The following is a 144,179-nucleotide window of genomic DNA, read 5'->3' as shown; positions in this document are numbered from 1 at the left end:
CATCTCTCTAAGTAGGCTGGATGGGTTTCGATCCCCAAGCTGTAAGGAAGAAAACAGTTTTTCTCTCCTTCTGTCCTGTGGACAGCCCATGCGTTGGATTATAGCTTCCTTCAGCCTCGTATATTTTGCTCGGTTCGGTTCCATGAGTAAAATATCTGAAACTTGTTCTATGTGCGCTTGTTCAAGTTTTGACACTAAGTGACTATAACGTGCGTCTTCTGAAACTATGTTTGCCAACTCGAATTGTGCTTCTATCTGTTTAAACCAAAGTTCGATGTTGTTCACCCATAGCTGTGGTAGTTTAACGCTAATCCTATCCGTGTGGAACATGTTGTTTGCTGTGTTGATATTTGTCAAGTCAGTGTTGTCCTTGTTAGCCATTGTTTACAGTTTAAAAATATTCGTTTTTTAAAAAAAAATTCAGGCACCTAGTTGGTGGCCTAATTTTGTGATGTACAAAGTTATGTGGGTGCACAGAATGAGAGCAAGTAAAACAGGGTACTTACGTTTTACACAAAGATTTATTCACGAAACTAAACTACTGAAGCTAACACATTGAAAGAAGGATTCTAATTACTATATTAGGCAAAATAAAATGAAGTTGGTAAATCTAAATTGGCGGTAATTTTGTGCCTCGAAGACGCGTGCGGTGAGGTCGGAATCCGGTAGTTTTCTCGAAGCCGGTTTGGCCCGTTCGTACGCTCTACGTCGGCGTTCGGCAATGTTCGGCTCGTGCCGTCGTTGTCGACCCGCCACAGATACAACAAAATAGAAAGTGGAAGCTTGCATATTATTGAAGAATACTACAAATAAAAAATATTACTTTTACAACATCTAGACAACACGCTTAATAGTACTGTATATAAATCTATGCAATATTTCGCAGTAGTCTCCTGCAATAGTCTCTTTCCTTAAGCTAGGGTTTCCTAGGACAGCGGTGCCCGTATTTTAACGGCCGTAGTGAACGATGATGCAGTGGACAGCCGTCGTAGAGGTGACTAGAGTGTGGTTTTCTAGGAAAACGGTGTTATCAACACCATTTAACACCGTTTTCCTAGGAAACCACTCTCTAATCACTTTTACGATGGCTGTCCACTGCATCACCGTTCACTACGGCCGTTAAAATACGGGCACCGCTGTCCTAGGAAACCCTAGCTTTAGAAAATTCCAAATGTGTACATTTCTCCTGAAAATGGCTTTTGTTTCGGAGAATTCAATATGTTAATTCAGGACATTAAACACTCTTGGGGCCACAAAAGAGAAATTTCTCTGAGTGAAAGACGTACGTGTTTTTGGTATTAGATCATTTAAATTAAAAGAAAACCTCATCCCAGCATTCTGCTGGGATCTCCTCTTGTAACCACATGACCAGAAATGTGACTATGACTCTTTAAAATAAAGTGTAATATCCAGTACCTTCATAAATTGAAACAATGTCTCAAATGGGAAAGTTATAGGACATTGAAGCATATGTAGTGGTTATTTCAAAGAAAATATTGAGTAATATTATTTAACAAGTTAGTGGTACAAATATCCTTCTTTTTCCTCCTGGCTGTGTGTCCCATTTACTCGGGGCCAGCCCTCCTAGTTCTCAGTCTACAAGTCGGACTAGGAGATTTGTTGTTTCATGTCTGTTTTACAGCCGGTTAATTTGTTGTTTACTGGTACAAATATTAAGTTTAAAAATATTTGTGTTTAAAAAAGTGGTGAAGCCAAATGCACATATTTTAAAAACATTTCACACCTGAGCGATAATAATGGCACAAAAATTCAAAATAGAAGGTTTTGAGAAAAGGATGCAAAAATTTCCTAAATATACGAGTACATCTTATCCGCCCATTTCAAGGCAAGATTTTTAAAAATATTTATGTGACTATGAAAGCAAAAATGCCAATGTAATAATAACATTTTTTTATTAAACTTTCAGAAAATGTATTGGCGCAATGATCAATAGGCATACCATTGTTATTTTTTAAAACATTTCAAACCAGGTGGAGCAGGTTTGTTAACTTTATCTAGATTTATTGCAACAGAGAGGGATAACATTTTTGTGAATGTAATAGTAGAAGTCTAGGTTTTACAGAGCTTATGACCTGTTATTGGCTGATTTGGGCTAAAAGAAGTAAACAATTTGAAAAGTGTTTTCAGGCGTTGCCTAGTCGGTGAAATAATTTAGCCATTTGGCTCTATTCATTTGAACCTCACCCGCGTTAATAAAGGTTTCAGCTCTTTTACTTTACAAAAGTCAACAGATAGAAGAGTTAAGGAAATGTTGATGTTTAAACATAGGCAGAATTATGAATGTTACACAGCGTGTAAAGTGGCCACACAAACTAGCCAGCGATAGGTCATAAACCCTGTAAATGCCTAGACCTTCATATTCCTTTCTCAAAAATGTATTCCCTCTCTGTAGCAATATACTTGGATCCTTATAACTTTTTAGGGAGTGAAATCCAGCCTTTCTGTCATTTTTCAAACATTTTTTGAGTAAACTTTGTGACTCTTACTGATAGCGCAAGTGTGTGAAAAACTGCACTTTTGTAAAAATAAGTTTTTTTTTAGTTGTGTCACTATTATTGTCGGTTTGCGAATTATTTGTAGCATATTTCAAGTACAAAAAATTACCCCCAATTTCTATTGTTATCAATTGTTTCACACATCTCTGTTTGAATTTTTATTAAAAAATATAAATGTATACGTTTTATTTATAAAATCGATGTAACATGATAACATTTTTTGGCTATTGATCAATTCATCCTTTATGCAGTTAGCTATAATACTTGATAAAAACTATTGTTCACGATGAAAGTTTGCCTGAGTTAACGAATGATTTGTGAAATAAAAATATACTGATTATCATTCGGATCTCAATTTTGCCATTTCACAACCAATGAGGAGCGCTTTCTTACAACGAATCACAGAAAAGTTAAAAATAATGTTATTTAACAGTGTCAGATCCCGTCACAGTAAATCTTCACAGGTCGCAGGGACGTCAGGAGCTTAAATACCACTGACGCCCATTTTAAAGAATACGAATTTAAAGAATAGTGTCTTTGTTGCTAATTTATACCGGCGATTTAATTATTCATTAAAAATAACCAAACAAAATGACTTAAAATCATTTCAGTTTAAAATACCAGCTGATAATAATATATTAAAAACTATTACACATATTTTGTGCCCGGGTAGATAAAGTAAAGGCAGTTCTGGAATTCTGGACGAGCGTTTTTGTCTTCATTGCTACTCTCAGGTAAAAATCCTGATAAAGGAAATCGTGTAGAAATAAGTCTATTTCGTTTTAAATCGTCTTTACCTTCTTGAGGTCCTGGTATCGATTCTTGGCAGGCCGGACGTAAAACCTTGGTTTTGAAGTTGGTTTTAGAATAAAACTCATGTGTATGTGTCAACTAATTGTTCATCTCAACTCAACACAGGACTTTTAGTAACATGGAGTTGGGACTTATGTCTCAAATATTGTGTAATAATCTGTCTTTAAGTAAATAAATAAGTAAAAAATGAAATATTAAAATTTTACGGGACAGGCACCTAAAGCGTAAGACGATAACCTTACTTTTCAAGTGACAAAAAATACCTAGATATATTGCAATTGAAGTGCCAATTCGTGCCCTATGCATATACTAGGTACAGATAGGAAAATGGTGATAAATATTTTGAACCATCCCATTCTTTCTGATTCAATAGTCAATGAATAAAAAAAATGGTAAAAAAATGTTTTTAGTTGTAGAAAAACTAATCTTAAGGGAGGCACACCATAATAATAATAATTTATTATTTAAGTAGGTAACACGTTAGTGTTAAGAGGAAGAACACTTATACAGGGGTAACACATTTATCTTAAAATCTACAATCCGATAAGTTTAGCCCCGAAGTTATTCAGTTTGTTAGAAGCTGATCTGGTCACAGATTTGACGACGTCAAATGGTATCTGTAAAAAAATGAGAGTTTAGTAAGTTGGTAATAAAATTTAAATAGGTGATAGAGGAGATTATTTTAAGGGACCCTTCGACAAGCGTCTCCGTTGTACGATGTCGGTACCGATATTTGTAGAAAAGTATCGGCTTTATCGATATTACTACAGAAATGAATGATATATATGATTAAAAACGATAATAACTGTAATAAGGCACAAGTTGTTTCCATACCTTTAAATGACTAAAGAGGCAAACGAAAAGAAAATGAAAATGGATTTTTTTAAAGTTTGTCAGAATCTAACTTTAAAAGTTAATAATTGAAATTAGAATTAACTAGGTAAATATTTTTATTTGGGACGTGGAATTCAAAACGTATTAGTTTATTGGCTAGTTAAATATCATAAACTAGAGGTAACAACTCTTACAATAAAAATTATCCAAAAATTTAAATGCATACAACGGTTCGTGGAACGGCAGATGATTGGTGTGACCTTCGACATATAATAAGAAACGAAAAGATTAGACAGAGAATCTATGTTGCTGATGCCACGGACCATGTGGCAAAACTAAAGTGTCATTAGGCAGGAAATATGGCTAGACTCCTGTGTACGACCCCTCTGGACACCAGATGGGCGCCACAAACATTGAAGTGGAGGGCCCGGGCAAATATAAGGAGTGTCGAAAGGCCATCAAAGAGATGAACCAACGATGCAGAGGAATCAAGACAGTGAGGAGTGGAAGGATTTGAAAGAGGTCTATATCCAGCAGTGGATAGAGGAAGGCTAGATATGAAGTTGTTGTGAACATTAGTTGAAATATTTTACCACAAAGCTTTAAATGTATAACTAGGTATTTCTCTACAATACTCATGCTGCAATATTCATATTGTTGTGCAGAAACAATATTTATTTTTTCACTTTTAAATGGCAAACATGCAGAACTGTTAGTTTTCTAAAAGTATTTTAAACTTTTTCGATTAGAGAATTCTAAAAGACACATTATATATTTTTTTAAAGTAATAAATTCATTGATTGACTGTCCAGCTCTACTGGAATTAATGTGTTTCCATGTACCTGGTCGATTTCGATATCCGACACGTTTCTTCTTACTTTGACAAGAATTATTAACTAACTCTCATAATCAATTCAGTTCAGTGCAGTGCCGCAAATCGGCATTTATTAAAGCAAATAATGCAAAATATTAATAATAGTAAACGATAATTCACTCTCTCGGGAACAAACACACTGATAACCAAAAAATAAATGTATTTTTTATAACTTTATCAAGCATCAAGAACCAATGATTCTTAATTTTTTTGAAAAATAATTTTGTCAGCCTCGTGGTGTAATGGTCAGCGCGTTTTCTTGGCACGCAATAGGTCTCGGGTTTGATTCCTGACATGGTTGGCATGAAATATTTATTTAAAAAAATGTCTTTACACTAGAATATTTCATAGTCCCTGGACTGGTACCTGAAGCGTAAGACTGATCATCTTACCTTCATGGAACAAAAATGATCAAGATACACTGCGAAAGGGAATGATGATGATGAGTTTCTAGTATTTTCATTTGTTTTTTAATTTATTTTTTTTTCAAATAGCATTTTTATATTTGTAAATTGTTTATAACCAATGTGTATGAAAAAGCCCATTGGGCGCTAATAAATTAATAAATATGTTCTGTTTGCAAAATAATGAAAAATATGCAATTAAGTAAAATTGAGTGCAATACTATATATGTAAAATTAAACTGCAAGCCAACATGTTAGACACTGTCTATCCTCACTAGGCATAGTAAATGAATTTTACGATGAGAATGATGGTAAGCTGGTATATTTGGTTCTGGAGTTGCTAGTCTTAAATCGAGTTTGATTGCAATTTCTACTTGCCATAAAATTCCTTTACTTAGTTCTTTTTTTTATTATTTAACTTTTGTGCCAAATGGCAATTTCTTCCAACTAACTAATGAAATGAAAGTTTTTTTTTTAAATTCGAGTTAGAGAACATTACATAATTCAATAGAAAAAAAAAGATTAAAAAGCTAAAAGTATATAAAAATAGAAATAAACGTATTTGTTTATAACTTAACTCAAATCAAAACTATTACTCAATGGGAAAAGGGAAAAAAGAGGAAAAAAGAAAGGAGGAGAGATTAAGGAAGAGAAAGGAGAGGTTTTTTCAGACGTGATTTAAACAGAGATAATGTAGTAACATCTTTGATGGTGGATGGGAGATGATTCCACAGTCGAGCCGCATGGACACTTTATGAGTTAAAGAAGAAAGAGGAATTGTGGATGGGTTAAAAGAGTGCCTTGAGAATTAGAACGAAGAGGTAAACCATGAACTGATAAGCGTTGAATTTTTTTACGCAGGTATATGGGACCGTTAAGACTATGAAGTACATTGAACAGAAGTGATAGAGAGTGAAAGTCTCTCCGCTGTCTAATTTTGAGCCATTTCAGTTGCCTACGATAATCAGAAATGTGGCCATATTTCCTAAGACCGAAAATGTACCTTATGCATGTATTCTGAAGTCGTTTAAGTGTATCGAGTTGCTCACAGCTTAAATCATTCATGGAAACATCAGCGTAATCTAGAATGGGTAGTAGTAATGCTTGTACAAAGGTGCATTTAGTATTAATGGGTAAGAATTTTTGCAACCTTCTAATGAGTGTAGACTGAAAAATATTTTGCGGCTTAATTCATTAGTATAAGATCGCCAGCAGAGATGTTTATTCATTTATACTTATAGATTTTTTACGGATTTCCTGTATTGAATATTGGTACCATTGACATTAAGAGGATTAAGTGAAGATACGTCTAGCTTACTGAGCAATCTTTGACTACCTGCAAACATAATTTGTGTTTTAGACGGGTTTATTAGTAAACCATACTCTTTTGTCCATGTTGACACGCAATTTAGTGTATAAGACATCGATTCTATTGCTTCCCTTTCTCTCAATATTTTAATAGTTTAATAGTTCTCAGTTTAATATTTTAATTATTAATGTCTATTTAATTTTGTAGTTTCGTAATTTCTTATAATATTTTTTCCACCTTTCAAGTGTGTTATATTAGGTAAAAGACAATTATTGAAATATAAAAATAAAATAAATAATCCGTCTTGGTTACTCACATTGATTGCATTGCTAAAGAATTTGGAAAGGCTTTCTGTAGTCCCAACAAGAGCTTTACCCACAGAAGCGAACTTGTCACCTGTATTTCCATATTTTTCTTCTTCCGTAATTGTGTCCACTAGTGGCTGAGGCTGAAAAAAGAGATTTTATATTAAAAGTAGCTGGTGTTTTTTTTATCGTGACTAAACTCTCGATTGTTAATACTGTCTCTTGTCAAACTAATGAGGATACTTTTTTTTACATTTGAACTCTGTGACAATACTAAAATCAATAATGGAACATCTTACACTCAAACTATTGATAAATTAAAACGACTGCAGAATATTTGTATACGTTATATCTTTGATCTTCGCAAATTTGACCACATAACCGAGTATCGCACGCAACTACACTGGCCCAGTATCAGACTAGAAGAAACATTCACATTCTATCACTTCTTCACAATATCCCACCTGGCCTGTTTATCTGAGAGAGCTCTTCCAACCTCTTTCACAACACGGACTATCTCTTCGTTCTAGTAACGAGAGAATCCTTTTAATACCCTGTCATCGCTCTAATTGTCTAGCCTCCTCTTTCACAGTAGTAGCCGCTCGACTGTGGAATAATCTACCCACTAATGTTAGAGACGCCCCTTCTTTATTTACATTCAAGTCAAGATTGAAATGCCACTATCTAAATATTTGAATTGTTCCTTTATCCTTCTTATTTCCTTCACATCTCCTCTCCTCTCTTCATAGTATAGTGCGAATTTTTTATTTCGTTAATATTTGTTTGTAATTTTTGTATAAAATTGTAAGATTCAATATGTCAATTCATTTGTAATTTTATCAAACTGAACGGTTTGGGTAGGTAGGAAAAAATTGCCTTAAGGCAATATGCCCGCCCTTATATGTATATATATTGTCTATGTATAAAAAGTGTTAAATAAATAAATAAACTACGCTTGCAAAATAGGACCAAGCGTATTGGGATCCTCCGAATGCGATACCATGAATTTACTGCCCGACAAGTTTGGTGCCAACATGATTAATTCCAGAAATGGTTCAGTCAATTGGCCCCCACGATACTGTGATTTAAATTATTTTCTTTAGGGTTTCTTTAAGTCCATGGTCTATGAAAACAAACCAATAACCCTTAAAATAGATAAATTGGAATTCAATCAATATAACACGCATCATTTCGGAAATACGCCGGATTAAAAAAGTTGCAAAAATTAGACTGACAGAATGTGCTCCGTAACTGCTAGTCACGGAGAATATTACAAAACAATTGTGTATTTTTATTTTTTCTAACACAATAAAACCAAATTCTTACCAACAAATATTTTGGGGTTGTAATATTTTATTTATTTAGACAACAATCAGATGTATAAGTTGATTGTTTATATCTAAATCACGAAAGACTTTAAAAAACCCTTTTAAATAATAGGGCCTGCAATTCAATAACATGGATTTACTTAATTTTAATAAAATAAAGTGACAGTTTAAACTATAAAAAAAAGAAATAATTTGTAAAATATTTATTAAAATAAAAGAATTTTGGACAAAAAAGGAGACAGTTGGAAGAATAAAGAAGGAAAGTAATAAGTAGTGGTGGAGGATGAAAATAGGAAAGTAGGAGTGTAAAGTTACATTTGATTTGATGACGAGAAATTATGAACCAAATAAGACAAAACGTCTATTCTCTGTTATTTCAAATCAAGGTTGTTAGTTCTTTTCTGTACCTATTTATGCGGTGTATTAAATATATCTAATCTTGTTAAATATTTAACAAATACGAGGAATGGTATAATGTTTCCGGTGGTCAGTTTAATGTTAGAGACATTCTTGTTGGTCTGGAGGTGACATGGTAGGCAAATAGATTAATTAGCTCTGGAGAATCAAACTTATACCTTTCCGATACTATGAAACCATTCACGTTTACTAAAGCTATTTTACTCATTGAAATGAAACGAAATTTAAAGAACTGTTTTAAATAACTAAACATTAGCTTTAAACATTTATCTAAACTTTCTATGTAATATTTAAATTTAAAAACATAACGATTGCATTTACAACGTAACATTTTTCATAGGCGTATATTAAAATAATTGTTTTTTTACAGATATTATTAATTTAATTTTCGTAAAAAGAAATATACGAACGAAAATGGAAAAAAGGATTGAATTATGAAAATATTACTTTAGAATTAAACACAATGGATATTTCACTAAGTTTTTAATTCCTGAAAATGAACTGATCATATATTTTTTAAACTATTATGTCCACCCACGTTTCTGTAGTATGTCAGTTTTTCAGGTGTTAAAATCGTTAAATAAAAATAACATAACCAAATACTATTATTTTGTTTGTCAATATAACCAAGTCAAAAGTATTCATTACTGTAATCCATTGACTTGAAGGTGACTTGATAGATATATAATTTACCATATAAAAATGTGTATATTTTAAAATAAGGCCATGAAAAATCGGACACGAAAATGTATTGAAACGATGTCAAGAGGTACTAGAAAATATATCTTAAAATAATTTTATTACGACAGTATCTTAGTATGAAAAATTTTGAAGCAAGATGCAACTTCAATTTTTAAAATAATGTTCACTATTTTATGCAACTTGGATTGCCGAATAATTAATTGTAGGTAAATATTTAAAGAAATATGAAGCACCTCTTTTAAAAAGGAATGTGAAAGTTGTGGAAATTTTTATCTGTTTCAGTGGCGTCATAGAACGGAGCTTATAAACGTTTGTTGGTTATTACAAAAAAAACATCAATACTGCTAACAATACAATAATGCAATACAAATATGTTATAAAAAATCCGAGTTTATTGTACAAGTACAAGTAAGTACCTACTAGTATTAAATTGTCAGTTTAAAGAAATGTAAAAATATTCGAATTACGACAAAAGCTGGATTCTAATCCAAGAAATGCAGATAGTAAAAATATTTGAAATGTAATACCTAATATACAAAAATGCTTAAAATATCAAGAGTAGATAGAGTTCGCAACGGAAAAGTATTTTTTTAATATACATATTGTTTTATTACACATGGCTTATCGCCTTTTATAAAATACAAGGAATAACACGGTTAAATGTAGCTACATACGTTTATACAGTATAATTTGTTTTCTTTAAATGACGAAATTCAGCAGTAGAATCATGTGATGTGATGATTTACATCATAAAAGAAGCCTCATCCTCGGGGGACCACTTGTTAAACCCGAGGACGGTAAGGAGCTGCCACCTACCTAATGGCCCGATACTTGGCGAATTTGTGTTTGGAAGAGGTGATTTATCAAAATGAGAACTCTCGCATTTATACAGTAGCCGGACTCTGGAATGCAACTGGAGGTGCGATGCAGAAGCCTAAATGAAGATTTACAGGATGTTTATGAAGTAATTAGTCATAAGGACTTGTCAAGAGAGGTTACATTATACATGATAGATATAGTAAAGCCAATAAAAGGTGTCAATGATATCAATGACACCAAATGCCAAACACTCAAGTGAATCGAAAGGTCTGTTGACGAATGACAACAGTCCGCCTTCTCCTGACGAGTTTTCTGTGGTTTCCTCATCACTAGAGCAAATGCGGAGAAGCTCCTAAAACAGGCCACAACCGAAACATCTCACCCAATCCTTGCATATTATATGAACTAAACAAAGTTTTACATTGAAGTAAATTTAATAGAATAATATTTTTCTGAAGTAAAAAAATTAATAACTATCCCTTTGAAGTAAATATAAACCTTGTACATTACAAGCAAGATAAAAAAATGCAACTCACATATTTAAAAAATAGTACCCGGACTCTTTATAGACCTGGGCTGGGAGGGCGTAAACTATTCACGGGGATCCGTCACAATATATCTTTGATCGCAGTGACGTCAGAAGCACTGACCCACCTCTAAGAGGAATAAGAATAAGCAGAATCATGACTTTCGTCGGCAATTAAGTTTAGGTAAATAAATACCAAATGGGGGATGATATTTATTGGCAGTCAAAAATTATCTAATTATTCAATAACTTGCAAGCATTTGTCAAGTCCAAAACAAGATCAAGCGTTTTCTGATTACAGTTTTTCCTTGAATCCGTCACCAAGTAGATGCATGAAAAAAGAAAGATCAATAAAGAATACAAAAGCTACTTTGAAGAAAAGTACGAATAGTTGAAATAAAATGCAGTGTAAGAAGACCACGCATCTCCTGGCTTGAAGAGAGTGGTTTCACTGTGGCTACAAATCCTTATTTAGATCGGCTTCGGACAAAATAAAAATTCGCGTGAAAATATCTGATCGCAGTGAAAATTTCATACCTGAAAAATATTTGATAGGAATCCAGAAAAATTGTCTTTGATAGTTTGTTTTTGACTCAAAACATCTTCCTGCTCCAAAATTGCTTGTTCAATTTTTCGAGGTCTGTCATCAAACAATCCTGCACTTGGCTGAAAATAAAATGTGAGGATTAATACACTTTAATTTTCTCTTAATTATAGTTAAGATTACAATTCTGTTAGTGATATGCAAATATTATCACAAACGAGTGTTTTTGACTCGATGGCTACACTCAGGCAAAGATCCAGAAAATTACAATCTTGTGGAGATAAGTCCACCTCGTTGTGTAGTAGTTAGTGCATTCGCTATCAATGTTTGAGCTCCTGGAATAAATTTTTAGCGTAGTGGATATGAAATATTGGTCTTAAAGGTGGTTCTCCACTGTTTTATTTTATTATTCCTAGACTAGCACCGGAATCGTAAGGCTGAATGATGATTAAGTTACGCTGCAATTAGAGTTCCAATGTAGCTGCCCATGCACTATTGGATGCGAATAAGGAAATGATAGAGTTTACTTTTATCCAAATAATCTTATTTAAAATTTATGGAAACTTTTAGAGTTTCATCTTCTTAACTGGTCAAGCAGTGGCTACAAAATGCTGAGACCGCTATAAGGATATTATAAAAGATTTTATAAAAAAAAAATCCAGTAAAAAATTATTATTTTTTTAATAATTTTTAAATAAAAATAATTTTCAGGCGTTGCCTTGTTAGTGAAATAATTCAATCAGATACACATTTTTACAACAATAAGGTTTCAGCTCTTTAACTTCACAAAAATCAACATATGGAAGAATTGAAGAAATATGGATGTACAAACATTGGCAGAATTGAGAATGTTACACAGTGTGTAAAGTGGCCCCTTAAACCCGACACTGATAAATCATTCACTCTGTAAATGCCAATACTTCCTAATTTCGTTCTCGAAAACGTTTTCCCTCTGTGTTGTAATAAATTTTAATTATTTCATTAATTTCATAATAACAATAAATATTAAATTTGTGTTTACCAAGGCAGTCTGTACAGAAGTGATTTTCGCGTTAGCGGCAGATGATATTGAGTCCGCTATTTCTTTTGCTTGTGCTGTTCCTTGCTCGGCTAAACTCTTTACTTGCGAGCTAACTGCACTTTCTGCTGCTTGATATTTGTCAGCTATTTTTTGCGCTTGTGCTGTTCCTTGCTCGGCTAAACTCTTTACTTGCGAGCTAACTGCACTTTCCGCAGCTTGATATTGGTCGGCTAATATTTGTGCTTGAGCTGTCCCTTGTTCAGCTAAACCTTTTACTTGTGAGCCAACGACACTTTCTGCAGCTTGATATTGGTCTGCTAACTGTTTTTTAGCTGACTCCCATTGGTTTTTTGCTGTTTTGATTCCATCACTGACTGTTTTATTAATAGTATCCAATCCATCGCTAGAAGATTTTGTTATCTTGGTTAAACCTTCGTTGAAAGTATCATAAGCTGGCTTGATAGATTCACCGGCAACATTTACAAGTCCATTAATCGCAAAAACCATTTGAGAGGCTGCTCCAGAAAGTGCTTCAATCTTTTGACTAGCTTCTCGTCCGAATCCACGATTGACAGCTTGTAAAGATAATTGTAGCTTTCCCGGTTCTTCAACTGGAGCTGATAAACATCCAATGACTAGGATTGAGATACAAAATAATGATTGAATCATGTCTGCTGAGTCAAATGTGTCTCTGAAATATAAAATGACATTGATTTATTTTTGTATTTTATTAATTTAACTTCTTGAACATACCTATTTCTACATTGCTGGACTTATCTTTAAACCAACGCAATGTTCAAAATATTTTATTTTTGTAATTAAAATTTTGAAACATATTATACAATAAAAAAAAATTTTTTTTTTCAAAAATAGAACTAAAAAAACGTGTGTAAGTTAAGGTTGGTGTTAGCTTCTTATATGTAGCATGTGTCATATCAGCACCTTGATTTAATATTTTTATGTAACTACTATGTAAATGTGTATAGTGGGATTTGCATGTTAGTGTAATTAGTATCCTGATGAAGACACGGGCACTTTACAAAACCGGTAAACATAGAAAAGTCGCAAAGTGGCAAATGATCACTAACATTTGTTGATAAATATTTAATATGCAATGCTCACGTTTTTTGAATGAGGACTGTATTTAAATATTTTTAAGTAAGAGACCGGCAAAAAACTTTTATTTTGGCTTCTAATATAAAGTAGATTAGTTAAATTCATAAAAGTTGAAAAATATTAATAAATTATACGTTTATATGTAACGTATACACTGCGCAATTATTGTGGATTTTTAAAATAGCGTATTAATTTTAATGGCAATTTTAGTTTTTTTTTAAATAACGATTATAAAATATCCTGTGATTCGTCACTATAATTCGGCATCCCGGCCAGTTGTGAAGAAAACATACATAACATAGAAAACATTGTAAAAGATATAATAAAAAAAATGTATACATATGGTAAAAATATATATTTAATAAAAAACATAGTAAAAACTGAGTAAAAAGTATTGACTATCTTCAAAAATAGCTCAGAGTGAGGGTAGAAGCACGATGATGATGAGATGTTTATAAATCATAATACTCACTCGATGTGATAAACCATGAAAATAGATCACCTGTCCCATCACCCGATAACCTCACAACAGAAAACTGTACTGAGTAACCAAACGATCCAATGTTTTTACTTTCTCTTGCCTATCCCCACCTTTACGTACCATGTAACGCTATAAGGTGGTCATAAGTAATATATAAAACCGAAATAAATACCAATTTATGAGAATATTGGTTTAATTTATTAAATTGTATCTAACTGGTAGGACACAAAATGTTCGGATAAATAACTATTTATCAACCAGTATTGATGTAACATCGGATGTACCTCAGGGTGCTCATTTAGCACCCCTGCTTTTCAATTTGTTTATTAATGATGTTGCTAAATCATTCTCTTACTCTCGTTTTTGGCTCTTCGCGGACGACAACAAAATTCTCAAAATTATTCAAACTTTACAAGACTGCTTTCTTCTTCAATCAGACATTAACTTTTTTAACCGATGGTGTAAAGTCAATAAATTAGAACTAAATATTAAAACATGCAAAATAATGTCATTTCATAGAACAAAACAACCAATTTCCTTCGAGTACCTATTAGAAAACTCCAAAATTGATGTAGTGAAGTCCATCAGAGATTTAGGAGTTGTTTTGGACTATAAACTTACATACAACGAGCATATAGATAAAACAGTAAATAAATCACTGAAATTACTTGGCTTCATTAACAGAATATCCTCTGATTTTACTAATGTCCGTACAATCAAAACCCTTTATTGCTCAACTGTTCGCCCTCTTCTAGAATATGCCTCAGTGGTCTGGTCTCCATTCTATGTCAATCGCATAAATCACATTGAATCAGTCCAACATCGCTTGCTTCGAAAAATAGCGTGGATGCTTGGACTAGAGAGAGATAATTATTCTTATGCTGAAATAGAGTCAATGTTAAATATTTCTAGTCTACAAAAACGTAGAACTAATATTGACTCCATATATATGTTCGGCATACTAAATGGTATAATCGATGTTCCATCATTACTGGGACAAGGAAAATTCAATATTCCGACTCATAGATTGAGAAACAATGAAGTACTGTTCATCGATCAGCATAGAACAAACTATGGCCTAAATTCTCCAATGACCCGCCTTTGTCGTATTGTTAACTCAAGACAAGATCTGGACTTTTTTGGTTTAAGTTTACAACGATTTAAACGAGCACTAAATAAATAGTCCAGATCTTGTCTCGATGTCCCTTATGTTTGTCAATGCTTCTTCCTTTTTTTAAAAAATGTTTTAAACTATTCTTTTATTGTAATATTTAAACCTTATAAATTGTATACATGGACAATGTCCGTTAATAAATAAATAATAATAATAATAATAATGTTTATTTCTTTTTATGTCGTTTTATAAAATTTGACAAAAAACTTAAAATGTTTTGCGGTTTTTGTAAAAATGCAGATTCGACATTGTACTTCGGAAAAGACAAAAAGTAAAATACTGAATGAATGACATACTTACAATATACTATAAAAAAAATTGATACTCGAAAACGATGTAAATAATCGTAAGTAGCAGTAACGATAGTATCTGTTGTTATTCATTCGCTCTCAAAATTCTACAGGGTTCTCTCATTACTAGAACGAAGAGATAAACCATGTTTTGATAGAGGTTGGAAGAGCTCTCTCAGATAAACAGGCGTTGTGGGATTATTCAAAATATTATAAAAAACGTTACGATGAAGTTAAAAAGGAGATAAAAACAAGGGCCACCACCCTAAAAGCCAGGATAGTTTAACACTTGAATCAAAATACAGACGAATCCGAAACATGCCTACTCGTTGGTCAAATTAATCAAAGTATTTATTTATTTAACACTTTATATACATATACAATATATACACATATAAGGGAGGGCATATTGCCTTAAGGCAATTTCTTCCTACCTACCCAAACCTTTCAGTTAGAGAAGATTACAAATTCATGGACATATTGAATCTTACAATATTATACACAAATTAAAAACAAAGATTAACAAAATAACAATATAAAAATAAAATAACACTATACAATGAAAAGAGGAGAGGAGATGGGAAGGAAAGAAGAAGGATAAAAGAACAGTTAAAATATTTACTTAAATGTAAATAACGAAGAGGCGTCTCTAACATTAGTGGGTAGATTATTCCCCAATCAAGCGGCTACAAAATTAGAGCGATGACAGGGTATTAAAAGAGGTTTCTCGTTACTAGAACGAAGAGATAGTACGTGTTGCGAAAGAGGTTGGTAGAGCTCGTTTAGATAAACAGGCGAAGTGGGATTATTTAAGATATTGTGAAGAAGTGATAGAATGTGAATATTTCTTCTATGCCTGAAACTGAGCCAGTGTAGTTGCGTGCGATACTCGGTTATGTGGTCAAATTTGCGAAAATCAAAGATATAACGTATACTGCAATCGTTCTAACTTATCAAGTAATTCAGAGTTAGCATCAGGATAACATACATCCTCACAGTCAAGGAATGGAAGAAGTAAGCTCTGGACTAATGTTTTCTTAACATTAATTGGCAAGAATTCTGTAACGTTTAAGTGAGTGCAAACTGCTACAAAGTAAAATGTATCAAAGAAATATTACTGATGTTGTTTTTTTTTTACCAATATCATACATTTTATTTTAGTTTATGTTGGGATCATTTTATTCTGAATCACCGTATTTACACTGTCCATACCTACCTCACGTATGAAGGATCTTTACTAAAATAAAAATTTATTGACGGCTCTATTACGTAAGTATAAATAAACACGCACCTTGCACAGCATTGTTAGTATATTTGGAATAATGCTAAAGATGTGAAGAGAAACCGGTTAATCCACCAATGGCTTTCAAGAAACGCATAATTGTTGCATTTAAAATTTATCAAGGAGTTCACTTGAATTCTGATCTTCCTCTTGACAGTTATGTATTTACAACAACAACAACAAACCATCACGCCGTTTCTCCGTAGGGGTAGGCAGAGAGGATAGAACGCCATAAAACTCTATCTTGGCATACAGACCTCGCTTCCTCTACATTCATACATCTTCTCATGCACGCACGCCGATTATTCCTACTTTTGACATGTCCATCTTCAAGTATTTGATGGACTTGATCGTGCCATGTCTTTCTCGGTCTTCCTCGTTTTCTGCATCCATCAACATTTGCATCGTAGATCCTTTTAGCCTTTTATTCGCTGTCCATTCGCTCTACATGTCCAAACCAACGCAGCACCCCTTTCTTGATTCTGTCAATAATGCATGTCTTAGCCTTACACACTTCACGGATCTCAACATTTGTGCACCTACATCGTTTTACCACACATTCGCCCGAGGGATCGCATTTCGACAGCATTCAACCCACTTTCATAATTATTTTTCCAATTCCATACTTCGCTCCCATACATTAGAGTTGGAACTAGAACTCCGTTTTGAACTGCTAGTTTAGCCTCCTGCGATAAACATTTGTTTGCCAAAGTAGATTTTAGTGCACCGTTCACCCTGTTCCCGGCACTCACCCTCCTTTCAATATCTTTCTCGGCCTTTCCGTCCCTAGTAAACATACTTCCCAGGTACACAAATTCTTCTACCTCATTCAGAATATCTCCGATCACGCTGATCTCACATTTAGTTATATTTTCATCCCTTTCAAAAACCATCACTTTCGATTTATCAACATTCATAAGCAAATCGCTTTTCTTGCATACATCGTAGACTTTTGTTACCAAGAATTGAAGGTCTTCTTTGCTGCTAGCAAGAAGCACGGCATCATCCGCATACAGAAGACAGTTAACAGTTATACCACTCATTTTTGCTCCCATTCTTAAATCTTTCAGTTCTTTCATACAGTTATCGATGTATATGTTGAACAACCATGGTGACATTACACATCCCTGTTTGACTCCTTTCGGAATATTAAACCACGATGTGAATGACCCATTCACCTTCACACATGTATTTAACATATTGCAACAGAGATGAAGAACATTTAAGAGAAGGTAATATAGAAGTCCAGGCATCTACAGGGCTTATGACCTGTCAATGGGTGGTTTAAGTGGCCACTTTACACACTGTGTAACATTCACCATTCTGCCTATATTTGAACATCTATATTCCTTCAATTCCTTCATTTGTTGATGTTTGTGAAGTTGGATAAGCCCTGTAGATGCCTGGACTTCTATATTACCTTCTCTTAAATGTTCTTCATCTCTGTTGTAATATGTTAATATAAACAGCTCCCCAGGGAGTTGAATCCAGTCCTTGTCTACAAAAATTTGGACAAACTCAAAATATTGTTGAGTTATGTATTTCTTTAAATTAATTTGCAATGTACAGAGGTTCATTGTTTCAAATCCAGACTAGTTGGGAATTTCCTGTATTTTGACAGGACATTTTTGTTAACATGTGTTTTTTTATTGAATGATGCTAAAACAATTCAAATTAATACGTAAAACAATAAAAAATAAAACGTCAATATTAATTTTGTAAAAATACCCGTAATAATGAAACTTGGTTTAATTTTTTTGAGTGAGGCCTTTTGTATTTATCTAATATTTATTTAGTGGCTGCAAAATGAAATCGAGTGGAGATTTATTGGCCAGTGTTTACTGGTAATAATTGCGTCTGTCTGACATTAAATTAATAAAAATAATTAAATTATTTTAATGAATAAATTACATCCCAGCCAACGTTACTTTATCGTGCCGTATGGATTTTTACCATGATGTGAAATGGGCCCTTTCTCTTGATGTCCAATCTTAGGTTTTACCTTTTTTTATCTTGTCGTGCATGTCGATAAAGGACACATTAAACGTATATTCATTCTATTCATCTTATTTATTACACATGTAAATAAATACATACGAGTATATGCTGCCATTCTAAGCAAACACGGCAGTTTTTTGACAAAATCACATTTTAAGATTTTTTACTTTGAGACAGATTAGTTTGAGAAATAATTAGTTATTTTTAAGTATCCATCAAACTTATGCAAATTTAAAAGAACTGTTGTTAATCATAAGTAAAAACACTGAACGCGAATTGTTTCTTAAAGCATAAATCATGTGTATGTCATATCTTTGAGTTTTTCATTATGAATCTGTAGATATTGTGCTATTGATTAAAACAATTGAAAACATTAAATATTTTTTCGCACAGAAAAAAAATAAACCGCTCATTGCTGTACTATATATCTAATGGTTCGAAATTTCTTGTTAAACATTACATCGTATCGTGATTTTTGACAAAAAGCTGCCCATTTGCTTATGCTGGCAGTTTAGTGGTCAGATCATTTACCTTCCATGTAAACTTCATTTACCTTCCATATAAACTTCAATCTGTTATTACGGCATATCTGTTATTACAAGGCTTATTACGGGAGTTAAAAAAATATTCTCACATCTCACAACATCTTCGAGATTTGCACTGGTTAAAAAGCCCAGAGAGAATAAAATACAAACTGTGCTGGACAGTATTCAAATCCCTTCATGAAATGGCTTCAAAATACCTATCGGACCTTTGTATTAGGGAAAATACATGTCAAAGAAAATCTACTCTTAGGTCAGCATTTGATACAGGAAGAGGAAAACTTGACGAAATCCGGCGCTCCCCAAACACTAGATTTGGAGATCGTGCTTTTGCCGCCGCCGGCCCCTCTGCCTGGAACCAATTGCCTTTAAACTTACGAATCATCGATAGACCCAGTCAGTTCAGATCCCAACTAAAATCCCACCTCTTTTAACTATCATACCCTCAATTTTAAATCTGGAAATAAAATATATCACTTAAGTTTACTTAGAATGTAAGTTTAGATATACAATTGTAAAGCGCTCTTGAGGTGATTTTTTACAAAAATGGCGCTTTATAAATCAGCCAAATATTATTATTATTATTATTATTAAGAGGTCTCGGGTTCTATTCCAATTAAGATTGACCTAAAATATTTATTTGAAGAGGTGAATTTACACTAAAATATTCTATATGCAGCGACTTACCAAGTCCTGTGTTTTAAAAATCAACTAATAATTGAAAATTCGAGAAATTATTATTTCTTTACTTTTATTTTAACTCTTTGCTCTTGTGTTTTTATTTATTTTTAAAATTTGTTATTGTTTAGCATTGATATTTCTAAGTACTATGATGTAAACTTTTGAACTTTCCTTTTCAAGCCCTTTAAAAAATTCTCTTCCTCTTTTTTAAAACTGCTATATTTTTTAATATTATTTTTTTATGTTGTATTTTTTTTCATTGAGTTTATTGTAATACTGTAAAAGGTACATGGAACCGTAAATAAATAAATTAATAAGTGTTCCCTGAATTAGCACCTGAAACGCATGGCTGAACATTTTGACTTTATCTAACCAAATATCGGTGTACAAAGCCTTTGCGCCATGAATTCGAATTGTTTTATTTTGGATACATTATCAACATAATAAACTTTATTTCACATAAAACTTTATATTTTTTATTTTCTATACTACATGTAAATATTTTAGATTTTTACTGACAAATATTTATGTTTTAATATTTCCACTTTTAAAAAATGTTAATCATTTGTTGTATTCTTCCAGTACTTTTAAATGTTTTTTTAATGCATACCCATACAAAGGTCCATGCCAGGTATTTTTTTGTTTTTATAATTGTGTATTTTGTATTTTAAAAAGCAATAAATAATAATGAGCCGACGAGAATATGTTTAAAATGTCTAGATATTTTCTCCCAATAAATTTCATATAAGTCCGGGTCACAATAGTTTTGTTTTCAAAGGAACAAAAAATTACAACAATCTCCCGAACGAACTAAAAATTATATCAGAAAATAAATTAGAAGTAAAATTATTTATTTAAAATTTCTCAACTCGAGTAAAAACAGCATTCTATTTTAATAAGAATTACTGAATTATTATTTTTTGTTTATCTTTTTATTTCGAATATATTTTTTTCTTTTGTTTATTCAAAATTATATTCTTAACTTTAAATAACTAAAAAAATATAATAGTCCAAGCAGCCTGTTTTTTGAAAATTTACAACTTTAACAATAAAAAAAATATTAAAGTTGTTTGTAATATATAAAAAACGTGTATCATTAATGCAACTACGAGTATATTAAATAATATTTTTATTTTTTGTTAATTTGATAATACAAAATTTTCTCGGACGTCCTTTTCCAATGTTTTCATTCATAATTTTGTACAAGAAAAACGAATCTTCAATATTAATACATGCAAACCAATTGCTCATGTAAAAAAATACTGAACAACATAAGAAATGCTGAATTTCTTGAGTGTGCCGTATTTAAAAACAATTCTATTAAACATTTTTATTAAATATCAGAACGGACTAAAATGGCACAGAGTAAGCTGTAAAATAAATCATTTTATTAGAAACGAAGAAATTTTAAGTTCAGCTATAAATTTGACATCGCTGAAGGATCCCTCGAACGTCTGACGATAGGTGGACGTGGCGTGTTCGCGGGGAGACCAAATACGAGATGCCAAGAACGCCCACCGAAGAGATGGTGGGATAATATTCGGAGGTTTGCCGGGAGAAAGTAGCATGAGGACGGCGTAAAACCGGGAGGAGTAGAGGACCAACTTAATTTTGTATCATCTGTAAATTTTATTTATCTAATATAGATATTTTTATCATAAATTTACCGTAAAGATAAAAAAGACCAGGGCCTCGATTACAGTGGGAAGTATACATTCAACTTCAATTTTTTCTACCAACTGAATTTAAATTTTCGTTTTTTTCTTCCAAACATGTTCAATTATAGGTTACCGACGAAGACATTTAAAATTTTCATGTAAATAAACTCATTTTCGTACACACATATCGAGTTTTCTTTATATACTGTCAAAGATAACTCTGTTAACTCCTAAAAGACTGTGGTAAACAATGCCTTTGCGCGCGGAGATGTAACATTGTGTTACCACTAGCAAAAGACAAAATATTTTTAAGGTTCAGACATTGAGTCACACAAAAAAAAACATGGAGTCATACTGTTTAATAATTAATTTTCCATAATGTATGCGAATAAACAAAGAATGTTGCCCGGTTATAGCAAAATAAATTAAAAATCACAAATACGCCGCCCATGTTACGCGCGCGCATCCCTCATCACTGTCATCAACCGACTGAAGACTGAATCTGTTTTAGACAACACCCGCTGCAGAACCGTGACTCTGTCTTCCTTGTTATGACTTCTATCTTCGTGCTCTCTCTTGTATAAGGTATCTGTATATATGTGTTGCTGAATCAGCGGACATTCATTCTTCCCGCAGCAAGGATAAATATTTTTTGTATTAGCATTTGGCATAGTTATAGAAATTTTGCTTTCTAAATCAGGTGTGAAAATGTCCATTTGAAGATCACAAAAAATACGAATTCATCATTTTAAAAAATAAGAGAGATATATCAAGTCTTGTGTCCTTTGTCGACTAGTGTGACATCACAGCCACACAAGAGTTATCTTCCCATTGTAATCGGGGCCCAGGGGATTACAATAGGGAGGTAAAGGGGTTATTTTCGATTGTCTATAAAGCAAAATCAAAATTTATGCATGAAAATGTGTATATTTGTATGAAAATTTTAAGTATTTTCGTCGGTAACCTTGTAACAGTAACTTGAACATGTTCAGAAACAAAAAAATCGAATTCTGTTTTTCTAACAGAAACATAATATTACTTTATAGAGAAAATTTACGATAACTGTTAACTTTTCGTTGTAATATGGGCCCAGGGAATAATGGAAAAATACTTATAAATATTTATTCTTGAAACATTAGTGACGAACTATTTCAATGATAATATAACCAATTTTCCATGGGCTCGCTAATAAAATTTTAATAAATAAAAAATACCACAACATTTTACACTTTATTTTAAAAAGGTTAAAAATAGGTACAAATATTTACAAAATATAATTTATTATTGTTTTGTTTACAAAGTATTTTAAACAATACCTTAAATCGTTATAATTCTCATTTTGCCTTGTATATTTAAGATCAAAGAAAAAAAAAACCCATTAATAAGTTGTTATTGATTATATTAAAAAATATAACATTGTCACCTATTTTATTCTTTAAATACAAGTAATATTTTTTCTGAATCACTAGGTTTTGTATAATTGAACAGCAAGATTGGATTATTTTATGCTGCCCTTAAGTTTTTACAATCAATTGATTTTACTAAAGTCGTCTTTAATATTGTGTTTTAAAAAAAGTAATAAAAATCAGTTTTAATAATACTTTTGGCGGTACGAAATATATCTTTTGTTTCATTTTTGTTAAATTAGGTACTATTAAATCATTCTATTGACCTACGTGAGAAAAATTACAGACTGTGAACGAAAATCACATTTAAATCAATATTGGCTTATTTGAAAATGACGTAATTTTCTGTAATGTTTACTAATTATTTTTTAATCTATACCAACAATATTACATTATATATAGATTCTGCTGTTGGCAGAATCAAATATCTTTTCTAATGGAATGTTTGCGTATGGATGTTTCATATGTTTTTATTATAAAAAATAAATAAAAGTGTTGTTGTTTTTATTTTTTTATTGTGGAACAACGGCAGGTATCTTAGGAGCTGCAGTGGCAGTAGTTTGCAGAAGATTTCTTACAGCTGTTAAAACCGCAATTGGAATCTGCAAAGGAAAATGACATATACTCGTATTATTATTTAAAGCATTAACTTTGTGGTGAAACATTTTATTAAATGCCATTAAATATTTGTACACAACCACTTACAAACTTTTTTGTCTAACTGTTGCGAGACGTACCCGCCTCTTCGCCAGGACACCAATAAAACCAACATGCAAAACCTACTGTACACCATCACCATAGTTGCACAAAAATATTAAACCAACACGACATGCATTTTAATGAGCAACTCTTACATGCACTGATTAGGTTATGAAAATATTTTATGCTGTGGGAGAAATAGTTAAAAAAAGGTTTGAGGGATAAAGGGAGGCGTGGGAATTTAATGGGTATAGGTTGACTATTACAATGGAACGTCGTGTAATGGGCTATATTGAAAGGTTGTTTGATTATTGATCAAAGGAACGTTATTTTTTAAAGCTTTCCTAATGTGAAATATTTTCGTATTATTTTCATTTAACCCTTTATTATTTGCATGTAAGACCTTAACTCTTGTATGAGACATTGTTATTGTATTATTGCGAAGTCAATACATATTAAACTAACGCCCCTTTCTTTATCTTCTCCCTATTTTTTGCACTTTTCTCCCACAACATAAAATATTTTTATAACCCCATCAGTGCATGTTAAGGTTGCATGTTAAAATGCATGTCGTGTGGTTTTATCTTTTTGTGCAACAACAATAGTGAATGTGTATAGTGGGTTTTGCATGTTGGTTTAATTAGTGTCCTGACGAAGAGCCGGCTACGTCTCGAAACCGGTAGACATAGAAAAGTCGGTAAGTGGTTAAATACAAATATTTAATAACATTTTATATAAAAAAAATATTTTTGATTTCGTATGGAAATACATTGTGCTATCTTTTTTTGAATTTGAAAAAAAACATGGAAACATACAGTATAATAATTATTTTCCATAATTTATGCTTAATGTGAGATCAGTGTGAACGGAGATATTCTGAATCAGATAGAATAATTTGTGTACTGGGAAGTATGTTTACTAGGGATGGAAAGACCGAGAAAGATATTGAAAGGAGGGTGAGTGCCAGGAACAGGGTGAATGGTGCACTTAAATCTACTTTGGCAAACCAATGTTTATCGCAGGAGGCTAAACTAGCAGTTCACAATGCAGTTTTAGTGCCAACTCTAATGTATGGGATCAACCGACTGAATACTAAATCTGTTTTAGACAACACCCGTCACAGAATAGTGTTTCTGTCTTCCTTGTTATAAGTTCTATCTTAGTGCTCTCTCTTAAACAGATGTGTTGCTGAATTAGCGGAAATTCATTCTTCGCGTAGCAAGGATAAATATTTTTTTGTATTAACATCCTAAATAGTTAAACAAATCTCACTTTACAAATCGGGTGTGAAAATGTCCATTTGAAGATTACAAAAAATACGGGTTCATCATTTGAAAAAATAAGAGAGGTATATCAAGTGTTGTATCTTATGTCGACTAGTGTGACATCACAGCCACACAAGATTTAATGCTCAGACAAAAGGACTTTTGCAGCTTATCGGTTGCCTTAAAAATCAATTGTTATTCTTACAAAAAGAAATAAATAGATCAATTACCTCAAATATGCTGGTTATAACTCTGGAGAAGTAAGTTGGGTTTGTGGTTGTGGGGAAAGTCTCCACGGGACCCTTGGTGGTGGCTTCCACTTCTGGCAGCAGCTCTAGTCTCTCCAGCTCCACTTGGGGCTGTTCTGCAGCGGCAGCTTCAGGGTCTGCGGTCTTCAGGGGCAAGGAAGGCTGCTCTTTCTCAGGCAGAACGGAATTCAAGTGGACGTCATTTTCGGAATCCTGAAATATTAGAGACATTGAAAATATAATGTTAAAAAAAAACGCATTTAGGAAACGCGCAGTTTTTTATGTCGATATTATTTATTTATTTATACATCAACGATTCAAAAAACCTATTAAAAAAAATGTTTTCCAGAAATAATCACAGTAGTGAACAATAATAATGTATTACATAATATGAAATATAAAATAATGATTAAAACTAAACAGTTAAGTGAACATAGAATATTAAAAAAAAAACATAATATCCCTGAATAAAAGATAACAATTAACATGAGAAAATGTTATGTTCTCAATTTAAATATAACAAAATAAAGTTGTTAATAATTTATGATAAAAATAAAGTGGTTAACATAAAAAAGAAAAATTTTGCAAATGTAAATAATAAGTTATTTAGAGCAATAAGAAAACTTAAATTAAAATAAATCACATCTTTATTTTATTAGTTGACAGAAAAAAGTTGCCATTTGGCAATAAATCCGCCAATGTACAGTTTATATTATGTCCAACACGTTAAAATAAAGAAATAAAACAACACGTATTCAAGGAAACAAAGTTAAAAGTAATAATATATTTTAAATTAAATTCATTACTTTTCTAAAAAAATTACAAGTGAGATTACATTTTAATTCAAACATTATGTTATGCACATGTAGGTGGCTTCTGTGGTGTATCGGTTAAGACGCTTGACTCATGCACCAAAAGTTTCGGGTTGGATTCCCGGTGAGGATACAAAAAATAAATTAAATTATTCCAAAACCTGGGTGTTCTGTGCTGTAATTCATCACTGTAATCAGGCCATCTGACTTGTTGTAATACGACTAAAATTAAAATTAAAACATGGTTATTAATGCATCACAAGTAACCCGATTCATGGTGGATTTTTTAGCGAGTCGGGGCAAGTTTACAGGCGGGTCATTTCTGGTTGTGGGACTATAATCTGTATCTCTGTACTTTATATTATGTTTATGTGTGCACAATTTCTTAAAATCGTAATTCAAAAATAAAATAAATAAATGAATGCTAATGTAAATTGAAATGTATTTTAAATCGGGTTGCTGTCCCGTGCCTAATGTTGCGGACAGGACGGTTCGAACCCCACTATACCCCAACTTAATTGCCATTTTCTTGTAGTGAGTTATTTACAACTCGTTCAAAATGGCCACCAAAATTGAAATATTTGGATCAATTATAAGAACGCTAATAATTCTTTAAAAAATACATAACACAATAGAAATATGGGATTTTCTGTTGAGTTTATTTAATTAAATAATATTTCCATTTATCATTGTATTTGGTGATTGCAATTTACTATAACGTTGAGAGGAAGGATTGAATGAAGACAATAATTACTTTAAACATTTGCATGTATAATATAATTTAAAAAAACATACGAATTGAACACAAAAGTAATTAACCTACTTATTAGCTTTAAACTTAATATAACAACTTAATAATTAACTTAAATTTACCCGGAGATGAAGACGTAGTGAATGACCCTTCGGGTTCTCGAGCAGCTAGGGCACCAGCGGAGAGTGGGTGTTGAACAATTTGGAGGCTGCTGAGATCCAGGCGGAGATCTGAGGTTGGATGGCTTCTCGAGGAAACGTGGCGTCTTCTGACTTGAGGGTTAGCACGGCGGGGGTGCTAGGCTGCGAAGGTGGCAGTGGTGAGGCCGACGCTGGTGGTAGGCGAGCGCTGCTGGCTTGATTGGCACGTCCTCTGACTTGAGGATGCTGAACTGCGTCGGTGGCAGTGTTGAGTCCTACGCTGCTGGTAGGCGGAAGCTCATGGCTTAAGATTGGCACGTCCTCTGACTTGAGGGTGCTGAACTGCGTCGGCGGCAGTGTTGAGTCCTACGCGGCTGGTAGGCGAGATGACTTAGACGTGGCGGCGGACGGCCACGTATTTCGTCCTGGCAGACTGGCCAGGGAAGTCCGGAGACTGAGAGCAAGCCGAACGGCTGAGTGCCTGATGCCAAGTGTCTCCTTCGGCGGCGTGTACAGATTATATATGTTTTTATGGCCACGCCTTTCAGCGTGGCGCTCGTCTGGATCTGCCAATAAGGGATGTAAGATCCAGGGTAGGTACCACCCTATTGGTAAAGGTGACGCCCATATTTCAGCAGTGTTGTCGGTTCCAGAACGAGATTTCATAATTCTACTAAGTTTAATTTCAATTATATAATATTAAAACTCTATATCATCTTCTTAATCTATAATCTTAACTTTATAATTTTACTACTAACAACATTAAATAATCAAGACATGGTATTATAACTTACAATATCCTAAGTACTTAATTACAATTTTATTTTAATATTTTTATGATTTGAAGAAATTAATTATATAACAAACAAGCTTGAAAAATATTTATAAAAATAACATCGATGTTAACTAAATAATAATTGTAAGTTCTAACAATTATATTGACAATAATATTAACAATATTATTATATTTGTGTATACACATTTTAAACAGTAAAATACAGAATCTCGATAAAATATGATTAATTGACGTCAGCATAAATGGAATCATAATATCAGATAAAACAAAGCAATGTCACTGAACTGAATGTTATGTAAGGCAGAAAAATTATTTTACATTGGATGAATTGAGAAGCATTTTTGTTAACAATGAACTAGGAACTAATTAATAATTATATATGAATTTATAAATTATATATTTACGATATTATATAAAATAATAATTACTAGTGGTCGGCCCGCTGTGTCATTTACGAGATGAGATACGGGTTCGATTCCCGATACCGGAAGAGCAGTAATTAATTTATGTAAGTGGTAAGAGTACATGCATTTTATTTACGCTAGTCCCTAGACCGAACCGAAGCGTTGGAAGGATCATCTTGCCATCATATAGAAACGACCGGAATATATGTCGACCGCATTAGTACCCTATGCATTTTTCTGTACGCAGATAATCCGGGCTTAGTTTCTCACGTTCCGGAGACGGGAGTTTTACCTTTTATGATGGGGTAGGATTAAGTCCGGTCCCTTGAAAGAATTTCGGGATTTACTTCGTCGTACGGAGTCGTGTTTTATTGACCTCTGTTAATAAGTGCGAAAACCCAAGTATTTACCCGTGGCAGGTTGCAAGGAATTTGCTTAAGCTTTCAAAATTTACCATAACGCACGTGTATAATTCTTATCATTGTCGGTACCCTTAGTTTAACCCCAATTTTATTAGTTACTTATTATTTTTGCCAAAGGGTTTATTTGTAAACACCGCTTTGGGGTTTTTTCATACATCATACATATGAAACAAACTTCAGATTTTTTAATTTTTATTTTTAATTATGAACACCAACACAGTTATGCATTATTTTATTTGTTTGTTAATTTTTAATTCGACAATTGATGTATGTTATTTTATGTATATTTTATAGTTTTTACATACTTATTGGCTTTCATTGAGGGAACATGCTTGAATAAAATGGAACTTACTAAATTATCTAACTTAATATAAATTAGGTCGACTTAGCTGTAGTCTGGTAAAACGAACGCAAAATTAGGAAATCATGCGATTTTGCCATTTTAAAACGAATGTTTTTTTTTAATCGCGCAATAATAAAAAATTAAAAAAACATAAATTAGATAAGAACAATATTTTTTAAAGGTATTTCTGTAAATAAATACACTATCGTTTTCGGTAAGGGCAGGTATGAAGGACAATAACGTAAATAAGATGGTGTTTTAAATAAAATATTACAACCAGAATCATCTTCTTTTTTTAAAAAAAGACAATGTAATTCTATAAAAAAAGGTTTCAACTAAAATATTTCAATATTTTTTTATATTTTTTATTAGTATTACCGAATGCATAATTTTACGTAGAAATAAAGGAAAATTTCACAAAAATGTATGTGATTTAAAATGTTTGTATTTCTTTTCAAAATAAATAAATAAAAATTTGGCTTCGGCCACATTCATGTTCAATTTATTATCTTCAAATTATTGTCAAAATTTTTATTTCAAAACTTAGTCTTTATTGAGATCTCAGATACCTAAGTTCAGTCTAAATTTGAAATGGAGTTATCTGCCGGTCTAAAAGTATTTATATTTTAGTTACATAAAACTTTTTGGTATATTTTTTAAACAGAAATACCTTTAGAAAATACTGTTCCTATCTAATTCACATTTAAATTTATTTCAACAGAAAGGGAATTTTTTTTAGAAATGAGACTGGCCAAACTGCAAGCATTTGAACATTATTAAACATTGTTGAATTACTACTTGGTAAAAGAAGAAGTATAAGAATTGGAAAATTGTTTTCAGGCGTTGCCTAGTAGGTGATTTGGTTCAGCCGGATGAATCTCACCCGTGATAAAGGTTTCAGCTCTTTTACTTCACAAAAGTCAACAGATGGAAGATTTGAGGAAATGTGGATGTTCAAACATGGGCAGAATTGTGAATGTTACACAGTGTGTAAAGTGGCCACTTAAACCAGCCAATGACAGGTTATAAGCCCTGACTTCTATATCCCCTTCTCAAAAAATTTCCCTCTCTGTTGAAATAAATTTAAATATGAACAACTCCCTAGGTAGGAAATCCAGCCAGTCTGCAAGCATTTGGACATAATCAAACATTGTTTAATTCATATTTTTTTATTATTACGCGATTAAAAAAAAACATTCGTTTTAAAATGGAAAAATTGTATGATTTCCTAATATTGCGTTCGTTTTACCAGACTAAAGCCTGAATCTAAATGTACAAAAAAGAAAAATAATTTTAATTTTATGGTTCCGGTTGTTAAATCGGCTAATATGTACATTTGTATATACAATGTGAGTTCCTTAATAGGCTTTAAAATACTCCAAATGAAATATTTACCAGCTATGCAAAATATTCCACAATAGATGCATCGCTTTGTTTATGAATTAATCAGCCACATGAGGAAATGTGGGACCACTTTCTTGTTACCTGATTACGGAACATTTTATAACACAACCAAAACCAGATTTGGTGCAATGTTTACTGTTCACTCTCTCTTCTAACCCTTTCTCATCAGAATTTATACTTGAATTAATGTGCTTCAAAACAGTTCATTATTATTATTATTATCATGGATAACTTATATAGCATTTTCGTAATAAAATACCTCAAGGGCGCTTTACATAGTGATTCTATTGTAAAATAAATTTAATTGAAGCTTTTAAATTTGTAATTTAATGTCATATGTACAGTACTTAAAAGATATTTATTCCATGATATGATACAAGAAAATTTATATTTTTGTTAATAACATCATCATCATCATTCCCTTTCCGCACCGAATGGTGCGCAGGGAACTGCGTTGGTACACCAATCGCAGCTAATCTTGATCGTTTTTTTGTTGCATGAATATAAGATGATCAGTTAGTAAAATGGCGCGTTTCAGGTACCAGTCGAGGAATTATGAAATATTCAAGTGTAAAAACACTATTTTAAATAAATATTTCACGTCAACCATGTCGAGAAACGAATCCAAGACCTCTTGCGTAGTATGTAAACGTGCTGACCATTACACCACGAGGCGGACCTGTTAATAACAGCTCCTTACATTTTTTTTAAATTTTGAAACAAACGCATCAAGTTGTATTTTATTGGCTAATTTATTATTTTTATTTTTTATCATTACTTTATTTTTTGTTATTATAATAAAATTAAAGAAACAATGCAGACATAAAAATGTCACCGCTAAATCAGCCACTCAACAGAGCGGTAAGGCTGTTCATTAAATACTGACATTCACCTGAATTCGTTATGTAGAAAAAATAATGTGTTTTAAATACTAGTAATTTGTCCAATATCGCAGTCTAAAAAACACAGTTTACCCTGAAGATGGCTCCTGCAATGGTAGCCAAAACGTCGAAACAAATCCAACACACACGGTATCATCCAAAAGAGAAACATATTAATAACAGCGACCGTGAAAATATTTGCACCAATTAAACTGATTTATTTACCATTTTAGAGTTATTTTGATATTAATTCCTTGGACTTTTTTGTAGTAAATATTTCATCATCATTCCCTTTTTTGTATCCAGTTGTGCATTGAAGAATGCACTGGTAAACCAAATGCAGCTTATTTCCATCATATGTTACGTAAAAGCAAGGCGATTAGTCTTACGAATCATATGCCATTGGAAAATTGCAGTTTGAGCAATTTTTAAAATCAAAATTTTAGGTCCATCGTGCCAAGAATCGAACCAAGAACCTCAAGAATCGTACGCAAACGCGACAACCACTTCACAACGAGGTAAGCTTATTTTTACTCGATTTCCTCATTTAGGATTTTTACCTGACAGCATCCATCGCGCAGACAGGCATCCCGTGTTTTTAATCTATTTTACAGGTATTTTTATCCGCCTGGACACAGCATAGTAAACATTTAAGTATGAAAAAATAATGTACTTCATAAATATATTCTTTAATAAACTTTAAACAGTATCCACCCTTTAATTTGCATTTAAATAACATTGAAATTGGACTTTTTTTATTTTTGTAGGTATAAAAAAAGAAAAAAAGAAGCAGTACAGGTGACATGAGGGTTAATACTATTGCCATTTTATCTACACGCTAAGGAATGTCGAATTATGTAATTCCAATATTGCCGAAGGCATTAATAATTCTTTGAAGAGTTATTAAAAGCCATTTTTGAAAATATTTTGAGTATATCCAAATGATTGAAGACAAAGCTGGATTTCACTCCCTAGTGAAGAAATTTGTTGCAACGGAGACGGAAAACATTCTTGAGAATGGAATATGGAAGTCTAGGCATTACATAATATTATTGTTCAAATACGTATTTCACGATGAGGAAGTTCAGAGCTACGGCGAATTGGATGATTTTTTTTAACAAACAAGTTTTCCGATATCAATATTACAAATGATCATTTATTTTATTTTATTTGGGAAATCAACAGTTCTACATACATATTTATAGTAAACAAACAGATATAGTGTATAAACTCAGAACTAATAACAGATTTCCACAAAGTAAACAATGTTAGTAAAGAAAATATATTACATATGAAATGAATACATATAAGTTTATACATATAAAAATGTTATTTTGATGTACTCGTAAATATTTTTCAATAATCAAAGAATTTTTTATGTTTATTTTAAGAACATTAAGTTACTGTAAATTGGGCGGGATTAGGACAAGGATGCTCGAAGAGAGGATAAGGAGGGGAGGGGAGATGTACATATTTATTATTATAATGTCTACTAAGTTACATAATGCATTTTTTGAACGTCACAGGTACAAAATGTGTTACAATAACTAATAAATCAAAGGGTTGTTATGTGTTGTGATGGATTTTCGTTTTACGGGTAGCGGGTAGTCATTTTTTTCGATGTTAAGCGTGTTTTGATGGGTACGGGGTTTCACTTTTAAATGTAAGAAAAACTTACCGACTTGAACTCGTGACGTCGCGGGCGGTGTAATTTCAAAATGTCAAAACTTTAAAATATAGCCATAATAATACGAATCATAAAAATATTATTTTTTTGACCTACATAAATTTCTAGATGTTTTATTTTGTACGCATACAAGATTGCTGATAATTTAAATATAATACGTATGCATGTGTCAGAAGAAACCTAGTCACATAACCACAAATCAGTCTATAAAAAGTTGGTAACCTCAAAATTTATATATTATCCTTGATTATTTTACCATTTAAGCTCGAGTGCTCAATCAAATAATAACAGGATTTTTTTACTCTCGTATCAACCAAAATTCAAAAGCGGCGAGTCAATTTTTAAACTATTGGAAGTACGTCTCTAGCCGACATTAAGTGAGGGTTATCACTAGTGCCCTTGCACGGTACTGCAGATTGAACAAACACTTTGCTTTAATGAACCTTTCCGAAACTTCTAGATTTAGGTTCTGCAGTGCAGATGAGGAAACACCTGTACGCATACAATCTGAATGCGATACTTTACATCATAAAAGGAGGCTCATCTTCGGGGACCACTGGTTAAACCTGAGGATGTTAAAGAGCTCGCCCCTTACCAAATGGCCCGATACTTTACGGATCTGGGCTTATAAGGGGAGATTTAGCAAAATAAAAGCTCTCACAGTAGCCCGGCTCTTTATAAACCTCGGCTTGGGGGTCGAGAACTAATCACGTGGACCCGTCATAATAAATCTTCACAGGTCGCAGTACTGTCAGAAGCTTACACAGCACTGACCCCCACCTTAAATAATAAGAATAAAAGTACGTCTCTATTTTTTTTGTGCACGTCATTAATCAGCATTACACAATCAAATTCGTTTTTAACTTTGGCTTCTGGTGGTTTGTTTGTTTGGGAACAAATTCCTGTTATCCTTATAAACAATATGTGATGTAAGTTTTAAACGTATTATCGTAAATTAAATCAATTCAATTGTATGAACAAACTCGTATATTGTACGATAATTAAATGTTTTAAATGAATTTTGTCAGTTATTTATCATTTTAAAACCCATTGTTAATAAAAAAAATAACGTTTAATAGTTTCTAAAGTTTAAATGATAAAATTAACATTTAAAATACCATCAATTTTTGAATAATTTTATAAGTACACACCGATAAAAATAATAAAAGTTTGATATAGACCGAAAGTACCGCTGTGCCAAATCCATCAATTCTATAATTTCTTGTCTAAAAATAATTATTGTGAACGCGTCTCTCTTTTAAAAAATACCGTTCGACTTATTAGTCACCAACAAGGACCCGAATTGCGCCTTTCGCAAGGGTCGTTGTATGTAATAAAAGTCTGTCCGCTCGGGCAATCGGGAGCCTATTGTTCTTGCCGAGAAGGTACCCCCAAGAACCGGCCACATGTCAATACTTGTGAAGCTCAGGACACTTTTAAAAACGCGAATAATAATAGTTTAAAATAATATTTATATTTCGAAATCCAAATCACTTTATTTCCATGAATAACATATTTATATTTTACATGAAAATTATAACAGCAACCATCACGCCGTTTCCCCGTGAAAGTAGGTAGAGAGGATGGAACGCCACGTCACTCTATCTCATCATATAGACTTCGCTTTTTCTACCTTCATACCTATTCTCGTGCACGCTCGCCGATTATTCCGATTCTTATCATAAGTTAATTATAAGACTAGGTTAATTTAATATTTAAGTAGTAGAATAAGTTTTAAGAACACCATTTGGCGGGAAAGACGGGATTCGGCGGGAAAAGAAGACCGCCCCAACCGAAGCGTGCGCCCGCCAATGAGAGCGACGAGACCAACCGGGAAGGGGGGACGTCTAAAAGATGATAAAAACCGTGACGCCCGCTTCCCGGACTCTCTTCCTTGTTAGACTCTCTTCCACTTAAACTCTCTTCCACTTAAACTCTCTGTCTACGGAAACACTCTCTTCGCCGAACTCTCTCTCCGAGTTGACCTCAAGGGTCACGGGCGGGTGCCTTGCCATCCCCGTGGCCCAGTCAGCAGCCCAGAAGAGAAGCCACCGCGCTGGCTAACCAGCCCTGAAGCCGCAGTCCCGACGATGCCACCTACGACGTACCCCACGCGCTCACGTCGCCGCACCACGGTGACGCAGCCCACGCGCCCACGCGCCCACGCGCCCACGCCGCTGCGCTCATGACGAGCCGCCCACGTCGTGCGTCCCTCCACGCACCCGACGTCACTTCTCATGCCCCGCCATGGGACAGGAAGCCACGCCGCCGCTCATGACGAGCCGTCCTCGCGGCACATCTCAACGCAGCTGGACGCCGCCGTCCCAGCTACCCCTGTCGCCGCCGCCAGATGCCGCCTCCCCCTACGATGCACCACGCCGCCGCCCCCATCGCGTCCTGTGCCCACGCCGCACGCCAAGGACCCACGCCGCCTTCGCGTCACCACGCCGCGCGCCGCATCAGGGCGTACGGTTAATTTTAAGTTTATTGTTTAAGTAGGTTAAGGCTAATTCTAAGTTAGGTTAGACTTTGTTCATAATTTAATTTAAATACATTTAATTTCCATCGTTTATCTTATTTCCTTTCTTACCCCTCCACATTGACATAATTAAACTGAATGCAACTTTAATCTAATTGTTATTCTTTACGGATAACTGGCGCCCGACTAAACCAAACGTCTCTCACTTACTTAATGATTTAATTAATTTTTTTATTCTAATTTGTATATAATTTTATATATTTTTACTTTTAATTACTTTTTCGAGGTTGTCAAGTTTTTATATAGACTGGAATTAATTCAGGTCTGAAAATGTTAAAAGCATTTAATTTGATTGGTAGGACATTGTAAAAGTTAAATATATAATTTGAATCTACTAATTTTAGTATTAAAGTAAATTAGTTTACTAAAATTTTGTGTATAATTTTAATATTAAAAATATAATATGATGAGGTTAGATCCAAAACCGCCACTCTGCATGATCACTGCTTTTGGGAAGACCAACTAAATCAGCAGCAAAATTACTATTTCTTTTATGTTCAATGTGCAATTTGTGCATGGTATAACAGGTAGCGAAAAGACTATTCATTTTAAATTGAATGTGCACATTGAACATAAAAGAAATTGTCATTTGGTTACTGGTTTTGTTGATCTTCCCATAAATAGTGATCATGCACAGTGGCGGTTTTGCATTTAACCCCCTCATATAAAGTCCTACAAAATAATGAACAATTCAATTCAATTCAATTCAATTTATTTATTTTAAATATAACATATACATTATAAAAATATATTCAATACGTACATATTATAAAAAAGAAAAAAAAATACACGAAAGAGACTCATGTCAAAGTAGTCGAAGAATCCTGCTCCGGAAAACCCCTTCGGATACATGGAACAGATCAATATCCAGAGCGATGTTGTTCAGCATAGCGGTAGCCCTTCCAACAGGCATAACCATAGGCAGGTTGGTCCTGAATATCGGAATATGAAACAATCTATGCTGACGCTGTCTTAGGTAATTATCAGGAACATACAAACCAATGCTCATCATAATTTCAGAATTATCGATTATACCGCGCAACAATCGATAAAAATGTGTGGTCAAATACACATTCCTTCTAGTCTCTAAACTGTTGTAGCCAAGCATACCCTGGAGAAACTCGGTCGGGTAGAGCCAAGGATAATACCCGCACTCTCTCATGTAGAGATATCTCAGAAACTTCTTTTGGATTTTCTCTATCATAAGAGAGTACTTCAGTTCATGTGGCCCCCAAATCATAGAGCCACTCTCGAGTCTACTTCGCACCAAGGAGTTGTAAAGAGTTCTCAGTACGCGGGTATTTTTGAAAACCCTGGCAGTACGCAGAACAAATCCTAACATCTTCAATGCATCACCACTGACAAATATGTACGACTACCATCCCGACGTTTTACAGTAGGGGTAGGCAGAGAGAATGGACCGCCACACACGTCTATCCTTGCATATATTTATAGCTTCTTTCACATTCATTGATCTTGTCATACATGTTCTTCGGTTTTTTCTGCTTTTGACATGACCAGATTTGAAATTTTGGTTTATCTTTTCATGCCACGTCTTCCTTGGTCGTCTTCGTCTCACGTTACTGTTCATTTTCACCATATATACTTGTTTTATCATTCTTTCGTCGTCAATTCATTCTACATGACCAAACCATCTCAGAGACCCTTTCTTAATCTTATCAGTTATACTTGACTCAGATTTACACTCTCGCCTGATTTACAGATCATACGAATGACAAACTGGAAGACAAAGGCAGCAGATAAACGAGAATGGAGAAACTTCTGGATTCAGCCAAGGTCTTCCCAGGGTTGTGCAGTTTATGATGATGAGGTATTTTATCATAGATAAACTTAAATAAAAACATCTGATTTTAAACACAGGCATCTATGACCGTTTTTGAGATATAATACAGAAATTTATACATAAATTAAGAAACTGTTATTGGAATGGTTTGGCAATGTAGAACGAATGGATGACGAAAAAAAAAACAGCTGCGAGAATAGAGGATGAAAAAGGACGAAAACGACTAAGGAAGACGTGGCATGATCAGATAAACCAAAATCTTAAGTCTGGTCATTTCAAAAGCAGACAGAACCGACGGGAATGTATGACAAGATGTATGAATGTGGAAGAAGCTAGGAATATATACCAGGATAAACGTGTGTGGCTATCCATTCTCTCTGCCTATCCCTACGGGCAAATAGCGTGATGGTAGTAGTAGTAGTAGTAGTACTTTATTTTAAATATGGCGCTAGTGTAATTTGTTCAAATAATATTTTTTTACTCAATTGTGATACAATTAAAGCATTATTTTGATCACTTAATTAATGTAATTACCGGTTATTCGTTCTGTAAAAATATTACCCACAATGTACATAGTTTATTATTAAAGTAACATCAAAATCTAATTTTTTCATATTTTTAGTTGTGATGGCACAATTAACACCATGAATTTAGTTTTTTCAATATTTTCATTTTTTTAATACTTCACCGGTACGAATTACCTATTCGAATGAAAAATGTATTCCTCACCGGAAAAACCCGTACCGAGGAACACATTTTACAATTATTCCCGTTTAGTTTGATTTAACAATGTTTTGAGTATGTCCGAATGTTTGTAGACAGGCTGGATTTCACTCCCTAGGGAGTTATTGAGATCTTAATATATGTCAACAGAAAGGGAAAACATTTTTGAGAAGGAAGTATTGAAGTCTTGCTATTTATTAACAGGGCTTATGGCCTGTCAGTGACTGCGTAAAGAGGTCACTTAAACCATCCAATGACAGTTCATAAGCCATTTAAATGCGTAGACTTCCGTATTCCCTTCTCAAAAATAAACGCAATAAATTTGTCATCAATATTTTGAGTTTGTCCGAATTTTTGTAGACAAGGACGATTCAACTCCCTGGGGAGCTGTTAATATTAACATATTACAATAGAGATGAAGAACATTTTAGAGAGGGTATATATATATATATATATATATAATATGATATGTTAATATTAAAAGCTCACCAAAGAGTTGAATCCAGTCCTTGTCTACAAAAATTTTTAGACAAACTCAAAATATTGTTGATAAATCCATCTGGTCCATGAAGAAGTATAGAAATTGAAAAAAAAAAAAAAAAGTTCCCTAGTATGTAGGTGAAATAATTCAATTAGATGAATCTCACCCGCATAAATAAAGGTTTTAGATCTTTAACTTCGCAAACATCAACAGATAAAAGAATTTAAGGACTATAGACGTTCAAATATGGGCAGAATGGTGAATGTTACATAGTGTGTAAAGTGGCCACCTAAACCTGCCAATGACAGGTATAAGCCCTGTAGATGCCCAGATTTCTATATTACTTTCTCTAAAATATTTTTCATCTCTGTTGTAATATGCAATAAATTTAGTTTGATTTATTGATTTTTTAGACTATTATTATTAAAAGATACTTTTTGCATACTTACACAATAATAAATTAATTTTTAATTTTAATTTATTGTTATAAATTTCAAATAAGTGTAGGATACTTGAATTATAGAGTTACCATTGTTTTATTTATTTATTTAAACTCTTTATTTTAATATCATCTCTTTTTCGCCCGGCGTCACCTAGTTCCTACCCGTATTTTAAAACCGTTTTTTTTCTATGGCAAAGCCTTTTGTCTTTTAGGTGTTTACATCATCTGTCACAAGCAGGGGAATTATATTCCTTTATTTCAATTGCCGTCAAATTTCCACCGCGTTACTATAAACATGTTGCGTTCTGTTTTGTTTATGTTTTAAAATCGTTTGAAAGCTGTTTTTACGAAATTAAAACTTTGAAAATCCGCATCAATTTATAAAATGTTCTCCGGAAATGTTAAAAAATCGCGGCTTGTCGGAGAAAAGTGCCGAGATCGTTCGAAATCAATCTCAAGTGCCTCTGACAAAGGGATGTTAATATATATACATATAAGGGTGGTTATATATATCTGTACATTAAATGATACACCATGGGAGTCACATTGGGCGAAATGTTCAGGAAACAAGGTTTTGTGATTGTGCGATTTCCAAAACATACTCTTTGAACGAAAACAATAAGAAAATGTGATTTTTCTCAAGCATGGGTGTTCCGTTATGTAATTCACCACTGTAATAAGGCTTGCTGGCCTGTAGCGGTGCAAAAAAGATATGATTTTACTGAATGTAATATTGTATTGACATTTTTGCAATGGATCACACCTCAGAGTAATTATGCGCCTAGCTATAGAGGAGCCCAAACGTAGGAAAACCATTCTATGACTACTGAATATTAAGTTCGCAGCAAAAAAATGGGCCGTACTAAGGTCAAGAATTGCCAAATCAAATTAATTTAATCCATTGTTGCCGCGTATGCTAAAATGAATGCTAAGAAAATAGGCGTTTCAGGTTTTAAGACATTAAATGGATACCTAGTGCGGCCCTGACATATTGCCCGTAATCAATTGTCATCAACAGTAAACATACTTTAATTCACAAATTTGTCGCCTCAATTGAGAAAAAATAGTATCTAAATTAAATATGTTGATATAGGGAAAGTTTTTAAGCAACATAATACACATGTTGGGACAATAAATGCCAAAAACCTATGTATATCAAAGGAAAATATTCTAAATCAATTACATGCGATAACTGACTCCTTTAACATTTTTGACTCTCCTACTGCTGCAACCAAACATACCGCAATTCACCATTGTCGATTTTTTACTTAATTTAAAGTAAATATCCAAGTTATTTACAAACAAAGCCAAGCACAGCGATAAAAGCGTTTTCAAACAAAACGAAATGGCCGCCAGCAAAGTCCATCTATATGGCAACCGTCCGTCTTCAAAAGACGGTGGTGATGTACACTTAATTTAAAGACTGGGAAAAACAGCTTTTCCGGTGACTGTACAGTCCTATACGGGACCAGCACAGTCGGCCACATTTCTTACACTTCCAGGTTGTGGGGGGGGGCTCCAGTAGGTAGTTGCTTTCATCGCAGTCTTTTAAGCTTCAGACTTTCCAGCCAGAGGTCATCGTGTGCCCCTTTTCCCTCCTTTACAGCTCCTCTCCACACATCTCTATCCCTGGCGAGATCTTTCCAATGATCAGCGTCAATGCAAAAAGTCTTCATGTCAAGTTTACAGACATCTTTAAATCGCAATCGCTGACCACCTTGGGATCGTTTAACATCACAAAGCTCTCCATACATAATATCTTTCAGTATTCGGCCATTCTCCATTCAACTCACATGACGGAGCCATCGCAGGCGTCTTTTTTTAAGATCGCCATTGCCGAAGACATCTGAGTACGGGTTAGTGTATCTGCATTTGTCACTTTGTTCTGCCACGTCACGCGAAGAATACGCCGCAAACTTCGCAAATGAAACTCGTTGATTTTCCTTACTTGGTGTCTGTAAGTGGGCCAGGTCTCACCGCTGTATAGGAGTGCGCTGAGTACACAGGCTTGGTAAACTTATACTTTAGTAAATATGGTAAGTTCATCATTTTTCCAAACTCTGTCTTGGAGCTTTCCAAATGTGCAAAGTGAAGTTGTCGTCAGCCAACAACGCTTCCGTTCTATGGAACATAGCGATAGGGCTTTTCTATAGCTTGGCGCATTGTTACTCTTAGAATCATACCCATATAGGAGTATTATACAAGAACTGAATTTTCGGCATTTTGTTTTGAATCGGTACAGACTAGAGTTCAAGACAGCATGCATCGACCTCACTTAAAAGTTTCTCCAGTAATGGGAAAATATCACATATACCGATAAAAATATGTGAAATCGATTTAGATTTTCAAAATCAATCTGGATATTGTGGAAAAATGTTTTTATACCTAAATATAAAATAGAACTTTAAAAAAAATACGTCGCTAGAAAAACACAATATGTTCGGCCTTGGCATTTTCTAAAAAAAAATGAATGGGCAGGAACAAATGAACATGAATTATGAATGACCGTTTTTGCGGGAATTCAAATTAACAAATTTAAAAATATTTTTTATGCTATTTATTAGTAGTATTGTAACTAGCCAAAAATTTTTTTTAACTGGATCGTTCTTAACACATTTGAATGGCCAAGAACAAATTAACATAAAACGCGACGTATTAGGAGCGTGGCCAACGGAATGACCGTTTTTGCGGTAATTCCAAATTCCAAATTCCAAATTTAAAAATATTTTTTATGCTACTAATAATTAGAAGAATGATTATTTTTATTAGACAGTACTTCATAGATCTTGATAACTTTAAACATGTTTAATAAAACCTGATATTTCCCTATTATTAGAAGGGGTTGAGATATTTCTGTGCATGCTACCCTCTTAAGTATAGTTGTGAACTCCTAAGTATTTAAAGCTTTGCAATTTTTCGACCCTTCCCTCACTGATGTTGAGAGTGAGTTGATAACAATCAGTCTCTCGTTTTTATTTTGGATAACTAATATAGCGCCATTTTTGTATAATACCTCAAGGGCGCTTTATATAACAATAACAATTGACTGTATTATACAATTATTAATGATAAGCTAATAAACATCTAAATCGATCAGAAATAGCAATATCTTCTAGCTCTAATTTATGTAAATCTACTCGTAACAAAGAATGCTGCATATCGTGTGTATTTAAAATATCAGATTATACCGGAAATACTTACTAACCGGAAGTTATTGAACTGATTTTGACGCTATCTGCGTGTTGAAACATCAGACGTGATTACCTTTATAAATTTAAGCCAATAGGAATATTATGTAAATGTTATACAAAAGAACAAAGGTTATTCAATCGGTTGCAATAACATCAAAGCAATCAATGTAGAAAAAATGCGTTTTAAAAATAAATAACGAAAAATTGACACGAGCCTATTTATGATGTTCAGTTATGCGGAGTCCTTCGGGAGCAGATATTTTATACAGCAGTTCATGTAAAACAGAATTTATTGCACTTGATCCTCCGATCCTAGTCAATCATGTTATGCATAGCATTGACATTTTTTAAATTTTTTTTTTACAATTTACATAAGAGGTAAAACAGGGTTTTAAAAAAATAAAGGATAATTACATAGCAATGAAATACAAAAATACAAACAAACTTATCTGGCTCAAGAAAAAGACGTCTGCTGAGAATCTGGCTTTTAGAACGTGTTTTTCATATTAAAGTTTTTTGTGTTTTCTCTTTTATTTGGACAACTTTTTATTTTCGATGTACATATTTTTCATTTTTTTCCATAGTAATAAGAGTTTTTATATGTTTATAGAATTAAGGAGTTAAGATTATTTATATATATTAGAACTTAACTATAAGCACCTGCTGACGAACTGCATTTTATGCAGTTCAGTAGGACTTGATTATTTATATATTATTGTTGGATGCTTTTGATAAATAAATATAAATAGTAAAAAACAGTAAACAAATAAATCCCACAAAAGCATGGCCTTTTCGTGGGTATACAAGAATTTTTTAATGAATTTTTGCTCCTATAATAAATAGACAGTTATAATATTTTTGTGTAACACAAGAAAGGAAAATAAAATATTCTGTAAAAGATTATATGGTATTTTTCATAGTAATTAAAAAAGGAAATAAAAAATATAAAAAATAAAAATATTCCTTATAATAATTTTGTTGCCAGTTATATTTATGTGTAACATAAAAAGAAAATAGAAAATATTCTGTAATAGATTAGGTTATTTTTCATAGTTATTAAAAATCGAAATAAAAAATAATTTAAAAAAAACATAAAAATATTCCTTATTATCAAAGGGCAGCAAAATATATCATAGAAAAAAAGAGTTAATATCTTTAGTTTGAATCCAGGATAGTGCGTGTTTTTTAAAAGAAGGAAAATTTTGAAAGTTTGGGATCAATGAAATATTATTAGTTAAAAAAGAATTAAAAAAATTTGGGCCTATAAAATATGCATGTCTCTTTATTGGAACAACCAATTGAACGTCGTTACTCAGAAAGCAACCAGCCATAGAAAAGCGAAACAGAGGCCTTATATTGGATGCTTTCGTCTTTGAAATTGTATGCGATTTGCGTAATTCGGCAAATGACAGCATTCTTGAACCACCCATACGAATGCAGTCGATTGAAAACCAATCGACTTTATCTCGATTACCACAAACCATTCGACATTGACAATCATATGCGACATCGTAACTTTAGCTGTCAAACTTCCTTCTCGTAAAACGCTCGGTATTCTTGTTCGAATGACGAGTAGGTATTTTTGTTGTATTGTAACTTAAAATTTACAACAGTGATCTATGTTGTGATGATGGTGTATTAACATATGTGCAAGCATGCACTTATTTTTAATCCATTATTAAATTATGTTTCACTACAAACATACTTTTAAAATTATTCTATCGCTCGTCAATGTCAAAATACGTATTTGAGATATATATATATTTTTTTAATACTTTACAAAAATATATTACAAAATTGAATTTACAATATATTGAAAATCCGTGCCGAGGGAGACATTTAACAATTTTATTTTATTGTGATAAATATATATTTTAGATTATGAATTGTTTTAGATTTTTTACAAAGATATACAGAAAATAATTTAATTCAAATACAAACACATTGTTACAAGTATCAACTAAGTGTAGGTAGCTTAGCTTGGATTATCGGAATTAAAGGATGACTATAGTTTCCAGGTTGATTCTGTTTCTGTCCATTAGCATAATTTTTATTTTCTCTTTGAATTTTGTTGATATATCGCGAGCAGTTTTTGGCAGACTTTTTAAAAATTTGTTTTTTAAATGCATCAAAACAATATTTAATATTTATAATAACATGTAGATGTGTGTTATGTCCAAAGCAAATGATAATTATGAATGTTGCAGTGTCTCAGTAAAATATTTTCTTTTATTTTTTTCATAATATTCCATCGACAAAATATTCAACGGAAGAAGTCTGACAAGAAACAATAAAAGTTTACATGTGGCAGGAGAGCCATAGATAAATATGGATTTTTTAGTGTTGTCGCTTTCTCATTCGTTTTAGTAATTAAATTGTCGGAAGGTTTTCAAGAATAGTATTATGACAAAGCAGTCGAGATGCGCAATCGATTATTGCGAGTGATTGACAAAATGTCACATCTTTCCAGCCAACAAAACAATTCATTGATACCGAGACTGCATAGGTTAGGTAACACTTATGGAACGGCTGCAGATATTCTGTCCAATTCTTTATTATCTTATAAGTCCACAATATCAAGTTTATTTGTAGCTGCTCGTCAAACAATTATTGACAATTCAATTCCATAAATTAAAAAATACTTACTTTTTTATTTTTATTACCTTATACTTGTTTTTTTATTTTTTACTGTTATATCAAATTGCCAAATACGCATTTCATAAATACATATTTTTATTTCTTCTTTTTTTGCGATAATATATGCTTGCATGTTTAATTATTTAACTTAAATTTGTCTTTCTTGCTTACCGTAACACTTTATTTACTGTGTTTGCTTTACAGAATTTATTTCATAAGCTTATATCTTTGCAGTTTTTGTTTATATGCTCACTGTTTCTTCTTGCATACCTTTGTTATTATGGTTTTTTTTTTAAACTTTGTAAAACTTTTTATTATATCCTTTCTAACTAATTTCACATATTTTTTATGTATATTCTGTATTATTTAGTATGTTAGCATGTATTTTATTTTTTGTAAATGCCTTTTGGGCGTTAACGAACAAAATAAATAAATAAGACTCTTGAGATAAAACACTGTTGTGGAAAGTAATGCATACATTCAGTTTTTTTTAATAAAACGAAAAATCATTTCATCATGTATTTGACCAGTTTTAATGATTTTTAAATTCTGTCCGACCGCACAACCGAAGATGTGCATTTTGCAGAAAACAGCCAGCCCTAGTAAAATTCTGATGTGTGTGGATAATGTTGTGCCATTATGTATTGAACATATTATTTTATGATGTAATAACTTATATTTACATATAAGTTATTGATTAAAAATACTTGCTATACTTCCATTTATTTATTGACCAATGAGCGCTTTCACCCTCTAATGGGCATTGAAATTCAGAGTGGTGAATATTATACAGTGTAAGAATGATTTATATAAAACTAAATATTGTTTTAAGTGAAAGCACATTTTTTTAAAAAGTTGGAAGAGATACATTATTTTAATGGATTGTGAGTCATGCGCACTCAACCAGGAGTACAGTAAGAAACGATTTGGTGATTCCAATAGCACGTACAGTGGCATTCCAAATCATTTCTATATATCGGACCTAAACTATACAACCTGATACCGTCATTTTCAGGGAGGGTCCGATGTCTTGCAGGGTACCCGCTGGCACAGCGCGGGTTTAAACTGTGTAACTCGGTTATAAGCTTAGACTATACCCTGTCTGCGTAAACTATAAGTGCGTAAGCACTACAATTAATGAAATGAATCATAACACGTTTAAACATGTGAGTCGAGGTCCTGTAAAATTTTGGAAATCTGATAAACCATCAGTTTTGAAAAGAAATTAAAAAATTTGGTTGACAGACATTGGAAGTAAGGAATCGGAGAATTTATTGAAGATAGTAATCTAAATATTATGCTATCCCATTGATTCATATATAAATTTATTGTATTTTCGCATGTGCATATATATTGTGTATGAATGTGTGTATATATATGTATATGTATGTATATATGTGTATATATATATGTATGTATATGTATATGTATATATGTAGTATGTATGCGATATATTTATATATTCAATTTAATTTTTACATTTAATGTAAACTGTACTTTTTTTTCTTTTCTTCTCTTTTGGGCTATAACTGTTTTTCTATTTCTTCAATATTATTTTTATTTATGGGAAACATATTCGAAAACCATTTTTGCCGCAACAAATTGGTTTCTTAGAACAGGCATTTGCCTATATAGGAACCGATTGCAACATTAGGCATACTAATATTTCTGGCTTGCCGACCCTTCATATACTGAGCCTACTCCTAGTACAAGCAGAATTTGCCAGAGTGTTTTTTGTGCCATTTTTGAAACAATGTATGTATAAACTAATAAATAAATACGCGTTCATATATTTAACATGTACTTATCCCGGTTCATATATAGGTTGAAGCGGGAGAACAATTAAATATTGATTGAAAGAACATTTAGCTTCACAAATATTAAATAACGATATTTCAAACTATGCATCACATTTAAATGAGTTAAAACATAATTTTGACGAATCAATATGCCAATATGTCTTCTTGTCTATACTGATTATCGTGATTTCGGATGTGACCGGGTTTAAAGAACACCCTGTATAAAATAGACCTAACTGCAACCAAACCATCAATATTGCTTTTTTTTTATTGTGGACTGACTACTTTTTGCAAAACTACGTCCTATTTGAGTCAACCTTCACGAAACTCGTCACCGACAGAAGCACGGCCACTATGAAATGCTGCAAACCAGTTGTAACCAGTTTCTTCGATGGTGCTTCAATACCAAAAGTTAAACGAAGCGATTCTAGACATTGTTATTAAGTTAACCCTTTTCTAAAATCGAAATATATCATTATTAATCATTTGCATTAACTTTTTTGTCAAATATTGGACTAAATATTATTAAATATTTCTAAATAACCACTTACCGAATTTTTAATGTCTACCGGTTTCGAGACATACCCGTGTCTTTGTCAGGAACCAATTAAACCAACATGCGAAACCCACTATACACCTTCAACGTAATTTTTGCTCTAAATATAAAACCAGCACCACATGCATTTTAATAAGCCACCCTGACACTCACTGATTAGGTTATGAAAATATTTATGTTGTGGGAGAAATAGTTGAAAAAAGAGGGATTGAATAAAGAGAGATAGAGGACTGACTTCATCCCCACCCTCTTTAATTCATAGCGCAATAAGTGCATGTGCTTATTGAAATGCATGTCGTGTTATATTTTTGTGCAAAAACTATGGTGAAGGTTTATAGTGGATTTTGCGTGTTGGTTTAATTAGTGTCCTGACGAAGAGACAGGTACGTCTCGAAATCGATGAACATAGAAAAGTCGGTAAGTGGTTATATAGAATTTTTTAAAAATATTTCGTAACAAATCAGCCAACGAAAGCCTTCCCGTGAAATTTCCATTATTTCACAAAATTGCTTTTTTAAACGCTCACAATTAACTAATCTATCGATTTCTGAGCTGTCACTGTTTGAATAATTACAAATTTCAAATTTTACGAAAATACTAATGTCACATGTAAAAAGTGCCATCTGATGATCGTTTGTAAAAACCTAAAAGGTAGCCCTCGTATATTGCGGATGCTTCCTTCAAGCTTAACCACACTTGCCTACTTTAAAAGGAATCAGGTTCTCGCGCCCTGTAGCTCAATTACAAATAACTATGTGCTTAAAAACATGCTAAGCATTTGAGCGATTGCACTGTGTGTCGAGTAGAACTAGCTAGCTTGACAAAATTCATCACCTGATTTCCTGGAATTGATGACTGTTCAATGTGAACAACCCCTTTAAACTATGATTCCAAAAATATTGGGGGTTTTACCCTGCTAAGTGGTGAGTAATCGATGCTGATAGCTAGGTAATTAGGTAAATGCATTTGCAACGACAAATTAGTTGGAGTTTTGCTACCATTTGAACAACATCTTTGTGAAGTTACTAATCAATAAGTGAATATTTTTAGTGATGGATTTTATTATTCAAGGTATGTACTAAAATATTATTTACATTAAAAGAAAATTTCTAATTAAATAATGCAATTACACATTTTTTAAAGATGTCCATTGTTTTAAATATTTTTCTCCTTAAATTATAACTTTAATCGTCCTTAACTTTTTTTTATCCATTTTTACCCCTCTAGATTTCATATATGTACTAGCCAAAACATTCAGTCATGCAAAACTATACATCTTTTACAGCACACTGTAGTTCAACTATTTTTTTTATTTTTTTTTCAGAACACCTCTTATTCCTCACAAAAAAGGAGCTTTTAGAAGAATGGATAAAATCTTCGAAAAACGAAAAGGTTTCTCATCTTTACGATTATATTAATCAAAAATTTAATCTAATTGATATCACAGATGATTCGCGGAAAAAAATATGTTAAAATTATTCAGCATATCAGAAAAACTATCTCAAAAATGGATAGCGGCCGGAAAATCTAAGGATCGTTTCTTAGCCAAATATGCAAGTTAGTTAGATACTCAGGACGTACAATTTCAAGCATGTACGGCTCAACAACAACCACACACATCTAATGCTGCGGGTAGACCTCTAAATTTTTTTGAAGATTCCTCGTTTAGGACCAAGAAACGTCGAGTGGATGACCTCACCCAAACGTGGAGTGCCATTGAACTAATGACCGCAGCAGAAATAGCAGTGCGTTCTTTAGGTCATAAAAATGATGCTAAGGCTATAAGAAAAATTAGTGAAGGTTCACAACTAGTTCCTGGTGCTACAGATATTTCAAGAAAATTGAGTGGGGACGAAGCGTTAGCATATTATATAGACTCTAAGTCAACAACTCATACATAAAAACAGACAAGGAAGTAGTGCATTAAAGTAGGGCATTATGTGTTTCCATCTTATTATTGTTTAAGTCAATCTAAAAAAAAATGTTATCCTCCTGAAGAACATATAATGGTGACAGAGACTCGTGCCGAAATAAAATTGCAAGCTTTATAAGATAAAACTATAGAGCGCTTAATAGAGGCACAGCGTGATGTTTTTAATAGTGTACCCCCTAATTCATCTTTCACGCTTGTAAGTAAATGGGGATGTGACGGAAGTTCCGGCCACAGTACGTACAAACAGAGATTTGAGGAGACGGAAAATACCGACGAGTTTTTGTTTGTATTTTTGTTAGTTCCCATTAAGTTACATAACGACAGCAACATCATTTGGCAAAACCCACGGCCTTCATCTACAATGTATTGCCGCCCGATAAAATTTATATTTGCCAAAGAAACAAATGAGTTTACAAAATCCGAAAGTAATAAGGTTTTGGAAGAAGTAAACAATTTATTTCCAACTATTTGTAGTTTTAGAGATACTGAAATCACTATTAAACATGAACTTTTGTTGACTATGATCGACGGAAAAGTCTGCAACGCCTTGACTGAAAATCTATCAACACAAACGTGTTACATATGTGGTGCTACTTCTAAGCTGATGAACGATGAATCTGGGCACTTTGAAAGTAACAAAGAATATTTTGGATTTGGTTTATCCACTATCCATGCTTGGATTCGTTGTTTCGAATGTTTTATACATATTGGTTACCGTTTGAACGTTAAAAAATGGCAGATTAGAGACGACGAAGATAAAGCAAACGTTAAACAGCAAACCGAAGAAATCAGGCAACGATTTAAACGCGAAATGGGTCTTATTGTAGATAAACCAAAACCAGGATTTGGTTCTTCAAACGATGGAAACACTGCTCGTCGTTTTTTTGGAAACCCCAAACAAAGTGCTCAGATTACAGGAGTAGATGTTACAATCATTAGGAATTTCGATATTCTTTTAAGGACATTATTTTCTGGTTTTGAAATAAATACCGTTGAATTTAACAACCTTTGTGTTGAAACTAGAAAATTATACATAAGTCTCTATTCTTGGTATTGCATGCCAGCTACTGTACATAAAATATTAGTTCATAGTACAGAAGTAATTCGAAGCGCACTCCTTCCTATTGGGCAACTTTCGGAAGAAGCCCAAGAGGCTCGGAACAAAGACTGCCGAAGGTTTCGAGAGCAAAACACCAGAAAATTTTCACGTATTGTTACTAATAGAGACTTGTTGTCCATGTTGCTTGTAACATCTGATCCGTTTATCAACAGCCTTAGAGAAATTCCCAGAAAAAAGGCGGACAAGTTACCTGCGGAGGTTTTAAAATTAATTGTAGCTCCTACTATAGAACCTCAACGTGAATCATTTCTAACTAATTTTACTTGTAATGAGAACGATTATTTTTTGGAAAACTGTGCTGATGACTCTGAATTATCATCAGATGATAATTACTGATAAGTATGTAGTTTTTGTATTTTTTTCAAAATTAGTTTTAATTTTTTTGTTTGTCTTTAGGATTGATATAGATTTTTAAAAATATTTTCTAAATAATTTGTTAACTACCTGTACATATGATGAAGATATATATTTAATTATTACTTTTATTACATTCATTGATTTAAATGATTTTTGTAATTTACTTCTTACACTCTAGTTATTAATACTGTATTATTCGTTGTGCTTTTAAAACTATTTTATAAATCGTTTTTCGTAGAAGGTGTCTGATACTGAATAATTAACCATAATTAGGCAATTAATAGTGAACATGTATAGGCATTAGGTATGTAAATATTTACTAATTGACATTTTTAAACAAAAAATATCTCGTAGCAATTGATTGAAATGAAATGTTTTATTTTTAAATATGTACTTTTTTATATTAAATTTTACGTTTATATTTATAAATATGTATTTTTTCTTTATGTAAAAATGTATTCAAATATTAAGAAAATAATTCAAACATGATTCCATGTAATATTGTCCGGCTAAATATTTTTTAAATAAACATTTATTTTACAATACAATGAATATTTTTTACTAAAATACCTAAAGTCCTTATTGATTAATTTTTTTTCAAAAATTGTATTTTATGCACACAATGTAATATTTTTACGCAGAAATATCATCTAAAATAATTTTGTCAACCTAGCTTGTTCTACTCGAAACACTGTGCGATTGGAATGAACAATAATTACCATGCTTAGATTATCGCTGTCATAAGTCAACACGTGTGTAATCTCTAAGTCAATGTTCGTGTCGGTTCGATTTTTGTTTTCCTCATAAATAAATACAGTTCACTGGCGAAAAATCGGCGTTTACTATAAAAAATAGTACAATAAATTGCATTTGCAAAATAGTAAGGAGCATCTAATACAAAGAAGTGAAAATTATATTTCAATTACTCTGGCGAATTCTTTTTTGACATTTGGCTTGGCAACCGCCGGCTAAATGTAACAAATAGCATGATAAATAATATATAAATCAATTAAAATAGCAGTTTTGGCAATTTACCATATTTACACGGATGAAATTCAAATATGTGATTGCGCAGCAGGATTATGCGTCGCGAAACGTACATATTTTGACATTTAATATAAGGTGTTCACGGATGTTCCATTGTGATCGCGAATACTCTAAACAACCATAGTGAGAAATTGTTATCACGTCGATAGTTATTTGTGATTGAGCTACTGGGGAGATATTCCAAACGCTCTCGCGTCCGTAGAAAACAATTTTACATTCAACATTTACGTTCAAAATACGCGAGATAAAAGAGTTTTCTACGGCCGCGACAGCGGTTAAGAATATCAACGCTGGACGTCCATTACTGACTGTACGTCGGCAGTTTATGTCACAAGTACGAAATGCTTGGGAGACAATTTGTAAAATCTCTAACCATTCACCAGGATTATCTTCACTCGATTTCCCTTTTCAGGATTTTCAACCAGAGAGTAGCCACCGAAAAGCGCTCGTCCAGGATTCAGATTCTACTACACACCCATAAATGTACTCTTCGTTCCACTGGGACACAGGGACTCAATATGCTTATATAAACCAATAAAATTTTAGAATTCTTTTGAATGTTTTTTTTTTTACAATAACTAGTCAAATCGTTATGTTAACGGTATTTAGAACGCGTTGCAAAAATGTTCACAACAGTAAAAGCAGTTCCTATATTTCAGCGATATTTTATAGCTTTACCGTTATTTTTTGTCAAGTCTCATACAGTGTAAATAAACAGAGAAGAGTTGTACAGAAAGTTCACTCACCTAGTACCTAGTTACCGCTAAATCATAAATTTGTCCCTGATTTCATTTGATTTATTGATTCGTTTATTTATTTGATTTATTACGAACTTATTCAGTCCATTTCATTACAGCAAATATATTTTATATAAATATATATATATACAGGTACAATAATTAAAATAAAATTCAATTAAACATAATTAAAGTAAAAAAAGAAAATTACTTGTAGACAAGATCTGGTCTATTTTAGTAATTGTTTAAAAAGTCCAGATCCTGTCTCGAGGTTACAATGTGACACAATCGGGACACTATTTTATTACAATGAGGAAGTTCACTGAATTTTGTTTTTTAATATTTGTTTTTACGACAATCAAAGTAAGACAAAAATATTTTTAGGGATCGAATTATCAGCGCTGTGATTTTTTAAGTTTTGTAATTTTTAATTACTCGTGTGTGATACCTTCCTACCGGTATAGCCATTGGCAGGTCGGTATTTTATCGTCCGTATATATTGCCGTTTGCGAAGATAGTAATAAGAAAGTTCAGTGCGAAAAAAAGAGCATCAAATTGTGCGGCGAAGTTTTATGAAAATGAATGAAAATAATATTAAAAAGTATTTTAATCAAAACGGATTGATTTGAATGATGTTTTAAGTGACGTAATTTAGATGAAATTTATTGGACATGACGAACGATTGAACGACGAATGAAAGGCTTAGAAAATTTGCGATGCTATTATCGATGGATGCAGAAAACGAAGAAGACCGAGAAATACATAGCATGACCAAATCCAACAAATACTAAAAAATGTCGTGTCGAATGTCGGAATAATCGGCGTGCGTCCGCGAGAAGATGTATAAATGTAGAGGAAACATGGTCTGTTTTCAGAGACAGAGCAGTATGGCCTTCTATCTTGTCTTCGTTCCTCTACGGGGAAACAACGTGATTCATTATATTTGCATACTGTTTACATACCAAATACTTATTATTGTTTTTTCTCCCATCTATTCTTAGTCTTTCGATCATTGTTTTTTTATTTTTAAAATTAATTTTATTACAATTGTATTTTACTCTGAGTCTAAGCGAATGAAGAATACTGTTTCATTTTTGAAATAGAACTAGAACCTTGTATGAGTAGACAGAGAGAATGGATTGTCATACGAGTTTATCCTGGCATACATTCCTAGCTTTTATATTTTATTTTATTTTATTTCATTTTATTTCATTTTATTTCATTTTATTTCATTTTATTTCATTTTATTTCATTTTATTTCATTTTATTTCATTTTATTTCATTTTATTTCATTTTATTTCATTTTATTTCATTTTATTTCATTTTATTTCATTTTATTTCATTTTATTTCATTTTATTTTATTTTATTTTATTTTATTTTATTTTATTTTATTTTATTTTGTTTTATTTTATTTTATTTTATTTTATTTTATTTTATTTTATTTTATTATATTTTTTTTTATTTTATTTTATTTTATTTTATTTCATTTTATTTCATTTTATTTCATTTTATTTCATTTTATTTCATTTTATTTCATTTTATTTCATTTTATTTCATTTTATTTTATTTTATTTTATTTTATTTTATTTTATTTTATTTTATTTTATTTTATTTTATTTTATTTTATTTTATTTTATTTTATTTTATTTTATTTTATTTTATTTTATTTTATTTTATTTTATTTTATTTTATTTTATTTTATTTTATTTTATTTTATTTTATTTTATTTTATTTTATTTTATTTTATTTTATTTTATTTTACTTAATTTTATTTAATTTCATAAAGATAAGATTTAAAGACAGACCAACGAAGTTTCTAAATAAAAATCATATATATTCAATTATGGTACGACCAAGAGAGTGATTGTGTGTATTTGTATGAGAGTAAGTGGAGAGGTTTGTTTGTGTGTATTTGTGATAATTGTAATTATAATTAAACCTGACTATGATTTATACTCTCGTTTGATTTTATCATTCGTAACCCTGCCATGCATTGATTTCCTACACATTTGTCAGAGATCGCATTTCGACCGCATTCATTCTGCTTTCATCCTTCCTCTGCCAGTTTTATGTTTCACTTCCATACATAAGTATCGGGACTAAAACTCCGTTGTACACTGCTAGTTTAGCTTTAATTGACATATTCGATAGAAATAACGAAACGTAGAAATAACATTGACTCCATATTTATGTTTAATTTAATGAATAGCTATATTAATATACCATCGTTACTGGAATAAGTGGCATTCACCGGTTGCGAAATAATAATCTGCTGTTCCTTGATCAACACAGCACAAACTATGGCTTGCATGCACCAATGTCCCGATTGTGTCGTATTGTAAACTCGAGACGAGATCTGGACTATTTTGGTTTAAGTCTTTACAGATTTAAAAAATCACTAAGAAAGACCGGATCTTGTATTGAGGTAGTAATTTTTTTTGTCCTAGTTTTAATTTTATTTAGTTTTATTTTATTTGATTAGTACTTGTATTTGTTATAAGAAATTGTATTTACCATTGTTAGAATGGGCTCTATAAGTCCATCAATAAATAAATACTTTAGTTAAATGAATAATCAAAAGGCTTACCTTGTCGCTTGCTGGAAGAGATAGAGAAACAGCTACACTGGACAAGGCAACAAGAAAAATCAAGAATTTTTTGTTCGCCATATTGCTGCTTTTATATATTACTATAAACGGTCACTTCTGTTAAGTAAGTTTGTAATTATTTTGCAAGTAAAATGGAAGTTATTGATGTTGCGATATTCTTTAATGAGTATTTACTTTCTTATTAAAGTTAAGGTAATGTTTCACATACAACCGGCTTGGCGGAAGGTTTAGTAATAACTAAATAAGAACTTACCTGTAGAGCAACTCGAGTTTAATGATCTGTCTCGTTAAGTCTCGTATCTGTACCAGAGGTGATCAACCTGTGCGAGTAATCGATAATTTATTATTTATTTTATCTATAAAACTTCAAACCAAGCATCTCATGAATACTTTTCTTTGAAATCGTATTGTAATGCGTTGATTTGAATAACTCGCTAGTGAGTTAAATAGTCAACAAAAATTGGGTAATTTATCAACAATTACCTGGTCCATGAAGAAGTATAAAAATTGAAAAAATAATATTTTCAGGCGTTGCCTAGTATGTAGGTGAAATAATTCAATTAGATGAATCTCACCCGCATAAATAAATGTTTCAGCTCTTTAACTTCACAAACATCAACAGATGAAAGAATTGAAAGAATATGGATGTTCAAATATAGGCAGAATGGTGAATGTTACACAGTGTGTAAATTGGCCACTTAAACCAGCCATTGACAGGTCATAAGCCCTGTAGATGCCTAGACTTCCATGCTACCTTTTCTTAAATGTTCTTCATCTCTGTTGTAATATATTTACATTAAATGTGACAAAAAAAATTTAAAAAATAAGAATTTTAAGTGAGAAAAGAATAATTGTTGACATTTGCGTTTTCCACGGAGGTAATAAATTAAAATAAATAAAAATACCGAATGTCCACTCCGAGCCATCCACGCACACACATGAACGCACATATAAAACATACACAAACATATACATTACATGCGGCACATATACATATATTTCAATAAACATCTGGACAACACCCTTAATGGTATATAAATATATGCAGAATCTTGCAGCAGTCTCATGAGATGGTCTCTTTCCTTAGACAAATCCAAACTTGTACACTTTTTCTGAAAATGGCTTTCGTTTTGGAGGACGTTATTCGTTCATCCAGGACATTAAACACTTTTAGGGCCACAAAAGAGAAATTTCTCTGGGCAAACGTTGTACGTGTTTTTAGAATGAAATAATTAAAGTTACAGAAAAACCGAAAAACCGAACTTTCAACGAAATGTTAAAAAAACAAGATGTTGTGACTATGAGATTTCCAAAACATCATAACTTTTGAACCAAATGAAATAATTTTTGCCTTTAAAAAACTTCAAATGTAAAAGATATTATTTTTGAAAATAAAAATAAAAGTATATTAAAATAGTGCATCTAGGACAACTGATGTTAATTGCATTAAAATAAAGTGAACTTCGGGTTTTTTATTTCAACTTAAAAAGGCATTTTTTCAACGAAAGTGGACGTTGATGTTGTATTCACATTTAAAATAGCTTATTGCGGTAATTTCTGTGTTTAACTTCAAAATGGTAAAAAATGGACTCCCGTGTTTTATTCTCTAAGGTACAGATATGTATGAATCTCACCCGCATCAATCAAGGTTTGAGCTCTTATACTTCACGAAATTCAACAGTTTGAAGAATTAAAGAAATATGGATGTTCAAATGTATACAGTACGATGAAAATTACAGTGTATAAAGTGGTTAGTTAAACCAGCCGATGACACGTCATAGACCCTGAAAATGTGTAGACTTTCATATTTCCTCGTTTTAAATGTGTCTCACCTGTGTTGTAATATATTTATCACTGAAAAAGAGCTAGCAGAATGATTCCAGTGATTAAAAGTTCGAAGGTCAAAATGTAAAGATAGAGATTCGAATGTGGTTTTGCTATTTTTTGTACATTTTTTAAATGTATTTTTTACTACTTAATTCAAAATTTATTTTTTGGTTGTGTCAAAGGTTGAATTTTATAATTATCAATAACAATAATAAGTAATATCATTATGATACAATCTCTTTCTTCCCAAACTATCTTTGTATTTTGTATACCTTTAAACTTATGTAAACATATATTATGTTAAAGTTCCCTATTGTCTCATAATCTTCATGGTTTAAAAGTTTTTGTTTCATACCGACAAAGTATTTATGACAATGCCTGGAAGTGGTATGATCAAAGATCAATCTCAGATTTATACTGTGTTATGAGTAACGGCACCCAGCAATGTTGTTAATTTGTATGGAATAACACCTCAGTGGAAGGTGGAAACTTTCTATACACATTGAGTCATGTATCGTCACGAATATACATATAAAAATCATATCGAACTAATTTAACCATAAATTATTCATTTTTTAAAGGTGTTTATTTATTTTTGATCAGACTGAGTTTAATAAGGAAGTTCAGTGGTTCATATATTTTTTTATTTATATCAAACTATTGAACTAGTCAAGAAAAATATTTTTATCTATCGTATCATCGCCGCCATAATTTTTAAAGTTTTGTAATTTTCAAATTACTCCACCCTTGATGTCGCAAGTTTTCGTCAGTGAGTTCTGTTGATGTTTAAAAGTAGACCAGACCGTCATACGAGTCTATTCTGGCATATATTCCTAGCTACTTCCACATTCATACATTTCGGCATGCATGACCTTCGGTTCTGCCTGCTTTTGGCATGACCAGACTTAAAGTTTTGATTTTTTTTATCATGCTACGTCTTTCTCGGTCATCCTCGTTCCACATTACCGTTCATTCTCGCCATATATCCTATTTTATCATTCTTTTTTCATCCATACGTTTTACACGTCCAAACCAGAGACCTATTCTTAATCTTATTTATTTTATTTTATATTATTTTATTGTTGATGTTTAAAAGTAGACCAAAAATACTCAAAACATGGACAAATATGGCTTTCTGAAACCGGAAATCTATCACAACACGTGTTAATGCTGTACTTGATTGGTTGATTCACAAGAACTTGTGACGTCATAGGCACACAGTAGTTTGTTTTTATTAAAACCATTATGATTAATTTTTCATAAATTTTCAAAAAACTTCGCGGTACAAATTAACGCTCTAACACAAAAAATGTTTTTTGTGTCTTATTTCCTGTAGCACTGAACTTTATCATTGTAATCGATGGTTAATTTCTTTCTGGTCAACATGTCAATAAATGTTAGTTCGCACATTCCCTATCCATTGAAAAACTAATATAGCGAAAATGTTATATTTCTTTATGTATTTATTTGAGAAATTGTAGTCTGTATTATTTTACGGGTTGTTTTCATTACGTAATGCTGACCATAAATAAAAGTTAAAAATTAACGAATAAAAAGCAGATAGCTGCTTAACTGCAAATATGTAAAAAAAAGATCCACAGAAGCCGTATTCAGCAGCGAATTGCCCTATTAATTGTGAATTCCGACTTGCATTCGTATGGCTTCTGACAATATTTTACAAAACTTAGAAATGGGAACATGCTGTAATAAAGCAGAGTTCTAACCCGTTAGCCCACAAGAATACCTCGAGACCATAACCTGAAAAACCAAAAAAATATGTTTTGATCACTGCTTACTTTCTTTAAATTTCTGATACGTTGCGTAATTCTCAGAAATAGTTGTTAATCCGCTTGCAGAATATTTGCAAAAATTTTCCCCATTCATTTGAATATTTGAATTTCAATTAATGACTCATTTGCACTTATACATATTTTATTGTGCTCATTAAAAATCCGCTAACTTTAATCTTTATATTTGATATTTATTAGGCTTTTACCTAAATAGGCCATTTATATTATGAGCAATGATGTCATAATAGCCAAAATTGAGTTTTTAAATATAAGGAACAATTAACTTAATTTTGATAGCACATTTCAAAATATGACGTCATTAAAAAAAAATTAAAGTGATAGTTTTACACACTATTTAACATTCACCATTCTATCTATGTTTAAAACACCCGTCCAGGGTTCTAGTTCTATCAATAATATTTTGTGTTTCTCCAAATGTTTGTGAACTTGTACTGGATTTTACCTCCTAGAGAGTCATAAAAATTAACATATTACAACAGATATGGAGAACATTTTCAAGAAGAATTAATGGGAAATGAAAAATGTTTTCAAGTGTTGTCTAGTAGAGCGAAAGAATTTGGTCAAATGAAATTCATCCACATTAATAAATATCGATATTCAATCATCGGCCAAATAATTAATAAATTTAGATTCTAGTCTTGTATGTAAGTGAAATAATTCAATAAGATGAATTTCTCCCGCATAAATAAAACTTTCAGCTCTTTAACTTCATGAACATCAACAGAGGCGGCCTCCGTGGTGTAATGGTCAAGACGCTTGACTCACGTTCGGAAGGTTCCGGGTTCGATTCCCGGTGAGAACATAAAAATATTATGTAATTTTTCTCAAGCCTGAGTGTTCTGTGCCGTAATTCACCAATGTAATTTAACGTAGTTATGCAAAAAGCAGCCAGCCCTAGAAAAACTGAGATAATAGCACCTTTTTGAAAAGACTGAATCATCAAATTTACACAACAGTTGGAATGTTTTTGACTTTAAGAAATGATAAAACACGAAAACATTACTTTTTTTTGTATTTTACAAATAATAATCTTTTTATATATTTGACCAGTATTTATGATTTATAAAGTCCCATAAGATTTTACTGGTGCTGTGGGTGTTTTCTTCAAATTGAGAAATGTCGTTTTTGTGACCGAAACTATTTTCAGAAGGTGATTATTACAGTATTTTTTATTGTGGACTGGCTGCTTTCTGCATAACTACGTTTAATTGGGCCTCCTAACCTGTTGTAGGTAGTGAAAAAAAAAAAGAAATAGAAAAGATGAAAGAATTTAAGGAATATCGATGTTTAAATATAGGCAGAATTGTGAATGTTACACGGCGTGTGTAAAAGGGTCACTTAAACCAGCCAATGACAGTTCATAAGCCCCATAAAGGTCTAGACTTCCATATTCCCTTCTAGAAAAACTGAGGAGGTTCAGTGTCTTTTTTTATTTGTTAAAAGAATATTAACCTAAGCCAATTTTTTTATTTTATTTTTATATATCGTATTATCAGCTCTACGATTTTTGTTAAGTTTTGTATTTCTAAAATAACTCCGCGTGTGACGCAGAGGTTATTCTCTGACAGTTTTTCCAATTGGTTCGTTTACGGCGACCAAGCCGGATATCCTTCAAAGCTTTCATATCATTGGATGGTTCATATGAACCAGTGACGTCATTCAAAGTAGTGCGTTTTTATTAAAGTATTTTTTTTTTTTCGTACATTTTCAAGAAATTTTGCGGTACAATTTAATGCTCTTGTTTTTAGGGCTGAAGTTCCTTATTGTGACGTTAAGATTTGTAACGCTGTATAAAAAAATAAACGGTTAGGAACTAAGTTGAAAATGAACATGAATCGTGACGTGTTAGGGGCGTGGCTAATGCAATGTTTTTTTTGCGGTAATTAAAAAATATCGTTATTGCTACTTATAAGAAGCATTTTTTTTTGATCCTCATCATTCCTTTTCCGCCCTAATGGTGCATAGGGCACTGCATTGGTACACTAATCGCAGTGTATCTTGATCATTTTTGTTACATTAAGGTAAGACGATCAGTCTTACGCTTTAGATACCAGTCCAGGGACTATGAAATAGTCTAGCGTGATAACACTCATTAAAATAAATATTTCATATAAAAAATGTCCGGATTTGAACCTGAGACCTCTAGCATGGTAGGCAAACGCGCTGGCAATTACACCACGAGGCCGACTTTCGCTACTGAAGTAAAAACTGTTTACTCTCCTCTGAACAAAAGTAAGTATGGGCTTTACTGTTTTACATGTTAGGCCGATAATAACCTTTAATTTAAATTTCGTTTATTTTTTCTTCATACTTATAAGAAATGAGAAAAAAACTTTTGTTTTATATCGACATTCGACTGAATAACGCAACACAAATAATGACCAATTAAACAATGTTTTATTATGTCCAAATGCTTGCAGACTGGCTGGATTTCCTCCCTAGGGAGTTGTTCATATTTAAATTTCGGCTCTTTTACTTCACAAAAGTCTACAGATGGAAGAGTTGAGGAAATGTGGATGCTCAAACATGGGCTGAATGGTGAATGTTACACAGTGTGTAAAGTAGCCACTCAAACCAGCCAATGACAGGTCATAAGCCTTGTAAATGCCTAGACTTCCATACTCCCTTCTCAAAAATATTTTCCCTCTCTGTTGAAATAAATTTAATAATGAATAACACCCTAGGGAGGAAAACCAGCCAGTCTGCAAGAATTCGGACATACTCAAACATTGTTGGGCTTGAACTATTTAGTACTGAATTGTTCCATGCGGTGTGAAACTTGAAATTAATTTTGGTTTTTTATTTTTTTTCATAAACATTAAAGCTATTTTTATGTTATTTTCGTAGCTTCCTGAAGGAACACTCGCATCATTACGCGCCGCTATTCCTCAACTTCTTCCTCTTCTAATGGGATGAAAATAGGGTATGTAATCTCAGGTCTAATCATAGACCTGAGATAAAATTAAAAATAGCCAATTAAAAAATAATCAAAAGTGTAACTCCACTTTCGGCTACTAATAGTACATAGGGCACTGCACTGGTTTATCAATTGTTGCGTATCTCGATTCTTAAAAATTACATTTAGGTAAGATGATTAATCTCAAAATAAACCCAAAAAAATCATTTAAAATCAAGAGTTTTACACTTAAAAAAATTGTATTAATATTTCAAGAACGATATTTTTCATTTATTTATACTTTAACATTGTTTGTGTTCTTTTTTTATACATAATAATGTTCCCTCACTGGGGTGTCCCGTGCCGAGGGAAACATTTTACAAAATGTGAAACATGACTAAGATTAGCTATTTAACAAAGTTAGCATAATAATAACAATAAAAAAACGTAATTCATCCAATTAACCTAATTATCATCAACATAATAAACAATAAAAAACTAAAATAATCATAAAAAACATAATCAATTTATATAGACCAATAGAACAAATTTCATAAAAAGTACACACATTTATATTACGCATGTACCTTATATTTTTACTTCATAATGGAGAAAGATGCTTGTGTTTAAAAAGAGAGTTTGTTTTATAATTTTGATTGCCTAAGGATTTTTTTAAAAATGTGCATTTATAATTTTTAAAACATAATTGATAAAATGCATGTTTTGTGATTGACAGCATAAATTTAACAGCAATATCACATATTTGTTGAAATAATATAAATTCGTGTTTAGTTTACATAATCCATCGCATGCAAATGACAAAGGTTAATAATGAAACGTCAGATCAACAAAAAAATGATTTAAGAGTTCCACAGGGATCTGTTCTGGGACCACTATTGTTTATTTTGTACATAAATGATATGACTTTAACATTGTCTGATTGCCAAGTTCGACTTTTTGCAGATGATACCTTAATTTATGTAGCTGATAACGAATATGATTCAGCAATAAGGAAAATAAATGCAGAATTAAAAACAGTCTCCAAATGGCTTAAAGCAAATAAGCTAAAACTAAATGTAGGAAAAACAAAATGTATGATAATGGGTAAGAAACGCTGTTTTAACAGTGATCACAGTATTGAATTAGATGGAGAAGTTCTTGAGAATGTTAAAAGCATAAAATATCTAGGAGTTTGGATTGACTCTAAAAATGCAGACTATACGAGTAAGAAAATCGCAAAGAAGGTATCCCTGTTAGGAAGGATAAGGAATAAATTAGACATTAAAACCTCTCTGCTGATATTTAAAACTATTATCGTTCCCCACATTGATTATTGCTCCAGTATTTTATATTTAAGTAATGAAGGAGATCTAAAAAGACTCCAAATAATACAAAACAAAGCGATGAGGATAATATTAAGATGTGGGAGACGAACAAATGTTAAGAAAATGATTCAACTTCTAGATATCACGACAATTGATCAAAGAATCAAATTCAATGTTGCCAATGAAATAAACAATATTATTAAAGGAATAGTTCCGAGATATTTTCAAAATAAACTAAAAAATAATGAGTTCTTTCATAACTATGCAACAAGAGGATCTAAAAATATAAGACTGGAAAAAAATCAAAAGCAATGTCCCAGAACTGCCTTCTGTACAAGGGAATAAAACTATTTGAAGAAATGCCAGAATGCATAAAAAATGAAATTAATGTTTATATATTTAAAATTAAATGTAAAAAGTATATATGTGAAAAATATTAGGTAGTAAATAGTGTAAATAGTGAATATAATTAATGAAAATGTACATATGAAACAGTTAATATTATAAATTAGGATACTAAGTGTATAATAGTGATAAATAATGTTAGAATAAGTATAGATGTAAATATTGTGTTGTAAATATATATTAGACTATGTAAATACATAGAACTAAATAAATAAATAATAAAAAAAAAATAAAAAAAATATATTATACCGACAGCTTTCAGAATATAACTATTTCTTTGTCAAGGCATAAAATGTTCTTAAACCGGTCCGCACATTAAATTGATTTTAGCGATTTACACAAACTAAATTCGTAGTTATGTTTTTTAAATAAAAATACAACATTGATGTCATACTTATTTAAATAATTAAATCCACTTGGATTAAAAACTACAGTTTAGGAATTAAAACAATGCAACTTTACTCGATATTTCTAATGTAAACAAGTCTAACGTGTTGTAACATTTGACTTACAGCCTTGATAAAGCTATCGAAACGCGTGTATTATACATTTTATATTGTTAAATGTAGGTCATGGGTATCCGAAGCATATTGAACGTACACAGTAAAGGTAACACTGTTATTTTCCATACTTTTTCGTCAGTAAAAATATAAGTATACGATCAATCGTTAGTATTTATCGGCTATGTTGGAATGCATGCATTTTATCAACGACGAATAAAACACACAAAAAAATATTTGATAATGGTTGGCGGGCCAGCATTTGATATGTTTTTTATGAAATTAGTTTTTTTTTGTATCAGCTTCGTGGTTTGGTGGTCCGCTGACCAAACGCGCTCGTTTGCCTACCATGCAAAAGGTCTCGGGTTCGATTACTGACATGGTTGTCATAAAATATTTATTTTAAAGGTTTTTTTACGCTAGAATATTTCATAGTCCCTGGACTGGCACCTGAAGCCTAAGACTGATCATCTTACCTTCATGTGACAAAAATGATCAAGAAACACTGCGATGATGATGATTTTTCAAACGCGCGCGCTCACACTTATTTTTTTCACATACGCTCCTAGATGGAGCATTTGGACATCACCAGACGGCTCCAAGAGATACTATCACCAGTTAGCACCCTCGACTCATTCCATGTCAATCCCGTTTTGCTTAGTTCCACCGAATAAATCCGAAAGATCGTCAGGTGTAAAGAAGAGACAATTTGGGTTTAGGTTCTCCTAGGTTCTCCAGGTATCCATGCCAGGTTCGCCGCCGAATCCTCAAGACGCTCGTTTTAGGAGGCTACTGCGTCCGTTCGCGGACTTCAATGTTCGTTATGAAATCGAACCACTTTACGCCTAATATTCACCTCAAATAATTACTCTAAAAACTCAAAAGCTTTGGTTTTGGCAATTTTTAAAATTTTAAAATTTTTATTTTTATTTTCTTTTATTGAGGAAACATACAGTACAGTTACAAAGTTTAATATTTTACACAATTAGACTTAATTCTAATGGACCAGTCAGATTCCATATTATAAAGCAATTATATGTAAGGTTAATTATGAAAGTATAAAAAAGAGAAGGAAAAAGAAAAACATAAATGAAAGTTGTTTAAAAATTAAAATTTAAGTGAAAAAAAAGTTTGTAGTTTGTAGTGAGTATTTGCAAATGGAAATAATATTTAAAATGAAGAAAATTTGTAAGATTAATTAAAAATTAAGAATTGAAATAAAGAATGAAAAACATGCTCAGATGTAAAAATCAAATAAAATAGTAATAACATTTAAAAAAAAAAAAAAAACATAAATATACACATATTTATTTTAAGGGATTCAAAGAAACGATGAGAAGAATCTTTAAGTGAAATATAAGACAATGAATTTAGGTCAATTTAAAAAACATCTTCAAAATTAATGACACATTATGGTAAGAGCAATATATTGATTTTATTTACATGTATAATATATGTTATTGAAAATAGTTAATAGTAGTTTAAAGTAGTGCCAAGATTCGCACTTATATAGCCACGAATTTACCAAAACCAAATCTCACTCTTATATCCAAGCACCCTTAGACACACAATTATTTTGAGTATTTTTAAATTTTATTTTCCTAACTTCACTGGATTTTTAGAATTATATTTCTGTGAAATACTCAGCAGGCTTTATTTTGTGTTTTCATACAACGATGTGTGTATTTTGTGATGCTGTTATTTTCTCAAATTAACAGAATAAAAATATCAAAATAAAGACGAACAAGTAATTAGGAAATATGGAAGTCAAGACATTTGCAGTACTGACGACCTCCCATTGATGGAACAAAGTAATTAATATGAAAAACGTATGCATGGAAACCATCTCCACAATTTTGGAAGATATGAGCGCACTGAAACCCGATATTCTCATTTAAAAAAACGCAAAGTAACTCTTCAGAAAAATTTACAGAGATTAAAAAAAATATGGATGTCCAAATAAAGGCCAAAAAGAGAATGCCACACTCTGTTTAAAATCGCCACTTGAAGCCCTGTAATTGCTTCATCATCATCATTCCCTTTCCGTACCTAATAGTGGATAGGGCACTGCATTGGTACACCAATTGCAGCGTATCTTGATCATTTTTGTTATATGAAGGTAAAGTGATCAGCTTTACGCTTCAGGTACCAGTCCAGGGACTATGAAATAATATAGTGTAAAAACAAATTTTCAAATAATATTTCATATCAACCATGCCGGGAATCGAACCCGAGACCTCTTGCATGGTAGGCAAATGCGCTGACCATTACACCACGAAGCCAACAATGCTTAATGCTGTAATGGCTTGGTATTTTTATTTCCTTCTTAAAAATGTTGTCCCTATCAGTTAATCTTGTCAATGTCCGTCAATAGTCCGTTTTCTCATGAATGAGTTTCCCGTGGTTTCCTCTTCAGTAAGCAGAAGTAGAAAAGTTCTTTAACACGGCCACAGCTGGCTATCCCGGCAGATCCTCACATAATTGTTAAAGTAGTTAGAAAGACCATATCATTGCAGTAACTATAAATCTTGTACAAAATAAGTTATTTATTTATTGTGTATGCAGACAATTGGTAGACTTCCATATTTTATACAGTTTGTTTGAAAATGTCCTAACAAGACGAAACGCGTCACAATATACCCTTTGTATATTTTATAAAAAATAAAGTAGAATTATAATCCAATAAACTTGTTTTATTTTGGATACATTACCAAACATAAAAAGTAAGGCAAAAAATAAGTACACTCCTATTTTTAAAGTGTATTTAAATGTTAATCTTGATAACTCGCTAGAGATGAAACCCTTTTTTGTATACAAACATTAAAAACAATTCAAAATACTGTATATAAATCAGTAGCAAATATTTTTTTATCGTTTTGAGAACCCGCAGATCCTGTAATCTAGTTCATTTTTAACATTTTTATTTTACGCAGATATCATGCTACGTTTTTTTTGTCTTACACAGTAATGTAAGTGAATAAAAAATTCTTATTATGAAATAAACATAATTGTTCTAGTAACAAACTAGCAAGAATATTATATCGAGTCACGCTATATCGATGAGATTTCTCATGAATCGTATATCTTAGTTAACACGATAAAACCTCCCATGCGTTATAGCAAAAAACTTTTTTTTTTAAATTTTAATATTGCGCCATTTTTGTATTCAATATCTTGTAGTACGCTGAAAAATGTTTTTTTTTTGTTAGTAACGATTTGGTTTAGCGAGGAAATATTATCTCAATTTATTAAAGTAATAAATTTTCCTAAATACAATATTGAATTTTCCAAATATCAACAGCCATTTATCAACATTTATTACAATGACAATTGTTTGTGAAGTGCCCACTACTTAGATTTTATGATAAATTAAGTTAGGTCAAAAAAACCCAACAAAATATAAACACTTGTTCAGCAACTCAAATAAACTGTATTGTCCCATTTGTATCAACCACCTTTGGTAAAAAGCAATAAAAATATAAAAGACTGAAAATTTATTTAATTGTTTATTTTTATTTATGTTTATATATTTATTTAAAACACATTTTAACAGAAAAATATAGTTATACAATCTTAAACTTACAATCTAAGTTAACTTATAAGATATACATTTATCAAAAATACAATGTCAAAAAGTACAATGTTAACATATTTATAAAGACATTTATTACTTAGATATTTATTACTCGGCACTGCTAAATAGTCATATAGACTGATTCTCAGCAGCGTTGTATGTATAAGATGTGTTTAATTTAAATATAAAATATAGCAATACATAAAAATAAATTCACTCTCTTTCCAGCCAACAAAGGTAAATCAACTTCATTTCAAAATAAGAAACAGGCATAAATATTGTTTTTAAATTCATTCTGAAATACTACTGTTCACATTCATGGCAAATAAAGTTTGACGAAAATGCTGCCTACCAACATACAGTAACCATTTTCTAAAGCTGTTTTATACGTAAGCTTTTCCATTCCGGATTGATGCTGTTATACAGCTTAGGGCTCAAGAATATATAACATCTCTGAAAGAATGCTGTCCTAGTTTTTGGTATTACTACAAAATTGTTAAAATATAAAATAAATAAATAAAAAAAAACTTCACATATAAATATTGTAGCGAGAGATTTTTTTGAAAAATATATGTAGATCAAAAAACGTAGTACATTATATAATTGGTACACATATTATTTATATTTTTCATTACTTTATATTTGTTTTTTATTATGTATTATACTATATTATTTATGTTTAAGTAACATGTTTTCTTGGCACATATGTATACTTTATATTTGTATAATAACGATTTTTAATTTCTTACATTTGATATGCCAGGCATTTATAATTAAGTAGATTAAGTTTTTTTTATTATTTTATTAGTATAGGACTACTTATGCTCTAAAATATAAAAAATCTCCATCTTAGAACAGGCTGAGTCATGTTAGATGGAAATTATAATTAACAGAGAACACTCTGCTTTCATTTTATATTTATTAGTTTTATGTAGATTCCCTGTTATTAAATATGTACACTAATTTAATGCAATAAATTTATAAAATAAAATTAAAATAATGGTAAATTTTCACAATTTATTACAGAAGTGAATTATCCCATTACCAAAAGTGAATTATCCCAATTACAGTAGTGAGTTATTCCAATTACAGTAGTGAATTATCCAAATTACAGTAGTGAATTATCCTAATTACAAGAGTGAATTATCCCAATTACAGTACTGAATTATCCCAATTACAGTAGTGAATTATCTTAACTACAGTATTGAATTATCCCACTTACAGTAGTGAATTATCCCAATTACAGTAGTGAATTATCCCAATTACAGGAGTGAATTATCCCAATTACAGAAGTGAATTATCCCAATTACAGAAGTGAATTATCCCGAATACAGTAGTGAATTATCCCAATTACAGTAGTGAATTATCCCAATTACAGGAGTGAATTATCCCAATTACAGAAGTGAATTATCCCAATTACAGAAGTGAATTATCCCGAATACAGAAGTGAATTATCCCAATTACTGAAGTGAATTATCTCAATTACAGAAGTGAATTATCCCAATTACAGAAGTGAATTATCCCAATTACAGAAGTGAATTATCCCAATTACAATAGTAAATTATTTTTCTACAGTAATGGATATTTTTTCCCATTTATTACAGCTGTGAATTATCCAAATATCGGTTGAATTACACACCTGAATATTCAAGCCTGAAAGATTAAATCTCGAGCAAACCCTTGTGCGTAATATGGTTAAATGTTAAACCCACAACATTTAAGTTAACACGGTTATAAATTTAAATAAATTATTGATTCATCAATCTTATTAACATCAATCTTATATTGCTTGTAGATACCTACGTTCATTAAAAATACATTATGTGTATTTTCTGACGAGTTGATGAATTAATTACGCGGAAATGGGAGATGATTCACGCAACAAATCTGTAATTATTATTTTTATGGTTTAATCAACCTACAAAATATACTTAGGTACACATAAAACTAATTTTGCACATTTGTTTAGTTAACAATTATTTTTAATGTCTGTATCTGGGTCAAATGCATCAATAAAAATATTTAAAAAAACATGTTTCGCATTAAAACTTTTTTTATTTTTTAAATATTTTTGTGAAACTACTTTGGTAAAGGTGTTATGTGAGATTTGCAAATTAGTGTCATTAGTGTCCTGGCGAAGAGACGGGTACATTTAAAATCGGTAAATAGTTATATACATATAGTTAATAAAATTAATTAAAATAAAGCGGTTTGTTTTTCCTTTTTATTTGAACGTCGGTTTTTTCAAATGAATTTTGGCAAATTAAATTTTATTGACTTAAATACCTAGCTCTCCATAAAGATAAACACCTTTGTCTTAAAATTTTCTTTATAAATTAAATAAAAAAAATATTTTTGTTGGGTTTTCTGTCTGACTTTGCGTTTAAGATTTCAATGCTGAATGCACTTCCTAAAAATTTTTTTCTTAAAAAATGAAATATTATGTGTGTAGGTCCGTGGTTGTGTCAGAAAAAATATATTCAATGTATTCTAAGTGACATAAAAGAATGTGCGACATTAAACAACCCTAATGATACTTAACATTTATGCTTAATGTGTCAATAAAGAGACTCATACATTATATTTTAACTCAAAAAATTCAATAAAATGATTTAAATTAAATAACGGCCATATTCAAAAAGGTTGGCGAAAACCAAATGTTATCCTATATATATTGCTAGATCAATAAATAATTCATTTTCAAAAAAGATTTTTTATGTACCTACTAAGGTTTTCTTCAACAGAATGTGCATTGATAAGGAAGGTATCTACCCAATAACGGAATTAGTTTAGATATATTTTCATAGATGGCGTTTAACAAATTGAACTGTAATTTAAGGTTTTAATTCAAAATTATTGTTAAATATATTATGTCACTTAGAATAATAATTAGGTACTGTCTTATGTTTTTATACAAACCTCTTTTTATTAATTGTAATCGGGGTCACTGCTATTATATTAGCTCCTGTCGTCACTGAGACCTTAGAAAGTCTATTGTGAATTGTGTCCTCAGATAATATACTTTGCAGTGATTGTGATAGATCCCGGTGAATTGATTATCGCCCTCCGAGCCCTGGGCTTCGACCACAGTGGAAAGTTAACAGTTATTTTCGACTGTCCATAAAGAAAAATCGATATTTTTGTATGAAAATGAGTATATCTTCATGGACATTTAAAGTATCATCAACATTGTAGTGGCAAACGGTGATTTTATTTACAGGTAAGCCATAAAAAAATTAATTTATTTGTATCTACATATATAATGCATATGTATATACTATTAATTGCTATTTTTGTGTGGTTTTATAGGATACAAAAACCCTCATCTATGAAATCAACTCAAACGACGTAACTACGTGATATATTTTATTGTGTAGCTATATTATCCATTAATTTAACACATATCTTATACAAAAGTTTATAATTCAGTCACTTTTAGGTATTCTCATTACAATTTAAATGTCAACTGGCTGATTTGTTCTAGAAATGAATAATGCCAAAAACGGCCGCGTCGAGCACCACATGTGTTGCGAGTCATATGTTATAAGTATCATCTCAAAGTAAAATAGTACATAAGAATTTATGTTTGAAATACTGTTTTCCAAATCAAGAATCTCCAAAGAATCTGTGTAATCTGCAAGTTTACTCTAAGAGAAAAATCCCGCTACTGGGTTAAATATGTTCAAAATATAGTACACTTATTTGTATGAAGAAATAAGCTGGAGTAATCTGCTAGTTCCTTGGCTCATTGCTGGCGCTGGGCGCATTTTATTTATATTTGGAGAAACATACAAATAGTGTCAATGATTTATAAGAAATATCAATTATTTGTTTGTTTTTCTGTAAATAAAGTCACTGTAAAACATTATTATGGATAGTAAAATATAATGGTAAACTGCGCATAATCGCTTCTATACACGATTTGCCCCTGCAACATTGGTAATCTATAATTGAACATGTTTTAAAGAAAAACATGTATGCATATTCTGCTTTTCATAGAGAAAACTTAATTTTACTTTGCAGATAAAATTGAAGATTAATGTTAATTTCCCATTGTTATCGGGGCCCTGGGCCGCGATGATGAACGGCTATCTTCATTGGTATGTATCGATACGGTTTAAACTAATATCGATATTTATGTACCAAAGTGTGTGTATTTGTATGAAAATTCATCGTCGGTAACCGGTAATTGAACATGTTGAGAAAAAAAGGTGCGTATTCCGATGGGAAGTTAAAATTTATCTTTAATTTTTCCTACAAAGAAAAATCAAGTATTCTGTGGCCAAAATATAATGTGTATACTTAAAAAAAAGGTTTATTTTTTATTTTATTTTATTTAGAAAACATACAGTCATACAAAATAAGTACTAAAAACAACAATTTTTTAACATAAAAAGACCAATTAAGTTTTCATAAATTAAAAAGATATAAACATTAAATGTGACAAAAAATAAAAAATAAATAAGAATTTTAAGTGAAAAAAGGATAATTGTTGACATTTGCGTTTTCCATGGAGGTAATAAATTAAAATAAATAAAAATACCGAATGCACACTCCGAGCCATCCACGCACACACATGAACGCACATATAAAACATACACAAACATATACATTACATGCGGCACATATACATAGCATAAACCACTCAAGATGTACATTCAGCAACTATCCCAAATAATCGACCCCATGAAGAAATTTTCTGTACAAATGCAACGTGCAGTTAAAAATGTCTACATCAATACTGAGTCCGTTATAATTTCTACAGGTACGTCTAATGAATGAATTCGAGGTATAATTGTTTTTACAAGTTGGTACATAAAAAAGGGAATTTAATCTAGTATAGCGAAGAGGACAACGGAAACCAATATTTTGTAAAAGATACGGCGAATCAACTATGTTATTGAGAATTTTGAAAAGAAAAATTAAATCATATCTAAGGCGCCTTTTTTGTAGTGATTCTATATTAAAATTGATCAAAGATGCGCCGTAATCATTTTCAATGTTACCAAAACGATATTCCAGGCTCCTTATAAATTTCTTTTGAATGTTTTCAATTTGATTAATATATACATTATATTGAGGGGACCATACTAATGAAGCGAATTCGAGTTGACTTCGCACATAAGTATAGTAAAGAAATTTTAATGTATTTGGTGTTTATTACAGGTAACCGACAAAGATGCTTTTAATTGTCTTACAAATATTTACATTTTTGTACACAAATACAGATTTTATGACAGTTCTAATTTTGCTACATAAATCTTAGTTATAAAATAAAAGTAGTAGGGTATATTTAAAGTGCAATATGTTTTTTTTAACATAAATCGTGATTATTGTCAATTTCTCTCTAAAGCTGTTTGTGTCTGGAAAAAAATATAATGCAGTTCGGTTTATGAAGTAGAATCAGAACCCTGTACGAGTGTTAACGACTCGATGTCTGCTCTGATTCGGCTCGTATTTATTTATTATGGATAAATTATACAGCGCCATTTTCGTAATAAAATACCTCAAGGGCGCTTAACATGGTGATTCTATTGTTAAGTTAATTTAATTGAAGCTTTTAAATTTGTAATTTAATTAAAATAATTTGTTTTGTTGTCACGTGCTACGGATTTATTCAAATGATTTAGAGAACAAGTGGGTTTTAAGTTTTTTCCGAAACATCACTTCACTTTCACAGCCTCGCACCTCTGCTGGGAGAGCATTCCATGCCATAGGGCCTGCGACCGCAAATGCGCGTTCACCAAATTTAGTGCGCTGTTTGCGTAGAGGTATAATAACTTTTCCTCTCGCCGTAGACGTAGCTGATCTAAGCGTGAGACGCCTGTCAGCTAGTTCATCTGGAATGCATAGTTCCCTTAGATATTCCGGAGCCGAGTTGTGCAGTGACTTATACATAAGCCAACAGAGTTTGTATTCGACCCTCTGTGGAAAACTTAGCCAGTGTAGTTCCCGAAGTAGTGGAGTGATATGACTGAACTTAGAGATTCCGAAAATAAGTCTCGCTGCGGCATTCAACACAGATTGTATGCGAGTCATTTTGTTCATTGGTAGACCTGCATAGATACCATTACAATAATCGACTCTAGACACTACAAACGCATTTATTAATTGACGGGCGGCATCAACCGGCAAATTTTTGCGTATGCATTTAATTTGTCTCAGCTGGTAGAAGCATGAACTTATCGTTCTACTAATTTGAGCGTCAAGAGATGTGTAGTAATTGATACGTTGGTCATGCTTAAAGCCCTAGATTCGATTTCGATCGTTCAATTTTGATATCAAAAGTGGTTCTTCATTGTTGACTGACACTTGAAGCGAAAGACTGATCACTTTACCTTTTTTGTGACAAAAATTGTTGCGCTGAAGTGAAGAAGCTCGGTGGTTTTATAAAAAATATTTATAACTAGGCTATTAAATTAAGGTAAAAAATTCCAAAACATATTTTTATGTATCGTTTTAGTAGCGCTATGATTTTTAAGAGTTTTGTAATTTTAAAATTACTTCGCGTGTGACGTTATAAGTTCTCTTCGGACGTTATAAGTTAAGTTCTGCTGATTGGTGAATTGCCGCGAAATTTTTACCGCGTTGCACGAATTTTACAGCATCTTATAGAACACATTCGCGTAGCACTGATCTTTCTTATTAGAGTACCAATGAAATGCTCTATGCACCAATGCGTGTGAGGAGGGAAATTATGAGTATGTTTAAAGATTTTCTCAATCAAAACATCTTTAAATATTTTGCCAGACTGAGTAAAAAAACAAATAATAAATGCAATAAACGCTTTAAACAAGAATTTTATTGATGGTATAAATAACAATTAAAATTACTTTATAAATAAAATGATGTTTTAAATTGCTGTAGATTGTGTAGAATGGAAAGCAAATATTTTTCATTCTATTCCAAATCCTATACTTGTATTTCGTTAGGTAGCTGAATTTTTTTAATTTACAAATCACTAAAATAAATGAAAACAGACGAAATTTTTTTGTAGTATTTTAAAAAGGTTGACATATGTGTTTAAAGGAAACACAGCTAATAAGAAAATTTTAGAAATCGATAATCCCTCGAACTCTTTTTCCAATTTGCTGATAAAAAAAATACAATAAATGATGGAAAAACACATCAATTGAAAAAAAATGGCAGTGTTATTTTGTAAAACTATTTTCTCACTTTTATTTTGAAACTGAGCCTGTCAGAGTTTTTTGAAGAGATGAGAGGATCCCCAATGGTATCTGAAAAATAAAATTACCTATTTGAAAAGTAACTCATCAATTTGTGTGTCTTAAAATTTGTCTATACATAGACAAATAAAAGAGATAGAATGTATGGGTATTGGAGTGATAATGAATAATTTTGCAGTAAGCTGTTTGTTGTTTGCTGATGATGCAGATCTTTTAGCAAGCAGCAAGGATTTATTACAAATAGTCTCTAATAAATGATGGAAGCCTGGAGAGAGAGAATTGATGATCAACTAAAGTAAGTCATGGGTGATGATATTTGAAGGGAGAAATGACGTTACTGATTGCATAATAAATGTAAACAACGAGTTTTTAAAACAAGTAGAAAAAAATGTGTACTGGGAAGCATGTGAAGGGTAGAAAAAAATGTTGAAAGGGGGGTGAGAAAAAAAAATAAATCTGAATGATTCCGGTCAAAATGCAATCTCTTAGACGAATGATTGGCAAATCAATGTATGACAGCATTACGAATGATGAGATTAGGTGAAAGTGCAAATTTCTAGACAGGTATAATTGATCAGATTAAGAAAGGGTAACTGAGATGGCTCGGTCATGTAGAAATAATGGATGACAAAAAAATTGTACGACAGATATTCATGACGTAAATTAACTGTAACGTAGGACGAGAACGACAAAGGAAGTAGAAAGATCAGATAAACCAAAATCTAAAGTCTAGTCACGAGTCATGACTAGATGAATGAATGTAGAAAAAGCTAAAAAGGTATGTCAGGATAGACATTTGTGGCGGTCCATGTTCTCTGCCTAGTAGTTTGTTTTAAAACGAGTAATCATAATTTATACAAGTAAATGTGCTCTCACATATATTTATTTGTACCAAGACTAAATTATACTTATGAAGCACGTGGCGCTACATTAAAACACCAAAATCATCGTACCTCGATGATAAACGTAAGATGATCAGTCTTATGCTTCAATAACCATTTAAGGGACGGTGAAATATTGCAGTGTAAAACCACCCTTTGAACAAATGTTTTACGTCCTCTCTACAAGGAATCAAACCTGGGATTTCAACCATGGCAGGCGAACTTCAAACTATTACACTACGCGGCAAAATTATCTTGTGTTTTTACATCAAAATATTTCAAAATTTCTGGACTGGCACTGAAGCGTAAGACTGATGTTTCATGAAATAAAAGTGATCTAGATACGTTGAATCAGGTGCGTTTTTTCAAACATTTTTATTTGTTTATTTAGACTATCAAACTGAGGGAAACAAAAAAAAAATATGGATCATAATTATCAGCGCAATAATTTTTCAAAGTTTTGTAATTTTGAAGTCGCAAGTTCTCTTCGGTGAGTTCTGCTAATTGGTGAATTGGCTTTCCGTAAACCGGAAATCTATCGCTACACTTCTATTGGTTTATTCAAAAGAAATAGTAATGTATTTCAAATAAGTTAGTTTTGACATATTACAACAGAGATGAAGAACATTTTAGAGAAGGTAATATAGAAGTCTAGGCATCTACAGGGCTTATGACCTGTTGTTGTCTGGTAAACCAGTGGCCACTTTACACACTGGGTAACATTCACCATTCTGTCCATACTTGAACATCTATATTCCTTCAATTCTTTCATCTGTTGATGTTTGTGAAGTTAAAGAGCTGAAGCCTTTATTTATGCGTGTGAGGTTTATTTAATTGAATGAATACACTACTCACTAGGCAACGCCTAACAATTTATATTTTTTTCAATTTCTATACTTCTTCATGGACCAGGTGGATTTGTCAACAATATTACTACTACTACTACCATCACGCCATTTCCCCGTAGGGGTAGGCAGAGAGAATAGACCGTCACACACGTCTATCTTGGCATACATTCCTAGCTTCTTCCACATTCAAACATCTTGTCATACATGCTCTTCGGTTCTGTCTGCTTTTGACATGACAAGACTTAAGATTTGGTTTTTTACCGTTTACTTATTTCCCTTAATACTGAACTTCCCCATTCAAGTGCCGATGCAGTGCCCTGTGCACCACGGAGTGAAAGTATATAAATGATGATAAGTGTTCCTATTCATTTGAAAACACCTCTTACCTAGTAAAGTCAAAAAATGTGATTGTATAAATGTTAGTTTTGGAATAACTCACCGATAAACCTCTTCTTACTCCTTCCCTCCTCCTGTACTCCTCAGCCGCAATAGCACCAGGTGGATATGGAGTAGTCGTAGGAGGTGTCGCTTGTGCGACTGGAGGAACGTGAGAATGTCTTGTATCCTGGTTGGGTCTCGTTCCTGTATATCTCGTGTCTTGTGAATATGACAGATCTTGCGAGAACCTGTAATCTTGCGGCATTCTCTGTTCCTGGCTTAATCTTGAACCTTGCAAAAATGCTAAGTCTTGAGGGTTCCTTGCGTCTTGGGGGAATCTCATATCTTGCGAATACCTATAAATTAAAAATAATTTTGGTGTTTTTTTTTTGTAGAAAAACAATTACATGCGTTGACGATTCACTCTTTGCATTTTTTAAAAAATAAACTTTTCATGCCAACCATGTCAAGAATCGCATCTTGCATGATAGGCAAATGCTTTGACCACTAGATTTCGAGGCAGACAAGTTATTTATATTTACGCCACGCATTTTTTATTTATATTGTTTTATTTATTTTATTTTTTATATATTTAATTTACGGACCACTGTCTATTTATTTTGTTATTATTTAAACGCTGTTTTTTCAAATAACTTTTCTTTTGTTATTGATTATTATCTGTTCTTTTTTTTTTTCCTTTAAATATATTTTTTTTTGTTTTTGAAAACGTTTTGTTGCATTTGAGTATGTTTTTTATTCTTATTTATTTAAATTTTAATTTTTTTATTACTTTTAGTATGATTTTTCATTTCTATAAGTATTACTCTCGAATACTAACTAGATATTTTTCACATTACTTTTATATCCGTTGTTTTTTGGTTAATTTAGAATGTTTTAAATTGAAATTTAATCATAAAATGAGTTTAAGTTTTGTTGTTTTCTTATACAATATTATTTTTGAACTTGAAATCATTTAAATAGTTAATTGATAACCTTTTAAAACTATTTTGAATCTTTTTTGGACCATTAGAATTAAGTCTAATTTTGTACACTCAAAAACTATGATATTGTATTGTATGTTTCCTGAAGAAAATAAAATTAAATTAAAAAAATAGATGAAGGTAACCAAAACATTCGATGATCAATTAAGTGCTCGTTCAAATCGTGGTAGACTTAAACCGAAAAAGTGTACATCTTGTTTTGAGTTTACAATACAACAAAATTGTCGCAATATGGAGCTTGATTTGGCCTAATAGTGACGGTGCATCAGTTCAACTATTTTATAGGCATTATGTGTAAATAGAGTCAATGTAAGTTTAAAATTTTTGTAGACCCAAAGTATTCGGATCAGGGTAGTCACCTCTCTAATCTAATCCAGCCTACTTTTCTAAGTACACGATGTTGGAATGATTCAATGGGATTTATTATGAATCAGAAACATGTTTACTAAAAAACTTAATCACCTTGTATCCTGTGGATGTTTTAAATTGTTTAAATTCCTCATGTCCATTTGGTTTTTTGGATCTTGTGATCCACGCCAGTCCTGAAACTGGTTGGAAGTCGGGGGAACTCGTAAATCCGTGTAGCGATTCAAATTCTGAGGACCCCTGAAGTCTTGATACTGACTAGGATTCTGTAAAATTGAGTTTCTGGGGTCTATAGAACTTTGCGTGGTTGTGGACTGGACCATCTTCACTAAAAGACCTTTGAGGATTTCTTGAAAATCTGGTTTGGTCTGAAAAATGAAAAAACGGCATTTGAATGCAAGATGTGAAAAAGACGTCAGTTTGGTAAACGAAATAATCGATTAATAATTCATCTGAGCCTATTTTGGACATTATAAATCCAGAATACTTAGTATATAATAATATACTTCACCTACTTAACACCAAAATAAATTACGGACTGAGACAAAACAATTTTTTGGCATTACTTATTTTTAATCAACAATATTTTAAGTCTGTCCAAATTTTTGTAGACATGGACTGGATTTAATTCCCCGGAGAGCTGTTAAAATAACAATTTAGAACAGAGTTGAAGAACATTTAAGAGAAGGTAATATTGAATTCTGGGCATCTACAGGGCTTATGACCTGTCATTGGCTGGTTTATGTGGCCACTTTACACAATGTGTAACATTCACCATTCTGTCCACATTTAAACATCTATATTCATCTATGTCCATCATCGACCAATTACAGCGCGAATTCACCAGTAATGCGGATGCATGTACTCGCAAACCAATATGCAACATCGATGTCTTTAACATAAGTCTTGTGAATTTTAAATTTCAATGTATATGTTCCATATCAAATAAAACTTAATATTCTGTTTATATTGTATTTCATAACATTATGTACCTAGCTGCTTTAAACATTTAACTGCATTTCTTTAGCTTTTTTAAAACCAACTTTACTTCTAAACACAGTTCTATATTTTATCACTTTATATTGTATTTTTTAAATTTAATGTTGTTTATTTACTCATATTTTATATAACTTTCATGTATGTAAAAGCCTAATGAGCGTGAAAAATTAATAAAATAAAAATAAAATAAAATAAATATATTTAAATAAATATATTATTTACATTAATGATATCACTAAGTGGGGGTTAAAGGGCACTCTTCAATTGTATGCCGGTGATACTGTCATTTTTTATCATAATAGTAACCTAAAAGAACTAGAAAAAATAATGAAGACAGATTTCGATAGTCTTGCCGACTGGATGCGATTAAACAAATTAAGTTTGAATATGAAAAAAACATCATATATGATTTTTGGGAACAAACAGGATTTGAAAATTAATATTTCTCTAGGAACTGGCTATATTGAAAAGACCAATGTTACTAAATACTTAGGACTATATGTTGACTCTCAACTTTCATGGAAATACCAATATGAACATGTTAAATCAAAAATAGTACCCGTAACTGGCGTTTTGCATAGACTTCGTGGTCTGCTTCCTCACTCTGTTTTGTTTGCCGTCTATTACGCTATGATACATTCTTACCTATCCTATTTATGCTGTATTTGGGGTTTCGCTAACAAAAACCAGATCTCTGAGATTCAAGTTGTTCAAAACCGAGCTCTGAGAAGCATTCTTGGTTTGAAATGGGATTCCCATGTCAAGGATATTTATCGTAACACAAAAATACTTCCTTTCAAGGTAATGGCACTGTATGACATCACTAACACTATTTCAAACATCATAAACTTTTCTGCTCACACAAATTTAAAACTTACATTTAATCATGAAATTCACAACTATAATACACGACATGCAAAAAATCTTCACATTTCTAAATTTTGTTCCACGAAGTTCGGCAAAAGGTCTCTGGAATACATTGGTCGTATACACATTTAATAAACTGCCTGATGACCTTAAAAATGAAATGTCGAGTGGTAAATCTCAAAGACCAGAAATGAAGACCTATTTCTTGAATCTTTTTGAAAGTGATAGTTTTTAGCTCAGTTTCTGTGAATAGTCTATATATTGTGTTTTAGGTTTAAATGTTTTTCTTTTCTTTTTTTAATATTAAGTTCACAGAATGTTTAAATGTTTTTATTTTCTTTTTTAATATTAATTTCACAGAATGTTTAAATGTTTTTCTTTTCTTTTTTAATATTTAGTTCACAGATTGTTTGAATGTTTTTATTTTCTTCTTTAATATTAAGTTCACAGATTGTTTAAATGTTTTCTTTCCTTTTTTAATATTAAGTTCATAGATTGTTAAAATTTGTTTAAATTTTTATTGTTAAATGTATACTATGTATTGTTACAAGAAATGTACTATTTTTTTTATGTACCGTCCAAATGAGTTTTCTCGTACAACTCCTGGGAATATAATATCATGATATTCATGTCTTATATGTTTTATTAATAAATAAAAAAATAAAAAAATATTCCTTTAATTTTTTCATCCGCTGACAAAAGTCCTTGTCTACAAAGCACAAACATTTGGACAAACTCAAGATATTGTTGATAAATCCACCTGGTATATGAAGACGTACAGAATTAAAAAAAATAAAAAATCACTCGTTGCCTAATATGTAGGTGAAATAATTCAATGAGATGAATCTCACCCGCATAAATAACGGTTTTAGCTCTTTAACTTCACAAACATTAACATATTAAAGAATTGAAGGAATATAGATGATAAAATGTGGGCGGAATGGTGAATATTACACAGTTTGTAAATTGGTCACTTAAACCCGCCAATGACAGGTCATAAGCCCCGTAGATGCCTAGAATTCTATATTACCTTTTCTAAATTGTTCTTCATCTCTGTTGCAATATGTTTGTTTATTTATAATCGATTAAGTATGAAAACATCGCAATCGGTAAGAAAAATGAATAACAATTTGATACACAAGTATTTTAAAGGAAGCTGAGAAAATATGTCTTATACGAGTTCAAATTTTAAGTTCCTAACTGAGGTAGAAATAGAGAAACAAATTTTGGTTAATTTCTCTACAAGCTATATTATAACAGGTTAACAAATTTCAACAGAGATGGCAAGCAGTTTATTGAAGAGAACGTGGATATCTTAGCGTTTACAAGGCTTATGATCTGTCGTTGGCTGGATTCGATACGTAGAAAAAAAAATAACAGGAGAAAAACGAAGTTGCGTTAATTTTTTCATCATATTATAAACTTTGGTTTTTATTATTATTATTCGTGGAGGAGTATATCATTTATATAAATTTTTAAATGTGAAATATGTTGTTGAATCGTATCGGAAATTAAGATATTTTTATTATTTTATTAAAAATTTTAATACACTACTGGCCGGCCCCGACAGACGTTGTCCTGCCTGAACCCCGAACATTGATTTGCCAGCTATTACCTCGGAAAAAGACTTTTCATTGATAAGTAGGTACCTAGTACCCAGGTACTTGTTTGTGGTTGAATTCCAAAACTAAAAATTATTAAAATTTTAATATTGAATTTATGTAGGTACTGTCGTAAGTGGTTCTTATTTATGGTTGAATTCCAAAACATAAAATATTAATGTTCAAATATAGAATTCTTTTTGCAAATGTTCAACTCGGCTTTACTCACCAACAGGGGAGCACTTTATTCATGAATGCGATTTTAAGAAATGCGTTAATTTTAAAAATAAATAAATGGGATGAAACTACGAGTATAAGGAATGTAAGGAAAGAATCCGATTGGGACCCATAAAAAGCGAAATTTATTGGTAAACATAAAAAAAAACCTTTTTTAACACAAAAATCACTATACTTTAATATTTTATTGAAGATGCATTTTCGTCGAATGCAACCGGTCGATGAAAAAAAGATTTATGCTTTTAATTTTTTTTTTCACAGATTCGATTAAAAATTTTAATGTCAACGAACACACATAGCGCAAAGATCTACATTTCGCTGAAAACTGCTTGTAAAATCACACGTACAAAAGAATTATACATATATATAAAGATAAATCTGTCAGATACTTACGGAAGCGTCAGGTGCAAGTTGAGCGAAAACCACTATTTTCAGGTTATATATGAGGGCTAAGATGAAAAACACTGCCGGAAGATTGGCCATTGTAACTAGAATTAAATAAACATACAAGAAACTTCAAAGAAAAATAAATACCATAACTATTTGAAGAAACAAAATTGTTATTTTCCATCTTAATACCTACTATCTACCCCTCAATCCTTTTTTAAAAATTTGAAGCCCACCGAAGAACACTGAACACCAGGGGCGAACCGTGTATAGAAGCAATTATGCGCAGCTTACCATTATATTTGACTAACCATAATAATGTTTTTATTGAAAGACAAATAAATAATTAACATTTATTTAAATCATTTCCACCGTTTGTATTTTTATCCTAATATAAATATAAATTTTAATAAAGCGCGCCCAGCGCCTGCGGTTAGCCAAGAAACTAGCCGATTATTCCAGCTTATTTTTTCACACAAATAAGTATGCTATATTTTGAATGTATTAACCCCAGTGCGGGTTTTTTCTCCTAGATTAAACTTGCAGATTGCACAAAAATTATTTAAAGATTCTTGATTTGGAATACAGTATTTTAAACATTTTTCTTAAACACTATTTTTCTTTCAGATGGTACTTTTGACATAAGACCATATTTACTTTCACGCGGCCGTTTTTAGCACTATTAATTACTAGAACAATGCGGCCAGTTGACTTTTCAATTGAATATATAATATCGACTGAATTCATAGTGGTATTTTTTATTTATTTTTTAATGAATTATATATTAAAGTAATGGATAATATATCTATATAATATAATATACCACGAAGTTACATAGTTTGAATTGATTTCATGGATGAGAGTTGTTGTTTTACACAGAACCTCAGAAAAAGATAAATTTATAGTATATATTACTTACATTATATTATGTACCTTCTATGTAGGTACAAATATATGATATTTTTTTGTAGCTTACCTGTAAATAAAATCACCATTCGCCACTGCTGAACACATTGTTATTAGTGATGTATTTTAAGTATAATTTTTTTTTATTCACTTGTTATTGGGTAAGATTAAAAATATTTAGACTAAAACTAAGTCTTGACAAGAGAACAGTGATTTTCTGAGACCGGTATGTATATTAAATTGATGTTACACCAACTGAATGGGGCGAATCGTCCATATAATCGATGATGCGCAGCTTACCATTATATGTTACTATCGATATTGATGTTTTAAAGTAACTTTATGGTAAAACAAATAAATTACTCGTTGTTTATTTAAAATCACAAGCATCGTTTGTATATTTTTTTAAACATAATAATGAATATCGATAGTGTACGCCCAGTCTCAGTTGATTTTTTTGCACCACAACAGACCAGGGGGCCCAATTACAGTGGTGGATTACACCACAGAACACCCAGGCTTAAGAAAAACAACATTTTAACTTTTGTGTCCTCACCGGGAATAGAAACCGGAACTTTCCGTGAGCGGATCGAGCATCCTAATCACTACACCGCTGCCATTTGATACATTATTGGTAATAATTTTCTATTATCAAAAGCTGAAGCAGATATATTATATAATGTTTAAAAAAAAGCTCTTTTTATTTGACTTATATTGAGGTATACATCTATAAAAAAAATATAGCTTGCCTATAAAAAAATCACCGTTTGCCACTGCTAAATACGCACATAGCTAAAATTACTATAAAAATAAATGTTAAACAGTAAAAATATTTTTTCTACTTACTTTGCTAGGCGTACTCTTCGGTAAAGTTCTTCAAGTTATTAAAATATTTATTATTGAATTCGTATTATATAGTGAAACATTCGCTTAGAAAAATTCATTGAGAAAGATATTTCTAATAATAATTGCAGCCTTACTGTTATTGAATAACAAACGTTAACATTGACCTCAAAATTGCTGATAATTAAGTACAAATAAAACAATGTTCAATTGTGCATTATTGGTTGGTAACAGCTACCGTATAAATGACATTGCCGGTGTGCAACAATTGTTTTTCTTTATCCAATACTCATCTTACTTTCAAGGGAAGAAATGAAAACAATCATGGGCAATCTTTTACTAGTCTCCGCCAGATCGCCAAGTTTCCTCCGAGTTGCAGGCCGGAATTAAACAACTATTCACACTCACAAAATAAGAGAGCGGAGGGTAATACCGTACACCTAAGTTTGAACGTCACGTTTCTGGAATTTATACGGTAAATGGTTAACAATTATGTACCAATTTACCATTTACAATTTATCCGGCTAATATATTTTTCTTTAATAAGAAATAGTACAAAAGCATACTTGATCCGTGAGCTCGAAAGTTTTCAGGATCCTTCTCCTAACGCTTCTGATTTCTTCTTCTGCGGGTGTAAAATATGTAACGGTATCTTGTTTGCTATCTATTTCAGTTTCCATTAGCATATTTAGATTTGATGTATGATAAGGTTTGGAACTTTAAGAGAGATTGAAATTGGCGCTTAATTGCCCCGTGGCGAATTTGGTTTTAGAAAGCTTGATCAAGTTGGATAAGTACTAATCAGTAAGTTGCCTAAATCATTCTTGGATAAGCTTTGTGTTACTTATTCTGCATTACTGCTTCTACTACAGAAATAAATTCATTTGGTGTCTTATTAGTTCTCACATCAGCCAGTTGATTAAATACACCCTCATTTCTAAAGCCCTTTACAGTTTTTTCCGCGTTGGCATTTCTGGGGTAAGTTTTAATAAAACGAGGAATTAGGTCAAATAGGGTGAACTTAGTGTACTAGTTATGTAGGTAATACCGTACAGTGTACGGAATTAACTGAAAACGTATTTTGACCTTTTACGGCCTGTAGACTCAAAAACATATGCCTGTTATATCGTCCATAGATAAATATGGTTACAATATTAACATCTATACCATCACAACCCAATTTCGTCAAAAAATGTTCTTATTTTCTGATGTTGAAAGGTTGCAACAGCAAGTGTAAATTCACATCGATAGGGTGTATGACAAACTTGCGACTACAATAAACGAACGAGTGGGCTATCTTATATATATTGCTATCTTTCAACTTAAAACTGCCGTACAAAATTGCCCGGTGTACAGTATTACACTCCGCTCCCCTAGTCAAATTTTGTTTGCAAATATATATGACGAATTTATTTTATACGAAACTCGCTATAGGCATCGTACTCTACTTTATATTTGAATATATTTTTCTGTATTATAACTGTATTAGTTCTAAAAATAAATGTAAAAATATATAAAAACTCCTGCGGACGTTAATTTTAAGTATGTTTTCTTAATAACCAAGGGAGTTTGATGAAGAAAAGGTGGTTTTATTTACCAATGTAAAGTTCAATTTATTAAAATACACACAAGAATATCATGTAGAGTATTCATGCAATTTTACTAAACATTTCTTGTTATATAAGTGTGTTTTAACTAGATTTTTTTTTCCCTATCTTACATGCTAATGTTTATGCAAAATATCGTTTCCAGGACAGAACAGTAGAGTTTTAGAAGTCAGTTATTTTTTTCCATTGGCCAAAGTCATCAGATCAGGAACTGCTGCCTGCAATGATGCAAACAATCCATCAGGAAGCTAAAAATGATTGATATAATAACAAATGTTATATTAAGGAATGAAATGAAGACTAAGTTTCAAACTTCAACAGTATATGATGCCACAAAGACTTATCATTTTCTCATTTTTATTGATTCTTATTCTCTCGCCTGTTCAAAATCAATTTTTGCTTAAGACAAACCATTTTTATGCATCATTGATGTTATTTTTATTCAAGTTGGCAATTGAAAATCTTGATGAAGGTTCATTGTTATTTATTACAGAAATACAAGGCGATGAATTCTTGAAATCTATAGATCAAAAAATAAACTCGATTCAAAATTACTAATTACTAAATAAACAGCTAACACTTATTTATTCCCCATTGTAATAAACTTATGAATTATTTACATATTTTCCTTTTTAACATCCTAATTGAAAATCATTATGTTAACCGCAAAGTTTGACACATTTCTGGTCATACGGTTACTAGAGGAGATCCAAGCAGAATGCTCGTACGAGGTTTTCCTGTAATTTGAATTATTTTATACCAAAAACACGTACGACTTTTGCTCCAAGAAATTTCTCGTTTGTAACCTAAAGAGTATTCAATGTCCTGGATGAACATGTTAAGTTCTCCAAAACGAAAACTATTTTTAGAAGTGTACAAATTTGATTTTTTTCCAAGGGAAGAGACTATTGCAGCTGACTGCTGCGAGATATTGCATATGTTTTTATATACTATTAAGCGTGTTGTCCAGATGTTTATTGAAATATTTGTTTATGTTATGATTTTTAATATATTTATATTTTTTTATAAAAATAAATATTTGCGATCTTAACACAAATATTTTATTTTGAGGGCCATGTTCAACGAGTTGTAAATAACTCACTTTTAGAACATGGGAATCAAGTTAGGGTAGAGTGGGATTCAAACCACGGACCTTTGATATGAGTCCGAGACACTAGCCACAGGGCCACATCCCGGCTCAATTTTTTTTTCTGCTATTGTTTAATAATGCAAATGCTTCCACTTTCCATTATGTTGTATTCCGACTCAAGACAGGGCTCTTGGTCTCATAGAGCTGGGGATACGTTATTATTTATATTGTAATATTTATATGTATTTGTATGAATAAAATAAATAAAAAAATTGCTTTTACTACAACAATGTCCATATATATATATTTAAGCTCATAAAAATAACGTTTTATAAACTTTGTTAGAATGGCCTTCAGACAAAAATAATTAGATTAAAATACTTTAATAAAATTTTGATTTCTGCAATTAAATAGTAATGCATGTAATCAAATAGTTTAATGCGCTGATCTTATTAGTAACAATAATTATTTTACTACCAAAGAGATAATCAATATTGATTTATTAACTCAAAATTTACTTACTCCTAGGGATTTGAAGACGGTCTCGATCTGAGTTTGCAGTCCACTTTGAGGTGATCTCTTTTCCCTTGAATCTTCATGACTTGTGGACTAAAAGTTAAATTAATCATCAGTTCTAACAATCATCAAAAGATTAATATTTATGATCAAGATACCGAGAGAGCGAATGTATAGCGAAAGAACGGCTAAAAGAATTTACGATGCGAAGGTTAATGGATGCAGAAATCGATAAAGGCCGAGAAAGACATATGACGACCAAATCTAACAAATACTTGAAAATGGTAATTTTCAAAAGTTACAATAATCGAGACGATGTATAAATGTAGAAGAAGCAAGGTTTGTACGTAAAGATAGAGTGACGTGGAATTTTATCCTCTCTGCCTATGAAAACCCTGAAACGGCGTGATGGTTTGTTGTAATTGCTGTTTTTTTATTTTTTTTATAAAAAAGTATGTTTAACTGCATTTTTATTCAGTTTACCATTTATATGAGCAAATTTTATTTGCCTGCATCAATGGTATTAACAGTACATTTATACGACAAAACAAAAATAAATAACTTTGTGCCTATTAAACTAAAAACTAAATTTAAAAAAGTTCAGACACTGTGAAAAAAAAACAAACATGGAGACATATAGTTTGATATATCATTTTTCATAGTTTATAAAAATAAACATATAATTTAGACCTGATCTTACGTGTGTGCGCATACCCCCCGTCACTGTCAATAACCGACTGAATCTCTTATCTCATAAATACCGGCCACAAAATAGCGTCTCTGTCTTTTCTGTTACGAGTTCTATCTTCGCGCTCACTTCTATACATGTTTATTGCTGTATTAGCATCACATTCATTCCTCGCCGAAACTTCAAATTTGCGGGTTTAAGTCTCGTTTGTCTTTCAATTCTATATAAGTAATAATAGATTTGTTTATTCACTTACGTCTTCATCGTGACTAGAATTTCCATCATCACCATTAGCCGGTGCAGATTCAACGATACTCATTATGACGAAGGCTAAAGCGATGAAAGCAACGACGTATTTTGACATTTTGAATCTGAAAACAAACATTTCCAATAAATACTACAAGGTTGAAAAACGTGTCACTGAAGAATGACAACAGATTAAAATTATTACATAATCATCAATTTAAACAAACATCTGGACAACACACTTAAAAGTACTATATATGAATCTATGCAAATTATCGCAGCAGTCTCTTACAATTGTCTCTTCCCTTAGACAAAATCCAAACTTGTATACTTCTTCTGAAAATGGCTTTCGTTTTGGAGAACTAAATACGTTCATTCAGAATATTAAATACTCTTGGAGCCACAAAAGAGATATTTTGACAGCCGTACATGTTCTTGGTATTGGAATTTTACTGAATAACTTTTTTTTTAAATCAGCAGTTGAAGCTCATAGAATTCTTGTGGAGACTCTGTCGGAAAATCACCGAACATTATCATCATCACCTCTGTTCTTCACCATGAACAGCTGGGTGTAGTTTATTATGTGCTCCTCAAACTTAACGAAACCATCACGGTAGATCTCTTTCGACTACAATTGATGCGTTTGGGCCGACCATTGAATAAAAAAGGACCGCAATACGAAGAGAGACACGACAAAGTCATTTAGCAGCATGAAAACGCACGGTCACATGTTGCTAGGCTAGTCAAACATACTTGAACACGCTCAAATGAGAAGTTCTACCCCACCCGCCGTATTCATCGGACATTGCTTCTTCCGATTACCACTTGTCCCGATCGATAACTCATGGTCCGCTTGAGCAGCACTTCCATTCTTATTCAAATGCCAAAAAATGACTTGATTCGTGAAAAACCTTAAAAAATGATTCGTTCTTTCAAGATGGTATTCGTATGTTGCCAGAAAGAGGAGAGAAAATCATCCAAAAAATACAAAAATACTTATTTTTTTCTTTTCGTACAATTTACAATTTATTGTGAACGTCGCAACTCCACTAGTAAATAAGCATGTTTCAGATGGCCTAATATATATTTTTATTTATAAGTGTGTCGCTCTCTTCAATTATAGTGTAATTTAATTTTGATAATACAATTTTGATAATTTATGAGAAATGAATAAATAGTTTTAAAAAAAAATCAATCCCTATTATTATTCTAAGACGTTCGAGACATATTATTTAGTTTTCTCATTTACCTATCCAATTATGGACTAGAGATTCAAAAATATTGTTTTTTATTGGACTTATTTTAATTTCGTATTTTACTAGAAAATATCAGAACCTATTTTTAAATATGGTGAACACAGTGGTTAAAAAATAATAAAGCATCAAATATATAAAACATCCACAAAAATTCACTTAATTTCTTACTTCAAAACATAATTATAAAAACAATGTCTTGAATACGTGTTGTAAATAACAAAAATATAACATTATATCTGTGCATAAAATTTTTGAGAAAAAGTTATGTTCTTTATAAAACAAGTTAGTTGCACCGATAATTTAGTTTTTATTTTATAATAATTTAAGGTTAAGTGTTAGAAAATGAATGCCAATGTTATCAGTAAAAGCTGTTTATAAATCTTATTAGTATTACTGTGTTAAATATACAAGTAACAAACACTTGAATTTGTATTACCTGTTGGTTAGTAACTTGAAGTGTGTGTAGAAGTCACTGTAGGAATGATTAAAATGTTTGCAAAATTCAATTTATATTTCAGAAGTTAATTAAAAGTGATAAAATAAAACAAAATAAAGTGTCTTTAGTTTTGGTTTTCACAAATAAAAGTTTCACGTCAGTTTATGTTAAATCAGGGGTCGAGAACTGTAAAAAACAGATGCATCATCATCTATCTATACTAGCGCACGATCAATTTTGTAGCAAATTATTACTTTTATTTTAAAAACCGTGATTATAATTGATTTAACCTGGGTTTTATTTATTATCGTTAGATCACTAAATCTCTATTAATGCACTTTGTACAGGTTACTAAAAGATTAATTCCAGAATCATAAATTTACGTTAGTTAACAATATCCCCACTCGTCTTTATTCAGAATTTTTACCTAAAAGCAGCCAGCCATGGAGTAAAAAATAATCGTTCTTCAAGTCTTAATTTTATAAATGTTAGCCAATTTTTTTTAATCTTAAATAAATAATTAATCAATTTTAACAAAGGTTGAGAACATCTTGCATTCGGATGATTAATCAAAGGGAAAATTAATCGACACATCGTTTTTTTTATTTTAAGTTTAAGTGATGCAAAAATTTAGGTATTACGAGTATTTTCAAGGATTTTTAAAGAATAATTATTTACTTGATTTTCTTTTTCAGGATAATAACCTCAGAATAGCCATGTTTTAAAATACAACTCAATTTCACGCAAATAAATGATTCTTTATTTTATTGGGCACAGAATGCCATTGCACATAATTCCGCCTTGGGGTCTAGTGGCTGGCTAGCAGCTTACCATGTTCGTGGTCCCGGGTTCAATTTCTGATGGGTGGACATGAAATATTTGTTTAAATCACCTTACATCCTAAGTAGCAAAAAATATCCAGATTCGCTGGAATAGTAGAATTTTTTTATATTTATTTATCAATATACGCGGCACGTAGTGCCTTTTACTTTACAAAAAATACATATTGTGTAGAAATGAATATTTCAAATAAATTTCATGAAGACTTAAAAAATAAATTTCATAACATGATTTTTACAATGAAATTTTTCATTAAATAATGTTTTTTTATTCCACAGAAAATTTCATTAAAAAATATGTTTTTGTTCCATGAAACAGTTCACAATAAAACATATTTTCTTTTCGTTAAATTACCAAAAAGTTATTCTATAATATTGAATGTTGAAAATATAATTAAAATTAGAAAAATCTTAGTTTTTAAAAAAATGTGATATCATTTCTTTAAAAAGTTCTTTCTAGAGATCGGATATTTATTCAGTGAAAACCAAACGCCGCTTACGTATCGAATCGTTGTACCTCACTGGGCCCCAAAACAGCAAACTTTCGAGTATCGAGAATAGATGTCTCGGAAGAATCTTGCGTGTGCGGTGGTTTAACTTTGTAAGGAACGAAGAATTAAGGAATGAGTAAGATTTGTCTGACTGAATTATTACAATGAGTATTGTTAATAACTCGCCCCCTACCTAATACCTCGTTAATTTACGGATCTAGACTCGGAGGAGGAGATTTAGCAAAATGAAAACTGTCGCCCTCGACACAATAGCCAGGCTCTTTGCAGACTTGGGCTTGAAGGGTGAAATTATTCACGGAAACCCTTCACAATCATCTTCACCGGTCGCAGTGACATCAGGAGCTTGCATAGCATTGACCCCCACCACTCTGAATAAGACTGCATTATTATACCTTCATAACTTCAATAGCCTTAAAAATGGCCTTAAATGTTAAAACATCTATACTTCCTTTTATAGATATTTAATATTGAGTGCGTTTTTAATATTTTAGCTATCATTAGTGCCAATATTTTGTAGGTATTTGGAAGAAAATAGTATAGTTGTGGTAAAATGAAGTTTGAACCTGAGTCCTCTGATTTGGAGTCTACTTCATAACCAAATCAAATTCAATAAACCAATTTTTTATTTACAATAAAACACTTTGTAAAATTACCACACAAGAGTTTAATACATTAAAACACGACTAGTTTCGGGTAATCAGTATTACCCATCCTCAGGTGTAAATATAAACTAAACTGCACTTACACCTGAGGATAGGTAATACTGATTACCCGAAACTAGCCGTGTTTTAATGTTTCAAACTCTTGTGTGGTAATTTTACAAAGTGTTTTATTTTAAATAAATTTAAAATGTTTTTCCACAAAGTAAATGCTGAAACAATAAATAATATAAACCAATTTATTGTTAAAGTCAATTTTCAAATGCTTGTGTATAAATGATTTTTTTAAGGAAACGTGTATCTCAAACATTTTGTATTAATCAAGACAGGAATCGAACCCAAAACGTAATAGTAGATTTTGGCAAATTTATCTGCAATTTTCAAATTTAACTGCAACCTAAAACTGATTATTCTCTTACCTTCATTTGATACCCCACGAACGTGATAAACGGAATTTATTGAATGAATACAGTACCCTATGCATTGTTAGGTATGGATAATTAAGTAACGATTAATAAAAGCGTCCTTTTTTATTTGCAATATTTATTTAAAAAAATTAAAATGTGTATTACAATAATTCATTACTTTTCAGCTTAGAAAAACATGTAATTTAAAAATATCAATATTTAACCAATTGCCAAAAGTAGCAGTTGAGGTATGCTTGCTCTTAGAGAGTTGAATAATCCTTCAGGAAGCTGCAAAAATAATAAACTTATAAAACAAATGATAAAAATTAAAAAAACAAACGAAAATTATGTCACGCAAAATGTTTACCTCCCAAAAGTCTCAAAATATTTATATTATTGGAAAACAATCGAAAATTTGTGCAAATTTTTCAACTAACAGAAAATTCTCTTTTCCCTTTTATTTACGACGATTGAGAAGAAAAGTATGGAAAGCGGGTGTAGGAAAGTAGTAGTAATAAAAAAATATTGTTTTTTGTAATTTTAAGGAAGTTTACTGTAGATAGAATAATAGTTAAAAAAAAACTTAAAGAAAAATAACATACTCCAAGAGTTCTAAAAACTGCTTCTATTTGTGTCTGCAATTGGCTTTGAAAGAATTGCCGTTTAGCTCTTGGACGTTCTTTGTTTTTCTGGAAAAAAAAGTGAAAATCTAAAATTTCTTATTGTTTTATTCAATGTAAATTTTATGTTAAAAATATGATTCGATTTCCTAAAAATGTTTTTGAAATACCTCATTTTGTTGCTAATATTTTTTAATTCACTTTTAGAGTCGTAATAGAACTGCATTTAATAACCCCGAAAATACCTAAATACAGTTATAAATATTATAACTACAGTAAACGTGGTCATATAAAATATTATACGATCACATATACTGTAGTATTTTCGGAATAGGATTTTGTTTTAAATTGTAACAAGATTTATAGCAAACCTCACGAAAATCTTTTGTAAAAAAAACGATTAATTTTGTCATCACTAAGGTAAGTTAGAAATTATGCATAGCTAATTTATATTTTTGAAATAAGTGAGTGTTATTTTTTTTAAAACTTTTTGTTACATAAGAAAAAATGCCTAGTTGTATTTTTTTAAACTTAAATGCTTTATGGGATACTGAGCAATAGCCGTGAAAACTGTATTTGGGAAAATCATGTACTTTTATGTAAATTTATGAATTCAAATATAAATGTATTTAATATTATTATCTTCACTAGTTTGTAACTGGGTACTGTGTAACTGTAAACCCCGAGTAAAATAACCATATTAATATTAAATTTAACTTCTGCTTATAAAATGTATTTTTTTCTAAATAAATACATTTAAAAATTGTATTAAGTACAGCGCAAATAAGTTAGGAACGAGAAAGGGGATAAAGGGTAATCTTAAATAATTATTATATATTACTTCAGTATATTGTGATTATTTTATTTCTTATAATAAATACATTCTTTAAAAATCACTATTGATATAATCACCATTAATAACAAATTAAAATTAAATAGTATAATGTGTTTAAAAATAGCAAATATTTGTATTCCGATTAAAGTATCAATTTCACGATTTTTGGTTGGGTATGTAATCTCAGGTCTATTTTTATCCCATTAGAAGAGGAAGAAGTTGAGGAATAGCGGCGCGTAATGATGCGAGTGTTCCTTCAGGAAGCTACGAAAATAACATAAAAATAGCTTTAATGTTTATGAAAAAAAATAAAAAATCAAAATGAATTTTAAGTTTCACACCGCATGGAACAACTCAGTACTAAATAGTTCAAACCCAACAATGTTTGAGTATGTCCAAATGCTTGCTGACTGGCTGGATTTCCTCCCTAGGGAGTTATTCATATTTAAATTTATTTCAACAGAGAGGGAAAACACTTTTAAGAAGGGAAAATGGAAGTCTAGGCATTTACAGGGCTTATGATCTGTCATTGGCTGGTTTAAGTGGCCACTTTACACACTGTGTAACATTCCATATTCCCTTCTCAAAAGTGTTTTCCCTCTTTGTTGAAATAAATTTAAATATTTAAAACCCATTTAAACTTCACTTACTTGAATTAATGATGAAACAATGAATTAATAACGATGTTTGAAATTGAATAATGATTATAAATATAAATAAATTGTAATGAAAATACAGTGCATTTATTTACTTGCAATTAAAAGATCTTGCAACACTATTTTTACAATACTAAGCAGAACATTTGAATAAAACTATATATCTGAATGAAATTTATGTCAGAACATCTGATTTTAAACACATGCAAGGGCATTTATAAATATCTTTATGAAACAATATTAATTTCATACACAAGAAATGCACATTGAAGGATCCATTGTAGCATTTGCGAAAAAGATCCTCGGAGCAGTCTTTGGCCCTGGGAGAAATCATAAAAGTTGGCGTCGTCGGGATCAGTTCCATCAAGGTGGGGCGCTTGAGATGGGCTGGTCACGTAATCAAAATGGATGACGACAGCTCCATAAAGGGTCTCACGTTCTCTGCACCAGAGGGACGTAGTAGACCAGGAAGGCCTAATATTCTGTCAGCACTGGTATATTTACACAACAGATAACAAACTGGAAGACAAAAGCAGCAGACAAACGAGAATGGAGGAAACTTCTGGATTCAGCCAAAGTCCACCCAGGACTGTAGAGCTTATAAAACTTACGAAAAGGCATTTGATTTTAAACAGGCATCTATAATCATTTTTGAGATACACTATAGAGATATACAGAGTGTTCTTTAAACCCTGTCACATCTTAAACCACGATGGTAAGTATGGGCAAGAAGACATGTTAGCATATAATAAAAATATATTTAGAACAAAAATTTAGAAATAAATAAATACATAAATGGTTCCTGTCTTCTGCAGGAGAGAAGCGAGGGGGGCGTGGCCACGCGGTTGGTGGTGTATCAGACTACCCCTTCCCCCTCCTCATTTTTTCCCTGCAGAAGTAAGCAATTATTTGGTTTTTTTGATATTTTATTTTTAAAAAATTATTCGTTCTAAAAAATTATTTTAATGTGCCAATATGTCTTCTTGCTCATACTGATCATCGTAGTTTTGGATGTGACAGGATTTAATGAACACCCTGTATATATATTTATGTATATGCTATATTTGTGCTATATATAGCATATACATAAATTAAGAAACTGTCATTGGCATGATCTGGTCATGTAGAACGAGCGAATGACGAAATAAAAATAAAAGAGTTTTATATATGGCGAGAATAAACGGTAAAAAAAGACGAGCACCACCAAGAAAGGCATGGCACGATTGAATAAACCAGAATCTTAGGTCTGGTGTGGTCAAAAGCAGACATAACCAAAGGGCATGTATGACGAGATTTATTATGCGGAACAATCTAGGAATGTATATCAGGAGAGACGTGTGTAGCGGTCTATCCTCTCTGCCTACTGAAATGGGGTGATGGTAGTAATAGTAGTACAGACCAAATTGATTATGCATAGAACAGGACAATATATTTTTCAAATAATTTTTAAATGCATTCTATAATTAGTGTCTAGCTAGTTCAATTCAAAAGCCTGTTTTACCTTTTTTTTTTTATAAAAAACATTAAAAAACTTACTCCGAGGGTTTTAAATACGTCCTCAATTTGAGTTTGGAGAGTACTTTGAGGAGCTCGTTTTCCCCTCATCAGTCCTCTAAATGATGCCTGAAATCAAAAACAAATGGTAATGATAAGAAACATTACATAAATAATAATAAGGACGATAATTTGATAAATGGTTATATAGTAATATTATTTTTATTCTAAAACAGTTTATGCGAATGATCAAGTTTTCTTGGTATTGTTTTGTCTTGGGTATGTATACATACATGTTGGCCTCGCGGTGTAATGGTCAGCGCGTTAGCGTTAGTCTACCATGCAAGAGGTCTCGGGTTCGATTCCCGACATGGTTGATTTGAAATGATTATTTAAAATAATGTTTTTATACTTGTCTATTTTACAGTCCCTGGACTGGTACCTGAAGCGTAAGACAATTCATCTTACCTTTATCTAACAAAAATATCAAGATACGCTGCGATTAGTGTATCAATGCAGTGCCTTATGCTCCATTAAGAGCGGAAAAGGAATGATGATGATGATCTATACATACGAGTATTTACAATCATGAGAAAATGCGTTTATGTATAATCCTTCCTCATAATTTTATGAATCGTAATATAATTTAACTGATTTAATTAACACGATGTTTTGGAAAATGCCTTTAAAAACCTTAAGTGGGATGAGAAAGTTTTAATGTGGATGGTATCAATTTAACTAACTTACGATTTACTTATGGCATCGTATTGATATCAGAAGATCTGAATGAAGCGCGTGTCATGTTAAAATAATTTACAGAAGAAACAAAAAGTTAGACTCCTTATCAACACAAGCAAGACCAAATTAATGGTAAATCTGATCCTCGGTGGTGCTGTATATTGACAATCATCTAATAGAAAAATTAAATGAATATGTAATACTTTGATGGTCAGAAAAGAAAAGATTCTTAAATATAGAGTCACTGGTTTATTATAAAGAATACGTCTTGTAACTGTGGAGGTCTGAATCTGAGTGCCCGAATAATTTTCCTTCAGCCGATCGCTATTTTACAGTAGCTTCCCACCCACTCTCACGTTACGTTTCTAGCCTAGTAGCGACTTGCGTCAACGAGTGTCACAATTTTACTACAGAATATAAATATCTCGGCCACAACATTTTACTCTTCAGAGATAATCAGACCGCTGAGTTTTAGAGGAGAATCGGTCTTGGGTAGGCAGCATATGGCAATCTGAAGAAGTCTTTCAGCCGCAACATTCCCCAAAGTCTGAAACGCAGAATGTGCATTTTCAGTAATGACATATGGAGCAGAAACACTTACTCACCAAATTTAATATAAGGAAGCTCCGAGTCGTATAGAGATAAAATGAAGAAGCCATGCTATATACATAAATCGCTATGACTGGATAAGAAACACCGATATACGGAAAAGATCAGGAGTAACGGATGTAGTCGAAAAATTGGTTAAGCTCAAATGGTCATTTGCGGGACATGTTATTAACAAATAATTATTTGTGTCATTTATCAATAAAAATTTTCTTTACAAATTATATATTTTTCAGGAGAGAAAGTAGCTTGTATCGATTGCTGGTCCTAGAAAAAGACAACAAAAGTCCGGCAAAAGACAACAATCTGTCAGTCTATGGCATCTTTATCATGTTCATAATTTCAAAATCCTACTACAAAACCAAAACAAAACTAACCAATAGATAAACCAAGTCATTTCTAGAAGTTAAAAAAATTATTTCAAATTGATTATTTTCGACATTCTTTCTCATTTTCAAATAAATTTATTCATTTTTGATACAATATTATGTATATATTGGTTGAATTTTTTAAAATTTGGGTAGAGAAATAAGTATCTTTTTTAATTTTTACCTTACCGGCTATCCCTGTGCAAAAAAATATAGCAATCGGTCGCTTCGTTGAGACGTAAAGAAAACTAACAAACAAACATACTTTTGCATTTATAATATTAATGTAGATATATAAGGGGTATCGTTTCTACAGAACATATTGACTAAATTTAATAAATAAATAAAAATAAATATATCTGAATTAGTCGCAGAGAATCCCGGGGGTTGATGATGGCTGTCGGTGGCCAACGTATGTTCTAATTTGAATTATAATGAAAAGTTTTTAGTTCTTTATTGATTGAATTTTTGAATTTTTACTACGTATACACTTTTTTTTTATCATATCTTTTACGGTGTTTTTTATGGTTTTTTTTTTACTATATATTTTAGTATGCTTTAAATATATTTATCACTATGTTTTTTACTGAGTTTTAAATAGGTTTTTGATTATGTCTCTTTTACTATGCTTCTAACTATGCATTCTCTTTTTACTATGTATTTTATTGGGTTTTTAAATACGTTTTTACTTTATTTTTTACTAATTTTTTTACTTTGTTTTTTAAACTATGTATTTCACTAAGTCTAAAACCTTTATTTATTTTTCTATGTATTGATTACTGTTTCTTAAATATATTTTTGACTAGTTTAGAGCGGGATAAATAACCCTAGTTAGATAGTCAAAGCAACGTTCTATAAATGTATAATTTTACGTAAATAAAATGATAATTAACAAATAAAATTAAAATTAAATTCAATTTGCTACTTTTATTAATTTTAGTTCATGTGTTATAAAATTTTTAAGTTCAATTTTTATTTCTACCCAAGTAAAAAGAAACTAATGCTTTTTCTATAACTATTTTTCTATTTCCTTATCCCTTAACCTTCATATTGTTGTCTTATATAATTTATTATTTTTTCTCTTTACTGTGTAACATGTTTCCTCATTATTTTTGTGAAAAACTTTAACTGGATGTGTGTAATATTTTTTATATTTTTACATATCAACTAATATTCTTCCCAAATAAATTGAATTTATTTTTTTTAAACAAAAATTTTTTTATTTTTGGTAAAAATATTTTTTTAAGATCTTACCGCATTACCATAATTTTCCACAGCTTCAGCACACTCGAAAAATATCAATGCAACGAATAGAACAGTAAATACCATCACATGTTTGGCCATATTGACTGAAAGAAAACAATAATTACCATACGGATTTGTTATTTCATCACAGATAGATAGCAAAGTAAATAAACATTAATCTTTTTTTTTTCGGATTTTCGTATTCAATTATTTCAAATGCAAAGAGTTTATTGTTGTTTTTTTAATCACAATAAGTCAGGAAGCCCAATTACAGTAGTGAATTACGGCACAGAACGCCCAGGCTTGGGAAAAATCACATTTTTATTTTTTGTGTTCTCACCGGGAATCGAAACCGGAAACTTCCGTGAGTATTATATTTTAATTAGCCAATACTAAAAAAGACAAAATTTTATACCTACTCAGAAACACGTTTTGTGATAATATGAATAAATGTATAAGACTAGATAAATAATATGTTAAGATATTTTTTATATCACGAATACATCGAACCTTTGATTTTGTCTGTAAAATAGAATTTTTATTTTTCGAGAATAATGCATATTACTGATATTGATATACTATATGAAAGAGATTGATAAAAAATGCAAAAAATAACTGAAAACATTCAAATCAAATAATTTTTTAAATACGCTTTTTTTACAATTTTTAGTCTTCATACTCTTTTTACTTTTTTTTTTTACCAGTTTTTTAAGCTTTTCAAATAATTTGTACTCTTACTTGAAGATGTTTAGCAATATAATTTAATTTTAAAACAAGTTTATTAAATAAAATTTCAGCCGGTTTTAAAAGGAGGGTTTTCCAATTATTGGCGCCCTAAATATTTTTTTATATTTTATTTTATTTTTCGCTTACTATTTTAAAATTCCCAACAATTTTGTAGCTCGCATGATGTAAAAATAACTGCCCAAGTTATGATTTGTTTTGTACGTGTTTCATATAGACATATAGGCTCATAAAGCATCGGTAGTAGTTTGTAATTGTTAAAAAAAATAATGGACAAAATGCAAGGAGTTTGAAAGTTAACATCATTGTTAAACACGTAACTTTGTTGGTACTGGAAAGCCAAGACAATTTAGTGTGGTATTTTTTAATGCAAAAAAATAAAGCTAAAAATTATAAGTTGTATTGAAAAATTTTTCAAAGCAAGGTTTATATTATTGTATAAACTAATTAATATTACACTTACTTGTATTATTTGCGAGTGATTTTATTTGGGTATTAAAGAGCTTGATTACTAATAACATGAAATGTCACGAACATCTCATTATATAGGTGAATTCGTAACATTTTTATTTTTTATTTCATCGTCTGATTACAAGTAATTATCTGGCAATCATGTGTTAAATCTAGTGATGTAGAACAAACTAATTAAAGCCTTTTTTATAATTAAATAAAAGCAAGACTAATGTGAAATAATTAAAACCAAATACTATTTTAAGATTACAGACAAAAATGTTTAAGCAAAATTTATAAAACAAAAAAATTTCAGAGTAAAATATCCATTATTGAAAATAAATAATATTTGTTCACATAAATCAATATTTTAAAATTTTCATAGTCTTATTGGAATTAATATTATTAGTTCTATGCTTCTAGAGATTCACATTATATTATATATAATCTGTCAATCTAGTCACGGGGTTTGTCTCAATAAAATGAGTATGTAACCTGTTTTTCAGTATTTTTAAATGGGTTTATCTTTTAAAAAATGTGCTTAATTTTCATCTTAATAAAGGACAAATTCGAATTATAAATGGGACTATGAAATGAAACAAGGCAAAATATTTCAAAATAGTTTATTTTTTCATTTAAGATAAAGTACAAACTTTCATTTAATTAATATCAAAAATACAAAACTTCATCGTTATGTCATAGAACTTAGAATTATTTTACCTAAAACGTTATTTTTTGCGATTTATTTATTTTAAAGAAACAAATAGTCGACAATTATATAATATATATTTTTTTAAAATACAATTTAAAGACAGACCATCAAAGTTTCTAAATAAAAATCATACACATTATTAAATTGTGTTACAACAAAAGGATGTGTTTATGTGTATTTGTATGATTTGATTAAACATTAATGTATTTTCTTGATTTAAAATCACAATGAAATTTTATAAAATATTTGGCAAAATAATAAACTTCAATTGGTTTAAAAAACGAAAAAAAATATTAGGGTAACGGTAACACAAACGGAGTAATTCCAATTTTAAAAAAACTTTAATAGCTGTAAAATATTTGTCTAGTACAAAATATCGTCAGAAAAAATATACTTCGAAATTTTAATCACCAATCAAACGCTGGAGCAAACGAAATGGCTTACTTTTTTTTCATGGACGTAGCAAAACAAAGCCTTGAATAGTTTTGTAATGCTTTTGTAATATTTTTTGCGTTTAGTCTTTCATCAAGTATAAACGTATGTCCGACTCCTGCACTGCATATGGCCTTAAAACGATGTGGAACGAATTGCATATCTTATTATGTAAATAATTATTAAATTAATAAGAATAATGGTGAAGATCGTTTTGATGATCAGTGTCCATGAACCGAAACTGTTTTTTGTACATTGATGTTTCCAGCATGTTGGGCAGAGTTAGTCAGGAAGGTGCTGACAGCTGATAGCGCAGAAATGGGGATCTAAAAACATTTTTAAACATATAAATATTATTGTTTTATGCGAGTTACAGTAATGTTGATTAAGCATGCAATACATTCGTTCGGATAGTAGTAGAAAACAAAATTATCATATTGTAATTCCTTAACTACTCAATACATATAATAATAATATTGAATCATAATCATAATAATAATAATTGATTGATTTGGTGTTTATTTTGAAGAACTCCATTTTTAAATTTATAATATTAGAAAAATTGTCATGAAATTTTTGTTTTTATATTTGTAAAAATAAAGTAATGTGTTCAGTAGACTCAAATTACTGTTTGATTTCTAATATTATAAATTTTAATAATAATCATGTTTTCTTAACAAAAATTACAATTTCTTTATCTAATGGCGAGCTACCTCCAAAATAGAAACCAATACGTCTTCTACAGTCTATTCGCTTCAGAGTGTTTCCATACTTTCTCGGGTGTCCCGCAAGACTCTAACCTGGGTCCATTGTTGTTTTCAATTTTCATTAATAATATTAAAAATGTAATTTTAAACTCGCGCTTTCTATTGCTTAAAACGTGTTTGATTTAATGAGGGACTTCACAAACTTTCACACAACGTTTGCACAATAATTTGCCAAACTGATAATGGAAAAAGATAATGAAATCAATAGAGTTGTTAACTAAAAATTGCTGTAAAAATTTAAATTATTTTTGTCAAAAACACAATGGTTTTTAAGTATGTGTGGAACCGATGGAAAAGCTTGAGTTGAAAACAGTTTGAGTATGTGGAGGCAGTGCCTTCATAGATGCGGATGTGAGAAAGGCGATAGTGATTTATTGCTTGCATTCCTTACATTAAAAATATCCTGGAAAAATGTTCCAGGATGAGCGTTGCCTTCATAAGACACTCTCTTCTGAACATCTGGGCTGCTGTGGTAGACGACCTTTGTGGTCTGGACTGCATCAGGAGCCTCGTACTGAGGAGACAGGAAGGAGTCCAGGTAGACGGAGCCGAAGCTGCTGAAGGATGGAACTGACTTGTGGTATACGTGAGTTACTTGGTTTCTTGATGGGGCCACTGGAGCGACGGGAACCTACGTAAAAGACAGAAGTTGTAGAGAAACGCAATAATTACATTTATTTATCCGTGGTTCTATCCAGAGAGAGTGCGAAATGGTGTTTTAGCAAGACACCGCATGCATTGGGTATATTTCAATTTTCCATATGAATATCCCGTTAAATAAATTAGGCACATCGTAGGGTAAGACAGGGTTGTGGTTCTGTGGCTAGTACAGGGGACTCACGTGTCAAAGATCCAAGATTCTAACCCCGTTCCACGCCAGCTTAATTCTCATTTCCTAAGAGGGTGGTATTTTCAACTCGTTGGAAATGACCCCGAAATAGAAATGTTTCGGTCATTCTTTGGTATAAAACATTCATATTTGTAAATTGATTTCCCTTTTTGTTTTTATTTATTTAATGCACAAAATACACAATTGTATCATAGAGCACAATTCTATTTTTTTATGTCCCGACTTTCGTGTGAAGTCGGGACTCTTCAATATATAAATCAAAAATATTTATTTACATATTAAAACAATACTCAAAATAATCAAAACAATATACAAAATAATAATAGAAATATAAAAATTATAATGGAAAAATAAAATATATATTTATAAATATATTAAATATATATTTCGTACAAATAAAATATGTAATGTAATTGAATATGCAAAGTTTAAAAAACCTTGTATTTTGTCATAAATAAATAAACAAATCTATGGGCGAGAGTTGCATTTTATTTTGTAATAAATGGGTACCATTGTTTTAATAAGCCATTGTTTTCGTCAATATTATTAGCCAGGCGCTCAACGGAATCAGTTCCGCGGAGTGTAAACTTTTTGCATTTTGGTAGTTTTAAAACGTGATCGAATTTGTAATATGATCAAATTATATCTTTACTAACAAAAAAATAATTTTATCAATATTGATAATTAACAAAATGTTCAGACAGTTAAAAACTTCAAACCTCGGTTGAGGGCCAAAAGTAGTAAAGTTTATTTTGAAAAAAAAATACGTTTAATGTTATCCAAAATGCAACTTTTTAGACCTCTTTCACTTTGATGTCTAAAAAATTAAAAAAGTTCATACGGGTCTAAAAAGTTTCATTATGGTTAACATTGAACGTTAAAATTATTTTTAAAAATATACCATACTACTTTTGGCTCTCAACCAAGGTTTGAAGTTTCTAACTGACTGAACATTTTGTTAATTATGAATATTGATAAAAAAAAAAATTGTTAGTAAAGATATAATTTAATCACATTACCAATTCGAACACGTTTTAAAACGACCAAAATGCAAAAAGTTTACACTCCGCGGAACTGATTCCGTTGAGCGCCTGGCTAATAATATTGACGAAAACAATGGCTCATTAAAACAATGCTACCCATTTATTACAAAACAAAATGCAACTCTCGCCCATAGATTTATTTATTGATTTATGACAAAATACAAGGTTTTTTAAACTTTACATATTCAATTACATTACATATTTTATTTGTACGAAATATTCCCAATCAGCAAAAGTGCTGGTATGAGGGGATATTATATTTTTAATAAAAAGTCAATAAAAAACATCACATATGCTTTTTTAAAAAGGTTTAATGCACGTTATAAAATTTAATTGGACTGATTTTCTTACTTAAATACAAAATGACAGCCGGTTTAGTGCAAAAAATTAATCCAAAAGGCAACATTTTAGACCCCTTTCATTTCAAAGTTCAGAGAAAAAGAACTATAGGCCCACCCGAATATACACAAACGAAAACGAGGTCTCAGGTAACAAACTTTAAAGTACCTAAAGTTCTAATGGTGTACAGATAGCGAAGTCACCTGTCTATGGGACCAAGAGCTTTTAATGACTTGGCAGAAGCTCGGGGAATAATATAAACAATTGAAAATAGAGATATTGATTATGGACCTATCGAAGCTTTTTATTATATTTTTTTTATTTTATTTAATAATTCCAATTGGAAGTTCAACAAGAATACATAAAATACATACATTTTTAAGTAAGCATTACTAACGTTCTTTATATATATTCTCAATTATAGAACTCCACCGTCTTTCATAAATTATATAAAATAAGTGTGTAAAATCAATTTAATTAATAATAAAGATTAAGTTTAGTGAAAGACAAGAATAAAGATTGAGTTAAAGAAATAAAATTGAGTTAAACTACATTTTTTTTTCTTTAAGAAAAGAAAAGAGAAAATAAAAACATATGAGATGTAATAAAATAGACTAAAATTAATTTACAAGCACAAAAATAAGGATTAGGCATTTGATTTAAGATACATAGTAATATTTTTTTTATAATCATTTGCTCTATCATGATAAATGTCAATGTTAACTTTTTTTTATATTTTGTTATAGAGTCTTAACATACTTGCAAGAGGGTTAAAATGTGCCATATTGTTTGTAAAAATTGGAAGGTAAAATGTATCAGGTGATCTCAGACGCCAACGGTGAACGTAAAATGACACATTTTCAACATAAAACACTGAATCAATATTATTGTGAATTATATTATACAAGTACATCATATCTATAATTTGTCTCCTAGTTTCTAACTTTTCAATTTTAAAATACTCCAAGCGCTCTTCATAACATTGAAGTATTCTGCCCATGTTACACTTAAACAACAAAGAACGAAGAAATTTTTTCTGTACATTTTCAATAATATTTTTATAAATCACATAAGGAGGTGACCAAACAATACTTCCAAATTCCAACTTGCTACGTACAAGAGAATTATACAAAAAAATTATTGATGCTGCATTTTTAAATGGCTTGGATATCAGGCTTATTTTATACACAGGTGTATGAAGCCCAGCATTTGTAAAGATTTATCTCTAACAATATTGAAATGATTGGAAAAAGTTAAACGTGAGTCAGTGGAGTTAGTGAAAGATTTCATTTATACTGTAATATGTTCAATATCCACTGACTCAACTTAAAAAAAATCGTGCCCCGGTACAGGGTTTCTAGGTAGGTAATTAGAAAATTAAACATTTAGTGAAGTAACAACGCAAATATTTATTTATTTATCATGAATAGAGATTTCATTTGAATGGTTCGTAAAAAGCATATATAAAATTTCTTACCTCATCTTCGTAACTTTTGTTTTCATCTTCAGCAAACCGAGAATTGACCTGGTATTCCACTCGCTTTGACAGCTGCGGCCTCGGAGCATGGACCTTCTTCCTAATCTGCTTCCTCACAACAACCTCGTTTGAAGTTTCCCCCGAGTGCGGAGGTTGGGGCTGATGGCCGATGGCGGTCGATTCCACGACTTCGGTCTGGCCATTGGACACCCTGTTCTCGGAGTAGCCTGAGGCTGCACCGGGAACGCCAGCGACGGCGTACTTGCTGCCAATGGCCAGGGGGCGCTGACCACCGACGACAGCCCCGCCGAGTCCGGCAGCGGCTTTTATGTTGCCGCCGGCTGTTGCACCGGCATAAAGTTCACCTGAAAATAAAAGCTTTTTAAAAGACGTAATCGGGTTGAATTCTCATGGCTAGTGTTGCGGACCGAACGGTTTAAACCCCGCTCTAACCCAACTTGATTTCCATTTTCCAATTGTGAGTTATTTACAACTCGTTAAAGATGGCCCCGAAATTCAAAATATTTGGGTAAATCATAAACAGGCAAATATTTATTTTAAAAAAAAATTGTGTCTAAAATATATTAAGTTAATATTATTATTATTATTTTATTTCTTTTTTTGCACCACAACAGGCCAGAAGGCCCAATTACAGTTATAATGACTAATTTGTAGAAATCTTAACGAGGGTAAGTAGTACTTCTTTTTCTACTTGCTTATTTATACTTTTTTTTTGTTGTTTTGTAAATGCATTAAAAAATATACATATTTTATTTTTGCAAGTAGTACTTTTACGGGACAAAAGTGATATGAAACAAAGAAATGTTTAAACATTATTGTAAATAGCCGTTATAATTAAACGCTGATTGTTCAAGTATATGCAGCATATCTCGATTATCTGTTGCATGAAGGTAAGGTGATCAGTCTTAGATGCCGTTCCGGGAAAAATGAAATAAAATTATTTCGAAAATCAAACCCAGGATCTCAAGCATGGTAGGCAAAAGCGCCAACCACTACACTACGAGGCGGACTGTTTTCCACTTGATTTTTCTTTTCAGGGTTTTAAACCGAGAGTAGCCAGTTATAAAAACACTCGTCCAGGATTCTAGTTCTATTTCACACAGAGAACTATATTATTCATCGGCTTGGACAGTACAGAACACAGGCAACTGAGTAGTATACAACGTTATAAGGAACTTATTTATTGTTTACTTATTTATTTTACAGTAATAAACAGTTAACAATGATTAAATAAAATAATAACGATAAGGTTTAATGGCAGAGCAGCGAAGCATCTAAATTAAAATCATATATAAAATAACTTAAAATAAATATAACTGCTAAGTAAAATATTTTTTTGAAAATTAAATTAAGCATGTTTTTATAGCTGCTTCATTTGTATTTTATAAAAATACAGAAATTGCGATCATAGTCACGGTAAAAATACAGATTAAAGCATTAAATCGTATGGCAAAGTTTTTTAAAAAATTTATTAAAAAAATTATAAAAAATACTTTCATAAAACAAACTTCGTCACTAGTTCACATAAATCTACCAATGATAAAAGAATTGTGAAAGATTTCCGTTCTTCGGTCAGTCCATTCGGCAGAACTGACCGAAGAATCGAAAGAGAACTTGCGACGAAACACGGAGTAGATTCAGAAATAAAAAAACATTTAAAAAAATTACCGCTGATAATCGATACATAAAAACAAAAAATTTACTAAGTTTAAGAGTATATTAACAAATAAACTATTTAAAAAAAACCACCGAACTTCCTAATTTGTTCTAAGATAAAACAGTTTACTGAAAAGCAACTATATATAGGCATGTCATTCACCATTCTCTCAAATTAATAATAAAAAGATCCGCAAGATGACTCTTTAAATTGAAAAAGTAGCGTTTTCAAAAGCCTTCGCGATAAAGTAATTTCAAACCGAATGATATTTAAAATAGATTAAATAAAATACGAGCCGATTATATTAGGTCATTTTGTAAATTGAATGTTGGATTATGGTTAAGCAACTACGTTTGATCAGCCAGTTAATTATCTGTTGACTTTTGTGAAGTAAACGATCTGAAAACTGTGGATGAGATTCATCTGACCAAATTATTTCACCTATTAGGCAAAGCCTGAAAATACTTTTAATTTTTTGTTTTATATTTTAATCTTGATAACTGACAGGAGAGTAAAATTCAGTCTTGTCCACAAACATTTGGACATACTAAAAATTAGGGACGTTCAGCCCTACGGAAAATTAGATATAAAAAGTGTATTCTTGTGCGCGTTAAAAATTAGAGCATAGAGTAAGGCGAAGTTTCTTGAAAATGAACTACTTTGATATACGCCACTAGTTCCGAATCAACCAATGATAACTGAGCTGTGATCGATTTCTGGTTTACGGTAAGTCAACTGACTAATAAGCAGAGCTCACCAAGAAGAAGGGGAAGAAAACCTGAGACGTCACACTGGGTAATTTTTTTTTTTTTAAAATAAAAACCTTTATAAGCATAAATAAACAATACATTCAGTAGAAAAATGGAACACTTAAGGTTGAACTTGCCAAAAAAAAAATTAGCCCTTGTGTTTGGCAAGTTTACAAAATAACATAAAAATAAAACATAAAATGCAAAACAAAATAATAAAATAAATAAAAAATTAAACAATTTTAAAAATTGAGAAAATATAACACTAAAAAATATTAAATAAAAACACAAAATTTATAAACACGGGCACATATTAAACATACATCTCTTTTTTCAAAATACAGATAATGTTAATTATGTCAAGAAGCTTTTCTTTATTTTATACTTAAATTTTCCGTAATTTATTTCTTGACGTAGATTTTGTGGTAAATTATTGAAAATCTTCCGTTCTATGTAAGTATAATGATGTTTGGCCGTGGTAGTTGTAATTCTCGGTAGAATACAATGTACAATGTATATTTGGATAAATAAATTAATATCAATAATTACCTATCATTTCAAATGAAACAATTTGTAATTTTTACCGCATAAGAGTTTAATATATTACAACATAACTAGTTTCAGGTGTAAATATAAATTAAACTAAAATATATACACATATAAGAACTTAGGTACTGATAGGGTCGGGTGGAAGGGGCCGGCCAATGTGTGGTGAGGGGGGTGGAGTTTTGTATTAATAGCAGGATTAAAGAATTTTGGAATATAATATTATTTATTAAAATATTTTTGTATTTTATTTTTTTTTTTTTTAATATTTTTTAAATTATTCATTATTACACCATTGTTTGTGACATAATTTAAAATTTTAATTTTATTGGAATGAAAAGATTGGTTTGTATCGATTATATGGTTTGCAAATTCAGAAAAAAACTAGTGCTAGAAATTCTTCAGCCTTGCTATCAATATTCCCTATAATTAGGAAAACACCATTATATGAAGGGCTTTTGAGGATGTTGTCGTTCTTCTTCATGACCACATTTTGTACGCGATCTGCCATACCCATGCGTGGTTTACACAATTATTTTATCTCTTCGCAATCTTTTCTTACCTGCCGTGTTTTCTCCCTGGCCGACGTTGCCTCTCAGCCCGGCCGCCGCCCTCTGACCGAAGGGCGTGCCCGCCTCAGCGTGTAGCCCTCCGGCCGCGCCCCCTTGGCCGTTAGTGCCCCCTAAACCCACGGCCGCGTGGTAACCGAAGAAGTTCACTCCTAGTTTACCGTCTTGAAAAGAAATCAACGGAGGAACCTGGAAATGAAAATATATTAATGTAACTCTCAGGAACACGCAAAGACAAACAAACAATGTTTAAAAGATATTTCAATTTAAATAAATTTCCTTGAATTTTTTTTTGAAATTTTGAGGAAGTGTCAATTCTTTATTGATCACAGTCCGTCCTAGAACTCGGGAAAAATTAAGAAGTTTTTTTTTTACATTTTTTTTTTGCACCACAACAGGTCAGGAGGCCTAATTACAGTGGTGAATTACATCACAGAACCCAGGCTTGGGAAAAATCACATTTTTAATTTTTGTGTTCTCACCGGGAATCGAACCCGGAACCTTCCGTGCGTGAGTCAAGCGTCTTGACCACTACACCACGGGGGCCGCCGATTCGACTATAATCTTCATGCTTCAAAGAACAATAAATAATTTGTAGTTCTTAGAACTAGAAAACTTGTGATCGCGATCGTGGTTTTACTATGGTGCCAGGAACCATGTTGAGTTTCAATAAATATTATAGTACAGTTAATTATTCTTTACATAGGATTTATTGAATTTATTATAAACGTCATCAAAATTATAACTTTATTGATAATATAATTAAATAATTAGTCAATTAAACCAAACAAACGAATAAATTTCAATAAAAAAACTAAAATCAATAATCTCGAATCTTATGCCAAGCTGCCTTGTCCTGGAAATATTCTTCGACTCTGTAGAAGCTCTTTCTAAACAGCCCGTGCTCGAAAAAATCTATGAATTTTTTTGTTGGCAAAGCCTGAATTTCAAGAGGTATCTTGTTGTAAAATCGTATGCAGTTTGAGGCAAAATAAATATTTATTTGAGCCGGTCGTCTCCGTTTATGTTTTTTGGTTGTCTGTGTATTTCAATTGCCTATTTTATTGTTCTAGCACTGTGGTTTCTGGGTTTGTGCAGAATGACCTGCTTCGATGAAGCGTTCCGCTATTGCAGATTTTTCGGAGCGTCCAAGTTTATTCGAAGTTTTGTGATTGCCAATAATTTCCCTAGATTTATGCCCTATTCATTTGATGTGTAGTTTATCACATCCATGGCAGATCAGTTTGTAAACTGCTTCAGTTTTCACGGAGATCTTGTCTAAAATTAAACTAAATATAACCGACACTACTCACAACACGACAGCAAAAAATACAGTGCACAAACACATATATTTTTTAATTTGTTGCAAACAGAAAAATAAAACATTTTTGAGGAAATCCAGCCCATCTACAAACATTTGGACATACTCAGAATTTTGATGATTAAACTAACTAGTATAAGAAGTATAACAATTGCAAAAATATTTTCAAGCATTGCCTAAATAAGGTGAAATGGTTCAGTCGGATGAATCTCACCCACGTGATAAAGGAGCTCTTATATTTTACAAAAGTCAGCAGTGAATCGGGTTGTGTTCCTGTGGCTAGTGTCTCGGACTCATGGACTAAAGGTCTGTGGTTTGAATCCCACTCTACCCCAACTTGATTCAAATTTTCTAATAGTGAGTTATTTACAACTCGTTGAAAATGGCCCTCAAAATTGAATATTTGGGTAAATCATAAGAACGCAAATATTTCTTTTTTTTAAATAAATAAAAAATTATTGAATTATTTAACGTATGTGCTCGGCAATGCTTCAAAATATTTTTTAATTTTCATGCTTCTTCTTGAACAAGTGAGTTTTTTCAGCAATATTTTTAGTTTATCTTAATGTTTGAAGACAAAAAAAAAAAGATGGAAGAGTTGAGGAAATGTGGATGTTCAAACATAGGTAGAATGGTAAATGTTACACAGTGTGTAAAATGGCCACTTAAACCAGCCAATGACAGGTCATAAGCCATGTAAATGCCTAAACCTCCATATTCTCCTCAGAAACGTTTTCCTTATCTTTTGCAACAAATTTAGATCTAAATATTTCCCTAGGGAGGATATCCAGCTTGTCCACAAATATTTCGACAAACTAAAAACATTGTTAGCATATTTTTTCTTCACATCATATGGCTTACCTCGATGATGGCTCCTGCAACAGTAACCAAAACGTCAAGACAAATCCAACCTACACAGGATCACCCATACTTACAAAGACAATACTTATTAATAACAGTCACCGAGAAATTCGATAAAATTCTGAATTCAGTAAAATTTCGAATAAATGACAATAGTGCTTGACCACTGAACCATAAAATCTTTGTTGCTCTATTATATCTGTTCATATAATTATATATTTTTTGTCAGATGTCCAGAGTTCTTAACTATTTGATCATCATTATGGAATCAATAGAACTTGTGACTTAAAATAAAATCCTCTGGAGTTATTATTATAAGGAAAAAATTACGTTCCAAAAACGTGTCTTTAAGCCGTTTTATACCCACTTACAACTGTTTGTTTCAACCCATTCTGTCCGAGAGTTCATGCAAATATACAAGAAATTTAAGATTTATTTACGCATTCACGTACCCACTTTATAGCGATTTATAGCGAAAACAGCCACTTGCGAAGATTTAAAAAAATACTGGTATCTCAAAGTTAAAATTCATGTTTAATCATTTTCAATTTCAATCAAAAAATACCAAAAACATAAATTTTATATTTGAAGCACAAACTTTGAGGTTATTTATTAGAACCACAAAGTACTTGGGATACATTATGTTAGTTGATCCAAAGAATCTTCTTGAAACATCTTGAAAATAAAATTTTAATATTTTACTTTTTTAGCTTGTATAATGGTGCATGTAATTTTAATACGCTATTCATATTTTTTCAACCTGTATTAAGTACATGTATTTTGTTAATTTTAAAAACTTTTTTATTCTTTTATTTTTTAAACATCTGCGCTCTCCTACTCGTCCAGCTTGTATATCTACTTAGATATAATTTTTAAATATATGCATTTTTTTATTCTTATTTTTTTATAGATTGTGTTATCTATACATCATTTTGAATTCATTTCCATACCTTGAATTATGTTTATTTTGTAATTTTTTAAAACCTTTTCACACCTTTTTAATTTGTAGTGGGCCTTACTTATTAGATTTTCTTATACCAGGTTTACATTAAGAAATAACCATACCCGGTTTCATTATTTATAACCGATATAAAAAAAAGCTTACTTATAAAATTGAACCTGTAGCAATTGCACAGAAATCTTTAATCCGAGTCATTTAAAAAAAAACATTTCGTTATCCAAGTGACTTGCTCTTCAAAGAATTCAGAGTACTGAATATTATTCAACAGTATATATTGAGAACGGTAGTGGTTACACACATAAAGAGAGACATTTACCCAAGCGTCAACCACAACCATAATACAAGATACTCTAATAGGGATCTGATACTAAGTGAAGGGGTCAACACTGTTCTGGCATCGAGACAACACTATAACGTAGGCAAAAAGGTCCATAACCTTTTGCCAGAATCGTGGAAAGACGGGAGTGTTGTCAAGTTACGGAAGGTGTTGACCTCACTCCTTCATGACATTGGTCGTAGGGAGTCAGAAAAGTTGATGCATGCCAAGGATTGGAGAACATTACTGGATGTCAAAAATAAAATATAAAAAATAAGGAATAATTTAAAAAAATATATATTTATAGATGACAACCATGAAGTTTCGCATAAATAAATTGTCTATGTTTTTATGAATGTATGTATGTGTATGCGCATGGGTGTATGTACGTGTGTGTGTATGTACATGTGTATATATGTGTATATTTATATATATGTGTGTATATATGTGTATGTCTGTATGTGTATGAATCAAAATGTGTATCCGAATAAGTTTATATTTTGTTTGTCTGTGCTCTATATTAATTTGTTAACTATTATAATATATTAAAATGTAATTGCCTAGCTTGGAACGGGGTATGTACCCTTGTTAGCTGGGCAAAGTGAATATGGAATTGTATTTTGATAAAGAGTGTGAATAAATAAATAAATTTAAAAAAATATATTTATTACATGAAATAACAATTCACAGGTTATTTCATGCTTCATTTTTTTAAACAGTCAACACTGATGTGTGCGCGTGCGCAGTAATTTTTATAACAACAACAAACATACGTAAAAGTCAAATCGAGACTACTGTCAGTGTAATGGAGAACACGGAGAAAACCGTTAAAAAAAGAAATCAAAATTAGGAAGAAGAGGAGAAGGTAAAAACGAGTTTTTTAGTTTATTCGTTTTTTTTATCACAATTAATTAAAATACATACAAACCTATTACATTTCAGATATTATTAAAAATAACTTGAACCGCATTGAGAAGGTCGTAAGACTTAGAAATTGTTTAAAATTGAAAAAAAATCTGGCGAACTATCCATTTTGATTACCGAAAAATATGACTTTTGACAGATCGCGTGCTTTTTCCAGCGTTATACCACATAATATGCAGGTATTAGTTTCTATGGTCGCTATCTCAGATTTAAACCGAGCTTAACTCTATGCGAGGTTTATAAGTAATACATTTTGCTATACCGTCATTATTCAACCACTATTCTCAAGCTTAACTTTGTACCCGATTTATAAGTACTATGTATCATAATTTCTATTCTGCTTTTGTAAATAATGTTATAGTTTTAAACATAAAAACGTCTGTAAATAAATATTGTTCTCAGCATGTCCCTTTATGAGTTTTTTACAAAAAACTACTTGGGAATATTAAATAAAATTTTGTATTATATGTTTTTGAACTATTTTTTTTTTTAATTTATGAAATAAAAACAACTTTGTTTTTTATCACTTATTTTTTATTTATTTTTCTACCGATCGATAGTTAAGTATATTTTGACAAAGAAATGCTTTCTATGGCTTTGAAACCGGTTAGTACAAAACAAGTGGTAAAAACCAAAGTTGTTTATATTTATTTTATTAATATCAATAATTTTAATGTACCCAGAGTACAAAATATTATTTTAATCTAAAAGAAAATTCATCCTGGACGTCCACTGCCGACGGGTCATTGGCAGTTCGTGTCAGAAATACGGGATTAGGAGGTTGCTTAGAAGCTGGCAGCCGACAGAGGTGCCTGAAGAATATTCGTGAACACCATATGCTCCAACAACGAGGCAGACATGGAATGATGAAGAAGAAATAGGATAACGGACCCAGGAAACTCCAGTGAGTTGTGTCATCAAGTGAAGGCGATACCGTTGGCTGGGCATATACTGCAAATGCCTCTTAAGACCCTTAACCACACTTGCCTACTTTACAAGGCATTAGGTTTTCGACGCCCCGGACGTCCACTGCTGTTCTGTTTTAACTGTTTGTTGAGAGTTCATATCAGAACTACTGGACCCAAACCTGACTTAGAAGACGTACAGGAGCCGGCAGCTGACCGAAATGTCTGAAAGCTCTTTGTGGACACCATATACATAATGTTTTGAGTATGTCCAAATGCTTGCAGACTGGCTGGATTTCCCGCCTAGGGAGTGATTCATATTTAAATTTGTTGCAACATAGAGGAAAAACATTTTCGAAAAGGGAATATGGAAGTCTAGGCATTTATAAGTCTGTAAGCATTTGAACTTACTCAAAACATTGTTGAATTAACTACCTGGTAGAAGAAGAAGTATAAAAAATGGAAAATAGTTTCCAGGCGTTGCCTAGTAGGTGAATTGGTTCAGCCGGATAAATTTCACCCACGTTATAAAGGTCTCAGCTCTTTTACTTTACAAAAGTCAACAGATGGAAGAGTTGAGGAAATGTGGATGTTTAAGCATAGGCAGAATGGTGAATGTTACACAGTGTGTAAAGTGGCCACTTAAACCAGTCAATGACAGGTCATAAGCCCTGTAAATGCCTAGACTTCCATACTGCCTTCCCGAAAATGTTTTTCCCTTCTGTTTCAACAAGTTTAAGCCATATTTATAGATGATAATGACGATGAAAGGGTTAGTATTAAATTTATTATACATATATGTATTTATACAATAATTATCCACTAAGATTGAAAGAAAAAACCAGTTTTATTAATCTTAAACTTGAACTTGAGAATGTAAATAAGTCAATGTTGTTATTAAGTAGTTTTTAGTACTACAAAACCTACACAATAAAATAAATAAAAAATATCAGCCACGTGTAAAAAAACCCTAGTATGATTTATTTTTAATTCAATTTAATGCAAATACGTTAAATACTCTGAAAAATAATATATCCATAAATAAATTTAAAGTATTTACTCAGATTTCTGAAGAATTTTTTTTAACACGTGTAAAAACCATATTAAATTTTAATTAGTATGAATGTATTATTGTTTTATGTTTTTTCTTTATATATCCTATTTTTTTATTTTTCTTTGTCGTGTACTCGTATTTAAAATTATATAAATTCCTATAAACGAACAACTTAAACAGTGTATGTCACTATCCAAGCACAAGAGTTAGTCTCTTTTATGGGAGAGTTACAGTGATAACATTTACTAGATGTGTAAAAGTAGATATGTTTAGAATTTTACGAAAACATGTACTTTTTATGAAATTTATTAATAAAAAAATATACTTTTAAAACACAAAAAAAATAATAATTCGATAATACGTATTTGTACATCGGTGACATAAAGTAATTTCTTTTAATCAACAAATAAAATAAAGAGTGTTTTTTTCTATAATGTTAGTTTCAAACATGGGGAAAAAAACTGATACGAAATTAGACCTAGTAGTAAGTGTATTAAATCAATTTAAATTGAAGCCAGTTTTTAACGCGAATAACGAAATAAAAGAGAAAAAACGGTAGATACGAATATTAAGGAATAGGAATAGAAAAACTAACAAGTTAACCATAAACTGATAAACGTTGAAAATTTAACATCACAAAAAACAACAGAATTGAAGAAATACAGATATTAAAATATACGCAGAATGACGTAAGTTACATAGTTTATAAATTAACCACTTAAACCAACAAATACCAAGTCAGTGTATTTGGCACGAGTAATCCCAGTGAAGTCACATTGTTTTTATTATTTATTTTTGTTTATAATGTTGAAATTTTAACATCGCCAAAAACTTTATTTTTACATCACAAAATGCTTAACTTTTTTTTTTGTTTATAACGTTTAAGTTTTAACATCACAAAAAACAACATAATTGAATAAATACAAATGTTAAAATATACACAGAATGACGTAAGTTACATAGTTTATAAATTAACCACTTAAACCAACAAATACCAAGTCAGTGTATTTGGCACGAGTAATCCCAGTGAAGTCACATTGTTTTTATTATTTATTTTTGTTTATAATGTTGAAATTTTAACATCGCCAAAAACTTTATTTTTACATCACAAAATGCTTAACTTTTTTTTTTGTTTATAACGTTTAAATTTTAACATCACAAAAAACAACAGAATTGAAGAAATACAGATATTAAAATATACGCAGAATGACGTAAGTTACATAGTTTATAAATTAACCACTTAAACCAACAAATACCAAGTCAGTGTATTTGGCACGAGTAATCCCAGTGAAGTCACATTGTTTTTATTATTTATTTTTGTTTATAATGTTGAAATTTTAACATCGCCAAAAACTTTATTTTTACATCACAAAATGCTTAACTTTTTTTTTGTTTATAACGTTTAAATTTTAACATCACAAAAAACAACAGAATTGAAGAAATACAGATATTAAAATATACGCAGAATGACGTAAGTTACATAGTTTATAAATTAACCACTTAAACCAACAAATACCAAGTCAGTGTATTTGGCACGAGTAATCCCAGTGAAGTCACATTGTTTTTATTATTTATTTTTGTTTATAATGTTGAAATTTTAACATCGCCAAAAACTTTATTTTTACATCACAAAATGCTTAACTTTTTTTTTTTGTTTATAACGTTTAAATTTTAACATCACAAAAAACAACATAATTGAAGAAATACAAATGTTAAAATATACACAGAATGTTGTAAGTTACATAGTGTATAAATTTACCACTTAAACCAACAAATTCCATGTCAGTGTCTTTGGCACGGGTAATCCCGGTGAGGAAACATTGTTTTTTTAATTTATTTTTGTTTATAACGGTAAAAAAAAATCAGCTCTGTAAATACCTAGACTTCCATTTTCTCTTGTCTTATTTTTTCTCCATTTCTATTGTAATTTTTTAATCTTAATAACTCCCTAGGCGGTTCAATAGAGTCCTTTTTTGCAAACGTTTTGACAAACTAAACATATTATTTAAAACTGCAACACATCAGATGTGTTTATTTTTTTATTTAAAGAGTAATTAATAGTCTTGTTTACGATTAATAACATGCAAGAATCTACGCCACTTCCTGAATTCCAATGAGTTTCAATACTACATTAAAATAATCAAGATTTTATTACATTATTTAATGACGTAGTAATAATGTGTAAAATAAAATTATGTTTAATTTTTCCTTTAATAATTTGCAAGTAAAACATTCATATTTGTATTTTTTTCTTCACTGTAATTTATAATTTATTTATTCATTCAAAATTGCACTCGTTTAAATAAAAATGAACTAATTAAGGTTTATTAGGCTGTGCCCGTGTCAAGCCATAATAATTAACAATAAAAAATACATAGTAAAATTAATTAGATTCAAATATAATGACATGTGATGCAATATAATAACAATCCAGAAAAACAAGGTATAATAATAAATAATAAAATTCTAAAGAGTACAATTGAAAAAAGATAATCAGACATAAACATTAAAATGTAAATTGTAAGTTTTACAAATTTAGATTCATATATAATCAAATAAACAAAAATAACAGTATCATTGAAATCAACAAAATAGCATAATAGTAAAATATCAATAGAAAAAGAATGTATATATATATTCTTTTAAATATATATATTTGTATATATAAAAACATAATTTAGATATGGTTTCTAAAAACTCACTTTTCACTGTAGTAAGAAACAAGAGTAAGAAATAATATGCCAAATAAGATTAAGTATTAAATTAAATAATACAAAATAAAAGAACATAATGATAAATTAAAGGGATTCAAAGAAACGATGAGAAGAATCTTTAAGTGAAATATAAGACAATAAGTTTAAGTCAATTTAAAAAACATCTTCAAAATTAATGACACATTATAGTAAGAGCAGCAAATATTGGTTTTATATACATTTATAATATAAGTAATTAAAAGTAGTTTAAAAGTATAAAAACATGCCAATGCAGCAGAGAAAAAAGAAAGAATAAAGAAAGAATAACAAGTATAAAACTGAACTGTACAAAAAAAACACACCAGTTTGACATAAACTACTTGACTAAAATTGAGACCTTAAAAATTGTGCACAAAATAACACTGGGAAACATACAAGACGACGACATAATATTAGTCAAAAATGCTGACATACATAAATATAACACCAGACAACAAAAACACTATCATATTGAAAAAGCAAAGACAAACACAGGACAGTCAAAAATACTACATAATGGACTTAAACACTACAACGACCTACCTTACTACTTGAAAACTTTTAATGGAGACAAATTTAAAATCAATCTGAAAAAGCACATGATGACTGAACTAACTAGACTAGACGAGACATAAAATGACTAGACAATATTAAATTTCTAATGTAACCCTAACGGGTTTTTTAAAATTGTAAATAAATAAAAAAAAAATAGCAAGTAATCTTTAAAATTTGAAAAAGCAATAGCAAAAGCAATATAAGGAGAAGATTAGTTATTTAAAGTAAAAAAAATAATTATTATACAAATAAGATGAAGGTGTCTTATTGTTTTTAGCTATTCTTAAATGATAATATGAAAAGAAAACTATTTTTAAATTGACGTTTATTATTCGTGTGATAGTTTATTTCATATTCCTTAAGAAACTGTTAAGTTTATCATGGAGAAATAGACGGCTTTGTTTGAATGATGGTATAAGATCATGAACTCTTGTAAGGACGCGGACACAACAATAATTAATGAATGTAAAAAAATAGCGGCGATAAACTCTATGCCGTAATTAACCAGCAACAATTTTACCAAGCAGCCATCTTGAAAATTATAACTCATTGAAGGCCATTAAACAAGCATTACTGATGGGCCCATTGCACACCATGGAAATCTACACGGCACGATAAAACGACATAGGGTGGATTGATAATTATTGTATTATCATTTTTTAAAAATTATATTGAATTATTTAAGATTGACAAATTACAACAGGCATGGAGAACATTTAAGAGAAATAAATATGACCTGGCATTGGCTGATTTAAGTGGCCACTTTACACACTGTGTAACATTCATCATTTTGCCTATGTTTTAACATCCATTTTTCTTTATTTCTACCATCTGTTGATTTTAATCGCGGGAATTCAAAATTACGAATTAGAAAATATTTTTTGTGCTACTAATAAGTAGCAAAAATTTTTTATTTACTAGACAGTATTTTGTGGACCCTTTTTACTTCAAAAATGTTTTATTTCTCTATTGTATTCCTTATACGCCCGTACACAGAAAGAAATAAAAACTAAAAATTAACAATAACAAATGTCAATCTACCCGAAGTTTACAGTGGCGTGTGAATTTGGACGATACGTGTGAAACGGGCCATAGGTCGATTTCGTACGATCGCAAAAATTCACACGGCACTATCAAATTACACGGGTCAATTATTTTTATTGTGTAGTTATTATAATTGTTATTTTTTATTTTATTATTTTATAAATATTAGTAATATATAATAAATAATATAAATATTAGTAATAACCACTAACCGACTTTTTTATGTCTACTGGTTTCGAGACGTGCCCGAATCTTCGTCAGGACGCTCACTGTACCAACTTGCAAATACTGAAATACATTTTCTCCCTTGCCACCACCGTAGCATACATATTTTCAAAAAAAAAACACAGAAATTACAAGCATAATTAAAGGAAATCCAAACACCACCATGTCCGCACATGCACTAAAATTATGTTAAAAATATTTAGGGATACGTTCCAGAATGTGTGGGGGAGGGGGTTGGGTAGGGGAGGGACTAAGAGATTGAAAGTTACACGATTGGTTAATTTTTGGTGTTTGCATGTTGGTGTAGTGAGTGTCCTGACAAAGAGACGGTTACGTCTTGAAACTGGTTGACATAAAAAAGTCGGTAAGTGGTCATATTTTAATATTAACAAACATTCATTAAAAATTTTGACCGTTTTATACATAAAAAGTATTATTTTAAATTTTATTTTATGACAAACAAACGCGATAACTTCAATAATGTGTCAGTAATAAAATCAGAATACTCATGTATTCGAATTGATGGCTGCTCTTAGGTGGAGATAAGTTTATCTCGTAGAGTAGTGTTAGGCGCGTTTGCCTTACCATCCACGAGATCTGAGGTTTGATTCTCGACATGGTTAGAATCACAGATATAGTATATTATCTATTCGGTAGTTAAAATGGAGATATAAAGGTGTTTGTTTTTACAAGAGAATATTTATTATCTGGATTGACACCTGAAAAATAGACTGATCATCGTACCTTCATGCAACTAAAAATATTAAGATACGCTGCAGTTAGTGTATGGTGTAGAGCCCTATGCACCATTATATTCGAATAGGGAAATGATGTAATAATTACGATTATTTAAATAAATAAGTCATATGCATGATGATTTTGAGAGGAAATTTAGTTATTTGTCATGATTTTTTTTAGTCTTACATATAGTAAACCTAAGATGTTTACTAGTCACAATGCACTATTTCCTTTGTAACCCACCCACATTCTCACGGAAAATGGAAATGAATATATATTAATTGTGGTTTTAATTTGTGTAATGGCAAAAAACATCACGCGAGGTTTACAAAATGTATTGTTGAACCTTGTATCAATTTTTCGCAATGTATGTACATGTCATTGTGTTCTATGTAGGTATCTTGCGAACTTCTTTTTCTTCATATGGTGCCACTCCTCGGTGGAGGCTGGCCACCATCATGGCAATTTATCTTTTTTATTCAAATTTATATTTTACAATACAGACTATTTCTTCGTTCTAGTAACGAGAGAACCCTTTTAAAACCCTGTTATCGCTCTAATTTTCTTGCCTCCTTTTTCACAGTAGTAGCCGCTTGATTGTGGAATAATCCACCCACTAATGTTAGAGACTTATTCATTTTCATTTAGGTCAAGACTGAAATGTCACTCTAAATATTTAAATTGTTCTTTTATCCTTCTTTTTTCCTTCCCATCCCCTCTCCTCTCTTCATAGTAAAGTGTTGATTTTTGATATATTTTTATTTTGTTAATCTTTGTTTTTAATTTTTGCATAAAATTGTAAGATTCAAAACGTCCATGTATTTGTAATTTTCTCAAACTGAACGGTTTGGGTAGGTAGGAAAAATTGCCTTAAGGCAATATGCCCGCGCTTACATGTATATATATATTATATATATATATATATATATATATATATATATATATATATATATATATATAAAGTGTTAAATAAATCAAATTCATTCGCAGCTACTCATTGGAGCTATATTGAAACCCTCTTAAATTTTTAAACCGCAGACACGTCGTTTTACAGCTTCCTGCACTGCGTTTACTCTCAACTTTTCCTTGCAATTCAATTTTATTTTTTTCATACTTCTCTCCCCTCACAAAATGTTCAAAATGCTTTAGATCAGTTTTCTTTGTTGTGTTTATTATTTCTCTTTCATTTTTCAAGTATCTTAAAATTGCTGAGTCGGTTTTCTTCATTCAAGCATATTCCCGTAATTTCACCCTGGATTATGGCACTAGAGAAATGAGTTTTTACGCACTATAGATATTGACCATTTGCGTGTCTCTATTGTTTTGTTTTCCGATAAATTACCATGAACCAGAATCACCCAAAAATCCTTGAAATCCAGTTTTATCTGCGGTCTTCCGTTCACTGTTCACTATCGTATGTCTAAATTTGGCTGTTTTGAGTTATGAATAAAGTTAACAATTTTTTTTTCTAGAATACTCAAGTATTTCTACGACTTTTTTTAGCAAGTCATATTGCGAACATTGGTGTTATTTGAATTCAATCGAGTAAAATATCGAGGAGAAGACTTCAGTAAATATGATGCACAACCGTGAACCAGGGGCGAATTGTTCATATAATCGATTATGCGCAGCTTACCACTGTATTTGACTTTCAATAGTAATGTTTTATAGTAGTTTTAATAATGGAAAAATAAATAAATACATTTTCATTTTTTTTAATTATTTATAATTTTTTTATTTCAAAAGAGGGGGAAAACATTTTTGAGAAGGAAATATGGAATGTTGCACAGTGTGTAAAGTGGCCACTTAAACCAGCCAATGACAGGTCATAAGCCCTGTAAATGCCAAGACTTCCATATTTCCTTCTCAAAAATGTTTTCCCTCTCTGTTGAAATACATTTAAATATAAACAACTCTCTAGAAAGGAAATCCAGCCAGTCTGCAAGCATTTGGACATAATCAAACCAATTACTGCAGCTTACCTTTTTTACAAAATGTATACTGTATTTTAACATCACAAAACCCAGCAAGTATATTTTCCTTCCTAAGTTCACTTGCAGATTACAGATATTATTTGAAGATTCTCTATTTAGAGAATAGAACTTCGAACATTATTTCCTAAAGACCATTTTCCTTTGATAGTATTCTATTGACATGTAACACCAGTTCTTTCGTCCGCCCGCCTTAGTTAGTGGCGGTCTGCTCGGTGCTGCGTCAATTTTTGGCATTATTAATTTTTAGAAGGAAATGAAGCGGACGGTAACGGTCACGTGGCGGAGTAACATTTTTGTTTCAATATTAGTGCGAATATTTCTAATGAATATCATTGCTTTTTTGAAAAGTTTATTTAAAAAATATATATTAACGTTTCATATTACGTAAAGGATTTTTATTATTTATTTACATAGTGGGGAGTGACGGCTTACAATAATCTCTATTCTATTTTTAATTTGTAACTAAGTATTTTTGGTATAAAATATAAATAACAAAAAAAACGGTGTTTTCAATCAGTGCAACACAAAAAAAATATATAATTATTTTATTTTACATATTTTTTTATACATTTTTTTTTTAAACTATCGCTACTTATTACTTCTTCTGTCGTCAGCAGGTGAATGAGAGATGAAGTTGTTTTCACATAAAACGTAATGTTTTACATAAAACTAGTAAAAAAAGTCGCAGTTCGCCACTGCCGTAAAATTATCATGTTTTAACAGTCAAATAAGCAAATACCACAAAAAATATTAGACATTATATGTAATGTCAATACTCATACATTTAGTGAAGAGCATTAATACATTTTTAAATGTTTGTTTTCGCTCTCCTGCTAATGGCCAATTTAGACATATAACAGTGTACTTCTGGGGGTGGGAAATATTCAAGTATAATAATATCACGGTTTTGTTTTTCTCAAAAAAAGACAAGTTCTTGCGCTTGGAGAGGTACTTACACTGAATTATCATGATACAAATATGAATAGAATTTATATCATAAAAATATAATTTGGAATATATTTAAATTGTTCTTTATATCAGAGAAGGCAACGGGAAACCACTCTGGTCATCTTTTCCCAGGAATCACTATGGCGAATACATCCATTAAGCAGTTTTCCTGGCTGCGGAGTAGCGCAAGACGAGATGCTTTCGCTGTAGTGATCGCCAACGTCGGAGGGACCTGACAAGGCATCTCAAGAAGAAGAAGTTCTTTATTTATTATCTAGTTTTTTTTAAGTGCTCCTTTAATTTATTTTTTTAATTATTTATTTTTATCTTATTTCTTTAATTTCTTTAGTGAGGCTACTATAATTTTTATTCCTATACAAGTAAACGTCGTTTTACGCCAGGATTTCGTTTCGAGAGACACCAGCGTAAAAAAAATTGGCGTAAAATGAGCACAAATAAAATGAAAGATATAAGGTTGGGTTCCGTGTCAAAATTCGAAGAACAATCTAACATGATTATTTAATACATATCCTATATATATTCCAAATAAATAATAAATGTATTTATCAAATACAGTTTTAATTAGTTTACAAAATAAATGATGATTTTTTATTATAAATACTGACTCACCAGTTCGTCGGTACTTAATTACTCTCACACTTTTTTCATTTTTAATTCAATTTTATTTGCCTTGATTATTGCTTCATTTCTTGCAGAATCATAGCATTAACTATAAATATAAAGTTTATATTTGAAGCACTAACTTTGTGGTTATTTATTATCATAAAATAAATAAAACAACTTTGTTTTTGACCACTAATTTTTTTTTTTTTTTCACCGACCGGTTTCAAAGCAAACAATGATATCAAACTACCACCCGTGTAAGAAAAAACCACTTGATTTATTGGCTCCACGTGTAGTATTTAGTGAACATGATAGAAATAAAATAAAAAGGAATCAATTCATTAGTTACGTAAACCTTGACAAAGAAGCTTGTTTGCTTTGAAACCGGTAAGTGAAAAATAAAAATTAGTGGTTAAAAACAAAGTTGTTTTATTTATTTTTTTAACTACAAATATTTGAATATTCTTTTAATAATTTTAATAATTGCAAAATAAAAAACATAATCATACCTTTTTATTTTTCTTAAAAACAAAACAAAAAATAACTCGTTAACCATTTCACAAACACAAAAGACTGCTCGCGTACACGGTAATATAATAAAACAACATGTAAAAGTGTGTCTGCTATTAGAATCACGGAGCCTACTGTCGTTTGGTGTCGACCGAACCGAAGAATCACACGCCGGCTAAACTAAAAACTAAACAAAATACTCAAAAAACCTTTACAAAAGATGTTAAAAATATTATTATTAACAGTAGAATGTGAATTTTAAAAGTAAAAATATTTTGTCGAATGTATGTAACCCGTAAGGGTTTATCAATGAAAAATTTAAATATAAAAAAAAAATGTGGTCCTTATTTGTCCTGTTTGAAGTAAATTGTCGGCCTCGTGGCGTAATGGTCAGCGCGTTTGCCTACCATGCAAGAGGTCTCGGGTTCGATTCCCGACATGGTTGAAATGAAATATTTATTGAAAATGGTGTTTTCACATCAGAATATTTCATAGTCCCTGGACTGGTAAATGAAGCGTAAGACTGATCATCTTACCTTCATGTAAATTTGTTTTATCAAGATACGCCGTGATTGAAGTACCAATGCAGTACCCTATGCACCATTTGGTGTGGAAAGGGAACGATGATGACTCGCGGTAAAAATTGGAGCATTGTACGGCAAAGTTTCTCAAAAATGTTAATTTAATAAATGAAATTAAATAATAATAAATATTTTTGTAAAAACAAACTACTTTGAACGACGTCACTAGTTCATATGAATCAACCAATGATAAGAGATTTATGGAAGATTTCTGGTTTGCTTGTCGTCAATGGACCAATGAGCAGAACTGATCGAGAATAAGTGAAAGAGAACCTATGACGTCGCACGCGGAGCTTTTTTAGAAATATTCAATTTTAAAAATCATAGCGCTGATAATAATTGAAAAAAAAATTGGCCTAGTTAAATAGTCTATAAACAAATAATTTTAAAAATCACTCTTCCTCATTGCGGTAAAAAAATAAGATTATTTTTATATAACTAAAATGATTATTTTTTGTATGTTTTCGACAAATATAAAATCAATGTCCATACGAAATCACTGCACGTTTTCTAATAACCTTCTTAATGGTTATAAGCAAGACTGCGTATTTGTTACTTAATCGCGTAATTAATGAATACAATATCTACAAGTATTCACCACTTACCGCATTACTTATTCATATCATAAATATTTTAATCATTAATAACTTTTATTGTTGGATTAATTCACGACAACAACTACGCAAATCGAACGAACGAATGACATTGTTTTAATAATACATGACAATATCACCATTACTCTGGATTCATCGAGTAAAACAAATATTATTATTGCTATTATAGAAGAAATAGCAATATAGAAATGAGTCCGGTAAAGTACACAAATAAATGAATTCAAAACTATCTAGAAATATAAAACTGTAAAATTGATTTAAAAAAGTCTCAAAATTGACAAATGTACTTACACACACAAAGCTCGTACGAATACATATTTTTTACAAGTAAATGCAGTAAGAAATAAACTAAATTAATTTGTCCGCTTGTCATGTGCCTTTTTACCGTCACAATGAATAAACTTGTCAAAAGACTTATTACTTACTAAAAATCTTTTTGAAAAAGAGCATTCATGCATTCGCGTCGATGATTATGTTATTTTCATTATATACAACCAAGGTCTAAATTTTTTCTGTAATATCTGAATACGGTTTTATCTTTTTAAACAATATTTCATTGCAATAATAAATAATCACGGGTTTTTCCTTACAGTTCGTCTTCACAACAAGTTACCCGCAAAAAGTTCAGAGGATTTTTAGTCACTGACCGGTTTAAGTAAAAATGATCTTGAGATTTTTAACCCTTTCAGATCTTCAGTGGATATAAAAAATATATTGTATTCTATCTTATTATAGTAGGATAACTTGTATAACGCCATTGATGTGAAAATCACCTCAAGGGCGCTGTACAATAAATAAATATCCCAGCACACCTTGCAGCTACAGAGCGCATGGACGATTAGGATTCTTTTTTCTCGTTTCCAATTATGACCTATTTCAATTATAACAGATTGGAGCTAGATTACAGCACGTCTAGCATCTACAGAGCGCATGGACAGTAAGTAATCTAGCCTCCAGTTACTTTATGTTTTAATTTGACACTGAAGTTTGAAAAAAAAACTCATTTTTAAAAATAGAAGAAATATTATAAAAGTCTTGCAGCTACTGAGCTCATGGACTGTTGAAATTCTAGATCCAATTTAGAAAATTTAAGTGGTTTATTGTTATCAACATTTACGTATTGAAGCTGGATTACCAATCGTCTTGCAGATACAAAGAGCATGGCCGAGTATATCAGTAAATTTACAAAAAATAAACACTGAGCATCATAAATTATTTGTCTAGTGTTCATGCGAAAAATGAAACAATTAAAATTATAATAAATGTATAGAATGTATGTACTAAAGGAATTATGAATGATAATTTTTGTTCATTTTATTATTATTATATTATATTTAAAAAAATATATTTTTACTTTTATTTGCTAAATCTTGGTATTTTTATGATTTTTCAATCTTTACTTTAGTACTTAAATTTTCCACTTTTTAAACCGTATCTCAATTATCATTTCAATTTGTTTTTGTATTGTTTTCTGTTGATTACAATGATTATATTATTTTGTATATTTTAATAATGCACGTAACTAAATTTGTAAAATTATATTTTAATATTTGTATCCGACTATTTTTAATATTATCTCCTTTGGAACGTTATTATTTATTGTTTTTTTATTGACTCTATGTTTCTGGATTGTTATTATATCGCATCACTTGTTATTATAATTTTATTTATTTCATTGAGTATTTTTTATTCTTGTTAATTATTATGGCTTGACACGGGCACAGCTTTAAAACCCTTAATAACTTCATGAATCTGTAAACGAGTATAATTTTGAATGAATATATTAAATTCAACCCCAAGTCAACACGAAAACTTATATTTAAATATATGAGATAAATTAAAAATACTTGCTGTACTTCCATTTATTTTCTGATGGGCATGTACTGACTTTGAAGTATACCAAGCACTTTTATTGTAACTTTTTAAATAAGTATATATATTTACAATGAAATTCCATCAAGAATTGTCAAAAAATAACACAAATCAAGTTACTTACAAAGATTTCAAATTTGGTATCAAAAACTCTCAATTCGTGTAAAAACTTTCAGGTTTTTTGGACTCAAAATATTCAGTGTTTTGTCTAAATATTGTTAAACTATGACCCGGATTCAATTGAATAAATAAGTAAAAAATTGTAAGAAGATTAGGATGGAAGATAAGTTAAAAAAATCACAATCCATAGTATATAATAATCATAATATTAATAGTACAGATATTTAAACTTGTATAACAATTACAATTGTAGGTTTAAAACATGTTCTACTAGTTAGGAAGACTTCACATAATCTAGAAAAAACTCTAACTCAAAAATATAGTAGATTATAGGAATTGTTATGATAAACGACATTAATTTTATCATCTTTCATTCTTTAGAAATTATAAAACATCCATTTTCTATGAAAATTGGATCTTAAACTGATTCGACAAAATTTCTGAAACATATGTTATTATCTCTCAATAATTGTTTTTTCTAAAATGTATCTTCAATGTGTACATACAGGGTGTTCTTTAAGCCCTGTCACATCCGAAACCAGGATGATCAGTATGGGTTAGAAGACATATTAGCATATTAAAAAAATATTTAGAAGAAAGTAAATTTAAAAAATAAATATATTTAAAAAAAACAAATGGTTGATAATTTATGCAGGGGAGAAGCGAGGGGGGCGCGGTCGCGCGGTTGATGGTGTATAAGACTCCCCCTCCCTCCTCCTCGTTGGCTGGTCGTTGCATTAGCCTACCACACATGAGGGGTCGAAAACTATTCCTGGCATAGTAAAGGAGATATAATTATTAAAGTATATTTATGTATCTTAAATTATAAGCCTTTTTAACCCACTCTTAGCTGATTGTTTTACTTAATTAACAATTATTTTTATTTAAATTTATTTCAACAGAGAGGGAAAACATTATTGAGAATGGAATATGGACGTTTAGGCATTTACAGGGCTTACGACCTGTCTTTGGCTGGTTTAATTGGCCACTTTACACACTGTGTAACATTCACCATTGTGCCCATGTTTAAACATGCACATTTCCTCAACTCTTCCATCTGTTGACTTATGTGAAGTAAAGGAGCTGAAACCTTTATTGTGTGGGTGAGATTCATCCGGCTGAACTAAATCACCTACTGGGCAATGCCTGAAAACAATTTTCCAATTTTTATACTTCTTCTTTTACCAGGTAGTTAATTCGCCAATATGTCTTCTTGCTCATACTGATCATCGTGGTTTCGGATGTGACAGGGTTTAAAAAACACCCTATTAATCACTGATTTTCTCAAATTAAATGGTTTGAGTAAGTGGAAGAAATAAAGGCAATATGTCCGCCCTTAAGCATACTCGTATGTCTGTAAACTGAGTATGTATATAAAAAGTTTAAATAAATAAATTAATATGTTTAAGATTTACTTTTTGAACAGGCCTAAGGGGTCAGTAGTACTTTATCAACTTTTACACCCAAAATAAAAAAACAAAAACTCACTCCAGCGGGTGCCCCATCAATAATGACAAAAGCTGCCACGACCAATCCAATGGTCACAATACTTTTAAAGGATCCCATGCTTTCTGAAACATAAAAAAAATATTTTTAAGCATAGATGAAGCTGTTGAGATAGTGGAAGTCAAGGTTTTTACAGAGCTTATAATCTGTCCATCAGCAAGTGGCGAACGGTGATTTTATTTACAGCTAATCAAAAAAAAAAACATTAATTTGTACCTACATATTACATAGTATTATATAAGTTATGTATTCTATAAATTTGTGTTTTTTTATTATATATAACATATCTATGAAATCAACTCAAATGACGATTATTATTAGATTCGTAATATATTATATTATGTAGTTATATTATCCATTACTTTATTACGTAGCTTAAATAAAAGTTTATAAAAAATAGCACAATGAATTCAGTAGGTATTAGGAAATTTTAAATTTCAACCGGCCGATTTGTTCCTGAAATGAATAATGCTAAAAACAGCCGCGTTGAGCGCCACATGTCCTGCCATATGACTGCATGAACGTAATGGTGGTAAAAAAAAACCCTTAAGAAATAATGTTCGAAACACTGTTTTTCAAATTGTGAATCTTTAAACTATTTGTCTTATCTGCAATCTTACTCTAGGAGAAAAAACCGCCACTAGGTTTAAGATGTTCAAAATAGAGTATACTTATTTGTACGAAGAAATAAGCTGGGATAATCGGCTAGTTTCATGGCACACTGCCGGCGCTCGGCGTGTTTTGTTTATATTTTGAGAATCATACAAACGGTGGCAATGATTAATAAGAAAAAATAACGATTTGTTTATTTTTCTGTAAACTAAGTTACCGTAAAACATTCTTATGTATTGTAAAATATAATGGTAAGCTGCGCATACTCGCTTGTATAGACGATTCGGCCCTGCTATCAGCTGAGTTTAGGTCATATGATTACTCACTGTGAACCAGTCTGCCGATAGGTAGTTAATTTCCATATTCATCCATGCCATTTTCTGAGTTTGTGATTCTGAGGCATCCACCCATCAACAGTTCCGTCTAATGTGATTTCCACATATCCAAAATTGACCTTTTTTTAGATTAGCGTTCCGATCTGGGTTCAATGGGTGGACTGTCATTGTACATATTCTTATCGCTCGTTAAACATAACATGTCAGCTTTATAATTAATTAAACTTAATTCACAAGCTCATAAAATTAAAAGAAATGAACTACCAGTTTTTTGGTTTCAGGAGCCGCCTGTGCTATCTACATTACGTACATGTTTTCGCTATCAACATACATATGCGTTCGTATACTAAAAACTAAATAGTATAATTTACATTCGAATCACGTTGCACGATGTTCATACTTACATGATACGATATTCTAAATTCCATCTTGAATGATCAGTGAAATGTTTTTGCTTTTGGAATATTATTACAAAACAAAACATCTCGTATTCGAGATTTTTTAAAAGGGGTGTACCGCAAGGTAGTATTTTAGGTTCTCTACTATGAAAAAATTATATAAATGAACTAGGTACCAAAAATTGCTTTAAAACCTGCAGTCTTCTATGTACCATTAGGCGTAGGTAGGAAAATTATGAATAAATATGGATTTTTACTTGTTTTTACGTTAATAAATATTTCTGTAGCTTAGATATAGAAGGGCCAATGTCAGATTTTGTATTTTTCTTGCCATTATTTTAAAAAGGGTCGATATCTATTAATTTAACAACTTGAATGTTTAACTATTTTGTACACACATGAATATATTATATGGTAATGCTTTTTATTCACATCAAGACACCAAACAGTTCATTATTACGCCACAAAATGGCTAAATAATAATTCTCTTGTAATACTACAGTTAACTACATTAGCCCTTATATATTGAAAGCACAGATTTGATATATCTACCATTCACTTTTGAAACTTTTCTGTTTCCAGGCGGATGAAAAATACAGTTTTGTGCCTGAAATATAACCGAAACCCTGAATGAGTGTTTCCGACTCGATGGCTGCTCGCATGCAAAAATCCTGAATAAGGTAATCGAGTGAAAATAAGTCTGCCTCATTGTGTAGTGGTTGGCGCGTTAACCTACCATACTTAAGATTTTGAGCTTGATTCTTGACACGGGGACAAGAGAACATTGATTTCAAAAGTTGTTTAAACTGCAATATTGAATTGTTCCTGGACAAGCACTTGGGTACGTATTCTGATGGGAACTTAAAATGTATCTACAATTTTAGCTACAGAGTAAAATTAAGTTTTCAGTATAAAAAGTAGAATATATATACCGTTTTTTTTTTTAAACATTATCAATTACCGGTAACCGTCGAAGATACTTTGAATTTTCATAGAAATATACTCACTTTTGTACATAAATATCGATATTAGTTTATACCATTTCAGTATATACGATAAAGATAGCCGTTCATAATCGCGGCCCTGAAACGTAACACTGATCACCATACTTGATCGGAATGCGCAGATAGGAGAATGATATATATTCATTATTTTTTTATTAAAAAAAGAAGTATTTGTGATCTAGTGATTCTAATTTTGCGGCCATTATCAACGATTTCTCACTATTATAAAATGAGAATCAAGTTGATGTAGAGTGGGGTTCAAGCCTCGGACTTCTGTTCTGTGAGTCCGTGACGCTAAGTACGGAACTACAACCCCATCAAAATTGAAAATGATTACCTTTTTTTTACCTTGTTTAAAAACTAAGGACGACAATATATATTTATCGGCGTTATCACTCCTGACTAGAGACGATACACTTGCTATGTCTGCCTAGATTAAGCCACGATGATACTTATTGTACATTTAAATAGATTCTAAGATTGTTTAGGTTAGGTATGAAAGTTCATTGTATTATATATCATTAATGTCAATCTCTTAAGGCTTTCATAACCAAATTAATCATTTATAATCGGATTTGAATTTACGGTTGAGGATAAATTAAATAATTACTGACTCCAATAAATTGTCAAGAGGGTGTCGAAATTTGCATAAATAAAGTTCAAATGTTTTAGCTTGGAAATAAACCGGTTTTAGCAATAAAATTAATTTGACGTACATATTTTTGCGTGGTTTTTGTGAAAATGTACATAAAAGAACATTAGCTGTTTCTGCAAAATTAACTTGTTATGATATAATACAGTTTGTCACAAATTACGTATTACGTGTCAATACAAGTGTCTGTTTTTTTCCAAATTTTAAAAATAATCATCAAAAGTAAAACAAAATGGTTAAGGTTACGTTAAGAGTTTTCTCTATAAGATATTGTATTTGGATCACCAAAAGTAAAACAAAATGGTTAAGGTCAGGTTAAGAGTTATTCTAAACGATATTTTACTTAGAAATCCAAAAGTAAAACCATTAAAGTTAAGAGTTCTCTCTATACGATGTTGTATTTGTTTTTAGGTTACATATACTATTTTAAATTATTAAAAAAATACATATATATATATAAATATATATATTTTATCAGATTTGATGGTTTAGCAATTTTCAAATAAATGGTTTAGCAATGTTTTGCTTTGAAATTATTGCTAAACTGTTTATTTTTAAACAATTAAACTCATCCTTTAAACATAAGTTATCATTCCATTAAAGAGGTGAAAATTTTATTTTCAATTGTGTACGTCCCAAACATTTACAATTTCATATTTATTTTTCAAAAAGTAAAAAAAATAAAAAATATTGAAAATTTGGTTTTTATTATAATATCATAATTTAATTCTCTCAACAAAAAACATAACTTTTTTTAATGATGCAATTCATACTCATGATACAATAGTAAATTATTATTTATGTATTGAAAACTTTAAGTACAAAGAATAAGTACTTTAGCGGACTTATCGCTAAAAGCCAAATAAAAAACAGACAAACAGAGAGTTTAATCAAAACTTTGCACTAAAAAACCATAAATATAAATCAAAAGATACATATGTTACAATAAAATATAAAAAAACATAATTAATTAAAAATAGCAGGTGTTTTTTTTAATTGGGAGATAAGGCTAGCACATACTAACATAAAAATAATAAAAAAACATTATGTTATACATATTAAATAATGAGGAATGCGGGATCAGATAATGAGTTTGAAAAGAGAGAGAAAGAAGAACCAAAGAAAGAAAAACAAATATAAAAAAATTGAGAAAAAAAGCAGTGAAAATTCGGGGATTTTAGGATTCTGGGGATATATAATAATGTTTCAGGCGTTTCTTGAAGGTTGGATAAGGTATTATATATTATTATATTTTATTAACGTACCTATATTTTTATCTTTTAATATAAACCCGTGAGGAGATAAAAAAAAAACACATTTCTATATAATCTGTAATTACACAGCAAATATTTTGGCTACGAATTTAAAATCTTCAAAGACATTGTTTGTACTGATTCATTTAAATTTTGTTTCGTACTCTATAGTAATAATTAAATATTAACCTTGGCTTAAGTTAAAAAACGTCTACTGCGTAAATAGATAAGTTGAGATATAATATTAAAGAGGTGATATTTATTTTACACTTTAAATGTTTATGATTATAGAAAATGGTTTTATGATTCATCCTGGATCGTAAACACTCTTAAGGCTACACAAAATATACATTTTCTCGTAGTGAGTTATTTAAAACTCTTTGAAAATGGCACCAAAAATTTAAATATTTTACTTTTTATTTTTTTGTACAATAAATAAAAAATATCTGTGCAAAAGTCAGACATGTTTATAAGAAAGTTTCGTGCTACGGGAATTTGGATATAAAAATGATTTCTTACACGTTATAAAAATTAGACCATTTAATTGTATGGCAAAGTTTCTTGAGAATGTATGAAAAATTAATAAAAATGATTTTGGCACAAATTAACTACTTAAAATGACATCAAACGTTCTCCTATTTCGACAAATTGTAGTGCTACCGATTACCAATCAGGACAACTCACCAAATAAAACGTGTGAAATTACGTGCAGAGTAATTTCATAATTACAAAACTTTAAAAAATCACTGCGCTGTCACCAGCAGTATCACTACAGAACACCCAGACAATTACAAAATAATGTTTATCACTCCCGTAACACGTAATCAATAAGAAATTTTTTATCGCGTCGGTAATGAGGAAGTTTAGTGGTTTTAATTTTTTTATTTTTTTATTAGACTATCAAACTAAACGAAACTTTTATTTTTATGTATCGTATGATTTTTCAAAGTTTTTAATTACGAAATTACTCGGAGTGTGACGTCAAAGTTCTCTACGGTGAGTTCTGCCGATTGGTGTATTGGATTCCCGTAAACTGAAAATCTATCACATCACTCCATCATTGGTTGATTTGGAAGAACTAGTGACGTCGTTCAAAGTAATTCATTTTTATTTATTTTTTCGTCATTTTCAAGAAACTCACACTACGCTGCACTATGGAAAATAAAGGTTAGTTTCGGATAAAAAGTCAACAACTCTTTTATTTTTGGAGATATATTAAAAATACTGCGAGTATATAATAGTCTTAAAGGCTTTAAACGAAATAAATTTAACTATGATATTTTTATTTTCATACATTAAAATAATTAAATAATATTGAAAACATAAAAAAATGGCGTTCATTTGATTATAATATGTATACAAAACTAATTATTATAATATCAATGGGTTATTATTATTATTATAAAATAAAATATCAATAAATGATTCAATAATGAATAACAAACTAATTCAAAAATATTTTTCGTAATCAGCTTACATTTGAAACCGCCATAGATAGCGGTTTTTGGTTTTCTGACTTTTATCACATTTTTCATAATAGCTTCGTGATGGGAAAATTTTGGCAGATAATTTTTATAAAAGTTTTTTATGAATACCTAGACTACAAAACATTATCAAATTTAAAGCATGGGAAGACGTAGATGACTGTCAAGAGTCTCGATGAATTTTTTTTTTTTTTTAACATTATTTTATTTTATAAATTTCAATGTATACTCGTATATAAAGAAAAAAATTTAAATGTTGTAGTTGTTTTATAATGCTTAAAAAATTACCTTTTTAGATAATCATAATACTTTATGTATATTTTAGCAAAGTTTAATAAGAAATTAGCTTTTAAAGTAATGAAGTGAACAGATTTCATTTATTTATTTTTAGTTACATTGAGAACATTACAGTGTATCCAATTAATTTCAACACAAAACAAAATACACACATCAGATTTATGAAGTAGAAAAGAGAAAAAAAAGGAAATTGTCATGTAAAATTGACATACATATTATATAATTTGGAAATTGCCCTCCTAAGAGTAATCCCACTGTCATAAAATATATCGACATCCGAGGCGATACGATTAAATAACGCGATTTCTCCACCTACCGGCATAACCATTGGCCGGTTGGTTTTGCATCGCAGTAGATAGAACAACCTGTGTTTCTTTTGTCGAAAAGATTATCAGGGACAAATAGACTGAATTCATTCAGAATATCAGAATTATGTATGCGACCACCGATGAGTTGAAAAAAGTGATCACCCAAATGAATATTCCTTCTCCCCAACAATGATTGGTAGCCCAGCATTCCTAGTAAGAAGCCAGTCGGGAAAAGCCACGGGTAAAGTCCTTACTTCCTGAGATGTCGTAATGAAGTTTCAAACAGTGCGAAAGAGTTTTCACAAAAAAAAATTCAAGTCGTCACCAAATATTTTTTAAAATATTTCATTGCTTATGTCATTTATAAATAATGTCATATGTCATTTATAAATATTGTGAACAACATTGGTCCTAAATTAGACCCCCGGGGCACTCCCAAGGAGGTGTGAAAAACTACAGATTAATAGAGTCCATATGACACATACTGCTTTCGATCTATAAGTTAGCTTAAGAAAAATCTCAGAAAAATGTCACTGAAGCCAATCTTATGAAGTTTCTGAAGCAAAAGCTGGTGATCTACTTTATCAAACGCTGTTGAGAAGTCGTTGTACGAGCAGTCTACCTGAGCACCTTTGTCAAGTGATTTTGTGACAAAATTTGTAAATACCATCAAATTTGTGATGGTCGAGCGCCCTGACCGAAATCCATGCTGTTCATTTGTTATGAATGGCTCTATTTTGGGATTGATTTACAATGGTATCCGTAAAAAATATAGTTTGTGGCATTAAAAAAAAATGTTCTATTTACTTCATTTAAAATTTAAACATTATTTTATAGTTTGACTCTTGAACTATTTAAAAAATATATTGAAATGTGTCAGTAGCAACATTGGAATAAATCATTTATGATATTTCGTTGTTCTACCATTTTTCTTAGTGCGCCGTACAATTTTAATGCTCTAATTTTTACCGTGGGTTCAAATACATTTTTGATATCCTATTTACAGTAGCACTGAACTTCCTCATTACCGAGATGTGCGGGCATTGTGATTGAGCTGCTGGTGCGGATAAGGGTTTGCTGATAAAGCATTTTTATTTTTTTTTATTTTGAATCTTAAAGTAGGCCACACGTAAACATATTTCTATGTATGCTCTGCCGCAATTATAAAAAAGACGTTTCTAAATAAAATAAAAAACGGAGAAAATAAATATTTTGTAACTCTGAAATCGAAAAATTCGCTGTCTGAAAAATACTACAAAAATTAAGAATATTTTTATGCGAAAGTATGTATTATGGTTTGCCCTAACGAAATAAATATATATTAATTTTAATAAATTTTACGTTATTTATTTATTTTTTTTTTTTTGTCAAAATAATACAAGGAAATATGTTACTGGATATATGTTACTGGATATATATACTGGAATGAAAAGACGTTTCTGGCTAGAAACGACTCTTTTACTTAGTAATTAAGTAAATGTCTTTCTTTCTTAGTGTTAATATGCCAATAAATTTTACTCAACTAAATAAAATGTTTCTGGCCATTTACTGCTTTTCAAACTAGTAACGCCGACCTAATAATTAATTAACTTCAAAATTACAAGCAGATCTTAAATTTGATTGAATACGAGTAGGTACATTCATTTTATATGTTTTTAAAAACGGAATAGAAGAAAAAAAAGGATTTTAATCAGTCTTTCATAATTATATAAGTCAGAACAGATGTATATACTAAGGTCAGAACAGCCTTTTATATCTTCATACTTTTGCAGTTAAGTCTCATTTATTAGTGAAAATAATAGAGTTGTGGTTATTTTAGGAAGATAATTCAAGTACCAGTAGATGCGTATTTTTTTCCTGATTCCGAATATGTATTTAACTTATTTTCGAAAAAATGTTAGATGCGTCCTACTTTTTTATGACTTGCTTTAATAATAACAATGCTCATATATTTCATTAATATATTGTTTAACATATATTTCTCTTTAGTTAAATTTTTTTCTTTTCTTTAGAAATGATTTTTTCACATTTCATAATATTTTTTTACTGCCCTGTGTAAACATTGATTTTGTGACTTAGAATATAAGACTGTATACTACCTTGTATTATAAACTAATTACACAAATAAAGAATTAAATAAACAGGATGTTAACACTCAGATGTTAATACTCATAACAGGATTTAAATCGTCAAGGAAATTTTTTATACGAGCAGTGCAAGTCTAACTAACTTTTTTCCAGTAAATAAATAATAAAACAAATAATAACCTTGCTCGCGCACAACTCGAGTTCAAAGACAGGTGGAAGAGACTAATGGTAAAACGAGTTAAACTTCTTAACACCGCGCAATTCAAGGCTAGGATTGTGATATTATAATATTATGGACAAGTAATCTAGCTCATACTTCCTCCCCGCAGTATGTATTGAAGGTTACGTGGTAGAGTTACCGAAATTATTTTAACCGCAGAATCTCATGTTCTCCGGGTTGTAAACATGGCAAAAAACGTTTTCACTATTACCTTAGGCACTGCACTGGTACATTAATCGGAGCTTATGTTGTTCTTATTCGAACTTTTATTCGCATTTATTTGTTATTTAACACTTTGAGTACCGGACGATTACACATAGAATTTACCCTGTGCCTGGCCCATTTTTGTTAAATTTCATCCTTTGTAAAGGGTTTTTAAAAAGTGTCATAATTATGAAAATACTGGGTTAAATCAATTGAAACTTCTTATATTTATTTGAAATAGTTAAATAAGTAATTTTTGTATGATAATTTTGCCAACGTTGGCCTTTATGGAACACCATTGCGCATTGCATTGTTCGCACATATACAGGGCCTCACTCATTTTTGTGTGCTTTGTATCATGGAGCCGTGCAAACACGTGATTATAATAACCATGCGTTGTGTCCCGGTCCCGTGTTTTCACGTGGTTTACCAGCATCGAAAAAATACTAATAAAAGTCACTAGATATTAATATAATGCACTTTTTTAGACAGCTGGTAAACCACGTGAAAACACAGGACCGGGACCCAACGCATTGTTATATAATCACGTGTTACACGGCTCCGGGATACAAAGTGGTCATTAGAGCCCTTTTTACGGCGTAGATACAACTTTTCTCTAACATTCAATGCAATAAGTTGTATGTTTTTTTTTGTTATATGACTACTAAATACAATTTTTACATCAATTAAATACATGTATTCACAATAACATCTCCCACTACGTAAAAGAAAAAAACAATTCTTGTGTACATAGTGGGGAGTAACGTCTTACAATAGTTTGTTTATTTTATTTTTAATTATTAATATTTTTAGGATGACATATATAAATTACAGTGTTTTTAATCAGTGATACACAAAGAAGAATTGTAAATGTAACGTTTTACTTCTTTCTTAAAGTAGTCGTTTTTAATTTGGGAATTAAGATATTACCACCTGTTCTAGCTCGCGTACTTACGTTTTGTGGCCTTGATTTGATCGATAGATTTTACGTCGAATTTATATTTTAAGTGATAGATAATAATTTTTCAACCATTCCGGGAATCGAACCCGAGACCTCTCAAATGGTAGGTAAACGCGCTGACCATTACACCACGAGGCCGACTAAGATTTATAACGGTGTTGTCGCACCAAAATATTTAAGTAAAACAAAATGGTTTAATGGTCTGTTAAGAGTATTCTCTATACGATATTGTATTTAGATCACCAAAAGTAAAACAAAATGGTTGAGGTTACCTTAAGAGTGTTCTCTGTACGATATTGTATTTGCTTTTACGTTACATACCAACCTATACTATTTTACATGATTTTAAATTTTTTGTTTTTATTGTATTTGATAACAAGCCAAATGGAATGTCAAGTAGACAAAAGTGACCATTTTCAACACCTCCTACGTTCGCGTTCAATCGAGGGTATAAAGGAGAAAACATACAGTCTTTATATAAATACAAGGTATAAAAGAACAGTTAAAAAAAGTAAGACAAATTACAGATTTCACATTAATTTATTATGAATGCGGGAGAAGAGGAAAAAAGTAATTAAATTCCAAAAAAAATAATATAAAAAAGTATAACTATTAAATAAAAAGTACATAAAAGGGAAAAGACATTGTAAAGCTTCAACTTTTCTTTCCTCCCCCCTCTCTCCGCTTTCATGAACATTTATATTTCTGAATACAAATTCACAACCAACAATAATGAATTAGATGCAGTTAGTAGGTGTACATATGAATAAGTCAAAATGAAGAGTTGAAATCAAAAGTTAAAATTAAAACGTAAAATTAAAATTAAAAGATAAAATTTAAAGTTTAAATTATGTTATGTTAAACAATTGTTGTGTTTTGCTCAAAATGGGACGAACGATTTGTTTAATTTAACATCTTTTAAGCATTCTATTTTGTTCATTTTAAAGAAAACGGGACATTGATGTTACTATTTTCTTTTTTTGGTGCAAACTTCATTTCACTCTCACAATTTCGCACTTTTGCTGTTTCCATGTTAAATATTTATTAAATTAAGGTAATTAAATAATAATAATTTTTAATTTACAAGCTTTTTTCAATAAAATTTAAAATATACCGGTATAGATCGTTCCTACCTGAAGTTGATCCTTGAGCAATGTTTCCACAGCAAAGCACACTAACACACTGTTTTGTCGGCAAATAACATTAGCTTTAAATCTCTGTCTAGAGAACAGGTGGAACTAAATGATTCATGCAACAGGTTACTTCTCGCTCTAACTTAAAACACACCCCAAGAATGTGTTAAATATATATTTACGAGGGATGAATATTATTCAAGGTTCTTTTTTAAACAATAATCAATAAAGTATGGGGTGAAGTGTGGGAGGATTGCCGTTGCATTGCTTACCTCTAAGTATTATACGTAGGTCACGTTCTTTGAATACCGTTATTTTTTTATTCTCGATTTGTCTTTGCTTAATTTATTTTTCAACAGTATTTTCAGTTTGTACAAATGTTTATAAACAAAGAACCGGATTTCACCCGCTAGGGAGTTATCATTACTTACAAAAGAGATGGAGAGCATTTTAGAGAAGAGAATATGAAGTGTCTCTGAATTCGGGGAAAGAAATGGTTAGGTCAGGTTTCTTGGCCCCAAAATATTCAACATGTTACTCGAAATTATTGCAAAACTATGACCCGTATTCAATTTAATAAATTTGTAAGAAATTAGTTACTTGGTTTAGGTAAAGAAAAATCGGAAAATTTACTCAAAAACATTATTAAATAATAATTGGTATAATCTAATATTGTATAACTGTACAATAAATTAATTAGTAGGTTGTAGTGTTATTGTTTATTTTGCATAAAAATGTCTGCCTTAAAACAGGTTGTACCTAGTTAGGCAGACTAGACATGATCCAGAGAAATCTATTACCTAAGTGTGTTTCTAGTAGATAAAGAAATTGTTATTTTTGTTAATAAATTATGATTATTATTTTTGTTATTATTATTATTATCAACAATATTTTGAGTTTGTCCAAATTTTTGTAGACGAGGACTGGATTCAACTCCCTTGGGAGCTGTTTATATTAACATATTACAACAGAGATGAAGAACATTTAAGAGAAGGTAATATAGAAGTCTAGGCATCTACAGGGCTTATGACCTGTCAATGGCTGGTTTAAGTGGCCACTTTACACACTGTGTAACATTCACCATTCTGCCTATATTTGAACATCCATATTCCTTCAATTCTTTCATATGTTGATGTTTGTGAAGTTAAAGAGCTGAAACCTTTATTTATGCGAGTGAGATTCATCTAATTGAATTATTTCACCTACATACTAGGCAACGCCTGAAAATGTTATTTTTTCAATTTCTACACTTCTTCATGGACCAGGTTATTTATCAACAATATTTTGACTTCTATATTACCTTCTCTTAAATGTTCTTCATCTCTGTTGTAATATGTTATTATTATTATGATTATGATTATTTTTTCTAATGATTTTCCTAATGTTTGGGTTTACTGTTTACCATATTGATGTACCACATAATTAAATATATATTTTTATCATTGTTATTTTTTCTGATCCTATATAATATTTTTGATGATATACCTATTCATGTGTCTGTGTCAACTAATTGCTCGTCCTAACTCAACACAGGAATTTTAGTCCCATAGAGTTGAAACTAATGTCTCAAATAATGCGTAATAAACAACATACTTCTTTTGTTCCAGCCTTCTGTCTTTTACTGCTGGATATAGGCATCTTCCATATCATTCCATTTCTTTCGTTTGGTTGCTGCTTGCAGCCAATTTTTATCCCCCACAGCGGCTATGTCGTCAGACCATCTTTTTTGAGGTTTTTCGACGCCTCTCTTACTCTCCCAAGGTCTACATCTAAAAAAAAATACGGTATATCTTGCGGGGTCTTGCCTCGCAACATGTCCTGCTCATTGCCACTTCAGTTTTGCGACGTGATCCATGATTTCCACTTTTCCGGTTCTGTTCCTAATTTCCTTATTTCTTATTCTGTCTCTTAGGCTTATACCAATGTATAATTCTTGCAATAATAGAAGAGAATTGCAACAATAATAGAAGACAATATGTAAATGGATAAACTTCTGGCTATTTTCTGGCTTCTCGATTTGAAAAACAGTATTTCAAACATTATTTCTTAAGGACTATTTTTCTTTGGGATGATACTTTTGACATATGACTAGCAACACATGTGGCGTTTGAAGCGGCCGTTTTTAGCATTATTCATTTCTAGAACAAATCGGTCAATCCTCATTTCAATTGTTATGAGTAAACCTAATACTGACTGAATGCATTGTGCTATTTTGAATGAAGGAGAATACATTATTGACAATTTTTTTTTTTGTGACCTCATGATCTCTTCATTTGGAAAAAAAACGGACTGAACTGATTTCAACACCCAATAGTAACATAGGCTCTCTTTTATTCATCCCTTTTTACCCTAGGGTTGTTGATTATTAAGCCTAGTTGCTTTTTCTTCAGGTTGAACTTCCGCTATCCAAAAAGGCCGTCGATGGCGATCTTTCGGCTTAATACGACGGAATTGAAGAACGAGGTTTGACATGGGAGAAGGCAAGAGTGCTGGCTGGCGATAAGGTCTCCAGAGGTGTCTGGTAATGTCCACAGGCTTCACTTATATCGGATGTGGAAAAAGATGAAGAAGGAACATCATCATCACCCTCATTCTCCTTTCCACACCTTATGGTGCATAGGAGGGTAATGTATTGGTACACCAATCGAAGTGTATCTTAATCGTTTTTGTTACGTGAAGGTAAGATGATCAGTCTTACGCTTTGGCTGCCAGTCCAGGGACTATGAAATATTATTTAATATTTACATACACTTTTATTATTATGATCAAAAAGTTGTATTCACTGTATTCAGTCAGAGATCTTCAAATCCCTGCAGATAAGCTAAATATGGGTTTAAAAATCAAAATTGCAAAAACCCATGTACTGTGTAATACTTTATGCTTTGGTGTTCAAAATCCCTTGACTCTGTCAAACCAAGTCGTCGAGATTTTGGAAAATGGCAGCTTTCAAACAGAACTGGAAGTGCGGCTAGGAATAGCAGGCGCCACATTTTACAGTATGAAGACAGCCTGGAGATGAAATATTTATTTAGTGAAAACAAAATTCCGCCTATATTACGCCTGCATAACTCCTCGCGGATCGAGGCACCTTACGAGGGCCCAAAACCGAAATATACTGAATTTTGAAAACGGATGTCTTAGAAGAGTTTTGAGTATTCGGTGGTTTGACTTTGTAAGGGATGAAATAATAAGAGAACACGTATAATCCTGTATGTAAATAAAATAAAATATAATATAATACTTATAATGACGTATAATCCTGCTGCGCAATCACATATTTGAATTTAACCGGTGTAAATATGGAAAATATTCAAAAACTGCTATTTTTTTTATTTTATTTATTATTTATTATGCTATTTATTGAATTTAGCCGGTGGTTGGTAGGCCAAATGTCAAGAAAAGCAATCGCATATTAATTGTCATTTAATTTTATTTTTTTGTATTAGATACTCCTACTATTTTGCAAATGCCAGATATTGTATTATGTTTTATAGTAAACTGAGCTGATGAAAACAAAAAACAAACCGACACGAGCGTTGACTTAGAGATTACACACGCGTTGACTTATGACTGCGATAACTTAAGCATGTTCATTATTGTTCATTGTGATCGCTCAAAGGCTTAGCATGTTTTTAAGCACGTCGATAGTTATTTGTAATTGAGCTACTGGACGTCATCTGCTGACTGTGTATCGCCAGTGCATATTAGAACAACAAGACGCGAACCTGACTTGGAAGAATTAACAGGAGCTTTCTGCCGAAAGATATTTATTTATTAATTCAAAATTACATTAATTTAAATAAAAATGAACTTATTAAGACTTTTTCGCCTATGCCCGTGTCAAACCGTAGTAAAAATAACAATTAAAAATACATAGTAAAATTAATTAGATTCAAATCTAGTGACATGTGATGCAATATAATAAAAATCCAGAAATAAAGGTAAA

At 31.1% G+C, this 144,179-nt stretch overlaps 4 protein-coding genes and 2 long non-coding RNA genes across 7 annotated transcripts; all 6 read right to left on the bottom strand.

Annotated features, from left to right (window-relative positions):
• Nucleotides 1–3,397: 3,397 nt before the first annotated feature.
• LOC148272955 (uncharacterized) lies at nucleotides 3,398–14,097 on the bottom strand. The gene is made up of 5 exons (XM_088239346.1): nucleotides 14,001–14,097; nucleotides 12,413–13,103; nucleotides 11,385–11,513; nucleotides 7,067–7,198; nucleotides 3,398–3,946 (listed from the first exon to the last, which is right to left on the bottom strand). Exons 1-5 carry the CDS (start codon nucleotides 14,015–14,017, stop codon nucleotides 3,863–3,865), a joined length of 1,053 nt encoding a protein of 350 aa, XP_088095472.1. The 5' UTR covers nucleotides 14,018–14,097; the 3' UTR covers nucleotides 3,398–3,862.
• Nucleotides 14,098–22,851: 8,754 nt separating this feature from the next.
• Nucleotides 22,852–55,114, bottom strand: LOC148272954 (uncharacterized). The gene is made up of 3 exons (XM_088239348.1): nucleotides 54,847–55,114; nucleotides 25,235–25,465; nucleotides 22,852–23,642 (listed from the first exon to the last, which is right to left on the bottom strand). Exons 1-3 carry the CDS (start codon nucleotides 54,925–54,927, stop codon nucleotides 23,553–23,555), a joined length of 402 nt encoding a protein of 133 aa, XP_088095474.1. The 5' UTR covers nucleotides 54,928–55,114; the 3' UTR covers nucleotides 22,852–23,552.
• A 19,100-nt stretch (nucleotides 55,115–74,214) lies between these two features.
• On the bottom strand, nucleotides 74,215–83,739 carry LOC148272953 (uncharacterized). Of its 2 annotated transcripts, XM_088239355.1 has the most exons (5): nucleotides 83,710–83,739; nucleotides 81,964–82,058; nucleotides 77,963–78,234; nucleotides 76,561–76,855; nucleotides 74,215–74,443 (listed from the first exon to the last, which is right to left on the bottom strand). In XM_088239355.1, exons 2-5 carry the CDS (start codon nucleotides 82,051–82,053, stop codon nucleotides 74,384–74,386), a joined length of 717 nt encoding a protein of 238 aa, XP_088095481.1. In that variant the 5' UTR covers nucleotides 82,054–82,058; nucleotides 83,710–83,739; the 3' UTR covers nucleotides 74,215–74,383. The 2 variants fall into 2 exon arrangements, with proteins under 2 accessions (XP_088095481.1, XP_088095482.1); XM_088239356.1 differs by lacking the exon at nucleotides 83,710–83,739 and having other exon boundaries at nucleotides 81,964–82,077.
• A 1,554-nt stretch (nucleotides 83,740–85,293) lies between these two features.
• LOC148272952 (uncharacterized) lies at nucleotides 85,294–89,590 on the bottom strand. The gene is made up of 4 exons (XR_015824720.1): nucleotides 89,546–89,590; nucleotides 87,864–87,978; nucleotides 86,926–87,012; nucleotides 85,294–85,561 (listed from the first exon to the last, which is right to left on the bottom strand). It is a non-coding gene; the product is annotated as an uncharacterized LOC148272952 (long non-coding RNA).
• A 3,835-nt stretch (nucleotides 89,591–93,425) lies between these two features.
• Nucleotides 93,426–99,766, bottom strand: LOC148272951 (uncharacterized). Its single transcript, XR_015824721.1, has 4 exons — nucleotides 99,732–99,766; nucleotides 98,534–98,628; nucleotides 95,610–95,696; nucleotides 93,426–93,681 (listed from the first exon to the last, which is right to left on the bottom strand). It is a non-coding gene; the product is annotated as an uncharacterized LOC148272951 (long non-coding RNA).
• A 561-nt stretch (nucleotides 99,767–100,327) lies between these two features.
• Nucleotides 100,328–137,917, bottom strand: LOC148272950 (uncharacterized). The gene is made up of 6 exons (XM_088239349.1): nucleotides 137,896–137,917; nucleotides 129,268–129,350; nucleotides 108,874–109,069; nucleotides 105,339–105,703; nucleotides 102,021–102,260; nucleotides 100,328–101,188 (listed from the first exon to the last, which is right to left on the bottom strand). Exons 2-6 carry the CDS (start codon nucleotides 129,343–129,345, stop codon nucleotides 101,084–101,086), a joined length of 984 nt encoding a protein of 327 aa, XP_088095475.1. The 5' UTR covers nucleotides 129,346–129,350; nucleotides 137,896–137,917; the 3' UTR covers nucleotides 100,328–101,083.
• Between the last annotated feature and the right edge of the window lie 6,262 nt (nucleotides 137,918–144,179).

This window comes from Micrasema longulum, unplaced genomic scaffold (assembly GCF_059751315.1).
Source record: "Micrasema longulum isolate JH-2025_06_02 unplaced genomic scaffold, ASM5975131v1 h1tg002143l, whole genome shotgun sequence".
Classification (NCBI taxonomy): domain Eukaryota; kingdom Metazoa; phylum Arthropoda; class Insecta; order Trichoptera; family Brachycentridae; genus Micrasema; species Micrasema longulum.
The sequence above is the reverse complement of the archived record's forward strand: the minus strand, read 5'-3'. Positions and strand labels throughout refer to the sequence as shown.

Excerpts from the sequence above, each read along its gene's own strand:
- LOC148272950 (XM_088239349.1), bottom strand. The coding sequence starts at position 129,345 with ATGGGATCCTTTAAAAGTATTGTGACCATTGGATTGGTCGTGGCAGCT. Across the intron at positions 102,261-105,338 it reads ACAAAAGTTACGAAGATGAG|GTTCCCGTCGCTCCAGTGGC; the intron begins GTAAGAAATTTT and ends TCTTTTACGTAG. Across the intron at positions 101,189-102,020 it reads TTTTCCAGGATATTTTTAAT|ATCCCCATTTCTGCGCTATC; the intron begins GTAAGGAATGCA and ends AAATGTTTTTAG.
- LOC148272955 (XM_088239346.1), bottom strand. Across the intron at positions 11,514-12,412 it reads CTTCTGTACAGACTGCCTTG|CCAAGTGCAGGATTGTTTGA; the intron begins GTAAACACAAAT and ends TTTTATTTTCAG. Across the intron at positions 7,199-11,384 it reads TCCTATCAAATATTTTTCAG|CCTCAGCCACTAGTGGACAC; the intron begins GTATGAAATTTT and ends CTCTTTTTTCAG.
- LOC148272954 (XM_088239348.1), bottom strand. The coding sequence starts at position 54,927 with ATGGCGAACAAAAAATTCTTGATTTTTCTTGTTGCCTTGTCCAGTGTA. Across the intron at positions 25,466-54,846 it reads CTCTTCCAGCAAGCGACAAG|GATTCCGAAAATGACGTCCA; the intron begins GTAAGCCTTTTG and ends CTAATATTTCAG. Across the intron at positions 23,643-25,234 it reads TTATAACCAGCATATTTGAG|ATTCCAATTGCGGTTTTAAC; the intron begins GTAATTGATCTA and ends TTTCCTTTGCAG.
- LOC148272953 (XM_088239355.1), bottom strand. The coding sequence starts at position 82,053 with ATGGCCAATCTTCCGGCAGTGTTTTTCATCTTAGCCCTCATATATAAC. Across the intron at positions 78,235-81,963 it reads AACTTGCACCTGACGCTTCC|ACCAAACCAGATTTTCAAGA; the intron begins GTAAGTATCTGA and ends TTCATTTTTCAG. Across the intron at positions 74,444-76,560 it reads GAGTAAGAAGAGGTTTATCG|ATACCATTGGGGATCCTCTC; the intron begins GTGAGTTATTCC and ends TTTATTTTTCAG.